The sequence below is a fragment of the Pocillopora damicornis genome, chromosome 3, assembly GCF_964200805.1.
Source record: "Pocillopora damicornis chromosome 3, jaPocDami1.2, whole genome shotgun sequence".
NCBI classification, from domain to species: Eukaryota; Metazoa; Cnidaria; class Anthozoa; order Scleractinia; family Pocilloporidae; genus Pocillopora; species Pocillopora damicornis.
In genome coordinates this window covers 3,133,472-3,255,644 of record NC_142672.1, presented here as the reverse complement: position 1 = coordinate 3,255,644, position 122,173 = coordinate 3,133,472, and the positions used below count along the sequence as shown (strand labels likewise).

The window sequence follows — 122,173 nt, the reverse complement described above, 5'->3', positions numbered from 1 at the left end:
GGCTATGTATTAAAACCAAAAAGAATTTAAATTAATGCTCAAATGCCAGCTACCTTCATTGAGTAGGAGTTGAATCGTTAGAATTTAATCCTCCACTGCAAAATTCAATCAATCAAATAAAAGATTTTTGTACTTCTGTACAAATAACTTGTTTATCCAGTTCTAAGCTGGTTTGTTAAAGTTGCAAAAATTGTTTTTGATTTTCCAGCAATTTTAATTATTTACTGGTAATGATTCTTGAAATCTGATTGGCTGTTGTGTTTTAGTGATAAAAGCTCCAATAATGACTGCAAAAAAGATGCGATTTAGTGAAAAAAATGGTGTAATTTGTAAACGAAATTGCACCAATGAGAGCCAATCAGATTGCATGGATCATAATTTTAAAATGGATGTAATAAATTTGAATATCTCACCAAAAAACCAATTAATAAATTTATTAAAGAAATAACAGAATCTGTCAGAATAAATAAATTGATCTAATCACGTGTCCGTTATCAAGCAAACATGAAATGGAAAAGAGAAAAAATACCAATCACTTTTGAACGACCAAGACGGGTTGTATTCAAAGCTATCTACCCTCGTGTGCGGCAAGGGGGTGGGGGCACAGGCGTGAAATTTTCAACATGATCTCGAGACCGAAATTACGATTATCGTTATTTCTAAATTGGCACCAAATTTATGGATATAGTAATTTCGTGGCACGCTTTACCAATCCTCTTTAAACGTGTTAAATAAAGAGAAGGACTCGGTTCCACTGTCTTACAACATTCAAGATGGCGGAGGAAAGGGGTAAATGTGCGTTCAGTTGTGATCAGCATGATCTCGACACCAAAATAACGATTACCGTTATTTCTAAATTGGCCCTGAAATAACGAATATCATAATTTCAGTGCATGTCTGAGACCTTCGGGCTCGAAGCTTGGGAACTAGTATTCAGGGAAAGATAAAATGGCGGCTTACGGCGGCGAAGGAAACCTCAGTAGTTTAATGTTTAGCGTGAAAAGGCTTGGGTGTTGTGATCTGGTTCTCAAGTAAAAAAAAAATCACGGTCTGCAATGGCCCTACCACCTTTTGAACAACAAGAAAACATTGAAACGGTGGTAAAAAGCAGCAAGTTTCGAAGTCTAAACGAAAGATGGGTAAGCTGAGTTTCAGTCAAATATCATGACATTTGGGATGTAATTTCGATACCGAATAAATAGTTCTACATGGTTATACACGCATAGGATTCTGTTGTGTTCACGTGAAGGCCATTTCAGCTATTCCTGCCACTTGTAAGTGGTAGGAAATAAAAGATATGTATAGTTGTTTCGTATTGAAGCCCTGTGAAATCAAAAATTTGATCTATTTCTTCTTTGTTTTAGGTGGTCATTATCCATTACTTTTGGAAGTCGATGCTGATGAGAAAGAAAAAATGTTTATGATTATTTCTTCTCTCGAACATTTTACTATTTAGGTACCAAATAATCTTCATACTGAAGATCATTGCATCCATTATGAAAAAATTACCCTTGATTGCTTTGTCAACTGGAATGTATAATGTAATATACCTTGTGATTTGTGGGATTTTCACAAGTAAACTAGAAATACTTGAAGAGGGTAATGATGTACTTAATGCAGAGCATTTGGTACAAAGTCTGCTTTGCTGTAATCTACCTGAAGGTGCTTTTTATATGCTAGTAAGACTTGCACAGCCCAGTCAAAATGTTTTTGAGTAGTAGAAAAGCTGGCCAAACCTCTTCCTGAAAAGCAGTCTGAAAAATGTGAAGTTAGCGGAAGGTACTTCATTGTAGGCGGCCAAATTGTAAGCTGCCAGCCCATTTTGAGTGAGCAGTAAAACTCAAGATTGGCTATTTTAGCTAATTTTATTGAGAACCAAATTCCCAGCAACGGGCACAATTTTACTGGGCTATTTGTTATTTAACTACTTAGTAATATTCTTATTAAAATTTACTGCATTCCTTTCTAATAATTTGCTGTTGATTGTATGCTGTATATAGCTTATGATTTGTGTGATTTTCACAAGTAAATTAGAAATACCTGAAGATGGTAATGATGTACTAGATAATGTACTTGATGCAAAGCTATTTTGGTGCAAAGTGTGTGCCTTGTCTGTAGGTGATTTTGCATGCTAATAAGACTTGTAATTCAAATAATACACATCAGCTGGAGTGGGAATATTAAAAGAAAAATAATAATATTTAGCTATACCAAGTTCTGGTTTTATGTCCAAAGTGTGTGCCTTGTCCATAGGTGATTTTGCATGCTAATAAGACTTGTAATTCAAATAATACACATCAGCTGGAGTGGGAATATTAAAAGAAAAATAATAATATTTAGCTTTACCAAGTTCTGGTTTTATGTCCAAATTAAGCACTTAGTTGAAGATCACTGCACTGCTCAGGTCCAGAAGGCTGAAAGAGTACTGTCTGCTGTTAGTTTGATTTTTGTCATTTCTATTGATTTATTTTATTTATCAATGTTTCTTTGAATTGTAATTCATTGATCTCTTTCAATAGTGCAGGTTCGCTCATGTAACCTAATCTCCCACTTATGTATGTATGTATGGATGAGCTCAGTCAAAATGTTTTTGAGTGGAAGGCAAGCTGGTGATAGTAATAGGCAGCAGAGGCTGAATCTTGTCTTGAATGGAAGTGTGAAAAGTGTGAAGTTAGCGGCAGCTATATTGTGGCAGGCAGCCAAATTGTCAGCTGTGGCACATTTTGACTGGGCTGATTGTGTGTAGTATATATGTGCACTTCTTTTAGGGTGTTAAACAGGTTAAAGTACCAAGAAATCCTCTGTGATAACTTGATAATTCAAGATGTAAAAATTTTAAATAATAAGGTAAAGCTTGATCATTCTTAAGAGTTTCCATTTGTTCTGGAAATTTGGGGGAGGGTCAGGGGAGCATTATTTATACATAAATAATGTACATAAAAAGTAAAAAAAAAGGCCCAAGGTAAAATCCCAATTTGTTTTAAGAGTTAATTTTATTAAGAGAAAACCCTGGATATAGCTTGGGATTTGTGTGATTTTCAAAAATTGTTAGGAACCTTGTTAATTTTCAGCTTCAAGAACACAAGTACATAATCTTTAGTGCAGCCCTCTTTTCTCCCCGCCATAATTCTAATTTTTTTTATCAAGTTTCCTTTTTCTTGTGTTCAATTAATTTATTGTCTTTACAGGTGAAATTTTAATATCTGCTAGCACAATTATCTCTGCTAAGAGTGTCTACCATCACTCTTGCCGGTCTCAAGCCCAAAACGCTGCAAACTAGCTGAAACTACATGTATTTCGTAAAATTGCAATGAAATCTATCTAAAAACACCAAAATCCGGCAGAACGCACGAGTTTTTGCCAAATTTTACGCAAAAGTTGACAAAAGCGCTCAATTCGACCTATAAATCACTTTTTTTTTTTTTTGCAAAAATCAGCCTATTATACATTCAAAAGCACGATGTCTTTAGCAAAATAGGGATACAATCCATGTGAAAACACTTATTCCAGCTAAAACGCAGTGTTCTCAGTAAAATTTGGGGAAAAAACGCGTAAAAACCGTCAGAAACACAACAAATTGGGCTGATTTTACCCACTTTTTGTGTAAATAGTTGCCAAAACCCTCTAAACTAGCTGGAACTACATGTTTTTCACAAGATCGCCATAAAATCTTGAAACGTTGCTTTAGGGACCTTTATGCCTCCAAAACGAGTTTTTACTTTAAAAAAAATGGAATGAACAAAGATGTTAAAGGGGAAAAAGCTGTGAGAAAGGAGAAGTTTAGTGTTGCTGTTTGATATGCCGCCCAGATATATCAATTTATTAATTTAACGCCTTTAGCCGTGGGCAGAAGTTTTTCTCTAGACTAAGAGGACCCTCCCTATGTTGACGAACCTCAATAACTCGTTGATTTTACTGTTTTTACACAGATTTGATTTTAACCATATTCGCCAAAATAACTGCCAAAACACGGCAAACCAGTATCTCGGCCAAGAGCGATATTGGCCATTTCACACATCCTTATTAGATATGAATTTTATTAAAGATTGTCATTCTAGCATATGTTGGCTAGTTACCACAGGTTTCTTGATTTTCATGGGAAAGTGGCATTGGTTGGTACCATGACCAATCTCCTCGACTTTCCCATGATTTTCATAGGATGTTAGCGACCCATACTTCGAACCTCAGTTGTTTTTTTTTTTTTTACATTGGCGCGAGTTTCACAACTTTCTTGTGGTTTGGCATTGACTCAGAGTTGGGCTTATTTTTATGGCTAATCCATCGGCGACTTTCTCATGATTTTCTTGGGTTCTCAACAGTGACACGCACTTTGGAACCATAATTTTATAAATATGTCAACACTGGCAAATACTGCTAAAATCTACACTCTACTAAACTCCATGTACCACAATATCCACACAACTGCGTGTGCCTACTTGAAAATCCTAACCCTAACCCTAAAACTATCCAGTTAGCCTAGTATTGTATTGCTGGTTTGAGTGACTAAACTGGCTCAAATGATCCAGCTGCTTAAAAATCTAAGCACAGAGTAAGTTTAAAAGATTCAATTTTGTAAGGTTTCGAAACAGTTCCAAAATTAACATGCACATAGCTCAGTGTAAAACATCGAAGCTTCTAGGACTTCTTATGATTCCTACGAACGTACACACCTAATGCACGTCAATTTGCCTTTGTTGTCCTCGAACGATCACGTCTTCATGGTAACGTGGTGTAAGAACTGTACAGCACTTTATAAATATATGTTTTACTTGACGGTAAAAGTCTGAATCCGTACAAGGAAACGTAACGGAAACAGGCGATGATAATATTCCGTTGACAGAAATGCAACGGAAACGTGTCGTCATATTTCCGTTCAGGAATCATAACGGAAACATAACAGGTCCAAGGAAGAAGTGAATGATGTGGAAACATAGAGTTTCATTTTTCCGAATTACGGAATCATGCTATTTCGTCCTGTGCTCACTCTAACTCTGTGCTATCCTAAACCTAACCCAAACCCCAAACCAATCCTAAGCTATGGTAAAGGGTTTAAGTCAGGGTTGAGGATAGGGTTAGGGCAGGAGCCCATTACCTGGTTAGGGTTAGAGTTTGGGTTGCTTCGGGTCAGAGGGGTTTAGTGTTACAATCAGGGTTAGGGCTAGGGTAAAATTATGCTTAGAGTTAGCGGGGTTTAGTGTAAGAATTAGGGTTAAGGCTAGGATGAGGCTATGCTTAGGGTTGGCGTTAATATTTTGCTACAAGCATTCAATTGCAGGGTTTTTGGTATTGTGTTTGTAAATTTCAGTAACTACTTGAAAGTTTACTGAAAAACAAACGATAGGCCGACTGGTACACTTACAGGATAGATAGAGAAGGTTGGGGTTAGGGTTAGGGTTAGGGTTAGGGTTAGGGTTAGGTCTAGGTTAAGGGCTATAGGTTAGGGTTTAGGGTTTAGGGTTAGGTTTTAGGGTTAGGTTTTAGGGTTATGGTGTGGGGCTAGGGTTAGGGTTAGGGTTTAGGCTTAGTGTTAGGGTTAGAGGGTCTGCGGTTGAGGTTAGGGCTAGGGTGAAGGTTTGGGGTTAGGGTTTGGGGGTAGGGTCAGTGTTTAGGGTAAGGGTGTAAGCCTCTTCAAAAATTTTTTTAAGAAGATTTTGTCACCTTTTTCACTTAAATAACCACCTGAAGAATTTTGACCAGTTAGATTATTTGAAGCGGTTGGATTAATTTTGATTGGGGTTTAATAACTTTTAGTAGTTGGATGATTATTTTTACCAGTTGAACCACTGTAATATGCTGGATCTTTTTAATTAATGTTACCATCCTTACCTGAATTATTTGAACCAATTTCACTGGTTACACATGCATTATCCAGTTAGACCATTTCAACTGGTTGGATTATTTAAACCAGTTTGTCTATTTTAGATATTGGCATCATTTTATCAAGTTGGATCATGTTAACCAGTCGCACCATTTTACTAAGTGAGATCGTTTCTTCCGATTGGACCATGTCACGTATTTAAAACCTTTTCACCGTTTAAACCATTTTATCTTGTTTTGGCTGGTTGGACCATGTTAACCAGTTGCATCATTTTGACTAGAGTGAAAAGTTCCGTTCTTAACCCGAGCCCTAACCCTAACCCGGGGTTAGGGTTAGGGTTAGGATAGCTCGCAGCTAGAGTTAGGGCTTGGGTAGGGTGGGATTATGATTAGGCTGAGGGTCACAATTTTTTCTGAAAACATCCAATTTTTTTTGGTATTGTGTTTGGCTCTAAACTTTAACAACTACTTGAAAGTTTGCTTGAAATCAAAATATACCATTTTTTGCCAAAATAACTGCCAAAATGCGCAATTCGGGCCTTTTTATCAATTTACACTTGGTTTAAGCTTGGTTTTTGTGTTTTCCCACAGACTCTTAAACTATTTTGCTGAGAACATTTTTTGCAGCGTTTTTAAAACTGAAATAAGCTTATTTTTGCAAAAAAAACAAACGTGTTTTTCAGTCGAATTTAGTGTTTTTGTCAACTTTGGCGAAAATTTTGCAAAAATCGTACATTTCTGCCGTATTTTGGAGTTTTTAGACAGATTTCGTCGCGATCTTGTGAAAAACATGTAGTTTCAAGCTAGTTTTCAGTGTTTTGGCAGTTATCTTGGCAAAAAATGGGTAAGTCAGCGCAATTGTTTTTTTTTTGGTTTTTAAGGTTTTGTTTGCCCAAATTTTACTGAGAACACTGTGTGTTAGCTTGTCTCCATTGTTTTTTCGCAGATTCTATCGCTGTTTTGCTGAAAACATAACGTTTCAGCTTGTTTGCATCGTTTTTGGTCGTGAAATAAGCTAATTTTTGCAAAAGGAAAAAAACCTGTTTTTCAGCCCAAATTGACATAAAGGATACAGAGGAACATTTGCTTATTGCCTTTTTTTTTTGTCCTTACTCATGAAGTTGATTTTGGCATTTCAAACAAAAACTCTGCTAGAGCATTAATTGAATGACATATCATGCACTTACTTTGAAGCAAGAACACTTTTTTTTTAATTCAGAAAAATACCTTTTTATTTTTTTTTAAGGACTGCTGGATATAACCTGTACAACCAAGATGAATTTACATTCATTATTTGTCATAACTTACACTAAATTAGAAATTCAAGTATGAAATGAGGGTACTAGCCCTTTAATAGTGTTCAAAATTTCCATATGCAGGGGTACTTGTGACTACTGGAGAAGAATCAGTCTTTAACCCTTCACCCCCCCCCCCCCAAGGGAGATAATAAGTACAGATATCCTCTTCCCTAGGGGCAACTACCTCAAAAGTGAGTGATCTCAAGGGCCCTCCAAAAACGTTTTCTACAGCAATAACTAAGCTCTACAGAAGCACACTATGCAGACAAAAGGTGTAAGAGAATCAATGAATTCTTTAATTCTTGGTCCCTCCCAGGCCAACCTATTGTACAAATCTCATGACATCTGTTCCAGTTTCATCAGTCAATTTTTCAAGCTTCAAGCTTTTCCTGCAATTATGTACTTGTTCTTGAAGCTGAAAACTAACAAGGTTCCTGTAAATTAAGTTTACATAACAACCTAACAATTTGTGAAAATCACACAAATCCCAAGCTATATCCAGAATTATGCTCTTAATAAAATAAACTTTTAAAGCAAATTGGGATTTTGCCCTAGTTCTTTTTATTTTTTTGTTACTTTTTAAATACATTTGTATAAATAATGCTCCCCTAACTCTCCCCAAAACTTTTAGAACAGATGCAAACTCTTAAGAATGATCAAGCTTTACCTTATTATTAAAAATTTTTACATCTTAGACTACCAAGTTATCACGGAGGTTTTTTTCGGTACTTTGACCTGTTTAACACCTAAAAAGAAGAACACATACATAACACACACACAATCAGCCAGGTCAAAATGTGCTGCAGCCAACAATTTGGCCACCTACAATGAAATAGCTGCCAATTTCACACATGTCAGACTTCTATTCAGGATAAGATTTGGCCTCTGCTGCCTATTACTATTGCCAGCTTGCCTGCCACTCAAAATTTCAACTGAGATTGTACATACATACATGTGGGATTAGGTTACACGAGCGAACCTGCACTATTGAAAGAGGTCAATGAATTATAACTCAAAGAAACATTGATAAATAAAATAAATCAATAGAAATGACAAAAATTAAACTAACAGCAGACAGCTCTTTTTTGGCCTTCGGGGCCTGATCAGTGCAGTGATCTTCAACTAAGTGCTTAATTTGGACATAAAACCAAAACTTGTTTTGGTTAAATATTATTATTTTTCTTTCAATATTCCCATTCCAGCTGATGTATATTATTTGAATAACAAATCTTATTAGCATGTTAAAATCACCTGAGGACAAGGCATACACTTTGTGCCAAAATTGCTTTGCATCAAGTACGTTATCTAGTACATCATTACCATCTTCAGGTATTTCTAATTTACTCCTGAAAATCACACAAATCATAAGCTATATACAGCATACAATTGGCAGCAAATTATTAAAAAGGAATGCAGTAATCTTTAATAATAAGAGTAGCTAAATAACAAATAGCCTAGTCAAAATGTGCCGGTAACCAGGGATTTGGCTTTCCACACAGAACATTTGTTAGGCGTCTAGTCTGGACAAGGTTTGGTCTCTACCTTCTGTTACTATAGCCAGCTTGCCTACTTCTAAAAAACGTTTTGACTAAGCTGAAAAAAATGTTTGAGAGAAAAATGGCCACAACAAGCCCACTTACTGCAAAATAAGAAACATAAAAGTAACACTTCAAATTAATACAGAATATAAGCCTTGCAGGATTTGGCTCTCAATAAAATTAGTTAAAATAGCCGATCTTGAGTTTAACTACTCACTCAAAATGGCCTGACAGCCTGCAATTTGGCCACCTACAATGAAGTATCTTCCACTGACTTCACACCTTTCAGACTGCTTTTCAGGATGAGGTTTGGCCTCTGCTGCCTATAATTACAACAGCCAGCTTGACTACTACTAAAGAACATTTTGACTGGGCTGTGCAAGTGTTACTAGCATATAAAAAGCACCTTCAGGTAGATTACAGCAAAGCAGACTTTGTACCAAATGCTCTGCATTAAGTACATCATTACCCTCTACAGGTATTTCTAGTTTACATGTGAAAATCCCACAAATCTCAAGGTATATTACATCATACATGTTGACAAAGCAATCAGGGGTACATTTTTCATAATAGGATGCAATGGTCTTCAGTATCAAGATTATTTGGTACCTAAATAGTAAAATGTTCGAGAGAAGAAATAATCATAAACATTTTTTCTTTCTCATCAGCATCGACTTCCAAAAGTAATGGATAATGACCACCTAAAACAAAGAAGAAATAAATCAAATTTTTGATTTCACAGGGCTTCAATACGAAACAACTATACATATCTTTTATTTCCTACCACTTACAAGTGGCAGGAATAGCTGAAATGGCCTTCACGTGAACACAACAGAATCCTATGCGTGTATAACCATGTAGAACTATTTATTCGGTATCGAAATTACATCCCAAATGTCATGATATTTGACTGAAACTCAGCTTACCCATCTTTCGTTTAGACTTCGAAACTTGCTGCTTTTTACCACCGTTTCAATGTTTTCTTGTTGTTCAAAAGGTGGTAGGGCCATTGCAGACCGTGATTTTTTTTTTACTCGAGAACCAGATCACAACACCCAAGCCTTTTCACGCTAAATATTAAACTACTGAGATTTCCTTCGCCGCCGTAAGCCGCCATTTTATCTTTCCCTGAATACTAGTTCCCAAGCTTCGAGCCCGCAGGTCTCAGACATGCACTGAAATTATGATATTCGTTATTTCAGGGCCAATTTAGAAATAACGATAATCGTTATTTTGGTGTCGAGATCATGCTGATCACAACTGAACGCACATTTACCCCTTTCCTCCGCCATCTTGAATGTTGTAAGACAGTGGAACCGAGTCCTTCTCTTTATTTAACACGTTTAAAGAGGATTGGTAAAGAGTGCCACGAAATTACTATATCCATAAATTTGGTGCCAATTTAGAAATAACGATAATCGTAATTTCGGTCTCGAGATCATGTTGGAAATTTTACTCGTCACCAAGCTCGTTCCCAGGGTCCTGTTTCTTTCTTCCTCGAGGGAGAAAGGGAGAGGATCCTGGGAACGAGGTTGACGAGTCACGCAATGAGGAGGAAATCATGGCGACCGACTTGGCAGGTATTCTGAAGCAAAAAGCAAAAGAAGCAATTGATGTTTATTCTTCTGACTTATATGATCTAAACAAAAGAATATGGGAAAAACCTGAACTGAATTTTAAGGAGACGTATGCTCACGAGCAACTGACGAAGTTTATGACGGAGCACGGTTTCAATGTAACTCCTCATTACACTTTGGATACGGCTTTCCGAGCTGAGTGCGGAGAGGATGGAGGTCTGACAATTGGCCTGCTTAGGGAATATGATGCTTTACCAGTTGTCGGACATGCTTGTGGACATAATCTGATTGCTGAATCAGGAGTAGCAGCAGCTTTGGGTAAATTCTCCTTCACATGTACAGAGTGCACGGTATCATTGATGAAATGGGCAATTCGAAGACAATGGAGTCAAACTCTGAAAAATTAATGAGTGCGGGAATCTTCTCAAAGATCGTGTTATAATTACACCGTATATTTACGATTTATGCGGTTTTTTGACGAGACCGACGAGATCGAAAAAAAAAAAAATTTAGCAAAAAAAACAAAATAAGATATATTTATCAAACTATTAGTTAGCACTTTGCCAATTTGTTGTCATCAAGACACTTACCTTATTCAGTTATTCTTTGCAAAACAGTATAATCATATAGTAAAAATAGAGTTTGATAAAGCTATGAAATTTAAATGTTTGATATTTCAGTATTAAAAATTAAAGTTAGTCAGTACTATGCGAACTAATAAGATATTCATGTATATTTTTTAGCAGTTGGATTTATAATTGAAATTTGGTAAACTTTTTTATCATCAATCTTGTATTTAAACTCTGGAAATTATATAAAAGATAAAAATAGTGAGTAAAGAACAATAAAGAAGCTTCATGCGTAATTCACCTTTTCTTATTATTTTAATATATGCTTATAGGTCTAAAGATTGCTTTGGAATCAGTTAATCAGAAACCAAAAGTTAAAGTAGTTCTTCTTGGAACTCCTGCAGAGGAAGGAGGAGGGGGAAAGATTTTAATGATCAACAATGGCTGCTTCAAAGATATTGACTTCTGTATGATGGTTCATCCTGCCCCTCATGATGTCCTAAGACCTATAGCTTTGGCGTTCACTGAAGTGACGGTCACATATAAAGGTCATGCTGCCCATGCTGCAGCATTCCCTTGGGAAGGGGTCAATGCATTGGATGCAGCTGTCATGGCTTATACAAGCATAAGTGCACTAAGGCAGCAGATGAAACCTACATGGCGTCTTCATGGCATTATCAGTGAGGGAGGTGTCAAACCCAACATCATTCCTGACCGTGCCCAGCTTCGTTATGCAATTAGAGCTGAGACTAATGAAGAACTTGAAGTATTGAAGGAAAAAGTGGTAAGCTGTTTCCAAGCAGCAGCTAAAGCAACTGGTTAGTAACTTTAATAGGAAAATAATTCATGTTTATAGACTCATTTTGTTTACTTCTGCTGCCCCTGTGGTTTTGCCTAAGTGGTGATTTTGTTATTTTTCTATTTTCAAGGGTGCGAGGTATCTGTGGAATGGGAACCAAGACCTTATTCCAGTTTAGACACAAACAACACACTTGTAGACCTCTATCAAGCTAATGTTGAGACCTTAGGAGTAACTTTCAATCCTTTTGAGGAATATGGCAAGGGCTCAACAGATATGGGCAATGTCTCCCAAGTAGTTCCATCATTTCATGTGATTTACAGTATTGCTACCAACACTGTGAACCATTCCCATGAATTTACAGCAGCAGCAATTACAGAGATTGCCCATAATAAAACATTGATTGCAAGTAAGGGGATGGCCATGACTGCTATTGATGTTCTTTGCAATCCTGAGTTTTTGCAGAAAATAAAGAAGGACTTTAAAAAAACACACCCATCAATGTAACTGATGAATGTTAATTCTTAAGGAGAAATACAATTAAAGCTGCAGAGAGGAAAACAATAATTTGTGTACCTTTCCCAGAGATGAAATTGCCTAAAAAAATTGAGCTTTTGGAATTCTGTGGAGATGACCATGTTCATTTCCATCTGTTGTTTTAAGTGGATATCATGGCCATTTGTCTGCCTGGGCCATTTTCTCATCATTTTGATCCCTTAGAAGGGAAAACCAGCATCTGATTTCTTCTTACAATGTTACCCTCAAATTACACAGCACTGTCATGAGAATAAAGGAATTGATCACCAACTAAAGAAGCTCTTGATTTGAAAACAAATTCTCCTCATCGACACCTTGGGAAATGTATAGAGAACAATAGGTAGAATATGCATACTGTTGTTGAGGTGCAAAGGGTTAATACCCTGGTTAACTTCTAAACTTATCTAATATCTTCTGTATTCATCAATTCCGTAATAACACTTTAACTCCCAATATCTGATTGTTGATTCTCCCCTGTAGCTGCTACACATCTCCTTGTAAACTAGTTATGTGAATTTGATGTTACAGGTAGATCAACATAGCAATTTCTACTTGACAAGTTTGAGTGTTCTCATCATCTGTTTGCTAAATAATGTATAGGTGTTACAGGGAGAAGTTAAATGTTAATCACTTTGGGAGTCAAAGGGTTTATTTAACAAAACAACCAAGATGTCGCCATGGACCTCCTGCCAATGCCAATGATGATGCATTAAGGATAAAGTTACCTTACTAGACATTGAAGTTTCTCAATATTTTTGGTGTTCATAAACACCAAGTGTGATGCTTCTTCTCATGCAGAAACACCCTCCCACTCCTCTTTTATCCCTTTTCGAGCTTTTCATGCTTTTCATTTTCATTTTTTTCCCACTAAGCAAGAGGAGAACTTTCTCTCCATGCTCACTGATACTCCTTTTCTCTTCGGGTCGAGGGTGTCACAGCGGCTACTGAGAAAATTATAGTTTGGATTGTCACAAAGTTTAGGATATTTACTGGAAAATTTTAATGGGGCAAACCCTAATCATAAGTGAGAGCTTTGCACAATTTTTTTCCAGAGTTAGCAAAAGTAGCCCTTCCAAAATGAACACTCCATTGTAATTAGCCATTTAGGTTTGTGGGGTATGTGAAGAGGTGGCGCAAAAAACACGTTTTAACTTCTTTTAAATCGTAAAAAAATTCTTTGGCGATCTTTTTAACTCTGACAGATCATAGCAATACATACATACGTACACATACTTTATTTATGCTCGAAATTCACAGTGTAGCTGTAGAGCTAATATCTTTGAATGAGGTCCTCACAGTCTAACCTTTACAATGGGAAGATGTGTATAAGATCACAGTTCTAGTGTGAATCAATGTTTTGGTTCCATTGTAAACTCTTGCTGCACTGTAATTCCATGACATGATTAGCAAGAAAGATAATTGATTAACTCTCTGGTAGGTGCAAACAAACCTTGATGCTATAATCTGATTGGCGTAAGCAAAATGCCACTCAATAAGCTAACACAGAGTTACTTTTATTTATATTTAAAAACAACAACAACAACAGCAAAACTTAAGAACCTCTTATTTTCCATGCTGTTTACATTTGTTGCCTTATTTGTTTAACCCTTGATAGTCTAACATCACTGCATTATCTACACATATTATACACTGTTTGACAATCGAGAGCTTTTAAGTTTTTAGAGCATTTCCCCCCCTTATTCTCCTGACATTAATGTTATATTTAGGTGTGGTACAGCGAGAAATTCTATAGATGTCAGTAATTCTTATGGTTTAAGGGGTTAAATCTTTGTAAACTTCAAAGGTGATTTCGCTCATATCTCGGTTACTGCGTACCACTTACATGTCCTCATACTTAAATTTTATTTTCCTGACTAAAGAAGAAAGTAGGACCTTCTGGGTCAGTGGACGTTGAAATGGCTCTACAGAGTCGAAATTGTAACAAAGAAGATAGAGTATGCAAGTCGAAGGTATTCATGTAGTTATTGATGAATGAAACTGTGGGATCGCGAAAGTTCGCCGTCACAGACCAGGATGTAGGCATAGAAGTAAAACGTCGTAAATAAGAAGTCCAAAACCAGACGACAGAAAATTATAGGTCAATGGTTGGAAATAAACCCCGAACTCCGAAATCGAATGTCCGAAAGTCGAAAACGGAAATTTGAAGTCCGAAGCCAAAAGTCGAAAACTTAAAATTCGATAGTAGGAGAAACAAACTGCGAAATCGAAATCGAATTTCCGAAGTCGGGAATTAAAAGTCCGAGACGGAAGTCGGAAACTTAAAAGTTGATAGTCGGAAATGAAACTCTGGAAGTGAAATCGAATTTCTATGATCCAGAGTTTGAAATCAGGGGTCAGAATTGCAGATGCAGCATTAATCTGTTGGCCGGTTACAAAACCAATAACAATTTAGTTCATTACACCGTTAAGCATCTAATGATTAAAGGATCATTAAGTCATGAAACCAGAAGTCAATAAGAGTCCATTCAAGAAGTTCTCAAATGATTGCTCGAGGTTGAGTATTGTATGTTCTTAGTTTATGTTTGATTTGTTTTAATTATCCCTTTTTATCTTTTTACTAACTGTCCTTTTTTACTTCTTTACTTAAAAGTTTTAGAGTGATTTATCTATCCTTTATTTTTCTGGGCAAACTTAAACATTTCAATACTTATAATTTTTACTTTTAGACGATCACATAATACAAATATAATAAGAAACTAAAGGTTTAAAAACGTCTTCCCTGCTGATGATCAAATCATACATGGATAATGCAACGATTGCTCTGCTTCCTTGTTGATAACCGTGACATCATGAGGAATAGACACCACAGCTTTTAGACTGCTTCCTTTTTGACAAACACATGATGCATTACCACCACAACTTTTAAACTGCTTCCTTGTTAACAAATGCATGATGCAGAAACTGCAACTTTCAAACTGCTTCCTCGTTGACAAATACATGACGCATTGACACCACAACTTTTAAACTGCTTCCTTGTTAACAAACGCATGATGTAGAAACTGCAACTTTCAAACTGCTTCTTTGTTGACAAACACATGATGCATTGACACCACAACCTTTAAACTGCTTCCTTGTTGACAAACGCATGATGCATTGACACCACAACTTTTAAACTGCTCCTTGTTGACAAAAACATGATACATTGGCAACTTTTAAACTACTTCCTTGTTAACAAACACATGATGGAGAAACTGCAACTTTCAAACTGCTTCCTTGTTAACAAACACATGATGCATTGACACCACAACTTTTAAACTGCGTCCTTGTTAACAAACACATGATAACTGCAACTTTTAAACTGCTTCCCTGTTAACAAACACAGGATGCATTGATACTGCAACATTTAAACTGCTTCCTTGTTAACAAACACATGATGCATTGACACCACATGCACAACTTATAAACTGCCTGCTTTTTGACAAACACGATGCATTGACACCACAACTTTTAAACTGCTTCCTTGTTAACAAACACATTATAACTGCAACTTTTAAACTACTTCCTTGTTGAAAAACACATGATGCATTAAAACTGCAACATTTAAACTGCTTCCTTGTTAACAAACACATGATGCAGACACCACAACTTTTGAACTGCTTCCTCGTTGACAACACATGATGCTTTGACACCACAATTTTTTACTGCGTCCTTGTTAACAAACACATGATAACTGCAACTTTTAAACTGCTTCCTTGTTTAAAAACACATGATGCATTAATACTGCAACATTTAAACTGCTTCCTTGTTAACAAACATATGATGCAGACACCACAACTTTTAAACTGCGTCCTTGTTAACAAACACATGATAACTGCAACTGTTAAACTGCTTCATTGTTAACAAACACATGATGCATTGACACCACAACTTTTAAACTGCTTCCTTGTTAACGAACACATAATGCATTGACACCACGTGCACAACTTGTAAACTGCCTACTTGTCGACAAACACGATGCATCGACACCACAACTTTTGAACTGCTTCCTTTTTAACAAACACATGATGCATCGACACTGCAACTTTTGAAATGCTTCCTTTGTAACAAACACATGATGCATCGACACCACAACTTTTAAACTGTTTCCTTGTTAACAAACACATGATGCAATGCCACCACAACTCTTAAACTGCCAGCTTGTCGACAAACACATGATGCATCGACACCACAACTTTTGAACTGCTTCCTTTTTAACAAACACATGATGCATCGACACCACAACTTTTGAACTGCTTCCTTTTTAACAAACACATGATGCATCGACACCACAACTTTTGAACTGCTTCCTTGTTAACAAACACATGATGCATTGACACTGCAACTTTTGAACTGATTTCTTGTTGACAAACACATGATGCACAGGTACCACAACTTCGAAAGAAGATGGTGGGTTCAAAGCTTACAAAGAAACACACCTAGAAAAAGAGAGAGAAAGAATAATATCAGTGATATCACTGAGGAATAGACACATACATACACTGCCAGTTTAACCAAAGCTTCATTTGATCCACAGGAGCAATGCAGATTTATTCTAATAACAGGATTTCATTTTTCGTACAGTTTAAGTCAAAACTGTCTTTCACCCTTATCCGTGCGTGTCGATAAGTGCCTTTTGAAATCAAGCCTTTGTAAGATGTGATTTTTCGAATTTTTCCTTTGATAAGATGAAAGGAAAGTTCCACCGTAGGTCGGCTGAAATATAGAAATCATGTAGACACATTCGTGTCTTGCTGCGGGAAAGGAGCTCGTAACAAAAATGCCTAAACTTTTTCGTCAGGATAATATTGTTTAAGGTGTTGCTTTGTTTCTTTTTCTTTTAGTTTGAATCTTTGTCAACTTTGCGAAAATAAACTTGGTTGGGGATTTTTCTTTTTTATTACCTTAGCATAACATCTACGGTACCAAGTGCCTTCTGTCATCCAACTTGTCCGCTTGGGGAAAATTATGATTTTCCAGCTGAAAAGAAGAGTACTTGGAGTAAATTAATTATACTACAGTTGCATTAATCAACTAAATTAAATGCAAAGGACGATATATTTGTTACAGCTAACACCTTCATTATAAGCGCAGAGAGATGCGTATTTTATAACAAGTACAGTTTGTACATACTTAATAAACAACCTGCGTATCTCATTCCAGTCTTAGCTGAACAGCTAAGCAGCACTCCCTACATGAGGAGCTCTGGTGAATGGTCCTCTTCATGGCTGCCTTAAATACCAAATTGATTTGGGCTATCACTTCATGATTGTCGCTGAAGCATACTTACACTTCTCCACCTGTTTAAGTACTAAATTTCAGTTGCATTTGGTACCAGAGGGTGAGACCGAAGTATGGGCAATCTGCACTGCACCTCTCCTCGGGACGCGAAAATAAACAAGCACTGAGTGGAGTGCACGAAACTCTCCACGCAGCTGGGATCACCTTATTTGGGCTGACTGCTTGAGGTTGGAATCCTCACAAGGGACTCATATCGTAATTTTTTTTCTTTTACTATCCTATATATAGTACCATTTACTTTTTGTGATCCAACTTGCCCCTTGGGAGCAAAGTGTCTTTTTCTGGAACACGATCCTTGAGCTGAAAAAGAAGAGTACTTGAGGTAAATGACTTGAGCTGACAGACGTCCACATCAAATTGAAATATCTTAAACTCATCCTCTCTCTCTGTTGTAAACATTTAGATACTAAACATTCCAAAAATAGGGGTCAGAAATATAGAAAAACATATGAATAAATTAATAAAAATTTGAAAGAGGGAAAATATGTCTACTTCTAAGCTACATTTCTTTTCTTTTAGTGGCACCTTTAGTGCTATTCATGAAGAAATTTTCTTTGATTATTGTGAGCAACGGGGGGAAATAATTGCATCAAATTGTTTCTTTGTTTTTGGTTTGATTCGTTTGTTTTGTAATGAGTTTTATCATTTCATTTTTCGTACTAAAGAATTAAATATTAGGCTTAAAATGGTTATGACCTAGAACTTTCTTTTCTTCAAGAAATATACATTTCATGATTGTCACTGAAATATACTTGCAGTTCTCCACCAGTTTGAATCCAAAAGTTCACTTTCATTTGATATTTAACTTAAAGATGACATATTTATGATTTTAACAGTTCAATTATTCTTCATGAATCTTCGACATCTCTGATTTAATCCTTACCTGAACAGCTGAGCAGCTGTCCAAATTTGTAAAGATGTATTGATTGGTCCACTAGATCGCTGGCTTAAATTTACAAGGTGTCTGATTTCAGCAAAACCATAACTGCATCTGAATAACCTGTTGATCACACACTCAGAAACGAACAAAATACATATGTCAGTGTGAAAAAAACAATAACTGCACCAGGTTTGTAAAATTTAGCAGGTAGAGTATCTGACAGCGAAAATGGTAGATCTGACGTTTGAATGCTCATAAAAGTCGACCACAAATTTTCATTTAATACTTTTTACGGAACGTTCTAGATCCTCAACCGTACATATAAAAGCAGACCTTGTCACTAGATGTAGCGAGTAGTTTAAAAGCTGGTATAGCCCGACAGATATCAATAAAGGTGTATGCTGCGGAATAAAAGACGTCCACACTTCATGGTGTCAGGAAGTGGATTACAAAATTGAAGACAGATTTCGTCGATCCAAGCGAAGACAGAAGAATTAATCGCGGGCGCTAAAAGAATCTAGCGGTGTTATTGGACTGACCGGAAGCCTTAGCACTGCCACTTGTGAAATTTGAATTGAATTTCGAGGTTCACACATTGAGGAAACTGTATTTCTGCGAAAGGCCAGAGCCTAGCATACACTTAGCGAACGTCTCACGAGGAAAAAAAAAGAATTCACAGGATGGATTATCAAGAGGACCCTTCCGTGCAAGAGAATCCTCCAAAAGCACCTCTTGCGCAACCTGTTGTGCCACCTACACAGATGATGATGTACAGTCAGTTACCAACGCCACCTCCAGTCTCAAGGGGAACCTGGCAGAGAATTGGACTTTTTTCAGAGAGAGTTGGGAGAGCTATAAGATAGCAACTGAACTTGATAAGAAACCCAAGCCAGTCATTTGGAAACTCTTAAGATAGTTCTGGGAAGAGAGACTTAACAAATAGCTAAAAAATCTGCCTGTAGCTGATCCCACAAATCCTGATAGCTTCTTGCAAGCCCTGACGCAGCATTTTGAACAACAGAGGAATATTATTTTCGAGTGTTACCCGTTCAACAGTGCCAACCAAGAAAATGAAAATATCGATCAATACCTTGACAGACTGCGAAAGCTAGCGTCAACCTGTGCTTATGGCGCTCTGTGTGACGAACTGATTCGAGACAGACTGGTCATTGAAATCGAAAGCCATGAAGTCAGAATACGACTACTCCGTGAGAAAGCTGTCACTCTCAATATAGCCTTAGACATAATTAGAGCTGCAGAAATAGCCAGCGATCAACTGAAAAAAGATTGATGGAGAAATAGAAACTTGGGTACACGCTGTCAAGTACAAAGGAAAGAAACCAGATTTTACACGACGAGTAGAAACGGTGAAATAATGTAAATATTGTAGAACGAACCACAATTTGCGCCAGTGTCCGGCTTATGGAAAAATATGCAGCAAGTGTAACATGAAGAACCATTTTGCTAAGATGTGCAGAAGTCGAGATCAAGAATCTCAAAGGAGAACACAGAAACCTGTGAAGAGCGTTTCCAAGAAACCTACGAGGAGTATTCATCGAATTGAAGAAGCCGAACCAGCAATCACTGATGATGAAGTTTAATGCATGTATTCAGTCATTGACAGCAGCCGTTCTAAATACATGATTCAACCTCCGCTGAGAAGTGGACAGACAAGTAATTGGATTGAGGTGACCATGCACATTGATAGCGTATCAGAGGCTAATTGCTTGAGAATGGAAGATTTTATAAAGATTCAAAATCGACCAGACTTGAAGAAAACTCGTGCCATTTTGAAAGCGTACAATGGAGAACGTGTGTTTCCCAAAGGTGAAATCTACCTTGACATCTAGATTGGTGGAAAAATAACCAGAGCAAAATTCTTAGTGATTGATGATGCTCCAAGTTCACTGTTATCAGGAAAAATGTGTGAGGAGTTGGAACTCTTGTCTATTAAAAGAGAATTATTCGTCAACTCAGTTTTCAATGTGAAAGGGTTGACCAAGGATGACATTTTACAAGAACACAACGATGTATTCACTGGGCTATGGTACATTGGAAATTACAAGATTGAACTAACAGATAGGAGCAATACCGAAAAAAGATGCGCCTCAAGAAGAAACTTTATGAAATGGAGCAGAAAGGCCACATAGCGAAAGTTGATAAGCCAACAGACTGAGTGAGCAGTGCAGTATATGTGAAGAAGCGCAATGGCCAACTACGTGTTTGCCTGGATCCTAGAGAATTGAACAAGCATATCAAAATACCAAAGCTCTGCCTTCCAACCATTGATGATGTGACCTCCAGGCTTGCTAAAGCGCAAGTGTTCACAGTCCTGGAGGCTAAAGATGGGTTTCTGCAAGTGAAGCTAGAAGAGGACTTTAGCAAATTAACAACATTTCACACCCCTTTTGGTAGATACAATTGGCTTAGGATGCCTTTCGGCATGTGTAGTGCACCAGAAGAATTTCAGAGACATGTAAATGAAATCATCGAGGGCCTGTAAGGAGTAACTTCTATAGCTGATGACTTGTTAGTAACTGGAGCAGGAAACACCCATGAAGAAGCCTTGGCAGACCATGACTGAAATCTGATTGCGTTGCTACAGAGATGCAGGGAGCGAAACTTCAAACTAAACAAGGACAAGTTCGTCTTCAAACAACAGAAGTTGAAGTACTGTAGTCATATCTTGACTTCTGAGGGTATTTTACCAGACCCAGCCAAAGTTGAAGCCATCACTCAGATGCCGAGACCACGCAGTAAGAAGACTACTTGGAATGATCAATTATCTGGGCGAATTTTTACCTCAGTTGTCCGACGTAACTGAACCTCTCAGAAACCTAACCAAGGAGCAAAACCAATTCATTTGATCGAAAGTTCACCAAGATGCCTTTAACAAGTTGACTCAGCTGATTTCAGAACCGCCACTACTCCGTTACTACGACTTGGAGGAAGAAGTAACGATTGAGACAGATGCAAGTGACTATGGACTATGAGCTGTTCTACTTCAAGCTGGCAGACCAGTGGCATTTGCTAGCCGCACTATGACTGAGACTGAGAGACGTTACTCTCAGATCGAGAAGGAATGCCTTGCACTGGTCTTTGGTTGTACACGATTTGACCACTATCTCCATGGAAGAGAAAAGATCACAACAGTCACAGATCATAAGCCTCTAGAAACCATACTTGCCAAAAGTATCAACAGCGCGCCCAAGAGGTTACAACGCATGATGCTACGACTGCAAAAGTACCGCCTGAATATTGTGTGCAAAAAGGGAACTCAGATGTACATAAGTGATCATCTGTCAAGATCTGCCCTCCAAAACGGCCGAACGCAAAAGAATGAAATAGATGATTATGAAGTCTTTACACTTCACGCAGAAGAACTTCTCATGAAAGAGATCGAAGGAACAGATCCAAATATCTTTCATAACATGACAGATGCAACCCTTCAGGAAGTAGCAACAGCAACCTCAAAAGATGGAAATCTCATGACCTTAGCTGAAATTATAGCTAATGGATGGCCTGAGGACAAGACGCAAGTACCGCCCAATGTCCGAGACTACTGGCCGTATAGAGATGAACTAGCAGTTCAGGATGGAATAATCTACAGAGGAACGAGAGTGCTCATTCCCACGGCTCTGCGCCCACAGATGTTAGAAAAAACACACTCCGCTCACCTAGGAGCACAGGGATGCATGAGACTCGCAAGAGATACATTGTATTGGCCATCGATTCATCATGATATCAAAGATCTCTGAGATAACTGTTCAACATGTCAGGAAGCTAAGCCAGATCAACCTAGAGAAACCATGCAGAGCCAACCTATTCCAAAGAGAAGATGGCAAATAGTCGGTACTGATCTTTTCAATGTCAAGAAAGACGTCTACTTGGTAGTTGTGGATAATCTCTCAAAATACTGGGACTTAGAGCAACTGAATGATACTGATGCCGAGTCCACAATCTTACAGACGAAGAATATTTTCACCCGGCAGGGAGTCCCTGAGGTGGTGATATGAGACAATGGTCCTCAATATGCTAGCAAGGAATTTAAGAAGTTTTCAGAGAGTTGGAACTTTCATCACTATACCTCATCACCACACCATCCAAAAGGAAACGGTACAGCGGAAGCTGCAGTCAAACAAGCTAAGAGGATACTCAAGATGAGTCTAGACCCCTGGATGGCTATTTTGGAACAAAGGAATACACCTGATGAGTTGGCATCACCAAATGAGAAATTGAACTCCAGAAGAACAAGAAGAGTTATACCAGTGAAATCAGAGTTACTTTAACCCCACGTGATACCAACCTCAAGCATCATACGAGCTTCAGTCAAGAAGAAGCGACAGAACAAGAGGTACCATGATAAGAAAGCAAAGCCGCTACCCCCTCTTGTTGTGGGAGATAGTGTGATTTATCTACAAATGTCGATCCACATTTTATCTGAGCTCAGTTGGTAGAGGACGTAGATACCGATATTGTAAAGTCTGAGGTTTCCTGCCCAGCTAGTAGCCCAGCTAGTAGAGCAGAATGCGAAGTTTTAAGGTCCAAGGTTTGAATCCTTATCGTCGTTGACCCAGTTACTTTGATTTTCCTGCACAAGTTCCATATTCTTAAGCATGTAGATTATATGACAGCAAAATCGGTAGATCTGAGATTTGAATCCTCATAAAAGACAACGACCGCATATTTTCATTTCACACGTCTAACGTATAATTCCTTACAAAGGTCGACCCACATTTTAATCAAGCTCAGGTGGTAGAGCATATTGCAAAGTCTGAGGTTTGATTCCTCACCTTCTTATACTCAGAAATGTCTTTCTACTCTGTTGTAAGAGCGGTATTTTGTAGCCATGTTGAATAAAATGAGGTTTGAATCCTCACGAATTGCAGTCGCCCAGCTGGTAGAGCAGATAGCGAAGTTCCAAGAGACTTCTCTTGGACACTCTCTCTTGCGGCCAGAGAATTCCAGGAAAAGTGGCGACCACGAAGGGACCTTGTGAGTAAAATTTAAACGTCCTCAATTTACCTTATACCTTGACGATTCGAACAAATAGCGAAGCCGACGCATCAACGCCTAAACCTCAAACCATGGATAACGCCGAATCTACACTCAAAACCAAATTAAAACAACTTCAAAGAGCTGAAGAAAAGGCCGATCAAGCCCTCAAGGGCGAGAAACAGTCTGCAATAAAGAGACAATTGACGAATCTAAAGGAACTTTTCGCTGAAGTTGACAGTGCTAGAAGAACGGTTGAAGCACTGAAGATAGAGGCAAAATTCAACGATGGAGATATTAGCGATTGGAATGATGCGATTACCGAAAAAATGGAAGAAGCGGACGGTCACATCGAAAACCTTGAATAATGGTTGGCAAATAGAAAAATGGAAGCAGAAAGGCAAGAACGAGAAGAGAAAATGCAGTTCGAAATCAAACTTCATGAGACGAAGCTAAAATTACAGGAAGACCTTCAAATCAAGGCTGGAAATCTAAATTCGTCCGTGGAAACCTCTGTTGGTGGAGCGAAACTGCCCAAGCTCGTCATTACCAAGTTTAATGGGACTTACGCCGACTGGCCGAGATTCTGGGGTCAATATTCCGAAACTATTGACAAAACTAATGTGCCGCCTGTGACCAAGTTCACGTACCAAAGAGAATTGCTGAACGCCAAAGTCAGGAAAACAGTCGAGGCCTTGCCCCATTCAGTTGAAGGATACAACAGAGCTGTATCGATTCTAAAAGACCGGTTTGGGAAGCAGAGTGAAATCGTGAAAGCCAATGTGAAAGAAATTCTTCAGTTGCCATACAATCCGACCGGAACCCCCAAACGAATTTACGAATTTCACGACAAACTATTCCACAGCGTACAGTCCCTGGAAACACTAAACTCGCTCCATGAAGTAAACGGGATGATTTCCTCAACGCTCGATAAATTGCTCATCATCAGAGGAGACCTTGTCCGAAACGATCCAGAATGGGAAACTTGGGATTTTGTCAAATTCACTGAAGCCCTTCGACAATAGACGCGCCGAAATCCGATTGACAACTTTAAATTAGAAGACTCACAGTCATTCCGGAAACGAGACCCCGTGTTCCAAACAAACCAGAGAAGGACATGAAAATGTGTTTTTTGCCAAGCGGAAGATCACAAGCCTCAGAATGTGCTAAAATTACCTCACAGACAGAACGCAGAGAATTTCTGGGTACAAAAAGGCTCTGTTTCAGTTGCACTGGTCCGCACAAATCATCGGAATGCAAAAGCACCGCGACCTGTCAACATCGTAGTAAGCAACACCACACCTCGATCTGTAGCTTACCAAAGGAAGTGAAAACCGAAGGTGTTCTGACAGTTCATCAACCAGAAAACAAAGAAGTAGTTTATCCCATCATTCTTGTAGAAATCGACGGAATAAAAACGCATGCTTTACTCGACACCGGTGCCGGAAGCTCGTACGCCTCGAACAAGTTAATCAATCTTCTAAAAAAAAGGCCTAAAGAAACACTGACTAAACGAACTGACATGATGCTTGGATCATCCACCACCAATGTACAGATTTATTCAGCTACTCTTGGAGCAGTAAATGGAAGCTTCGACATGAATATCGAACTGACGAAAGTTCATAAGCCACAATTGTTGACACTAGACAACCCTAATTATGCAACTCTGCTTAGTAAATACAGCCATCTCAAAGGAGTGAAGATTGAAGACAACGATACCAGACCTCAAATTCCCATACGTGTGGTCTTGGAAGCAAGCGAGTATGCCACAATTAAAACAAGCACTGCGCAAAGAGTAGGAAAACCAGGACAACCTGTAGCTGAGAAAACTCGCCTTGGATGGACCTTAATGTCATTGAGAAGAGAGGACGTCATAGTCGACTATGAGTGGTTGTGTTCCCTGGATGTTCTTGGCCTCGCTTACGGCCATAAGAACGATCAACTTGAAGTATATGAAGAATTCAAAGAGGAACTTCAGCGAAGCCCAGCCGGTTGGTACGAAACAAAGTTGCCATGGAAAGTAAATCACCCTACCCTGCCGACCAACGAAGCTGGAAGTAAACGAAGATTGGAACAACTAGTCCGGAAGTTAGAACGAAATGGCCAATACGAAGAGTACGATAGTATAATCCAGGAACAACTACAAGAAGAATTTGTCGAGCCAGCATCTGAAGTTGCAACGGGTAGAGAGTTCTACATCCCACATAAGGGGTGACCAGAGAAAATGCCGAGAGTACTAAGCTCCGAATCGTGTAGGATACTTCAGCTAGAGAGAAGGGAAATCAGCCATCCCTGAACGACTGCCTAAACCCAGGACCCCCTCTTCAGAACCGTCTGTGGGACATCCTTGTAAGGTCCAGATTCTACCCTGTATTGCTCACTGGTGACCTCAAGAAGGCGTTTCTTCAAGTCCGAGTAAAGAAAAAAGAGAGAGATTCCCTGCGCTTTCATTGGAGACCCCCAAACAGCAACAATACCTCTGTCCTACGTTTCACACGAGCTCTTTTCGGAATGATGTGCTCTCCTTTCCTCCTTGGTGGAGTGATTAACCAGCATCTCGAAACATGGGAAAGCCAATACCCTAAGCTAATTAAAGAAATTCGCGATGACCTGTACGTTGATGACCTAATGACTGGGGGCGAGAACGCGGAAATCACCGCAGAAAAGAAAGCCATCACCACAGAAAAGAAATTCATCACCACAAAAGTGTTCAAGGATGCCTCGTTCACTGTTCACAAATGGCACTCAAATGTACCAGACCTAGTAGCAATCAGTAGCTCACCTTATGAAAAAGAAATAACATACGCTAAACAGCAACTAGGAGGAGCCAAACCGTCCGAAGGAAAGCTACTAGGTGTCCCTTGGGAAAGAGAACAAGACGTGATCAGCGTAATTCTTCAAATCACACGGACCGGAACAACCAAGAGAGATGTGCTGTCCCATCTTGCGAAGATCTACGACCCTCTTGGTCTCGCATCGCCAATAATGCTCACCGGGAAAAAGCTTTATCATGACATCTAAGACGACAAAATTCCGAGGGACACTCAACTCCCAGGACTGCTACTTAAACGTTGGAAAGACTGGAACAGCGCACTGACCGAGAACTTAATGGTACCACGGGCACTCGCTCCTTACCATCAACCGATTTCGAGCCTCACATTGCACGCATTTGGCGACGCCAGTGCAAAGGGAGTTAGTGCTGCAGTCTACGCCACTGTCCACCAAGACCAAGGAGTCACTCAGCAACTCGTTTGTGCAAAGTTTGGACTAGCCAAGAAGAACCTTACAATACCAAGACTTGAGCTAGTCGCTGGTCACATGGCCGTGAACCTCGTAACAAACGTACAAGCAGCCTTAAACTTCCTGCCACATGAAACTCACTGTTGGTTCGACTCAACCGTAGCGCTTTACTGGATCAAGGGTCAAGAGGAGCATCGACAGTTGAACCTCCAGTACAGCGACAAGCAAGTCTTAGAATGCCGAGGAAGAATTATAGGGGAATATCCAATCTACCTCTCAGACGACCACCCCTTCATAGCCAAGTTGGTCTTCAATGCTCACTTAGTTACTCTACATGAAGGTATCGGGCTCACCATAGGGAAGGTACGCGAGAAATACTGGGTACCCCGACTACGACGCCTCGTCAAGAAGTTGAGAGGTAGCTGCTACGGGTGTAAAAGGTTTCGAGCAAGAGCATACCAAGCACCACCGCCAGGAAACCTACCCAAAAGCAGGAGCCTTTAAGGTAATAGCCGTAGACTTAGTGGGTCCGATTTGCTACACACTGAGAGCTAAAACTAAGAGCAAAGCATATTTGGCCTTGTACGCTTGCAGCCTCACCAGAGCCGTTCATCTTGACCTGCTTAAGTCCTTAGGAAAGGCCGAGTTCGTAGGAAGCCTAAAACGATTTATTGCGCGAAGAGGGAGACCGGAGATAATCTATTCAGATAACGGATCCACTTTCAAAGCCGTTGATAAATGGCTGGAAAGGGTGCAACAAGATGAAAGGTTCCACGACCTCCTAGCTGGCCTAGCCATCAAGTGGCAATTTAACCAAAGTCGCGCCCCATGGTGGGGAGGTCAGTTTGAACGCCTAATTAGCCTCTTTAAGGCAGCATTTACAAGACCATTCGTAATAGAACGCTCCGCTGGGCGGAAGAAGCTAGAAGAAGTAGTTCTCGATGTTGAGGTAGCTCTTAACAACCGTCCTTTAACCTATCTCGATCAAGATATCCAGCTTCCAGTGTTAACACCAAATTCCATGCTGTACCTCGACTCGAGGAGCTAAATTCTTGCGAAAGTGAAAGGAAGTCATGTGGAAACGATGGACAAGCGAATACGTCCGAAGTCTTCGGGAGAGTCACCGTCAGGCGGGAGGAAATCAAACGAACCACCCACATGTTGGAGACGTCGTCATAATTAAAGACGACAAGAAGGACCAGAATCAATGGAATCTAGTAGTCGTTACAAAGCTTATCAAGAGACGCGATGGTATTGTTGGAAGTGCAAGTCTGAAAACAAGCATGGAAACCCTTGAACGTGCAATTCAGCAGTTGTATCCCTTGGAGTTAACATGTTTGCAGCCTAGTTCCATACTCAACCCAACTGCCCCGGAGTTCAACTACAATGCAAGGCCACAGAGAGACGCTGTTGCTGCCGGACATTTTTCTTTCTACTCTGTTGTAAGAGCGGTATTTTGTAGCCACGTTGAATAAAATGAGGTTCGAATCCTTACGAATTGTGGTCGACCCAAGTTTCTTCTGCCCAGCTAGTAGAGCAGAATGCAAAGTTTTAAGATCAAAGGTTTGAATCCTTATGGTCGTTGACCCAGTTGCTTTGAATTTTGTGCACAAGTTGCATAGTCTTAAGCATGTAGAGTATCTGACGGCAAAATCGGTAGATCTGAGGTTTGAATCCTCATGAAAGACGACCGGATATTTTCATTTCACACATCTAACGCGTAATTTCTTTCAAAGGTCGATCTACATTTTGTCTTAGCTCAGGTGGTAGAGCGTTTGGTACCGATATTGCAAAGTCTGATCATGAGGTTTGAATTCTCACGTTTTTTACTCAGAAATGTGTCTCTCTAGTCTGTTGTGAGAGCGGTAATTTGTAGCGATGTTGAATAAAATGAGGTTCGAATCCTCACGAACTGCGGTCGACCCGAGTTTCTTCTTCTGCCCAGCTAGTAACTATGGTAGAGCAGATAGCGAAGTCTTAGGGTTTAAGGTTTGAATCCTTGTGGAAGTTGACCCAGTTTTGCTCTCTGCTTAGCTGACAATAAGGTTGTGCCGTTTTTTTAAGAGACAATTGATTCTGGACTGTCATTACATAAACAATTTTTTCTAGTGGCCCCTCTCAAGTTAAGCTCTGGAAGCTTCAGTCGCCCTTATTGCGTTATGCAAATATAATAATTTGTTATCATTGTTCAATGGAGGAGATACTTTCCAACCTGGCAGGAGATTCTTGTATTCCTTTGACTTTGAATGTGAACTGTGCCGTAGATAAAATAAAGTACGATCCCCGCTTGAATACAGTCACAGTCCTCTGGTGGTTACAGCCGACACCTGAAATGGGTCTGGCCTCCGGGTTTGAGACCTATTTAACGGCTTATTGCTCGTATCAAAATAAAAGAAGAAAGCAAAAACCCAAAACATAAAAGAAAATACGATACGAGCGTATGCCGAGGTACCAGAGGGTGAGACCGAAGTATGGGCAATCTGCACTGCACCTCTCCTCGGGACGCGAAAATAAACAAGCACTGAGTGGAGTGCACGAAACTCTCCACCCAGCTGGGATCACCTTATTTGGGCTGACTGCTTGAGGTTGGAATCCTCACAAGGGACTCAGATTGTAATTTTTCTTTTACTATCCTATCTATATAGTACCATTTACCTTTTGTGATCTAACTTGTCCTCCGAGTGTGAAATATCCTTTACTGAGACACGATCCTCCGGCTGAAAAAGAATAGTGCCTAAAGTAAATGACTTGTCGCGATAGACTTTCACATAATATTGAAATATTTTCAACTCTCACTCTCTCTCTCCATCATAAATAATTCAAAGCTAGATATTCCAAAGAATACGAAAGGTTCCTTGAGATATACCGTATGAATATAGGAATAGGAACTCGAAGGAGAGAGAAAACGTGGTCACAGGAAAGCTAGTTAGCTATTTTCTTTAGCGCATAAACTTGATGTTACAAACGATGCTTCATTTGATCAGTAAAGTGCACCTTAGATTATTTGCATCAAACTACTTTGTTGTGTTTTTCGTTATACTCAATATTGTGCTGACTGGAAAAGGGTTTGGACGCCTATTTCTTCTTCTTTTCGGTTTTATATACATATATTCCATGATTGCCGCTGATAAAGTTCCAGTCCTCCATCAGTTTAAAGATCAAAGTGCTCTATGAGCAAACTCGTGAATTGACAGATGACTTACATAATTTTTTGGATTATGTTAAGGTTATCTGGCTAAGGGAATTTTGTGGTTGATTGTCATATTTAGAGTACGAGCAGTTGTTCAATGTTCGCTAATGTAGCAAAGAAACAAAGTAACGTTGGGATAAGAAGGCATTACAATTGAAATGATCATGCTCTTACATTTGACAAGGGCGAATGATGTCATGTGTTTTAAACATTTACTTTTTTTAGAGGGCACGGTAACGAATCCTGCAATCTGATTGGTTCTTCACCCGGTCAGTATTTTCCTATCTCTGCCCACGGGCCACGGTAACGCTTTCGTGAGTCGCCGAGTACATCCCAATTAATTTTTAATTTCTTCATTTTTCTTCATTTATCTAAGCAAACACGTCGGTCACTACCTCAAGCCAATAAATAATTTATGAATCCTCTGTTTTCTCTGTCTCAAATCACTTTGGTCGATAGAAAAATATTGGTTTCAGAATGAATTTGTATAAGCAATAGTGTCAATTACTTTGGTTGACAAGCTGCCTAAAAACCGTCTGCAGTTAATTTTAATCGTTCACAAAAAGTATATAGAAAGTTAAAACGTGAAGTATTTGGTTACAGTCAAACTGAACGATATAACTTTTATTCATCTAATATCTGAATTTTCTCAAACAATATGTTCGTAGTAGAAGAGCGAGTGAAGTTTTAATTTAAGTTCTGCAGCAAATTTACGTTCTCGGTGTGTCTTTCCGAGTCCGTTCAATTTGGAAATTTGTACCGTAAATTGCACAATAGAAACTGAAGGAGTTCAATGAGAAAAGGCCGCATTAAAACCCCCGTTTGTTTCGTTGGAGTGTGCCATTCGAATTTAGTTTTCGTGGAGGAAAGACCAGATTTACACACGCCATTGCAGCAATCAAACGAACAAACTCTCACAACTTCAAAATAAAAAAATTGAATTTACTCGCATTTATTTTCCTCGCCGTTTACTTAATGAACAGAGGTAAATCTTCGTTCATGAATGAATCTTCAATAAGAGTGAATAATACTTTCCGTTAGATCATTGACTGTTTTTGAAGGAAACATTGTCGAGACAGTCCTTGCCTAACTAGTTCCGTTGTTTTTCAAATGTTCTTGCGCTTTTTTTTCTTATGCGCTCCCTAATTGACAGGTGTCAGATTGTGACAGATCCTTGTAAAAATAGTGTTTCTAAGTTTGTTTGGAAGCCTTTTAAATCATCTTTATCGTTACGGAAATGAAAATGTTTCGGTGAGGCATCTCTCTTAAATTTGCATCACCCCTATTTTAACTACCACTTACTCGCTCAAAACTTGTTCAGTTTATGAAAGATCTTGCCATATTTACAGCCCTAAATCATTCGGGTTCTTTCGGAAAGAACTTCGTCAAGTAAATGTGGGTGAAAAGTTAAATTTACTGTCTATCATTGTAAATATTGGAAAATCAAGGCAATACTGTCTTAATGAAAACATTAATGATTCCTTCTTTATCAAATGAGACAAACGGGAACGAGTTTTGAGTGACATAACTAAGCTAAGAGTGCCACCGTCATTTTGGATTGCCACCTGGGTAGATTTTGGTCACGTGCTAGGCAACGTATACTCAAGAACAAAGTAGAATTTCATTTCAGGCCTATTTATCCATTTTGTGGTGTATAAGTTTCGCAATTTGGTACGTAATATCTATTTTGAATCTTCAAATTGTCTTGAAACTTAAAAGAAAATTGTTGTTTAAAAATTCACTGGAAATCGGTAGCCAAAATTATTTGTTTAGGTGTTATTTGATTTTCGTGTTAACCTGTAATTTCGTCAGTCGCCGGCTCCCTTCGTTGCTTTACACAGGAAAAACACACGATACGAAATATAATGATCGATTTTGTCCCCAATCTCACGCCATAACAGAAAAAGCTTTTGAACACTTGTAAAACTCCGAGCGCTTCGGAGTAAGTGATATTTTTAATGAATCTTCGGATTATTTTCAAGTTCAAGGATTGTAAATTGCAATTTTATGGAAAACGAAGGTTGTTCTCTTACTTTAGTGTGAATCCTCGCATGCCTGCCAGTCGCCAGCGCCACTTGTTGAAACTAAAACGAAAAAAAATAAGTCTTTTTTAAGATTATCATTGGCTTCTTTTTCACCTCACCACTATTCTTAGCAACAAAGGTCGCCATTTCGTTTGTTTATTACTCGCTAAAAACTATCAAATGCACTCAAAAGCCTAAAATTGAAAAAAAGTTTACAGGAATCGACCAATCGAGCGAGCGAGCGAGCGAGTGCCATCCTCCACATCCTATCTACAACTCGCTCTTATGCATGCGCGCAATTCACGAGTTAAAAAATTGGATTTCAAATAATGTCTCCCCTGCAGCTTCATAAGTATCCAAATTTCATAACATAGGATCAGAATATTTAGTTTGCTAGTTTGGAGACAAATTTTCAACAAATAGGTTTCTCTTTGGAAGCTCAAAAGTATTTTATCAATGTCAGTGAATTTTGATGCTGGGGATTTATTTACACGGTTTCTAAAGCTAGCTTCTCCTTGAAGAAAAAACGTACTTACTTTGGAATCTGTTTGACTTTCTTCAGGAGCACATGTGAGGTACATTGAGTCTCAATCTTTCTCTTGCTTGTCATAACTTTCAACAGTCCACAATGAAAATAGCACATCTATGTAAGGAAGGAATTAACCTGCTTCTCGAGGATCTTGCTCGAATGGCCTGGAGCGTGTACTTCGGTCGCTTTCTTTTTAAATGAGGAGTGTCGCTTTCGCAATCACCCAGAAATTCGGTGGCTCTGTTCCACTTAGAACTGGCTGTATCCCACTTCTGATAACCTTCAAGAAAATGGATGAATTTAATACTGTGTAAATTAGAAGTATCTTTTTATCCACGATTGCAGTCATAGATTTTCATAAAATGCTGTGACATTGGTGATAAAAAAGATACATGATGTTTAGTCATTTATATGCATCTACCTTGTTTCTAGATGAAGACGTTGTAATTTTGTTTAAACTCAGATGTAGGTAGCGTGGTGTTTCTAGAGATATCGAAATCTAGGAAACGTTGCTTAAGAAAATAAATACGTATTACGCGACAAAAATTGAATCGGATAAAGTCAGTGTGGAAACTTTATAGCCATCTGTCTCACATTTGCTTGCTGTTCCCTGGGTGTGAAATTTTATTACGCTGCCACTTTCCAATTTATATTATTTTTTTACCTTGTTGTAACCTGGGAGTCCAGGTACTCTGAAGAACTGTTGTACACCAGTCTTTCTTCTCTCTTGTTGAGCGGCATTCTGAGAAGACTCAGCCGACCAAAGGTTGTTTAAAGCGGTTGTAAACTGTTGATATCTTGCTGAAGTGAGGACCGAAGTGTGATCAGCTTTCAGGAGTTTTATCATAAAAGTCTTTGACAAGACTTGTCGGAGTCCCATCTTGGCTGTTGTTTTTGCTGTATTCCACGAGCAATGATTAACATAAAGGATTTTTGGTGAATCCGTACTTTTTCAGTGTCACATAGTAAAGAATCACCGTTAAAAATTCAAAAGTGATCAGATCGGCTGAGGTGCGCATGGCAGTAAAAAATATTGTTGGAATTCAAGTAGTTTACATTCAAAGGCGCAAAATATTTTCAAACACCAATGATCGCTCATTGTTTCAAATTCTTCCTCTGCCATGTCTACAGCACCTTTTCCGTTTTCTTTCACACTTGAATAGAAGCTAAAAATATGCTATGCCCTGGCTAGGGTTTTTTAATTTTGTAAAGAGAGCGTCATTTGAATGATGCGCAGATCAAACCTATTAGATTTTACCGCAAGTGAAAGGGCCGGTTATTTAAACAACTATTAGCCATTGTTGAACAAAACCGCGTTCTAATCCAACTTCAATTTAGTCGAAACTTTTATCTGAAAATTTATTTTTGTAAACAGTGTAAAGAGGACCGAACGCTTATAGTGGAAGGACATTTATTTAATTAGACCAACCCTCTAATACAGAGGCCTACCACTCGCGTAAAACCGTGGTTTGGGTTAGACCTCGTGTAAATAACCGGCCCAAAGTCTTAGGTTTTTTTTATCACGCATCGGCGAAAGGCCCCAGTGAAACAGCTTTTATCTTCTGCAGCGTAACGGCAATCACTGGAAAAATCATACCACACGTTATTTTTGCGACGAAAAACCGTTTAAACACAAGTACGTTGTTGTATATAGGAGGTCATTTCTATTTCGGTTGGAGCATGCATCGCATCATTTTGTAGTGGTTAAAAAATACTTTTATTTTGTTGTAATTCAACTCGAGCTACCTTGTAAATATGCTCTATAAATTCATGCCCGAGGACAAAACGCTATGCAAATCGGGAATAATTTAGTGCACATACTAATAGCGTGTCAGAGTCCCTTTAACTGCCTATAGAAACCCAAGTATCAAATAGCTCAGGCCGGCAGTAGTTACTTGCCGCGCGTTACTCAGACGTGACATTTTTGTAGAAAAACTAACAGAACCTATCGACTGGATGACTTACACATGATATCATGTTGTTTTTTCTTTATTTTTAATGCTTGCATCACTTGTTAATATTTTGAGATGTTTTCGTTATTTCTCATGCTATGTTAGAGAGACTTGGGACCACAATTGGTGACTTATCATCAAACTTGAGGCATATATCACATTCATGTCGTGTGACTAGTCTAACGTGGGTGATTAAGATCCCTTCAAGACTACATCACAACCATCTGTTGAAACTTCAATTGAGACAGACGCAGCAAACCTGCGAGCCTTTCTCAAACCAGGGAAAGATATTCTTTAGGTGCTACTCAGGCACGTGAGTACTCATACTTTATTTACCGAAACCAATAACACATCCTTCTTGAGCGCGGTGTTATTAAATTCGATCGATCAGATCAAAAATGGCGGATGAACTTGCAGAAATCCTAAAGGAAAAGGCAAAGCAAGCAATTGGCGTCCATTCTTCAGACCTATATGATCTGAGCAAAGGAATATGGAAGAACCCACAACTGAATTTTAAGGAAACGTATGCTCACGAGCTACTAACGAAGTTTTTGGCGGAGCATGGTTTCTGTGTTACTCCTCATTACACTTTGGATACGGCTTTCCGAGCTGAGTGCGGAGAGGATGGAGGTCTAACAGTTGGTATTATCAGCGAATATGATGCTTTACCAGAAATAGGACACGCTTGTGGACATAATCTGATCGCTGAATCAGGAGTAGCAGCAGCTTTGGGTAAACTTTACGTCAGTAATTGTCTGTATCAAATTAATGTATGCAGGTAGAAGCAAAATACTTAGGTCTCGTTTGGTCTGTTATGATTTGTCGTCAAACTGTGTAATTCCACAGATAGGGCAAATTTGGCTTTAAAACTTTTCAAAATTGTTGTTAAAGGCGTATTTAACGAAACGATTTTGTGCCAGTGAGGTCAGGTTAAATATTAGTACAGTGACGTGGACGAATTAGCATGTAACTTTTCCCTATAATATCCATACATTTTCCAGCTAACAGGTAATGAAAATAATCAAACATATCAGGTGAAATTTTTTGTCTTGATCTAACACCAAATTCTTATGACTAATTTGTATAGGTAATCACATGATTTCGAGTGCAATTTGGAATAAAGACTAACAAAATTGCACGAGCCCGTAGGGCGAGTGAAATTTGTGGTCTTTGAAAAAAATTAACAAGTGCTTGTTTATTCCAAATTGCACGAGAAAAATCATGTGATTACGTGTTAATAATATTCATGGAAAAACACGAGATGGCTTATCATAATAAAACATAAGCAAAGCGCGCGCGTCAAGTGCAAAAATCATTTATTCAAATCTTGCGTTCGGTCAAAACAACCGCGTACGATCAAAATAATAATAAATTATGCAATGATATCTTCACGTCTTTAAGGTGCAAAAAAGTTCAAAGTCCAGCTAAACAGTTCAAGGAATTGTTCAGTCTGTGTCCTAATCACTTTCGATGAAATAGAATCGTCGTTTCCGAGGTTTAACCATGTTTTTTTAATTTCGGCGTGTGATCGCTCGAGCAAAGTGTTAAGCTGGGTCGGCTCGTAATTTTCGATTTCCTCGGCAATTCCCTTCTCTAAACACCACTTTTTCCAAACCGACAACCAAAAAGCAGTGCTTTTTACAGTGTTTTCGTCGTTTAAGCTGTTTTTCAGCTGCGGTGGCGAAAGAAAGCCTACTTAAAACACCGGCCATCGTTTCGCTCGCAAATTTTCAAATTTTGTTGCGACATCCAAGGCTCGCATTTGATTAGCTATCTGTGAGTTTCTTTGATTATTGACCAATCAGAATGTCTGATTTGTTTCTTTTTTTTGCACTGAATTAACCCTCTTCTGCACTGAATTAACTCTCTTCTGCACTGAATTACCTGAAAACTGCATTTATCTTAACCAATCAGAACTAAGTAATTTTTCCATGTATATTATTAAAAAAGAAAATGTGCAGCGGCTAGATGGGAGAATTAACAATCAGATCTTGGGCAGTTAAGGGGTTTTTACCCTCATTTCTATGAGATTCCAATACAAGGTTGAGTCGCAGTTTGTGTGAAGTAATAATATCACATTTCTGTACCGTTCTAATTTCGCTTTGAAAAAATTTAAATGCTCATTCTCCCAATAAATCACAGTAGGTCTGAAAATTGCATTGGATTCAGTAAATCAGAAACCCAAAGTCAAAATTGTTCTTCTTGGAACTCCTGCTGAGGAAGGAGGAGGGGGAAAGATTTTGATGATCAACAATGGCTGCTTCAAAGATCTTGACTTCTGTATGATGGTTCATCCTGCCGATATAGATGAGCTTAAACCTCCATGTTTAGCAATCGAACAAGTCAAAGTTACTTACCATGGTCATTCCTCGCATGCTGCCGCATCCCCTTGGAAAGGAGTCAATGCATTGGATGCAGCAGTCATAGCCTATACGAGTATAAGTGCATTGCGACAGCAGATGAAGCCCAAATGGAGCGTTCATGGTGTTATCACGGAGGGAGGTGTGAAGCCAAACATCATTCCTGATCGCGCACAGATCCAATACTACATCCGAGCTCCGACCGACAAGGAACTTGATGTCTTGAAAGAAAAGGTCATAAATTGTTTCGAATCAGCAGCCACGGCCACAGGTGAAATAGACAGAAGACAATTGACAATTAGCTGTAACATTTCTGGTTAAAGAGTGCGATTGCCTGAGGCTGTTTGCAATGACCGCAGGTAGCCCAAGCTCGCACAATGAGCCTCCGTGAACATGTTTGTGTCCTACAAGGGACAAAATAAATGCATTTGCAGGACAACGGTTGCAATATTAAGCAAACAATCTAAAATATTGATATCTGAAAACAATTTAACTTCCCTTTCTTTGAACCCTGTGACTTTCTTAGGCTGATGTGCGGTTCTTTAGCTCTGCTTTAATCCCCCCGCCATCCCTTTGCCCTCTAAATCGTCATTTCCGGATTCCGTCACTCACCGTGGGAAAGACTTCTTGAGAGGCCAAAGCGTGGGAAACATACCATGCATACAAAACTCACTAGATCTAAAGGAAGTAAAGTTTGTTTTTTATTTTTATGAAATTAGTTCAGATTGTTGGATTAAGATTGCGACCTTTCATTCTCATGCAAATCCTTAGATTTCCCTTACTGCTCGACACAAACATATTTACACATTTATGGAGGCTCAATCTGCGTTCTTGCACTTCCTGTGAAGTGATTGGAAGTTTTTGCCTCACTCGTTGATTTTCCTCGTTCTTCTTTTCTAGGATGCACGGCGTCTATTGAATGGGATCCAAAACGTTACTCCAGTTTGGATACAAATGACACACTGGCAAATCTCTATCAAGCCAATGTCATGACCTTGGGAGTAGCGTTCAATCCTCCAAAGAAAGAACTGAGTGGCTCAACAGATATGGGAAATGTCTCCCAAATAATCCCGTCAATCCACGTTATGTACGGTATTGGCAGCGACGCTGTGAACCATTCTCATGCATTTACTTCAGCAGCAATAACGGAGATTGCCCACGAGAGAACTTTGATTGCAAGCAAGGCGATGGCCATGACTGCTATTGATGTTCTGTGCAATCCCGAATTTATGCAAAAAATCGAGAAGGACTTTGATAGAACACACAGCCTCTGACCAAGATACGCTTCAGCTAATACCATGCCGCAAAATGGGTACAATTAAGGCATTTTCATATAAACCATCCCAAATCAAGACTATTTTGTAAGATTCCCCAGATCTGTTGATATAACATCCAACCGAAAGACACTTGTTTCTGGCAAATAGTCAAACCTGTAATCGAACCAGGCGCTGTATACTTGCTTAGCCCCAAATTTGATCCTGAATGTAGCAACAACTAAAAATTGTGTCATTACTATAAGCTATCTCAGTTTTAAAATGGTAATTTTTCATATTTCATCCAGTTGAACTGATATAGTAGCGTACATTTCCAATATAATCACTGCTGCTGAGCTTTGAACAACAATGAACAATATTTTGCGATTTTATCATTTGGCGAAAAGTTCGTGTGACAATCACGCAACACACTTGGATTCGTGACCACAATTCGCGCCTTGTCCATCGCACGCGCCACCCTCGCATCATTTTCTTATTAAGCAATAGGAAAAAAAATAAAGGACCTCAGTTTTTTTCATGTATGTATTTTGTTGTCTTAGGCCATGTATTTTCACCTCATTTTCGTCTGTGATCCTTTGCTGACAGCTGTTTGGTTCTATGGACTATTCGTTCTTTGCATCCACATTTCACAGGGGAGGTGTCAAGCAAGTGTATTCATAGAGTTTTTCTCCCTTTTTATTTTGGATCCTTTTTTACTCGCAGATATTAAATATATGAAAAAAATATATATATTTAAATAACACGTAAGCAGCTGAACTGTTTTTTTTTGTTTTGTTTTCATCAAAATCAGTACCATGCATAGTCGGGGGGGGGGGTTCGTAGAGGGGTGGGGGTAGTGTTATGCAGTAAGTTGTTTGTCCCATGATGTCAGGGAGGCACCACGAGTGAATGTGAGATTTAGTTTTGATTTTAAAGAACTCAGTTCGGCGCTGATATTAATTTTTAGTTACCTAAAAGGGGGAGGGGGTATGGGCCTCCATGCCCCCCCCCCTCTCTTGGATCCGCCACTGTGATGTGATCACTTCCAACATGGACCGCCACGTTTCCTTCAGGCGACTAGATACGCGTTATGTTTATGTAACTGGATAGTAATCGAAGGTATTGATTGGCATCCATGCTTCCGGAATTCCATTCCGCTGTCCCGATCGCACCTTTTATTCTGCAAGTCCCAGAAGCCGTTGATCAAAACACTCAACGAAAAGACGCTGCACAAAGGCGGACCACCGAGGGAATATTCTCTCAAAACTAAAGGAATTTTAAGTGAGTTCAATCAATTAAGGTTGACTCGGTAGAAGAAGTAACCGTTTCCACAATGCAGAGATTGCTATCCAGAGCATCGGATAGTTTTTACTCCACGAGTTTTACATAGTTTTCGCTGCAAATCCCAAATTTCGTCTGAAAATCTGACATTTAGAAGACAGTGTAAAAGCAACATTCACGTTTTTGACAAAGGAGCAGCAAGCGGAAATCAGGTGACATGTAACTTCTTCCTATAATATCCATAAACTATTCAGCAAACAGGTAATGAGAATACTAAAACTTATCAGGTAGATGTTGATTTTGATCTTGATCTTCCACCAGATTCTCAAAACTACATGTAATTTACAAGGAAATGTGTTTCAGTAAGAAGGGAGAATTAACATTCAGATCTTGGCAGTAAAGGGTTTAAATTGAGGTTGCTACCCACTATGAAATTTGATTAATTTTTTTGTCCATCCTAGATGAGATTTCCTCTAGTTTTGCTAAATTTCTGTGTATTATTTTTTGGACTTATAGGTCTCAAGTGGCTGTGGATACAGTTGATCAGAAACCAAAGTCAAAATAGTACATCTTGGAACTACTGCTGTGGAAGGAGGCAGGGAAACAATTTTGATGATCAACATTGGCTGCTTCAAAGATCTTGAGATCTGTATAATGGCTTATTCTTCCCAAGTTATCCTTAAGCCAGTGGGGGTTCAGTGGCCTGAGCTCATGACAGTGTTACAGTCACCTACAAAGGTCATGTAGCTTATGCTGCAACATTCCCTTGGGAGGGAATCGATGCATTGGATACAGCTGTCATGCCTAATACAAACATAAGAGTACTGTGACAGCAGATGACAGCTCTAATGGCAAGTTCATAGTTTTATTTCTGAGGTTGGGATCAAGCCAAACATTGTACCAGATGGGGCTCAGCTGATCTTCAAACATGAGGGCTCCAACTGTGAGGAACTTGAGGTCTTGACAGAAAAAGTCTCTAGTTGTTTTGAAGCTGTTGCACTGATGACAGGTAAGACTAATAAAAGTAATTTGACAGATTTTTTAGTATTTTGATTAAAAAAATCAATTTGAGAGGTATTAGTTTTGACAGTTCTTGTGTCATACTCAGTTTAAATTGATATAGGTACTTAGGGTGAATGTACAGGAATATAACAGAACACTATAATTAAGTGAGTGACAAAGCATGGCTATAGAGAACATGTTCAAATAACATGATTCAGTTGATGATTTAATGTGGGTTTCTCCCATTGAATATGTAAAGATTCTTCAATCTCAAATTGTAAACCCCAGTTTCCATACTTTGTTTATTTTTTTTTTAATTGGTTGGCACATCAAAACCTTCTATCAAAGGTGACCAGGGAAACATGCTTGTTACAGCCTCCCTAGTTTTTTTTTCTTTTTTTCTTTTTTTTTTTTTTTTTGCTGCTTGACAAAGGAAAAAGTGGTCCATCCACAAAAACCACAAGTTTTCCCAATTGTCTTCTCATTTATTTCACCCTATGGTTACCAAAAACTACTGAAGAATAACCAGCTAGTTAGGTTGATAACTTCCATTTATTAGGTTCTTGTTCCTTTCATGGTATCATTATATATTCAGGGGGAAACATTTTCAAAGAACATTTAGGTCTTTGATATATAACAGGTTTGTCTTCTCTGAACTGCCATATAATTCTGGCTATGTTCTGGGTGTAAGTTTGAATTAAAAAGGCAGTTGCTAATAATGGATAGTGAGCATCCTCTTGTTACTGTGGGATTAAATATTGAGAATTCTCATAAATAATCATTGTGTTTGTTTTGTGAATTGGATATCTACATTTATCCCTTCAGAAGAGATGTTGACAGTTTTAGATTTCTGAACTATTCTTTATTCAAGTTATAGTCAAACCATGGAGGAAAAGAAAATGCATTACATAGTTACAAAAACACAAGAAAATTAACACTACTTTCAGTTCCGCTTGCCTTCTCTTCTGCCTGATAAGAATTAGGTTACAGCCAGCCTTTAAAACACCAGTCCTAGGGAGGTTAATTAACTTAATTAATGCAGCATGCCATATGCAAAATATTTTGTTTCCCTTCCTTGGAAAATGAAATAAATTAGATGTGACTTTGTTTCTTGTTTCAAAGGGTGCAAAGTGCGTGTGGAATGGAATCTATTTCACTATTCCAGTGTGGATCAAGTTCTACTCTAGCAGATCTCTACCAAGCTAATGTCAAGTCTCTTGGTGTAATCTTTGACCCACGAGTGCAACAGCAAACTTGGGGCTCACCAGATATGATGGGAGATGTCTCAAAGATAATTCCTTAAAATCATACACTATGTGATATTGGATGTAAAGCTTCAAACCATTCTCATGCATTCATAGCAGCAGCAATGACAGAGTATGCCCATGCAAAAATGCTGACTGCAAGCAAGGCAATGGCCATGACAGCTATTGATATTCTGCATCATCCAGAATTAATGCAGGAAACAAGAAGTTATTTCAAAAATAGAACATTGGTACATGTAAATGAAGATCTTGATACAACAATATTTTGAACAATTCTGACAGTTTTTTTAATGTACTAGTATTTTAAGATTCTACACATGAAAATAAAAAATTCTAAGGTAAAGGGAATGATCATTTGTCCATGCATACTTTTGAATGCCATGATACACAAAAATGTATATATTCATTTTGGAATGAATTTCAATTCTAATGAAGAACTGTCATTGTTAACCCTGTAATTCCCAGAAATGATCAGCATGTAACTTCTCCCTATAATATCCATACATTATCCTGCACACAGGTAGTAAGAATACTCAAACAAATCAGGTGGAATTCGTTATCTTGATCCAACACCAAATTCTTATAACTGATTCACAAGGAGATGTGTTGCAGCTAGAGGGAAGAATCAACAATCAGATCTTGGGACTAAAAGGGTTCAGTGAAGTTGAGAACAACTAACTCTTTGTTTCATATGAAGTGTATCTCTGGACATCACACATATCCCTTCCCTTTTTCCATCAAAAGATAACAAATAGGGCAGCTTCAGAAAAATCTATCATTACAATAAGACACCACTTGTTTTAACACAATCAATGGGTTGTGGTGTTACAAATTTTAATGTGTCCAATCTACAAATACATACTAAAATATTGACAAAGACACTTATTGTAAAACACATGTACATAGAAGAACTAATTTAGCTTTATCAAAATATCTACAAATATAACATAGCCAAGAACAAGGGATTGCAGGTCAGCTTAAAAATTCTTACAACTTTCTACTCCATCAACCTAGTTCTTCTTGGATTTGGGGGAAACCTCAATATGATGTCTTTTCAGAATATAAACATGTACTAGCTGCCTAATGGTAAGTCTCTTTCCTGTAAACCACTACATTTAATTTCTGTCTACACAAGCATAACAATTTGATACATCTTATCTGGCAAACAAATTTTTTCAACCTGGCAGGTTCATTCATATACATGTAATAGAGACCACTTTACATTTTTTGCCTTGATAGGTTTAAGATGTCATAATTATGTTTGTTGTAGCATACACTATCTATCACTCCTTCTACAATAGCAAATTATATGAGGATTTCATAGAGAATATATGTATGCACAAGATAAAATTATGTCTCAATCCTTTCACTCCCAGAACTCATTTGTAATTCTCTGTTCTGTCTACAATACAATTCTTATGACATTAGTTTGGAGAATTTGGTATTGCATCATTAAATAGTCTCCTCATTGATATTTTTCTTTATTCTCATTACTTGTCTGCTTGATCATGTATTGGTATTATAAGGAGAAATTATGTCTTGGTTGCTAAAGGAAGTTAAAGAGTTAAATTGCACAGTTGCTGCTGCCTTTAACTGTGATCTCTCTCCAGTGACAGAGAGAGTGAACTATGCTATAAACAAAGGCTATTTTTACTAGAGGAACAACAGGCAACTGATGTTAAAATTCAATAACATTGTCTTCCATTTAAATTAATTGCAAACATCATACTCTTGGCAAAGGATTTCTAACTCCTCTTTAAACTCCCCAGTGTATTCAGTGGTGAAGTTTTTGATAAACTCAACCACAAATTTCACCGACAATGCATTGCTTAAGTTGAACTGAGAATGTGTTTCCAAAGCATCATACAGTTTTAGTGTGAGCAGTTGGATTGGTGTCTGATACGAACCTGAAGGACATGAAAATGTCTTTGAAAAAATAAAATGTTCCACCTCTTGATCTGACACCTGAATAGTGCAGGTTTGCATAGACTCTCTTATCCTTTCAATCACAATCCTTTCCTCCAGTGTTAGAATCTCTTTAAAATGCTTCTGTGTTGCCATGCCAACAACCTTTAACTGATTGTTTATCCAGGAGACAACAGGGCCGCCTGAATTTCCAGAATTCAAGGAGCAGTTCAACACTGCCATTAAATGACCTGATAAAGTTTCCTTAGAGCCAGAAACATTACCAGTCACTAAAAGGGCAGTTTTTCCTGTGTGACTCAAAGGATAACCAAACGAGAAAATCTGCATTCCTGGAAGCAATGGCTGGATTGATAACTGTAATGGACAAATGCTTCTTTGCTGTGAATTAAGATCTTGGCAATATAGCAATGCGAGATCTTTTTCTGGATCACAATGGGCAACCTTACAAGACAATTCACCAATGGATGCATTAGAAATGTGAATTTCATAACTGTCTTCCTTATCTAGATACGTCTGAATCACATGCTTGTTGGTGAGTATAAAGTGATCACAAATGATGAATCCTGAGCCATGCTCAATATCACACTTGGTAGTGGCTACTTTATAGTCTTGTTCAATATCAGCCCTCATGGCTTCCACTTCTTTCTTTCTGTTATCAGTTATGTGCCCACTTTCAGGATACTTCTCAAAAGGCTTTTGTGTATCAAAATAATCCAGAGATTGTTTTATGTCAAAAATGTCAAAAGTTTGAAAAATACTTGGCATTCCACTCTCATCTTTCTTTGTAGGGAATATGTCCACATCTCCGCCAAAGGAGCCTGCAAAACAATCTCTCACAGAGCGCTCAGCTTCACTGCGGGAATATTCACGAGCTGAGAGCTTTGATTTATCACTCTTGAGAAACTTCTCATACTCTTTGCTTAAATCAGCTCTGTGTTCATCAATCAAATTCTTTAGCTTGTCAGACCCAGGTCCATGATCAGGATATTTATGAAGCCGCCGCAAATCTTTGTCATGACGGCGAAGTGCATCATGCAATTTAAAAATGCAGTACACTTTAAGGGAAGGACATTCAGGATATTTACATATCTCACAAGGAAAAACTGGATCATGAGAAACATTAAAACGCTTGTTATGATAACATGCCTGCAAACACTCTACTGCGTCCCTTATGTGTTCATATTTGTGCAGAGTACCAGTAGAAGCAACTGCTTCTTCATACTTCTTTTGCAGATCAGCCCTGTGGGAGCTGATTTCCATGTACACTTCTCTTTCTTTGTAACTGCATGTTTCAAGACTGTATTTATCATGGTGATCAACAGCTTCACGAATGTCCTCAATGTTGTACTTATCACGGTTCACAGATGGTGGTTGTATCTCCCCATCCAATAGAAAGTTACCAGCATAACAATCCCTCACTCGTCGTTGTGCAACACTCAGAGAATATCGATGTCTTTTATCTGGGTTACAAGTGGCTTCCTTCAACTCTTTTTCGATGTCAGCTCTTCGTTTGTCAATCAACAATTTCGTCTTCTCAGACCCAGGCTCTCCTTTTGGATACTTTTCAACGTAACTCATTTTGTCAAACTTATCAAGTGCGTTGTAAATATCGACAACATTAAACGTTTTTTCCACTAAACAATTCCTATCTTTGTCACGTGAAGGGCCTGGAAATTCTTTCCTTACCACTGAATTTAGTCTCTCGGGAGAAGCATAACAATTCTTAACTCGCTCCCTTGCCTCTTCATAGTAATATCTTCGTGTTTCTGGTCTGCCGTAAATTGTCACCTTCACACAGGCACGGAGAGCTTCTCTACCCTTGTCGCCTAAAACATCACCATTACCCGCGGTTTGGTCTTTGGGTCGAGTGTAATTGTAATCGGCCATTTCTAACGAGGCTTGTGATAGAAGGAGAGTCTTTTCGTTGAGTTTTGCTCACGATAACAAAATATTCCCACCAGTCTAGTCGTAAACACCAAAATAAGTCGCTGATTCAGGTTGTTTCCAACGTGTTCTTTGAATTATTTAAATGGTGCAACATCTTAATTAGCGCCAATCAGTTAGAGCCAGTCCACTCACGGTGATACAATACAATACAATACAATACAATACAATAAGAGTTTATTGTGAAAATACACTTAGCTACAATAATGGTGTGCTTTCACAGACGGAACCGAAATCGGGGTCTGTGAAAGCACGCCAGCTAATTTACAGGTATTCCACAAACACAATAAAGTTAAGAGTTAAAAAAAAAAAAATAAATAAAAAAATAACAGCAGTTAGTCACATAATAGACCAGCTTTAATACAATTTACACTGCTGATGAATTCAAGCATCCAAACTGTAAGGTGCGCCTGTTGTCATTTTGCCATTTTCTTTCGTAGTGTACTTTTATTGCCTTCCACTCATATTTTTCTCGTTATAGCTAGCTTTATAGTGCCTATTTGTTCCGTTCCAGCGCGTTACGTACTACAGGCCTTTTCCAGCAGGTACGGCCCCCTTCCATACGATTAGGCCTTCTTTTAGAGGAAGGGCCCGAAACCAGCTTTCAAGTCAAAATTAATCTCGATGAAGCTCTGAAACTAACATGGAAAGAAATAACATGTTCATATGGTTTTATTAAAAATAATAATCTCAAATCACATTTCCGAACTTCTGAAAATGCAACTTAAATCGAGAAGCCGAAATGTTCACACCAAGGGGATCCGTAGCGGGTTCATTTCAACACACGCCGTGACCACGTAGAAGGGTATCAGAGTTAAGCCGCGCATCTGCGTTCGTCTTGAGTTGGTATATAATAATCACTGCTCTATCAATTTACTTGTCCTTGGGAGCTCTTCAACATACAGTTCACACATCAATCATAGTGGACAAAATAGTCTCACTAAAAATTTTTTTTCGAGCCCCGATATTTCGGTCCGGACTTGAGGCTCGCTCGAACAAAAACAGTAATACCAATCCGGTCAGTAAAAAATGCAGACGGCAGATTGCAGACCGGGTGAAAAATGCAGACTAGGTATAAAATGCGGACTGCAGACCGGGTTCTAAATGCAGACCGAGAATTTATACTGTTTTTTCGTCTAATACGTGATAACATGTCATCTTACAACTTACCGAGCGTCACCCAATCGCTTTTCCGCGATCATCTTTCACGATTTGCACTATTGTGGAATATTCCTTGCCCGTTACTTAGTCACAGTCGTTCTTAATAAGATTTCAAGCCTTCGTGTAGTATTCTCACTCTGCGCGCGAGTGTGTTGGTGTGATGTCTGGAAAGAATTTACCAACTCAATAAAAGTAGACGTAGATGTAGATGTAAATGAGATATCACTATTGAATATTTAACACGTGCACTGTTCGAGAAACATTTGACAGTTTTGCACGTGGTCAATACGTTTCATCGTTTTAACCGATATGTGTTCATTTTGATGAAAAAAATGCAAACCGAGACCAAAACTGTTCCGTCGACTTGATGCATTTTCAACGTTCAGGGGTGTACACAACTGATTTTCACATATGTGCCTTATATTGTTACATGAAGAACCTGAGAATTTTTATAAGGAAAAGCGAAGCGTTGCTTTCGTGACTGGCCATTTGTTTACTTTTCTGGTGGTTTTCTCACTCATCGGATTGGTGACTACGCAAATACTAATATGTGATAATCAGATTATATGAAGGCTTAAAATTCTATTAAGAACGATTGTGGCCGCTTTGTTAAAAACCAAAACCGCTTTGTTTAAAACAGAAGATATCAAGAAACGGCCAAGAAATATTTCACAATAGTGCAAATGATCGTGAAAGATGAGGGTTACTAATATTTTGCTGCTAGAGCAGCATTTGATGCCTGATTATGCCCACCCAGCCCACCCTCCGCTCCACAAACACACACACCCACACCAACAAAAAGGACGCTCACTGCCTAATGACCTCTGTCCATTCCATCTACAGCCCACACAACCTTTATTTCAATTTCCATCACGACGAATGCACAAGTTTTCTTATCACACAACTGCACAAGAATAAAAAAATTTATTCCAAAAGCCTTGAAAGTTCACATAAACCGAATTCAACTGTACCTATATTCCGCAAGTCCAAGAAATCTATGCAAACTTAATCCATAACATGAATGAGCTGGCTCCAAGAGCCCTTTGATTCGTATTAGTGACCTTCCGATAGATGAGAACCGAATTTACTTCCAAGGAACAAGGTTTAGGCACCCCTGGACGAAACCTCACTTAGATCTCCTTGGTCTGAGCCCAAATTTATTTGGAACTTTTATAAAATTATCTGATTAATCAACAACATCGCTGCGAGCGATGTCTTTGTAAAAGCTGATGTATAGCAAAAACGAACGCAAAAGAGCAAATCACAACCCTGACAAAAATTTTCTTTTAAACCAGTACCTTGTGATAGATAATGTGTGTGAAATGAAGATAACATTAAAGCAGTCAAAACTCTTAAGCTACCCGCTCAATATGGATTGACTCTTAAGGGCCGGTTATCATCCACGAGGTCTAACCCAAATTGCGGTTTTACGCAAGCAGTGGGCCACAAGGAACCTCTATAAGAGGTTTGATTTAATTAAATCAATGTACTTTCACTAAAAGGTTTAGGCCCTCTCGACCGCACTGTTCAAAAAAATAAGTGTTCAGATGTAAGGTTCGGCTACATTGAAGATGGCTTAAAACGCGGTCGGTAAAACAACGGCTAAACTTTGTGTAAAACCCCGCTCTACGAGTTTCAAGTCAATCCGTGGATTAAAGGAAGAGGATGATGGAAAATCCACGAGTTAGACCTACATATTTTCCCGAAACCTTAATAATTTTTTCACTATTGTAATCATTTTTCTATTATTGAGCATCAATTGATAAATCAAGGAAGTGAGACATGTAGTTAATTACTGTTGCCCATAGGTTTCTCTTCAATAAATCTTGTAGTGTTAATTAGTGAGAATCGGTCAAACTCGAGTATTCGTGACGAAGCAAGTGGTTGAAAAAACTCTCTCACGAGTCCATAACTTAACGTGTCTTTTAAATAAGAGGCAGCCAAATGGCCCAATTGTAGATAAACCCTTGAAAGCATAGCTGCCGTCGTTCTTGAAAATTGATCCAGCGAAACTTCCTTTTGGATCTCACCTCAGATTTTCCGGCTGGAAATTAATTCAATGGCCATTTCTGGATGAAGGTTACATGAATTGTTCATCGATTGCACTCATTCTCCACAATGATTACGCTCCACTAAATAGTCAATTTGCGCCTTGGAGAATGTTACTTTCATTTAATATGCTAATTCTTACCACCAACATTACTTAGACTCGCTAACTCATTTGACGGCGTGGCCTTCAAGTTAGAAAGTCGAATTTGTGTTTGATAAATTTTGATGAGTTGGGCACCACTCTGTTATGGGAAGGGGAGATTTCCGTTTTCGTAGAAATTTTTTAAAAGTTAACTGCAACTTTAGTTCTGAGATCGTTGTTACAAAGGAATTTTTTGTGTCAAAACCGAAAAGTTTTATAGCGTTTTAGAGGTGCCCCCGTTCCGCAAATCTCTTGGTGATTACAACACATAGCCGGAAAACTACGAACTGTACGAGATTTAATTAAATTTTTATTGCAAGCATTTTTAAACTCAGCTTAAGGCTGGTTAACATCGTAAATAAAAGCTCAGTTTTCAGTTTCAGTTTCAATTCAAGACCAGTAAGGGAAGAAATCCGACTACCTATGATCGATCAATAAGTTGCATAATAATTGTTTTCACTTTTGATACTATGGTTGTCTTGTCAATGTGCATATAAACTAGATACTAACGAAAACATAAGTCGCTAGGAAACTTACAGGAAATGTTTAAGAAATCATCAATAACAACAACAGAAAAAATAAGAGAGAAAGCTTTGCATTCTGTATAAAGTTTTTCCATCAGGATTAATTAGTGTTCCACTGTCATCTTGCGCTACAATCTTATGACCCATTCACACCGAAGCTTTCATGGTTGCAAGCGTTTTAAAGCTGATTTATCGACAAATATTTGAAATCGTTTTCTTGATAGAAGCTGCCAAAAATGATTTTTGCTGACTTCAAATTTTAGCACAAACACGCATAAAAGAAATAAAAGCTAGTGATTACTGGAATCCTATGAAAAATTTAAACCTCCAACTTCTAGTAGCTGGCTTTTGATTAGTTAAAACTGGTTTAACTAAACGTGTTTTGCTGGTGCGAATAGGGCATTAGACAGGCAAAGTATCGGTTAAAAGTATATATCTTTTTTAAATTCAAGTCCACTTAAAAAGACGGTACCTACATCTTTTATCATTAATATTCATTAAGGACAAGGCGCCATCGATGTTTGTACCAAGACACTTCGCATTGTGTGTATATGTGAAATGGCGAGGGATTTTTCTCGCTTCTTTGAAAATGAAGTCATCAGGGATTCCGTTATCACAGCCATTGTGCTGTTTCTGTGAATGCAAAAAACAAATAAGAGTCAATGGCAATATTTCGTAATAGTGCAAAAGGCACCAGCATTTCATGCCTCTTTGCTTAGGCCAGCAGAGACTGAACGAGATCGCTGCAAATTTTGGAGTTCCGTGCTAAAGAGGCTAAAGGTTACATTTTTATTTACTTTTTTAACTACTTGGGTACTACATGTGAGTGTTTCTGTATTGAAATGTCTTCTACTAAGAGGACAACTAAAAAAACTCCACCTATAACCCAGAAGAGGATTTCAACCGAAACATTAGCACGAGAATCGCTTGCAAAATTGAGTAAAGTGAAAAAGATAACACGCCTCTTCGCTAAATGACTATCTGATCAATTAAGCTATAGCTTTATTCAGATATGAGCATAAATGTGGAAAAAAAAGCAAACATTTCCAAAGTCTGCCAATTAAGCTTGTTTATTCCGTACAAACAGCTTTTCTGTGTTTCACAGTCAGTTTTACTATAACGGGTTACACAGATCTACAGCGTCAGCTCTGTCTTGTGTCAGTCACGTAGTATCTACTCACCTCAAAAATTATATTAGTCGTAGTGTCGACCTTCAAAGCATATTTAACTTGGCTAGCTGTGGTGAATTCAATGCACTTTCCTACTGTTCCATCTTGTGCCGTAACAGTAACAATGGTAAATCCTAAAAAAGAAATAACAACTTTGATTAGAAAAACAGCTTTACATGCATTTAATATATTACGTTCAATGTGAGGTTGTTTATTGTCCATTACAACTATTTGGGATTTACGATTCTGTAAGTTACCAGATGACCACCCACTCCCTGACAAATTTCATATTAAATTTAATCCTTCTTTTAAACTTAAGAGGTTTTCTTTTCTAACCATGCTTTCAAAATATGCTTTAGCTTGTATTTTTAGGCGGTTTAAAGTCTAAAATATTTAAGCATATCAAAGATTTTGCTGGTGTCGCTCCTCACTCACTCGTTGCCGGATCTGTCGTAAGAGTACCACGAACTTTTACTTTACACGTAGTCGCACCAACTGAGCAACTTTGAATCTTCAGAAGGCAGCCACTAGTTGTAAGAAGAGACGTTCGACAGAGAGCCGAATAAATGTTCCTATCTTTGCGTGTGTTTGACTCGCCAAATTCCACATGAACCAACAAACAGACAATAGCAGTCTATGTGAGAAAGAAAGAAAAAATTAATCATGTTTGGAAGTGACCCTTCCACCTTAATCCTCGTCTCATAAGTTTTCATCACACCGTGTCTTATTTAAACCTTTTTTTTAACATTGGTAGATGATAGCTAAATTACTAGATTGTACGGTAACAATTGGCCGATCGAATTCGGAAAGTTTCGCAAACTCACTGAGTCTTCAAAATCAATACGCAAAAAAGCTTAGCTGGTGTGTTTGAAAACTGAAGCAGCTATGAATTTCCTTGGCCACAAATTTCATTATGTGAGAAGACGAAAACAAAATTTAAAAGTTAAACTAAAAACAGTTGACGTGAAAAAGAACCTTCCTTTGTTAAAAGTAAGTAATGATACTGACTTCACACTTACCACAAAAATATCTCTAAATTCCATGTTGTCAGATCTCTTTCTCTCTATATAAGTAGTTTTAGTAAGATCAATCCAAGTTGGAGTCGGAATAGCTTCTTTTACACCAGCTCGTTCTTTTATACCATTTCATTCGCTTTTGAAATACCAAACATGTAACTGCTAAAGAATTTAATGTCTCATAGAAATTTGCCACTTCCGTAAAAGCTATCTCAGAAAAGTTTACCAAAAAAGTCTTAATTATTGGCACGGATATAGCAAGGTTATTACTCTTTATTTCAACCCAAGAGCTTTTTTTACATTAAAGTAACTTTCTTGATTTAAACGTAAAATAGGAAAAAAAATCGCATTCGAAATTATCAACCTTAAATAAAAGTTGTTTTCCATCTGACAAAAATTCGTCGATTGTGTGCTCGGTCCTCAAGGGCAAAAATGTACCAAAAATGTACCACAAAAAGAAAAAAGCATGAAAGCTATGCCGCTGTCTCCCTAGTAAACACGATAAACCACTTATTTTATATCACTTGAATTGAGCTTAAGATATTTTTAACGCCTTACCGGAAATAATTTATCACTAATGCCTGCTTTATAGGTGAGCGTTGAGACGCCGACCACTTTTGCTGTAGAAAGGAAAATTACGCCTTGGACTGACAGATGTTGCTTCCTTTTTTGTATTTATTCTTGTTTCGGCATTGCTGTTATTGATTTTGCTGAATTTGTTCCTCCTTTTCTACATACTTGGTCGATCGTGTGATCTGTGCATCCGATCTGAACTCAGATGCATAACTGAAGTGTTTATTAACTGAAATGTTTGACTCGCATTAGGCGAATCGTTCAACAAATATTAACATTCTATTCAAACGTGCGTGGGAGAGAAAATGGAGAACTCACACGTGAAAAAGACAACTGGACGCTACTTCAAGGAATTCTTTGAATTTTTCCTCGCATTTTACAGTTTGGGTTTTAAACTCCAGGGTTTCCTTCCTTAAGTAAAACAGGTCGCACAAATTGTCATGTCTTAGGGTCCATGGATTAATTTTTACAGAAATGATTATCACATCGATCAAAAACGAGAAATATGTTAGGCTGATAAGTTTTTCGCCGACGGCCAAAAAGACCACAATACTCCCCTCCAAACCCAAATCGACGTGGGTTGTGTTGTTCCGACTGTTTTCTTTCTCTCCCTCCATTAAGAACGGGTGCTAAATTCCTTTCCGGAGGATGCATGTGTGACTTCCGGCATAACAGTCTCTGAACTCGTAGCATCATGAGGATAAACAAACCTCCGTTACTACCATTGAGTTAAACTGATAATTAAACTGTTCTATCTTCAGCCTAACCCAGTTAGCTTCAATTTCTACAATTCACTACTTCTACGATATATAGTCATCTTTTTAAGCCTCAGATGTGCTGGCGTCCTCGACGAGCGGTTCGTATCAGTTCCATACCCGATGGGAGTCGAAAGCGTGGCGGTGGGACGTTAAATCAACTATTTTGCCCACAAAATTTCCTCCCACAATTATAATGCCCCCTCACTAGGAAATTTTGTTCTAGAATTGAGAAATCAATTACTTGTCTACATGCGGTTGGAATGTCTCGCATCACAAAATGCACCTCAAAAACCAATCCTAAAAAAAATTCAGTCTCCATTCAATCTCCCTCCGAGACTTGTAACATTATCAAATTACCAAGGTTTTTTTTCAAAGTTACCGCTCGGAGTTGTTTTTGCCTTATCATTAAGCCCCTGGTCAAGAATCTATTTTGTGGTTTACCCGCGCGCACCAGTCGCATGCGTCCTATTTAGTTGAAACAAACTTTTCGAATTTTTTTAAGCTTAGTCAGTTGACATATGATAAAATGCTTATTGACTGAGATAAGTCGGGCTGAAGGGGAAATTATTTGGCTTTCGTACGTGACATACGAACCAAGCGCATGACTTCGAGCCAATTATTTTCCCGTTTGGCCCTCCACTCAGTCAGTGTTTATGGCACAGATAACAGATTTAGCTAAATTGAGACAGATTCTATTTAATTAAATTTCAGAGAGGCTATTTTCAGTTTGTAGTATGCATTATTTGGTTTGCTTGTTCAGTAATTATGGGATCTCTTTGTATTCTGATTTACTTCATTATTTAGCTTTATTAAAGTTACCATTAGTTAAAGCAGACTTCGAAATACACAAATAAAACGAAAAAAAATAAACGAGGCCAGGAGGCAGTTCAGGAATAACATAGGCACAAATTGTGAATGATGGACTTGGAATAATTGAGCCAAATTTTTTTAAGCGTCACGAATGATAAACCTCCTTTAACCCTGTAAGTCCCACTAGTGACCTAGCCAGAATTTCTCCTTACATTATCAGTACGATGTCAAGCAGATAAGTAATGAGAATAAAGAAAAATATCTATAAGGGGATTATTGGTTGATCCAATTCCAAATTCTCCAAACTAACATCACACAAATTATATGGCAAATGGTAAGGAGAATTACTCATGAAATTATGGGAGTGAAATCTAGTCAGAATGATACAGCAGTATTTTTTTGTCAAAACCAGGAAGGAACGTATCAGGATGCCAGAAGAGTGCGAACTCCTCAATGCGTTTCCTGATATCAGTTTCTGTTCTCCGGCTTGCCCTCTCCAAATGCTTAAGTAACAGCTATATCAAAGTCACTGCTTTCCCATTACATAATTAGGAACGTTATCGCTTCCACAACGAATACCTCCAAAATACATCTGTAAAGAGAAACTCTTATTAGTATAAACGAAATTTCGATTTCTCTCGATGCGGAGCACGCTTATCCCTTTCCCTCTTTGTTATTTTTCTGCAAGTGTGCTGTATACCATTAACAATGAGCTCCTGGATGATTTTAAATGGAGTATAAACGAAAGGATCGAGAAAGATAAGCAAACAGCCAATTACACCCGAATAAAGGGCTAGGAATAACAGACCCATCAATGGCCGGCAAACGGTCCTTAACATAATCTCTGTCTAGATAAGAAAGATGCACAACATTGCGAAAAATGCCCAGACTTCATTTGTTATTCATAACCCCCGAAACAGACAAATTTTAATGCGAGCGCGCCTTGAAAAGCCCACAACACCGTTCACAAAATTCTCTCTCCAGATTTCTCAAATTTAAACATTAAAAGACGAAGTTTGAGAAGGTAAAGGGAATATCCCTAATCTTGAAAATTATGAAAACAACTCAAACTGGCTTCCAAAAACCCAAAAGCAGGAAATTGTTTCCCACGTTCCGACAATAATACGCAACCATGGCTTACTCAAGTACTTCAGTGGCCAAGGTAATCTTTCAGACGTCTATTTTAAAGATTCAATGTGCTGCCCACCAAAACAAATTCCTTCCAAAGATAGGTTTAAAGAGAAAATGTACAGATCTAAACGTTGTGGGGGCTAAAATAGCCAAAGCGGAACAATCTATCGAAAAACTTGAGAAACATTTAGCAAATCGCACTTGTCCGATCTCTTTGCAGTATTTGGCGAAGCCAAATATCACACCGGACATGATCTTCGATAGAGAAGTAAAAGAAATAAAACAACAAGCTCAACAAGGCTTAGTTGATGTCTTGACTAGTTTTCACAAAAGAAGGCTCGAGAGCCAAAGAAAAAGAGCTAACTACGAACTCTCGGCTCCTAAGAACAAACATGTAAATAGGCAACCGCTCAAAGGAAAGCACTTGGCGAACATTGTAAAAAGCAGTTATAAAATAACCGAATTAAGGAATGATATTTCTGACCTTAAAGAGTTAATTTATACCCTTGCAAATAAAAGAGATGGGAAGTAAAACAGTTTGTTCTCTGATTCTATAAAGGCTGGCTTTAACAACAGCGGAGCAGAACAAAAAGCACAAGACGCAAAGAGCGTAGAAACACTTCAAAATGTAGGCTTTCAGCCAAGAAAGGGAGACAAATTTAAAATTTGCTAAAAAATCTCTCAAACTATTAACGTGCTGACGGTCACGTAGACGTGCTATCAAAGGGTCTCAAATTTAACCAAACACCCGTGACAAACGAATGCAACAACTCTTGCGAGGTTTTGAACAATTCGCAAGACGAATGCGCTTCCAATACATCTTTCACGGACAAAACAAAGAACCACATCCGTTTCATGTTAAATCAAACTAGATGCCACCGGTTCAGCCTTCTATTGCACTTAAGAGCTACTTGGAAAATGTCAGAGCACAACTTGCAGAGATTACTGTAACTAAACTAAAAAATAATTTTTCACGCAATGAGATCACAGCTCTAAAAGAGTTGAAAAACAGCTCTGCTTTTAACTTCAAAAAAGTAGACAAAGGTACCACAACAGTCATCATGAATGAGATGGAAAAAATAGAAGAAGCCAAAGTGCAACTCGACAACAGAGTTCACTACAAACCTCTCAGGCTACCGATAGTAAAAAAAAAACACGCAGGAAAGGGTTAATAAACATTTAAACAAATGCATCGAGGAAAACAAATTGATGACATGACTTAGAAATAGCTTTCACAAACTGCCAATCAGCTAGAACACCAATATTCTATACGCCCACGAAAATACACAAACCTACACCGACCCTATACCGGTCGGTAGACCTTTAATCCCACGTTGTGATAGCCCTACTGAGAGAATATCATCTTTTGTGGAGATGTTACTCCAGCCTATCGCGCAATTGCAACAGTCCGATATGAAGAGGGTCCCCAATGGGTTTTTCGGGATGCGGGATTAGGCTTATATAAAGGCCGGGATCCAGGAATTTAAAGTAAGAAGGGAGCGAGATGCGGGATTGCTATTATGAACGGGACACAGAAATCGGCGATTTTAAGGAGCGGGATTCGGGAAATAATCATTTAAACGAGCCGAGAACCGGGATGTCCGTTGACGAGAATTTATGACGAAATTGATCTTCTCAGTCCATGAAAAGCACCAGGTTCACAGGCTCTCTAGCACTCGGGAGGCCGCCGGGCTGTTCTGCGACACTTTTCAGTTATTGCACGAGAATGAAAATTATATCAGCAGCGAAGTCGCCAATTTACCGAAATCCTGAATGGCCTACAGAGTAACGTGTCATCTAAGACTGCTGCGTCAATTGAAATGCTTAACGGCCTTGGAAAGACTCCAACATGTCTAAAAATTATACCAATATGACGCTCCTAACCTGTTGAGTTGCATGACACTGGACGTGAAGAATATTCACTCGGATGTACATCACAAAGATAAACTTTTCGCGGTGTTATATTGCGCGAGAAACTTTGGAAATGCAGCCAAAGAAAGCTTGAACAGGACAGCCCATTGGGCAGCGTAATATTTGTCTCCGAATGTGCCATGATCCTGTCGGTCATACCAACAATTCAACCATTACCACCTGTGCGGATGGCGCCACAGAGCATAGAGGAGATGAGGGACTGGGCGTCAACATTTGTTGCAGCAGTTCGTCAGCGCTCTGTCATACAAGAAACAACGATGGCAAGAGCTGGAACTCCCCTGTCGTACAGTTGTATCAGAGAGATATTCAGTCGGGCAAACCGGTCAGCCTCGAACGCTTTGACGTCGAGGAGCAACAAGAAAACAGCAGGAAATAAGACAAAGATGAAGATGGAGTACGATTCCCCGAGTGATGATGGTGACATTCCATCTTTCGAACGAGAGGCTGATCTTCACCTCGGAAGAGGTTCCCGCTTGAGAAGAAGTATTCGCTTCAACAGCAGAATTGTGTTCAGTTGATTTTTCTTTATCTTCCTTGTTATGAAGGAAGTCGTTACCGTGACTAGCGTACGTTATTTGCGTAAAAAGTTGTAAACTTCTAAAATTTAGTCGGATCACAGAACTGAAGAAACCCTATTGGGTACCCTCTATGAAGGATACCACTGCTTTTATCAATTTCTTAGGAAAAAAAAAACAAAGATAGGCAAAGATACTATTCTAGTATCAATGGACGTTTCTTGCTTGTACAGAAATATACCTCAAGAGGAAGGAACGAATATAGTATTTATATATACGAAAAGATCCACAACCATACAACCATAACGTACCGATCCCGACGCACTACCTCAGGGAAATGCTTGGTTTAATCCTGAAAGAAAATTCCTTTTAATTCAATGGGGAGAACTTCCTATCATCTCTTACAAAAAAGGAAAACCCCTCAAAGACACGCTTGTGAAAGCAAAATACAAATTTGGAGGCGATAATGCGACGCGACCACAAAAGCCACATGAGGAGTTCGCACAGGTCTGTCTTCACCTTTGTTCCTAATTTTAGGGGCTTCTCACTAACACCCAATTTATCCAAAGAAAAACGAATCGAGAAGAAAGAGGAGGAACAAGCGAAGTACAAGCAGAAGGAGAATGCCGTTCCAACGATATTTTTCTCCCATCGACCTTCCAAAAAACCTCGGCTGTCGTCTGAACACCATCGCCAAGAACAATCGCAAAAAGAGGTATTACTATGTAAAAGCTAGATTGACTAAGTATCATTTATCAGAGAACTCAAACTATTATTCTTCTAAAATATATTAAAGTTCACGTGTTAACGTGAACAATTAAAAGTAGCATGTAATAGGGACATAACGGTAATAACGTTACGTTAATAAAATAAAATAGGTAATAACGTGACAATTAAAAGTAGCATGTAATAGGGAGCGGCATAGGATAATCTAATTAGTTCTGCGAACAGTGATGTATTAAATTAGGTACTTCCAGGGCGTTTAAGCGCGTAGGAACATAGAGGCATGATTGTCAAGTAAAGCCATATTTGATAGGAAATTAGTATCCACGAATCGTTGTAGAACGTGTGTAAGTCTTGAATCCCACACGGAATCGTGTATCTGGGTGTGGATATCCTTAGCTAATAAATGTAATAATTTTTGTACCCCTAATATTAAATTGTAATAGATTAGATAGATCGTAGAACGGTACGTGTAATGCTGAATTGTCGACAGTAAAGCCTGAATCAAGTGAAAGTATACAGTCCAGGATTACTGAACCAGCGTGTGCGGAATTCTTAGTAACGCAAGTGGGAAATTCTCCAAAATCTGGTCCCTCGAGTCGGATAGTGAACGAAGATTGCGAACGAAGATAGAGAACGAAGATAGTAAACGAAGATGACTCAACTTAAGAACAAAAAGAAGTCAAGAGCAGGTTACAAGGGTTATCTGAGCTACGCCTTTTCCGAAGTGAACAAGTGCCTCAAGAACTATACTGAAGACATCAAGAACGAAATCGAACGATAAAAGGAAGCGCTCCGAGAACAACTGGAGAAAGTAACTACACTGAGCAACCAGATCCTTACATTGATGGAAGCGGATGACGAGTCGACTGAGGAAGATATGTCCATAGTGGTACACGACACCAACAAACTGCGGTTTGAGGTGAAGTTGCGATTGTCCCCCATCGGGAAACTGCTAGCCACAAATTTGCCGAATGAACCGCCGCCGTCATCGCCCAGCCCCTCCGTGGAACTGCAAGAGCATCAAGCCCCATGCACACTGGAAAGCAAATTAACTGTGACTTTTGTCTGTGAGGACACAACCATGAGGAATGCAAGAAAGTCAAGAATGTCCATGAGCGTAAGCAATCATTAGTTACATTTGGTAGATGTTTTAATTGTATTCGTAAGGGACATCTTTCTAGGGACTGTAAAACGAACGTGATTTGTAAGTTATTATTTTTTAAGGGAAAAGACCATTCGTGTCTTTGTAGTGCCGACTCCTTAAGGGAAGGGGAAAGTCAGAAAATTTGGGTAATCACAGTACTGGAGAGTCAGTTGGGAATAACACGCATGTTGAAACATGTAAAAGCGTCGTTTTACAAACTGCACAAGCCCAAATAGCGGGGAAGGGAAATGCGCGAATTATAATGATTTTTGACACAGAAAGTCATAGGTCTTTCGTTACGTCGCGCGTGGCTAAAGGTTTCAGTTTAGAAATTCTCCGAAATTCTCGCTGTCAACACCTTTGGCCAGCGGGCGGCGGGTTCAAATCTCAGGGAGGTGATTGGATGTATTTGACCACAGTAGGGAGAGGAAACACAATTTACATCGAAGTCTTTGTAGTCCCTGAAATCTCGAGAGTACAGAACGAACTGCTGGAATTAATGCGTGAGAATTACCCTCACTTTGCGAACATATGACTCTCTGATGTTTTCCAACACAAAGAGCAGTTGGAGATAGATGTTCTTTCAAACAGGCAATGTAACCCGTGAAGGTATGTGTGAGCCAGTAGCCATAGAAACACAGTTTCTGGTCCTTTAGAGTCTAGTCAGTCAACAGAGAGAGAGAGAGCGAGCAGTCATTGTAAATCTCGTAAGAAGAGACAGTATTATTTCGGGAAAATTAGAGGAGGATGTTCAGGTTCATTGGGAATTAGAAACGTTTAACGGAAATCGGTATTCCGTTGAGCTGCCATAGAAGGCGGGGCGTGACATCTTAGATGGTAATTACGAGTTGAGTTTGTCGCGTATGAAAGCTCCGATCAAAAAGCTTAGAAATGATCCAGAAGCGTAAAGAGAGTACGACTGAGTTATCAAAGAACAGTTAGCTTCAGGAGTAATAGAAAGAATGCTAGAGTCTGGAAAGAAGGGTGGAGTTCATTACACCTCACATTTGGCGGTCATACGCAAAGAAGCCAGCACATCCAGACAGAATCAATACAATACGAGGCAACAATTTCTGGCTCTAGTATGAGCCCTCGAGATGAGCAGGAAAACATTGAAAATTTGTCTCCTAAAAAGGATTCGTTCCAACCAAAGGCGACCGTAAACCATTATCAGTTAATTCGTTGTCTGATAAAGAAGAATCTGATGGCCTACGTGTAACTCCTAAGAATGAGGAAAATTTCTTGTTTTCAGGAAAAATTTGCGTCGGCTTTTTAAGTGGTGCCCCGATGAATCTGTTACTCTTCTATGGCCGTAAGAGACTTGTCTCGTCCATCTACAGCCTTTATTGGCGTCATAAGTATATCACAGATCCATACCAGCGTTGCACTTAAACCAACATAGGCATATACTTGACGAGTAGGAAAGCAAGTTGGAAAGCGAAATCATAGAAAATAAAGGAGAGGAATCAGGCAGCTTTCCTACAATAAGACGTTCCGTCAAGGTATTGGCGGAAAATTAAAGCCTCGGCAAAATTTGACCCTTGAGTTTACCTCTCTGCCTTGAGAAGGGCGTAGAATGTTTAGTACACCACTGATTCTAGTTGCTAGAACTAGGAGGGCTAACAAATAAATTAAAAAAAAACACAAGGGAACAAGAGCAAAGGATGGTAAAGGAAAGCTAGATGGAGAACCTGAAGAAAATTATGCATTATAGCGACCGACAGAGTGAAGAGACCTCAATCACCACTTAGAAAAAGTAGATGAATATGGAAGAATTGAAGGTGAATCTGATTGTTTTCTTAATAAAAGACTAATATGGCACTGCCATAAATTGTCATTTACAAATTCTTCCATCATTTTATAAGTATAATTATATGACTGAGCTATTTACTTTTTAACCCACGTCTTCAATTTTAAATTATGTTTAACTACTTTGCTACTCTTAAGAGTTAGTAAATGGATGCTGCAAACAAAAGCGTCTCAAAAAGAGAAAAAAGATGTTTTTCCTTTCATTCGTTTCGTAAAAAAATTTCTATACTCGCTAGGTTTTAATTCTTTCATCAGAATTAAGGACATACAAAAGTCACAGCTGTTTTAATTTCCCTGCCTTTATCGTGACTTTTCCCTGACAATCGTACAATTTCTTCGACCAACTCAATTAACAAATTCACAAACGAGTCCTGATTATAACCTCCAACCTCCCTTCACAACCAACCCATAAATCAATGCTTTCAGCAAGGTTACATCAACCGATTAAGCCTTCAGTAACATGGAAAGAGGATTGATTCTCTTGGAAACCCAACGTCTGCTGGTCATTCAATTTCATGAGGCAGTATTCTACCAATGCAACACCTTTTAGTCTAAATTGTTACAGAACAATAATAAACAGAAGAAAAAGAGTATTCACAAACCAACTTGAACTTACATGACAAAAGGAAAGGACATGCTGGTCAAGAATCAGTCAACTGCACTTCACAATGTACATGAGTAACATCGACATCACAAAAAGGAAAGTGTCACCATCTTCCATCATGACGAAGGCCAACACGTGATAAACAACCTCAAATTAACTTGAAATTTCTATTCTCCCTGACTTCTTTTAAAGATGCAAATCTTCCCTTACTCCGAAGGAAATTCTCTAACTTTTCCGCAGCCTTGTATAAATTTATTTTTTCCTGATTTCCCCTCACCGGCGGCAACCATAGAAACTGAAGTAAGCTTATCTCATGTGGCGATTTATATCTTCTTTTGTAAATCGGCTAATATTTAAGTATGATTTAGTAAAGTGATACTTTAGGTGGTTATATGGCGAGCTGATTTTGGCTCGCTTTTTGGCCATTTTGAGGGTGTATTTTAGAACCGTATTCTAACGCAGGATATGTCATTTTATCCAATGACAAATAAAGACTTATTTTCATCTTTATTATTTTCATAATTAGTATTAATATTTTCATTATATATCCACTTCACCAAATTAGTAATTCTAATCAACATACCTAAGTGAGACATCCATCTCAGAAGGAGAAGTGTATGATCTTTGGTTTCATTTTTTAAGTAGCCATACTTTTGTGTAATAAGGATCATTAAAAAAAATCACAAGGAAATTGAGTGTAGTAATCTTTTTGTGAAAAGCAAGCTTATTTATCACACTTCAGCTGTTTATATTTCTACGGTACTTTATTATGAAAATTGAATAAAAATTGACCATCACATCTCTTGTGTTCAACTACAAACCTGTAATCCAAGGATAAATTAAGACTTCAGAGGAGATACCAAGTGTTTGATGTCAGTGAAAAATTGTTGACAGAGCATCATTAACCCTTCCACCTTAATATGGGCATTAATTATGGCCAGGGGGAGAGGGGGTGATTCTTGGTTTCAATTCCTTAAAATTACCCTTAGAGAAATCCTTGTTGACTGCATGTCAATGAAAAGTATGCAGTAAGTCGTCATTATCAGCATCATCTATTAGCCACTTCAGCAGTATTTGTTATGCAAATGCAACAGTATGCTAAGACGGGAGGACCTCCAAAATAGACCACCAGACTTAAAGAGAATTTCATATTCCCATATACAAGGGCAGGACACCACTGACACTGCCCGCAATAAATATTTACAAGAGCACAAGAGGAAGGGATGAAAGACAAAAGCCATTCAAACCAGTTAGTAGTTAACTGTCACTTCAACACCCATTTCCATTTAGCAAGTAAAAAAACAACAAAAAACACTATGTCAGATCTTCCAAAACTTCATTACAACCTCAAATATAATTTAATTGTTAAAGTGATGTTTCAAAAGTTTTGGTAAAGGACCCTTTACATTAAGAGAACAGCATATTATGATCTTTGAACCACCAAGTACTTTTTTACATTATGTTTGCAGGTATTACTTTGTTTAAGGATAAAATTGACCAATATCAAAACATTAGGTTTTATTAAACATTTACAGTTCAACACATGGTGTCTGTGAGACTCCGTTGGGGTAAAATAATGTTGTTTACTTTGTTACTTACAATTTTTTTTTAACCTTTAACTTATCTATTCTAAGGTATTTGCACACACACATTTCCATGTATGTATTCATATGATATGATCAATCAATAGTACAAGAGACATTTCATCACAAGTTGCCTCTTTTAGCAAATGTTTGTTAAAATAATGCGTGTGAAGTAATTTAAAGAGCATATTTCAAAGACCATGACTTGCATGTCTTTGGATAAAAACTTGAGACTGAGACCTCAAAGAGAATTAAAACATCAAACTGAACAACTTTGAATCAACTGAACCAAACCCAAAATCAATCATGCTACAAGAGAATTTGAAAGTGTCGTATCTTCAGCCAGGATTTCATTTTTGGAATTGATTGGCGTGTAAGTGGCCATCTTATAATCGTACTAAAGAGAGACTTTTCACCATTTTCCTAGCTTTGGAGCTACCAACCTTGCGCGAGAGAAACGTAAGGAAGATATGTGAATTGTGAAGTACTACTGTTCAACGTAGAGTCACTGCGAACATTGAAAAGTTTATCCAAATTGGACGCCGCGGTTCGATTTACCTTCGACAAGCTTGATGTGATAAAGAACGAATTACCACGATAGATGATAATTGGTGCGAATGGACTTTTGTGGAATTCTTAGAAGCGCTGTAGAAATGGACAATTAATAATCCCATTTTCAACGAACCGATATCAAAGAGCTCAAATTTCCGTCGAGATCAGTCCAGAGCATTTCTTGCCAAACACCATGAAACTGGAAACCAGTCGAGGGCGAGCCCGGGGGCGTGTCTTTATTGTTGTAGCAAACAACATAAGGCAATGAACTGTTATAATGTCCAAAGCATCGAAGAAACGAAGAAAATACATGCCGATAAGAGCTTGTGCTTCAATTGCACCAGTGCCAAACACCGAGCCAGCGATTGTCAGAGCAGAAATACTCGAAGAATTTGCAATGGGAAGCACCACACTTCGATATGTTACAAGAAGGAAAGACGAGAACCAGGTACAACTGCAAATTTAATAGGAGATTCCAGTGTTATTCATCCGGTCCTGGTTATAACCATGGGCGGATATAAATTTAGATCCCTGTTGGACAGTGGCGCCAGCCATTCCTATACTTCGTCGACAGCGATCAATTTAATGAAAGCTAAAGCAATGCCAGGCGTTGAAACCAGATCTGTGCAAGTCTTTGAAGTTGTCATGCGTTCTGTGACTGGAGATTTTACACTTAACGTAAATGTCACGAAAATCGGAAATCGAAAATGGGGAACTTTTGACCTTAGATAACTCAAGGTATTCTGATCTCTTAAACAATCACCCTTACCTAAGAGGTGTTGCAATGGAGATTAGTGATACAAAAGCTCATTTACCTGCTCACTTGATAATCGGCGCCAATGACTTTGCCAAGATACGGACCAGTGATCGTTTGCGGGTCGGACGTAGAGGAGAAACACAACACCAAACCTAACAGCTTGTGCGTAGGAGATGTTGTTATCATTAAGTCTGATGAGCGAAACCGAGTGGCCCATGGGGGTAGTAGAGGAATTGTTCACTGGAAGAGATGGCGTTGTTAGGGCAGCGAAATTAAGAGCAGCGAAAGTAAGAGCAGGCACAGGATTCATGGAACGCCCAATCCAACATCTTTACCCACTAGAATTGTCGTGCGATCGAAACCTTACACTTTGCAATGACACACCTTTGAACTTAACCGCAATGGAGTTCCGGCCGCGACGAGATGCTGCTGTGGCAGCACGTCAGCGAATAGAGGACATTGTAGAGCAAGACACTTGAATGTTGTTAGCAAAGAAACACTGTTTTCATACTTATTTCTTGTTCTGTTATAGAGTCAGTTTCATTTGCATATGTCTTGTTCCCAAGTCATATGGGGAGAGTGTTGGAAACTGTACGATACGTTAATTATTCCTAATTTGATTGACATTTATAAGTGATTTCGTCGATCTATCCATAACCAAACAAACATGTATGCGGCACATGTTTCATCGCCCCATTTATGGCACTGATCCACGTGTGTGTTTCTTTCGAATAAGCCGAAAGTTTTGAGTAGGAGTTAACCGAAGCGTTGTAGTAAAAGCGTTAAATCAAGTGAATAAACCGTGAGTAAATAAGGAAGCATAGAACAGCTTTTTCACGTTTTCGACACAATCCCTAAAATCAGTGCACAACCGCAAGGATCCGGTTTCTGGTAACTCGTTCATTACAGTTTCACCCCTCATCGATGCTGAACTTTCTCAATATGATCGATGCCAAACTCAGCTTCCAGAGTTATTAGAATCATGCTGGCCGTTACAAAGTTTACTAATTGCGTTAAGAAAATTTCTTATTGTGTTACAATTTTACTTGTATTACCTAAGCGTTGATTAGGAGATAATCAAACCATGGAATCTTGAACGATGCAAAACAGGTTAAAGTAATTGTGAGTACGGGAGAAAAAAAAGAAACAGAGATCAAAGATTATAAACTTTTATTATTGTAAGAGTCTTTGCTATCTTACTGCAGGAAATTCGAAACACAACATTCAAACCCCGAAAGCGCGGAGAGGGGTTGAACTTGGAGAAAAAAAAAACAATGGGCATGTTGAATTATTTTGAGACCACTTTTAATCACAAGCAACGTCGTCGAAGGGAAAGTCTCTGCAAGGAGAAGGGATAATTTCCGAAATGAATTTATATTTCTGAAATCAAACCGTTCGATTTGCGGAAAATATAAAAGACAATCTCGCGGACTGCTATTGTCTAACGCTATTTTTAGTCACGGGCATCGTCGTCGTAGTGACGAATGGACAACGCTTTCGTGTGTTTATACAAATACCCATTGCAGCGAGAACCGACGGAGCAAGTTGTGCAGGAATACCGCACGACTTGCATTGACGGTTCCTTTGCAAAGTAGAGAGAAAAAAATGATGAATGTTAACCTGTTAGCCGTTCATGAGCTTATTAGGGGAATATTAAGCGTAACACTCGTGTTGTGTTTAAATCACGATCTGGTGACGCCCTCCTGGGAGTGTGTTGACATGTGACATAAAACCGTGAAATGTAAAGAGGTTTCTAAAAAAAGTGTTTGGCAGATGAAAATAAAATTTTCTACGCATCTGAGTCTGAAATATTAAACAAGTGGAATGAAATTTTTGTGCAAGTAATAAGGCTATCGTGAAGAACTACTTATCGATCGAAATTTTGAATCAAAAGCGAGAAGTCGGTTTTGTTATCCATTATCTCAGGGATATGCAAGACTTTTGAACGACGGTGAAATTTAATATTCGGATCAAAATGCCAACACAAATTACTTTGCGCACTATAAATAGAAACTGTATCCTTTGTAGTCAGTTCTTTCATATCCTTTTCATTCTCTTCAATCTTCAAGAAAATTTCTTTGTATTGACTGGAAATCAACAAACTCAACGTTGACTTAATGTTCTTGAGACAGTTCGTGCTTAATTGTAATATTGGTAGTATATTGCTATTGATATTCCATTATTACACAATTTACCACAAGGAACGCTTAAAATTTGCGATTGTTTTACACTGTAGAACAGGGCAAATATATCGATGGAAAAGGGAACAACAAAATGAATACCCGAACCGTCAAGACTATGATTTTTTTTTCTCCGTTTTGTAGGCTTGACTTTTTATGCAACGAACTTTTTAACGCCATAGACATGTTATTGGTGGTCACAAAGACTGAACGGTTGGATGGTTTCGTTTGAGTTGTTGCTAGTGTCTTCGTCTTTCATGATCGATGAGATTCTCAAATGTAGGTTGTATTTCAAAAATTAGACGCCACATGATTAAACACTAATAAAATAACGAATAAAAGGGGAAAAATAAATCCTAATTCGATGGTTTGACATATAAAACGAGCGAATGTTATGATCTTTGACCGTATTGTTCCACGCCTCCTGAAGAGCTTGGAAAAATACTGCGCCACTTGCACAATATAGCAAAAAGAACCTTGAATTTGTTAGAGGTGGAGCTAATAAATTCTCACCTCGATTTATCCTGACGGCTTCTTTCCGTGATCGCGATCTGGACAGGGGAGATGAAAGAGATGTGGAGCCAACTTTTCTGCATGGGTTTGTGTTATTATTGTATCAGTACTCGAACTAGTCTCGTTGGCGGTCGTTCACGATTCGTTGTGAGACTTTCCTCTCGCAAACTTCCTGCTATTTTGCTGAATTTTGTCAGACCATGCAATAACCCAGCCTAACACTACAACGACATCAATACCCGCATAGATATGATACCAGTGGGCAGCTTGCACGTGAGAGGAAGGTTACCAGCCCACAAGGTGCCCAAGCTCTCTATCAGAGGGTAATATTATATGGCCTTGAACGGGAGTTAAGGATCTGCTCTGTAACTCAGCTCTAACCTTCAGATAGTGTTGTTTGTGTTAGTTTTGTTCTTTGGTAACGATTTCAAGCCATTTCGTCGAGTTTTAGCTGAGATTTCATCCCACCACTGCCTGTACGACAGGCGCTCAAACGTCACGTCTCGAGAAGAAGCCAACGATTAATTCAAGTAAAGCGTCACGCTTTGTGTTAAGTTACTAGAGGAACCGTCGAAAATTTGAACACGTTATAAAGAGTAGTATAGGGTGTAAGATTCAAACGTGCATGACCTTTACCCTACTGCGTTATACTTGATGTAAAATTTAACTCGTTCATCATCACGTGTTTCGTTTTACAAGATTTCTTAGTTCTCGTTTTCAGTATACTGTTTCAACGTTCGCTTTAATAACATTGAGTTTCTGTTCAAATCATCTGTGATTTAAATCTACGCGTTCACACCAATAGGAGGAAACAGCTGTAAGTTTTTAGTCATTTCCTTTGATCCTGTTCGTCAATTTTTCTTAGAAGTGAACCATTGTATTTATTATTATAACTTTGCCTTTTAGTTGAACCATCATCAAAGTGAACATAATCGTCTTAAACCGCCACGTGTTTCGGTCAGATGCGTTTTGATTACCTCTGGGTCAGTGTGAACGTTCAATAAATTCGCCCCTTCGAATCATCTCTTAGTTGGAGTTTACATGGAGAACGAAATATGGTTGAATAACAACGATAAATGTTTCGAAATATGAACATTTCACACGTAAAATCAGTAAACCTTACTCACATCCTCCGCGTCTGTTTGCGATTTCTGCTGTTTTAAGCTTCCTTTACCATCACTGTTGTTTACAAAACTCATACATAAAAGCAGCTTGCGAAGAGAATTCATCGATGAATTTCCCTGGCTCGCCTTTTCATGTCTTCAAATTCTTTCAAGCCGCGACATAAACTTCCATTTTGGAATCCCGACAGTGTTGTGTTATGCAACAAATTCCCGCTCTCTCCATAAGATCCCTTGATAAAACATGAACATGCCCTGGTTTCATCTCCTCTCTACTTCCTTTCTTTCTAAAACCGGATAACCTTGCCTATGGGGTTTCCGCCCCCCTCGTAATCGATTCATGGATTTCATACGTTTATATTTAGTAGAGAGAAATAACAAGCGCAGTCACCAATTCAACCCGTACACACCAGTCATTAACCAATTAACAAATAATTTCGTTTTGTGATTTTGTTTCGATAACTTGGTCTCAGAACGCGGAGCCAAAAAAAAGACGGAACACTTAAAAGTTCTTCCTTCCTTTTCCTAAAACATTGTTTACACTGTATTTGGTTGTTACTGAAGAAAAATGTTTAAACACTGTGTTTAGACTAACCTTGATTTTATGCGTCACCAGTATGGATCACCATCAAACAGACTTTTCTACCCTCCAAAGTGGATTAAGTGTGACGTTGCGCTCAGAAAAAGAGGGGGGGGGAGGAGGGGGGGGTCTGGAAGAAACCTGGCTGACCTTTCTCTTAAAATGGTTATGCATTAAATTCCCAACTGAACGGGTCGGTTGAATGGCAAGCACCCTAAATTAATCTGTTGTGGAATTAGGTTTGGAACTCCTCTTTTCTTACATAACTTTCATCCATAGTTCCAGTTGGCTGAACATCATAGTCTTCCTTGAGGCTTAAATTTTCGTTGTCCCGTAACAAAATAAAAACAGATTTTTCCAGCCTTCTTGATGTCACTGATGAGACAATGTTATTATTTGTGGTCTCGTTTGTGCGTTTATTTCGTGATTACAATGGGTATCATCTTTAAACGAAACGACTTTGTTAAATTAATTTATCAGTACCGACGGGAAAAAGGTGATCAAGATGTCAGTCATAAACAGTAAGAAATACCACCAAAATGGTCCAAGAGGGGATTATATATCAGGTTCAGCCAGCAAATAAGCCTTTTTTTTTAGCGTTGCGGGACCTACTCTGCTTACTTCCTGTCGCAAATATATTTCTTAAGCTCGCGAAAAGTTAAGTTTTACAGTTTTATTTTTGTTATATAATAACGATAAAATAACTCTGCCACCCATGATTTTATCACCGAGAAGTGTGTTACCTCGCAGGAATCGTTCGCTTTTGCTCGGGACAGTAGCACAGTGGTGTCAGATTGATTCTCATGCAAAGGAGGGGGAGGTGTCCCATTTTCATCTAACGGATAAACCCTGTTCTGCACATGCTCAGTCCTGAGAGTTATCAAACTGAGGTCAGTCATGCTATCCAGAATATTCTGGCTCATGTTTATTTCTTCGATAGGTTTTAAAGCTTTCGATGACAACAAATGCTGTCGGAAGATTACACTTAATGATTTTGACCATATCCGAAGAATGATCCTTCAAAATCCTTAAATGATTTCAAAGCAAATAATCTTGAGTGCTTCTCCCCTCCTTTCTTTGTGTTTGAGAAAATATAAGTTTTCCACGAATTAAAGATGTTGTTAGATAAAGTAATATTTTTGGTAAGAAATGAAATTAATTTCATTGTTGAAGCTGGTCGAACTGGTCATGATATGCACATGGAGTCCTTCGAACCCAGAAAGCGTTAGGGACCTTAAACAGTCGAAAAAACGCCGACAAAGTTTGAAACTGCCCGTGCTAAGCTACTGTTCTGTTGATTGCATTTTTTTTTTTTTGCCACGTCCTCGTTACCCTTGCCGTTGTGGTTTGGTTAGGGTCCCTGGTATTCTAACCAGTCAAACAGAAGAGCGACAATACTTAATAGCACTGCGCCTGCAATCCCAAAAATGTAGGGCAGAGGACTTGCTTTCTTTCGTCGAGACACCGGAGCGAAAGGATCAGACTTTTCACTGTTACTGGGCGGAGTTATCACACCATAAAACTGTATCCAGCTGATAGTTGCCTTCGTCTTCCACTCTAGTTCCTCTTTACCCTTCTATAAAGCTTGCAGCAAGGTTTGAGGAGGTATAGTATATCTGCATTAATGGTGAACAAAATCTTAACCCAAATCCCGAGATTTGAGAACTAAGTTTTTGGCCACTATTGAAAAATCAGTTTTATATCGAGGCAGTGCCACCTAAGGTTACCAATTTGTTTCACTGCACGCGCAAAAGTTGCAAGTTTACTGACCACGTGGAATAACTCTTCATGACCATTAAGATAGATTTTGGACGCTAAATATAATGAGATTAACAAATTTAAAATCGTTAGAAATAGGAAAATAGCGATTTAGTTTTATGTTATTTCCATCTGAAAAAGCTGTTGATGATGCAACAAGTGTGTGTAACTAGAGACCTAGGTGTAATGTATTTCTAAGTCTTTTAACGCTCTCGTACATCAGAGCTTTTGCCGTGCGTTGATAAATCTGCAGAGTCGATTCCTGGATATACATAGCAGTTTAAGTGTTGATCTTGGAATAAAAGCCCTCATGAGATAGACTTAACTTGAAAACAAACAGTAAAAGGTCGTAGAGTGACACCGTTTTGCTTCGATAAGATGAAAATCTCTTTGCTTTATTCTCGTTTTGATTGCGCTGAATCCGTTAATATTTTCAAGTCAATTTAAAACAATTATTACCGGACATTTGAATTGCCTGTGATTAATTTTACATGATGAGGGGTTATTTCGTGGAGATTCAATCACGTAATTCCGTCCCAACACTCGAAACATTCGCTAACTGAGTAAACCCTGAAAAATAATTCACTGCAAGTTTACAGAGAAAACTATTTCAACCCATGTTCGGGAAATCTGTTTACCAGAGGACAGCTTAATGCATAACGGGTTTATCATTTTGAGTAAAGTTCCTTTTAGGATACATACCTTCCACTTTGAAAATTTCCCAATTTATCTAGTTAGATTTACCTACGTTACCAGTTTATTTTAGCAGATCAGTCATAGAAAATCCGTTCGTTGCATGGCTACGAATCTTTAAAGACGTTTTACTCTTTTAGGCTGAGTACCTCACTGGATTGTAAATGAACAACAAGAACATTTCCTGGACTCAGATATATTTTCTTGGAACCTCGCGCGCACGTTTTACTACAAAAATCACAACCACGGTAGACTACACTAAACTCAAGATCGTCGACTCTTATGTGGCAACTAAACCATATGTAATTTATTCACACAACTGAGAACAAATGAAGCCAAGCTGTTCGCCTGTCGGAAAGGATATTGCTCAGTTACATAGACTTTCCAGGTCTATATTACAAAAAATGATCGAAAGATACGCTTTCGCAACCAAAAAGGGCAGAGTACATTTACCTTGAAGAACAAACACAAGACAAGAACTACTATTTACCTCTAAAGGACAAACAAAGATAATGAATATTTCTGTCCAAGATACATACGCCCTTAGTTTGTTGCCTCTCCCTTGTTTCTTGAGCTGTTTTTGCTTGGACATCAGCGTTTTGCGAGTTTCTTCAAACGCTAAATCGTTGATGATACAAGCTTAATAGTTTTTCCGTTCAAAGCTGGGAATGATCCCTCGCGGTGATGTTGGCTCGTGGTCATTTCTATCTTTGGTTCTGACAGTGAGCACGAACTCGTTCAGCAATTCACTGAGTTAAGCAGGAGGTATTTCTTCAATGTTTCTGAGCTCTACCTTCTTTTAAAGAAAGGTTTTTAGCAGGCTTACGTCTCTGTCGGTCTTTGCTGTCGTATTTTTGTTTTCTTGCTCAGAGTGAGTCTTGGCACTTCTTCTTCTACTTTGTTTTACAGAAAGCCGCGTGCTTTTTTCCCTCCACTGTGAAGCACTATCGTTCGTGTCTCTGATTGGACGAAGCATTTTCACAGTCGTTCACTTTTCTGATTGGTTGGTTGAGTATTTCGTACGAATTTGTCGCGGGCCTTTTTTCATGTGTAGATCTTAGTATGTATGAAATTAAGTTATATCTTTATTGCAGCCCCCCTTAGGTTCCATTGCTAAATTACTAGCGTTATCGTGCCACAAGATAAGGTTAAGTAAAGGTAACGAAACCTTTAGTAAAAAGTAATGGTTGGATCCAACTGGTGTCGGGGAAGAAGTGTTGCTCTACTGCGACATGAAAATGGAAGGTAAGTAAGTTTACAGTATGTTTTGGTCACCTAATTCCTTTCTTTTCTGTTCAAGGAATCGCTGCTGGCAATGCTTTCTTTCGATTACTTTCAAATTAGATATTGATGAATGCAAAGGCAACAAAAACGTTTGTGACGAGAATGCGAAGTGTTCCAATACTGTTGGGTCTTCTAACTGCACCTGCAAAGATGGATTTATCGGGGATGGACACTCGCGATCAGGTAAAAAATTATAGACATGTCGAAGTACAACATTTGATTCGCATTTGCACAAAAGCATTGAGATTTGAAAGTCGTGCCGCTGTAATTCAGATTAGCCTCGCTTACTGGTAAATTCTTTGTTGGATCCTCCGTTGTGAGACTACGTTAAACTTCAAAGATTTCTTATATATAGTAGAAAGTCTTGCTATCATCCTCGTCTAAATCGCTTGGTTCGAAAACAATCCTTCGAATACCTTTCGCGTAGTTGACAAAAGTTGACATTTTGAAATATAAAATGAAGTTGAGAACGATTGAATCGCGAAATTTAGCACTATTGACTTTGAGAAAATAAACCTCCGAGTTTGAGGTTGACTCTCAAAGATAATCACGAGTTTTATCAGAATACTATTACCTTTGCAAATTTATTGTTAACTCTTTCTTTAGAAAACAAGAGTTTTCCGCATTGATCACCTATGGTTGTCCTCAAAAATTATAACTTTAAATCGGTTAGCAATCGGCAAATCCTTTCTTTCGTTGACTTACTGATTTTTTTCTAAGGACATTTAATCAACTACGGGGAGGACTATTTCAAATGTCCGCATCAAACTGCTTTCTGAACTTGTTTCCATACTCCTCGGCGAGCTGTTTGAAAGCTACCACCACATTATCCCCCTCGGGACCCAGCTCTTCCAGAGAAGTACTGCGAATAAAGAAAATTTAAAGTTAAAAGTTATTTCCCTAATAAATACCCTAATACTCCCTGACTTAAACTTACTGAGCCAAGATCTCCTACCATGCGACTTTTAGAATTTATCGTTTAATTTCTTAGTGGCTGCAGCTGGAGGAAACAGCAAACTGAAGTGTCCGTAAACGCGTCAATAGCTTTCAACCACAAGGGTTAATCCTATGACAAGAACTACTACAGCAACAACAACACTTAACCGATTGTTTTCTTTCGTTCTCGCGTACAAAGTTTACTTTATCACTCGCTCTTTACATACATCTCGTCGAGTTTCGTAAGACGATCAGGACTGGATGTTTCGTTAGTCACAGAACATTGACTGAAACGTCGACACTGCATTACGTATAACCATTTTTTACCTGATTGACTTCATGGTTAGGAAAAAATCCTTTAGCACTTGAAAAACTTCTCCGGCCTTGATTCTATGAAATAAACGTGCATTCAACTTTAAGTCACGCCTGAATACAACTCCTAAAGATTTGTATGAACAGTGGTGGCATGTGAGTCACTAAAAGACTCACAAGTGGTTTCCTCGAATCTTTTAGCTAACCACACCCAATTTTATCTCGAAAGGTACGTAATGTCTCTCTAACCATGGGGAATAAGCTTGACGGTTAGTTTACAATACAGTTTTTCCCCAATGTTCAGCGATCGTGAAACAGAGAACAGAGGCTTATGAATAAATGAAGACTTGGGGGGTTGACAAAAATTCAAAGGCAGGTGACTTATAACTGTCAGAGGGTGCTTCAAGGCATGGAGTGACTAAGGGTAATGACAGGGTTCGTACCCTTTTTGGGACTAAAAATTCAAGGACTTTTCAAGGACTTTTCAAGGACATATTTTTTATTTTTCAAGGACTCCACCAACTGCAAAATAAAAGAATGTTCACCTTATCATAGTAGCGATTGTGCCGAGCTTAAGTCGAGCTAAAAGTCTATGCCTTTTTTAGTTCATCCACAACATTCGCAATTTTGCACTCAAGGTCTTTGCGAGCTATCTCCTTTTCTTTTGCAGTTCTCCTCAAACTATTTGACTTTGTAATCCACACAAGTTTCCCAGTGTCCTCTGCTTTCTGTGCAAACTCGTCTGCCGATTTAACAAGATTGTCAACATCACTGTCTAAACGCCTTCTTTTCTTTTTAAGTTCGTCAAGTTCATCGACTAGCTCCTTTCGCTTCAGTTCTACACCCTCAGAGGTTTTCTTCCTCTTTTGTTCATCAAGATATGATAAATACTTCTGCCTAGCTCCTGCAGCTGACAAAAGAAGTGGTTTGTTGATTGAAACAGCAAGGACACCTCCCACAGATTGTACATGGTCTTGTACCAGCCTTTGAGCAATGAAGGAGCGCTCTTGGAGGTTCTCGACTTCCAGTTGCTTATTGACTGAGAATCCTCTTTCGACACTGGCCTGGCCATGTGATAATATCAGTAGCTCTGAGACTACTTTCCACAATGATTGGTAGGATCGCTTCTGTCCCATGTGAAGATACAGAAAGGAATCAAGTCTATCATTGTTAGGATCATAGTCTTTGAACTCCGACGGAGAAGAGGGGACTTCCATAATGAATTGTCTAAATAGTTTCAAAAGGGAATCACATTCACCTTCCGGGACTTTCTTGGCATTTTCAAGGGTAGTCAAAACTCTCTTGAATTTTGTGATGGAAACATCATGGTCACTCATCATGTTTCTTGGATCTAAGCAATTTATATTCCTTACAAGGGAATACTGAATTGGTGCTTTGGCAATCAGTTTGCAAACTACTTTCATAAGGAACTCCTTGCATTCCATCTGAAACTGAAGCACTCTTTTCTCTGAAACTGTGGACTTTGCAATCGACTCCTTGATCTTCTTGTCAGCTGTAAACCCCAGGTCAATCTTGGAATGAGAGGCATGAATGCTGGAGTCAGCAGGGTCAAGTTTTGTAAGCTTCAATGGGGTTTTGGCTTCACTGATAACAGTGGTCTTAATAAATCTTCTCATTAATCCCCCAAGCATGCTGTACAGGTCTGTAGCCAGGAAAGGAAGCATAGGCTTGTCGGTTTGATAGAGTGTCAAAAACGGTGTCACTTGCTTGGCTACTGATAGGAAGAAAGCGACTTTTGCAGTCGTAAAGGGATCTGCAACAAACTCTTGTACAGTTTCAAAGGATTTATTCTGTGGCTGTGGAACTTTTCCTGCCCTTGCACTCTGAACATACTTGACAACACTGTCCCACATACTCTGTGTACGTTCTGCAACCAAGACATTCTCCAACCACCTATGTTTGCAGAACTTCAAAGCAAACAGTGAGTTTCCTGTTACTTTGGTGTAGTCCTCTCTCCTTGCCGGACTGTCCTGAAAAAGCCAGTGAAGGCTGGAGAACAACCTGTCTAACTGCCATCCTGATGCCACAGCACCATCCTTGAATGCTCCATGAAGAATGTGTAAACCACAGCTGCCAATGTTCAGCATGTGACTATTATGCTCCCTTTTTGCCTCATCAGTCAGCATACTGTAAAATTTCCAATTAACGTTGGGTCCATCCATTGACAACTAGTATGAGAGAAAACATTCCTTGTAATATTGAAAGGGAAACAGATTATTTAATTTAGTACTTGCATTACGTCCCAGAGTTCGTGTCATTGTCCACCTAGACACGAAGTGAACTAGTCATGGATGCATTGGAATTGTGAAGATTTGCAATGAAAGAGTGTTGATTTATTTAGACCTTAAAGGGCAGAAAACCGAGTAAGGTGTTTCATTTCTATTTAATACAATTTTATCGCTTTTTGGAACATTGGCTAGATTGTGAACGCACAATTTATATTACATGCAATAAATTAGATTAAGTAATCTTGCATCTTTCGCCCTTCTACAGCAAAATAATAACAGACATTGAAAGATTTTCATGTTAAAAAAAATTTAACGCAACTTCTTGTAATTATCGTTCGCCGGCGAACGATGAAATTAAATGCCAGTCATGAAAACAATATAATTGATTCCAATTTGATCACACCTTTTTAATAATGGCAAGACATAGGTCTTTCAAAAGAGTGGCAATATGACAAAGAATAATTGAAATTAGGTAATTGTGTGAAGACTAAGTTTGTGCTATTGCCTATTTCGAAATGTCGATAATTGAGGGTAAGAAATAATACAACTTCAAAGAAGCATATCTTGCAAACAATTTCATGGATTACCCAAACATAACGAGAGTTGCATCCTACCTGATAAACTTTTTTGAGAGGAATTCCTTCTATGCCTGAACGAAAATGAGAAAGCATGTCCTCTGCTGTTCCATGCCCCATAAACACTGAGGTATAATAGCGACTTTCAACTTCGTGTTTGTCATGATTCCATGAACGAATGTGAATATCCATTTGCTTTGACTGGCACACGCTATTCAGGCTCTCGTCAAACATAAGTACATAAGCTTCTTCTTTTTTCACAACGTCCTTCAAAAGTTGTTTGAAGTGTGGAGCGAGCCCAAAACAGATCAAGTATGCACATTTCTTTTCTCCGCATGTAAACTGACTCGCGATCCGACTGTCAGGAAACATCGCTTGAAACAATTTGCTCGTACCTTCGCATGATTTATAGGAGTAATGAGACATTATCACCTTCAATGCCCACAAAATTTCTGCTTTCAAAGTCTCATCACGAGTGACAATTCTTTCCATCACCGATGAACCAGATGAACTCGTAGTACTAGACTTTGTGGGGTTGAGCGTGTTGTGTTCGCCACTTTCAGACGAAGCGGATTTTGAAACTTCTTTGGCATCGTCACTTGTAGTTGCTGGTTGTTGAGAAGAAACGCCAAAAAAATCTGGAACGCTTGCTAATGACCTTTTCTGGGATGTCAGTGTTTGATGTTTTTTTACTTTCAAGTGACTTGTGAGCGCTGACTCTCCCATGCTCGAAATGTCAACATCCTTCATACACACGATGCATCGTGCCTTGTGCTTGTCACCCTTGACTTCTCGAAGCCAATCTTTATACAGTGATTTCTGAAGCCACAAGTTGCTGAAAACACACTTGCCCATTGTTTTAAATCTCTCACTCGTGAAACAAAACGCAAACAATCAACACTAACCCAGACAAGGAAAGCACTCAAAGCACATGGCTTTTCTCAGAAAGAGGGAATAGTACAAAACATTTGATTGGCCCTTGACATTCGAGACATTCAACCAATCAGAGTGATTAATAGAACCAAGAACAGGACAAATGGATATGGGCGATTGATCGACATGCGGAGTGGCGTTACGATCGTTTGTTATTTGTATCTTACTATTATGTGTTGCTACGTTTGTGCCAGTTGCATATATTTTCAGATAAGGCACTCTAGAATCTAAGTTGGATTAAATTAGCTACAAATTTCAAGGACTTTCCAGCACTGACTACAATTATCAAGGACTTTCAAGGCCTTGAATTTTTATTTTGAGATTCAAGGACTTTCAAGGACTTTCAAGGCGCGTGCGAACCCTGTAATGATGTGTTCCTCTTGGAATGGGATGTTAGTTCACTGTAGGTTGTCTAAGCATTTCAGTGGATTTCTCTAACACTTTGTACCACCTGGGTGAAGGGTGACACTGTGATGAAAGTGTTAAGCTCTAAAAATCTATCTTTCCTTGATCCAGTGATCAAGATGCCTCTTCGCTTCTCTCACTGGAGAACTTTTACAAATACGTCTGTGATTTACTTACTGACCCGTTTTCTTTTTCAATGACTTTGGCAGACCCGTGCTTGAAAAAATCCAGAGCATAAGCATTCAAGGGCATAGCACTTCCAACTGGGTTGCATTTTTTTAGCCGGAGGATGGGAACAACATGGATGTCGATGTAAACATCTCGTCGAACAATCTGAAAGAAAAAGTGGTAGCCGAATTTGGTAACGGTATTAAATAATTGGTGTTGTAACTACTTAAACTGCCACAGGACGAAATTACATTTGATTGCAAAGTTCAACGCTAAACCGTTGTTAAAATACATAAAAACTTTTAAAAATTTATAAAAACTGTTCGTAAAAGTATTGTGATGACGTTTCAACGATGCTTCACGTAACTGTACAGTCAAGAGTAAAAAGAGTAAGTGAAAACATATAAAGTACGAAAAAAGAAGATACAGATTGTTTTGAAATGATTGTAGTTCCAAACGTGAAAGAACTGTTAGGTAAAAAACTCATATTTGGCAGTTTTCTCAGGATCAAGTGTCAGCAAATAAATTTAACCAGTGTTTGATCGTTTAGGTTGTTTGAGAAAACTTCCACCGAATGAAGTGCAAGCAGTTTCCAAAGGCTTTTACAAGTATGCTACTAATTAAAATGACGAAAGAACAAAATGCATGCAATCTTGCGAAATCACGTCGAAAGTGTTAGAGAACTTTTTCAAAATTTTAAGGGACGTGGGGTATTGGGAAACTTTTTTCACCTCAAGCAGATGATCAATTGGTTCTTCTTCTATATCTTCTTCATTAAGCTCAACTGTTGCGTTCTCTTTGGCGACGTCGACATTTCTTTCGTGTGATTTTGGATAACTGGCTGCGGTCTCGCTTGAAGAATGCAATTGTATGTCTGAATTTCCCGACAATGCAGCGAAGGAAGAGCAGGCGGAGTACGGTATGGATGAGGACACGAGCCCTTTGATAACATCGTACTTTTCATCGTCACCAACACTTGCTTGCTTTGGAAATTCTGCAAAAGAAGTTTACTCCGTTTGGTAAATAAGAACATTTTAACTTCAAAATTGAATTTACCTACGTTTACTGTTAAGCTTAACCTTGCTCACGGGTGTTTCTCTCTTTTGAACTATTACCATAGGTACAGTGTACAGCAATTAACCAATGTACGATGTACTTCGTATGGAAATGTGGACCGAAGTAAGTAAACCAAGGAGAGGGGCCTTTTTAGCCCAGAGTGAGAAATTTGCCAAGAATTATCCTCTTCGATCTGGAAATAGAATTGCCAAAATAGCACCAGGCCTTCCTTTTAGCCGTTGCGCAGAGCTGACTCGTTAGTGTCGCTTGCAAAAAAACAGAAACAAACAAACAAACAAACGAACGCTGACAGAACATGTCAAGTGCCGTGAAATACAAATAATTGTTTTCACGGAAAACGGAGCCTTGCAATACGAAGGAACTGGTGATGGATCCACTTAAAAATTTTACTTGCCGCCAAAATAACCAACAACTCATAGTATGACGACCATTGGTAAAAAAAATGGTCACAAAAAATAATAAGGGATCGTATTTTACCTATGCCCGATAAAGGGAGTTTGTTCTCCTCTCCTTTTTCCTTTTCGAGGTCTGCAGCCACCGTAGTGAGGTACTGACTAAAGACATCTGTGACTTGCCGGTTGTACTCTCTTAGAGCCGTAGCAAATTCATCTGGAAGACCCTCCAAAATCACCTTGAAAGGGATGAGATTGAGGAACGGTTTAGACACTTACTCTTACTTTAGCAACTCCAAGACGACTGCGGTCACAAAAGTGTGCGGTAAATGCCAAATTATCTCTCTACAACGACCAGTCAATAAACAACTAAGCCTAGTTTTTCAAATGATGGATAACTCGCTATCCATGTGGATAAATGTCAACAAAATTTACAACGCTATCCTCCATATAGAGATTTATCCAGCGGATAGCGTTATCCACCCCTTGAAAAACCGGTGCCAGAGCGTTGTCTAGACATTCTCATAAGTTTTAATTTTTCTAAGTACTTTTCTTCTGCAATACTTATTTGTTGGTTAAGATAGAAATGTCTCTCTCCCGATACAGGCCCTGTATTACTCTTCTATCCCGCCACTTAATGGGTACTTCTCAGGAAAGGCCAAATTTAACTGCACTAAAGAACGGAATGATTAAATATATTCTGGGTGATCATGAAGGCGGGCGTCAAGATCGATTGATAATAATGACCAAACTTGTTATGATGATACGTTATCATTCATACCAAATGACAAAAACTAACACAAGTTTGCTCAATAAAGCGTGTTAAAACAGCTTTACATTTTTCAAAATTTACAAAAACATACTTTTGACGTCGGGCACAAATGGACCGCTCGTTTGTATGAAGGGTGAAGGTATCGTCTGCCGAACAAGTGGCTTAGAACGAGCACCATCTTTCTCAACACGTCGTCTGAGAATTTTCCTGTGATAGCGATCAATAGTATGATATCATAAGCATTCTAATCTTCCATAACCTTTGGTTGGAGGCTATGAATATTTTGTACTCTGAAGGAAGATAAATAGTCCTTACCATTCTTTCCCGGCTGACAAATCTTGTGGAAGAGACCGCGTTGAAGAAAACTGACCAACACATAGTTTGAGGGCTCATGATAGTGAAGATGTGTCGCCAGTCCTGCCATCTCCTGAGGAGCGCCGTTTTCTTGTTTTATAAGACCCTGCAAAGAAAAGGTTTGCAGGATTTGAGCGAGCTTAAAAGTTTATAGTAAGACTGTTGAACTGCAAGAGCGAGTATGTGATCACCTAACTTGAAGTACATAGACAAACTGGTAACCAAGGAAAACAAGGATAACTGATACTAGCAAAATATTTCTACCTTGCTTCTCATTTCTGCGGTAGAAATAATCTGATTTTGACACTCACCAATCTGGCAAGAAGCTCGACGCTGAATAAGAAATGTTTCTTAATCTGGCCCTCCATTCCGGGGTGAGTAATGGAGATGAAAGGGTGCGACAGCAGTGAGAGAGCCTGAAAATAAGAGTACATACATAACTTAGTGTGTTCATGAATTGATTGAGAAACGATCAGTTGGGATTTTGCATATTTCTGTGTAAATAAGACTAAGAACTGACCATTGTTTCACGTAAATTTCGTAAAATCTCATCTGTACGTTTTAGATTGTCTGCAATGATATAAGTTCTAGTAGTACATTTCCTCGTCTTATTCGTAGCTGAGGACGAGGAAGGAAAGTATTCTATGAAAGACTTCAAAGAAGCTGTAACTGTTATCGTGCGACACAATTCACATCGCCTTCAGCACGAAGAGAGTTGATTATCGATAAAAGCTGGCAACAATCGTACAAGTATCTAGCGCAAAAGGAATAGGCGAAATATTCGAGAAGAAATGTGGAGGTGTCTTTCCTACAAACCTTCGTGAGAGCATCTTTTACATCATCTCCCTTTGATATCATCAGAAGCAAGCGCAACACCAATGATACGTTAATGGGGAAGTTCCCAACAATCTTTGGAACATTGGCTGTGATAAGACGTTGAATTTTACGGAAAGGAACTCCAAAAAACACTACATTTCCCACAGGGTCAAAACCTCGGCGACCTGCCCTGCCAGACATCTGAAATTAGATAGATGAGAGAGTAAGATCAAGTCTTAATTTAGATTCATTGTAGATAAAAATTATCTCTTTCTGCCTAAAGAAGAAAAAAGGAACAAAAAAAGGACAAAATCATGATGGCAGAACAGTGATGTAGTCATTCTCATTGAAATGCTTCAATGAGTATCGAAGTCTGATAGGAGTAGTGAGGGGATAACGACCCCTTGATACTGTTAGATCTACTTTCATGCAAGATAGATACTAGAAAGTACTCTGTCCGTACTGATATCATTCTTAGAAAGGTTGCTTATTACAGACAAAGAGAGCTACATCCAAAATTATTTGTGTCTTATTTGTGGTGATTGCTATCTTTTAGGGTACTTTTTTTGTTGGAAACAAGTAGCTGCCCTGCCTGCTTCATTCATTTGCATTCCATGAAATTACATGTACAGACACCTGCTGTTTCAGTGGGTTCGCTTGTCTGTGGGAACGATTTGTTTTTCTGTAGGAATACAAACTTGTGTTTTAAAAGTGCACTCACCTGTCTGTACTGTAAGGAGTTTAAAAAGGGTGAATCTCCAGCAAATACGACCGTTTTACAAGGCATATGAATACCAAGGGCCAAGGTTCCTGTTGCTGTAACGACCTAAAAGGAGTGGAAAAACTCCGAGTCTCTGTACACTGTTAAGTTACTATATTTTTTTTTATCGAAACGTTTACAACCGGTGAGGTTCGTAGGTAAGCTGTGCGCAAAAAGAAAAAACAAAACAAAAGGAAGGTAAAATAAGGGGGAAAAAAGAGACTAACCAAAATTTTAAAAGTTTGTATAACAAAGGCCACGGTTTGCAGTTGATAAAAGCAAACCAAACTAGTGCAATAGCGATGAGGCCACTGTACCATTCCTTTTCATATTTTTCTGATATTTCGTATGTATTTCTTTTTTTTAACCGAGTCACACATTCTTTTAATTCATATTTTAAACAATCATTTTAAGAAAAAGCGATGCCTCAGTGCTATTTACGATGACAGAGGTTCAGTAGAAAAAAAATATTACTCCACGTTATTACTTAAACGTCCACCTTCGTTTCTAGGAACAAGCAGTCAATAAAATTATACCTGAAGATACTTCTCTCTAAATAGCATCTCCACGCAGCAGCGAATTCTGTTTTTCAGTCCAGCGTGATGGTAACTGATTCCTCGTCTTAAAGCATTCTTTAATTGTGAGTAACCATGCACAGACCAAATGCGACCCATGATCTTCTGTAAATCCTACAGAGTAAATGGCCAACCTTAGTAAAGGCAAACTTTATCAGTAACGTCTGTACCTGGGGGGTCTTTTTATCACATAACGTGTAGTCTGATCATTCTTTTTGTTATAATCAATCTTTTTCCTTTGCTCAGGCGATTATAGTGATGCGCGCGCTCTGATTGGTCGTATCTTGCTATAGTCACCTCGCTATGATCACCCTCCTCTAATCATACTAAAACAATTATTCACCTCAGGCTCAGTGAATATCATTGAATAATCCCCTCGACCTCGTCTCAGGTATTTTTTCACAAATATTCACTTCGCCTTCAGCGAAAAATTGTTGAATAATATTAAATAGTCGTCGGATGCTCCCTACCTCGTTTCCAATTTCGTGTGTAAAGGCTAATGTACACTCTGGTATAGGACCAGTTAAGACTGAAAAGTCTTTTTCATACTGTTGTCCTACTTGCCTGCACAATCTGTTAAGAGAACAAGCCCTCAAGTCTTATAACATTTGTCATCAGAACATGATGGATTCGGTCGCATACATGTTGATTGGAATCTGAATAACACTCGACGAGATAAAGCAGTTAATATTTGAATAACTCCAGTTTACCTTTCTTCTTTTGTACTCTCTGCCTCTCCATCTCTCAGCCTTTTAAATTTCTTTTCCGCCTTTCGTACCCTCTTTATGGCAACTTTCAAGTCTTTCCAGTTATTCTGGCCTTTAATAAGCTTCTCTCGTTTTCGAAAGTGCTGAGCGAGACCAAATGCCAACTCTTCGCAAAAAATGCGGTCAAAGCTGATTAAAAACAGAGTGATATCATAACAACGCCCACTGAGCGAGATAGCTTTTTCGGCATTTACTTAGTTTTTTTTTTAATACACCTCTCACATATCATGAATTTTCATTATGTAATTGTGATTTGTTCTGAACGTTCGCATTTTTATTTTCGGAGAATGAGTCAAAATTATATGCATCGTCCCAACTGACATTCTGATCGTCATTTGCCTTTTGCCTATTTTCTTTCTTTCTTTTCTCTTTTTCCTTCAGTGTGGCTGACACTTTAAAACCGAATTAAAGTTAAACCTTAATCCCTTGTTACGCATGTCACTGAACGAAAATTCCTTTCCTTGGATGAAACAGTATGTATATTACCTGAAAACAAGAGCGGGCAGTTTTCCTTGAGCCTTGAGCTGTTCCACGAGCTTTGGGAAATTGCTCCAAATGAAAAATTTTCCCAACGAAGCCATTCCAAGCTGTGTCCATTCCTCTTCAGTCGAGGCCTGTTTCTCCAACAAAACTGAATTCAGCGACTGTATAACGGCTTGAACCTGAAGCAACAAAAAAAAAACTTGATAATGATGATAAAAATAACAGCAGAAATTATACTAAAGTTAGAAAATCAATTAATTTTGCGAGTCCAAGAGTATAGAACGTAGAGATACAATTCACAAGAAATAATATGAAGAGCTGTAGAAAATACCAGCTTATGCCATTAAAATGTTATTTCACCTAAACATCGTACCTCTTATGGGCCAGGGCGTCCGTAGGGCCCCCGTATAATGTATCACTGATACAACGAAGAAATCATGCAAAGAATTTAACAGATTTGTGTCTCGCTGACGTCAGGTTACACAATCGTGTTGTTACTAGTGACACGAATACCTCAAATTATCGTTTAAATAGTAACGTGGAGTGATAAACAGAAAACAAGGACTCTAAAGGCTAGGGTTTATAGGGCTTAAATCAGCGTCAACAAAAATTATTTTATCAAAGCAATGGCAAACATTGTAACCACATCACAAACACTGTGCCACGAATCCTTTCGCAAGATTCCCTTCACCTTCTCAAGATGTTTTTCATCGGCCCAAGACTTGAATTCTCTCTTCAGGTCCTTCTCGTACTGTCGTGCGCAGCTCTTGTCAATGAACTTATTTTTCTCGAAGTACCTCTCGGGGGAAAGTTTCTTTAAAGAAAACACAAAATAACAAGCCTCGGTCACCTAGTCGCGGTATTTTTTGGGCCATCAGTATGAAAACATCATTATTTGAGACTTTGTAGAATCTAGTCTTACTTCAGCTTTGCAAGAATAAAAGTCGCCCAGAACGATGCGACCTAGCCTTTGTTACGACTAATATCTACAGCTTCAGGCATGCAACTGTAACGTGTAAGATTGATTGTTATTTAAAAGCTACCAACTTACCTGCAAGGATTCTTTGTTTGGCCAGTGCTTAGCCATGACGTCAAAAAGTTGTAGAGATTCTTGAGGGGTGAAATCCATATCCCTTGGGAAGGAATTCTCTTGTAGCTAATTGGAAACAGCCAAAAAATATTACTGAAAGAGGTATGGAAGCAAAAGATCTAAAATACGTATCATAGGAACTGCAGTAAAGATACAGTTGTAAGATTGGACCTACGGAGGTTACAAAAGCGATAAGTAAGTTATCGTAGGAGACTTTCATTTAATATCAGAAAGCATTTATGATGATTAATTTTTTATCGATCTATGTAAGTAATATATTTACCTTATAGTTTCTATATCTTTTATAAGTATGATGAATATAAACCAATATCAAAATATTACATTTGAGAACTCATGGACCTAGAATCCTTACGTTTGGTAAGTTTCCATTTCTTTTCTTTTTTTTTGCGAATTCGTAGGTCTCTTCAGTATATTAGTAAAACGTACGGATATTCTCTTCAAGCTGAACTATGGCAGTTCTATACTTGACTATTCACCTGTTTTGCTCCAAGCTGAGCACAAGGGTGAAGTCTCACAAACTCTCTTGTAGCTTTGACATCGTAAACACCTTCGTATCCCATGGACTCTTCAGAAAATCCACCATTGCTAGGACTCGGAAGGTATACATTTTTTTCCAGATCTGAGTATCGTTCATGAAAGGTAACTAAAAATATACCAGAAATATGTTATTAGCCAACTGTGTGGCATGGGGATCACCTTCGTTGACCATCTCACTCTCAGGAATAACCAAAAAAAGAATTTTCCTTACAATATCAATATGGTTTAAGAATTGCAGACGTTTTGATAACGATTAGTTTGCTAACGTCTTAGGTCGTTTCGCCAACGTCTTAGGTCAGTTGGTTACGTCTCATAGGCCGTTTTGCAAACCTAATTATCTAGATAAGGTTAAATTGACTTGTTATTTGCTTTGAGTCAACCCCAATGCGCAAACTCAAGCATTGCAGATTGGAAAGACCATCGAAAGACTTTCCTATTGCTCTCTGAAGCAACAAATTCATTTCTTCGCCTAACCTAGTCTGATTCTGTAGGACTTCCTCATCGGGCAATTTTCTTGTTTGTCTTGCTGCTCTCGAAAGTTTTGAGCGGCTTGCAACCACCTACAAAACCAATGACATATGATTCTTCTCATGATTTACTTTGAAAATGCACGACTAACTTATATACGTTAACATCGTTTTAATATCGCCGTAATGGGAAAATTTCGTAGGATTCAATAGTACACATTTTTTTCCTTTCTTTTTTCTTTTTCTTTCTTGCAGAAACTTACCTAGACCGGAAAACCAAACAACAGCACCGAACCCGCCAACGAGTTCAAAGCTACTGCGGTTTTACCTTATGTCAAAAGAGGTGTCCGAACAGCCTCGCCGTTGCCGTTGCCGTTGCCTACAATAACAAGACGTACGCGCTGTTTTCAAGTCGGAGACTACGCTAAGATCTCCGTTAGTACTACCGAAAGACGCTGTCAACCCGGTTAAACAAGATGGCGTAGTTTACAGGATTCCCTGTGAATTCAGCGAGGTGTACATCGGAGAGACTAGAAGACCTATGCAATACAGAATTAAGGAGCACGATCGAGACATCCGACTCGCCCGTACCGAGACCTCCGTCGTTTCAGAGCTAGCCTACAACACCGGAAACAAGCCACTCTGGAACGAAGTAAAGTTAATTGATCGTGACCCTTATTACTACACCCGCAAGGTCAAAGAGGCAATTCATATAAGACTTCACCCTGACAACATCAATTCGTACCTTGTAAGGTCATCTGGATTTCCAATGGTTGCCGAGAGCGCCAGAAAGGGACAGCGAATGAGAAGAAGAAGATGCTCCCAGACTTCAGCTCCTATCTCTTGACCAAGACAGTGAACCTGCATTTTAAAGATAAGGGAGGAATTTCGGCTAAGGTATAGCCTAAGTGAGTGCGCAGGTGAAGCAGTAATCTTCTTTTATTGGCTTTAAACGATACCAGAAAGTTTATTCAGCTTGAAAAGTAAACTTTTGTCACCTCGAATCTCTGGAAAAACATTTTAACGACTTCAAAGCAACTCTTACTATTTTCGCCTTGTATCTCTAGGGAAAATAGATCTTCTATCCCTCCAAGCTGAAACTTCATTAGGAAAAATTAAAAAGTAATTATGCAAAAATTACTTTCAGAAAAGTTCTCAATTATCTTACCTCATCGAAGATTACGTATCTAACATTTTTTGTCCAATCCTGTCTACGAGGCGAGAGAAAAAGTATCTCCAAACATTGAGGAACTGTAACAAGGATCTGCAGGGAATCAAAAGACAGAACTGAAAAAAGTTACTCTATAAGACCGATTTAAACTTAAATCCACGAGCCAAATGGAGAGAAATTTCAAAAGGGGAAAAGTACAATATCAACTGAACGAGTTTTTAATCAGAGAATGATTCCATGGAAGAATTCATGTTAATTGCATTATGTTAAGATAACTCATTATGAATGTTGTTTGTCGTTGACTTTGTGTATTTTGTTTGCTCAGGAAATTATGAGATTCCTTCTTGTCTTGAGTGTTGCTTGTCACGTTTGCTTACCTGAGAGTTCAACGTGTTGAATCGATAATCCCTCGTGAAAACACCATACACCGCCCTTCCCTCTGGAAGCTGTTTACGATGAAAGCGAGCGTAAACTGTAGCAGCAACTTGATTCACTAAGGCCTAAATGATCAATGCATCAGTTATTAATACCCACATAATCCAGACACCAGAATAACTTTAAGATAAGTATTAGATATTTGTCACCATACCATACAGACGTTACATCCTTAACACGTCTTAGACGAGATGCCATAGTGAGGCACAAAATCAGTCTACGCCAGATCCAGTGCACGAGACCACATGCCTTTAGGCAGCTGCATGTGACGAGACAGGGTCGTCAGCCATTAAGGATCAATTCAAGAGAACTTGATAAACTAAATGGCTGTAACTGGTAACGTTATACCTTTGTTGGGGAAACATAGACCACCACACCATCATTGTCTTGAGTCAGCACTTTCTCCATGCAGTAGTAAGAGGCAAAAGTCTTTCCCGACGAGGTGGGTGCCACTATTACCGCTGACTCGTTCTTGTCCACAGCATCAAGAAGTTCACGCTGGAAAATATTTGAATGACCACAAAATTAAGAAAATGAATAGAAAACCACAAGGAAGCGAAATTCACAGAGGGAGATTTTGTTGGTCCTTTTCTGAAAATGCCTCCACTGAAATTCAAGCATTTAAGCATTTTAATTACTTTTCTTCACTTAACTTAACCACCTATTCTTCTCCTCGACGATTTGTTTCGAGAGATTTTCGTATATGTATGCAATAAAAAAATATATAATACCTGCCATGTATCTGGAATGAAGTGGTCGACCCTTGAGTCACGATCAGTTCTTGTTTCCCGCTTGAGTAAATGGCCCATGCATTCAAGTTGGAATCTTGCGCTTGTGGTGTGGACCGATAGCTGTTGAGCCTTAGGTGATAAATTGTGCTCAAATAGTCAGAAGATCAAAGAGGAATTCACTTAAATCCTGAGTTAAACAGTGCACTTTTATGAAACAATTGAGATGGTACGCGCACTCCCATTAGTCAATAGGCTTGTCAAGTTTAGAGTATGTAAACACGGTTGCGGCTTTTTAGATTCGCGTGCATTTCGCAAAACTATTTTATCAAAGCAATAAGGGGCTTTTTCCGTGTTTAGATACCCTCATCTAAACACGTAGAACGCAGGGAGAATTCTCGAACTTAAGCAAAGCCCTTAACTGCATTTCAGTTTAACGTGAGTATAGCTGATTAAAATTCAGCAGTCACCTTCTTCAGTTCTTCAGATAAAGCCATGTAAACACGGAAAAGTGAGATTTCTCACACTAAATAGCCCTCTGAGTAAACTCTGCTAGGAGTCGCTGTGAACAATAGCGGTAGTTGACCACTTTACCTCCACGTCTCTGCGGGAATTTGTCACCACAGCTTTTTTAGAATCATTCACTTTCAACAATTGTGTCTCAAGTTGGGGCACAATGTTGAGGCAATATCTTAAATTCCAAGATTACTTAAAAAACGGTATGTGCACCATAAGCGGACATCATATTGTAATATGTTTGAGTATACGAGTGCGTTGTAGCACTGACGTCTTAAAATTTCATAACACTATTTATCTCCTGATTATTACATACAGAGAAAGAAATAACATAAAGCCAAGCTCGTTTTATCTGACGATACGCACTTTTCTTTCACTTTCTTCCGGTAGATCGTAAAGCGTGGCTGCGATGTCATCGAATCCTAGCTTCCGCATAAATCCAGCCAATTTCTTTTTTTCTTTGTCGGTAAGAAGGCTGTGGAAGTCTTCAGCTATTTTCTGAACACTCTTCAGTAACAGGACAGGATATTTCATGTCATTAGATCCAGCGTCAGCAGCTCCTACAAAATAAAATTGGCTGCAGTTTGGTTTGGGTAATTTTTTTATATACTCAAACTTGACGATGAAAAGTGATCCGGAATACACATCGGGGAAAACGGGAGAGTGATGAAAGAAAAAAACATGAATAAGAGCTACATACTGCTTGTATTCAGAATTCGGTGGTTTCAGAACACGCCAATGAAACAGGACACGTTCCTCCTTAGGAGCATGTCAATACACGGTTTATTAGCCTTACTCTTAAAATTCATGAGACAAACTGTCAAACGTTCTTTTACTTATTGATAAATATAACTCTCATTTTTCAAATTTCCTTCTCCTACTTTACCTAGGCGACAAAGTTTATGGAGAAACGAGGCCCCATTAGGGGTTATCGGGATACGGGATACTTGGGTAAAACAATGATAGGGATACGGAATATTTGGGCGGAAAATTAAAGGGATACGGGATGTTTAAAAAAAGGTTCTAGGATATCGAAGATCAAAGTTCTCATTTTTTAAAAGAATAAAATAAGTTTATTAGTCAATATAGATGGCACAAATAGGGAAAAAAATACTTTCAAATGCGAGTATTTTTTACATTTTTCCATTAAATATTGTCAGTTTGACAATAGGTGCCAACATCGGCTCTTGTCCCAGAACAACTCCCCCCTCCCCCACAGCTTTTTCCATTTCGCGCCACTTTCGCGCGTTGTGACCTCACACTGGGCTCGTGCGATTGCTTTTTTAATCATTTGTAGTCATTTCGATCATGACGGCCTTGAAAATTCTGCACGAGGTCACAGCGTGTATTTACAAAGGAGAGGAAAAACCCGTAATGAAATGGTAATTCCTAAGGACCTCAAGTCATTTCTTCAGGCCTTAAGTGTCTAAGGAGTAGATCAACAAGCGAAAGAACTTACAAGTTAGAGCTTCAGTGCAATCGATTTACACCAGAGCAAGAATTTCCCCTTTGACGAGTTTTTGCAATAGATACAGATGAACAAAAGCAATTCCTTACCTGTTTACCGCTTCTCCAGGACAAGAATGAGTTGAATGTAACTATTTACGGTACATAGTTTCAGTTCAGATTATTTTAGTTCAAAAAACAACTTAAAATGATGTGGCTAATTGACCGACAGCCAGTCAAGGAAAACCAACACTAAATCGCCGGCAGTCCAGTTTGTTTTTCAAATCGTGTAGATCAAAAGAGCTTCGCCAATCCGAACTTTAACATGTTGATTACGAAGTGCAAATTATACTGGGAGGGTGCTATAGATCTCAAATCCAACTCTTAGTTTACGATGGACCAAAATATTAGACCTGAACAACAACAGTAGAGCCGTGCGACAACAGACCACCGAGGGAACAAATATTTGAAATACGAAACGCCCCAGGAAAATGTGTTTTTTTTATAAAGTACCAAAACATATCACGCTCAATGACGTCATCATGGTAGTATTATAGGGATACGAACCACAAGAATTAATGGGATACGGGATACTCAGACCCCCCTTATGGGTGAAAAGCGATTCACTTTTTTCTCTTTCACCTACTTGTCTGCTGCCAGGCTCCAAGGCAACTGTGGGCCTTTTTCATCAGCGCTTGAAGATAAAGTTCGGGAGTTTTGCAATCTTCAAGATACTTATCGACTAACTGCAAAACAGTGCTGAATTTATCCTTCTTCAGATTGTTGTCAATGTCTTTAAGAAAGTTGTTCCATTTTTCTTGATCTTTTTTTCTTTCTTCGTCTGCGGAAAATTTGAGTAAAAAACGACATGTTTTCGATAGTTTCCCTAACAGTAATTTTGAAGCGGGTGAACAAATCCTTATGAAGAATCTTTCGCCAAACTTTTGCCGTCCATACCCTGCTTTTTTTTATTACAACCTATACTATACACCAGACAGAAGTTTGCCTTATTGAAAGCTGAATAACTAAGTTCAAACTTTCACATTTAACAAATACCGCACGGTATTTCCTTGAATAAGCATCCATGCTCTATTGAGCGCACTCCCTGAAATAAGCACGCACCCAAAGGCCATCGTTTCAAAAAAGCTTCCCCCCTCGAATAACCTCCCCCCCCCAATCCTTCCTCACTTATTTTAGAAAAACCTTTTTCTATTGCCACGTCATGATATAACTTTGTAAGCTTCAGCTACGACGGAATAAGTACAGGACAATGCTTCCTTTTCTGTTCTAGTTATTTGCATCTCCATGTGCTTGCAAAGTTCTTAATGTGCGTCATCTTTTCTTTTAATTTTTGTACTTTTGCTGCGCACCCCCCCCTCCCCCACCCCCCCCCCTTCGATTAAGCGCCCTCCTGTTAATAAGCGCCTCTTCTTTAAGCAGAATTTTTTAGAAAGTGCCTAAGCGCTTATTCGAGGAAATACGGTATTCAACAAACCATGAGTAACTGATTACTGATCCGAGTTACAAAGAAGCGCGACTGCTAATGACATGATTGAAGAACTCAATAATTTGTTCAATCCCATATTCAGCCACGTCAACCTTCATATTATGCCCTAGGAATGTGGTAAAGATACCATGTGAAATTCTCATTGTGTTGCCCAATTACAGTACTTTAGATGTGCTCAAAATATTGAAACCTTTATTTTGAGGGAAGTACGTGATACGATCTTAATATCAATTATATAAGCGACAAACCTTTGCGTTTTTTATCGTTCTGTTCGATGATTCGTTTCGCTTTCTCTCCCTGCAAAAAATAATTTTCCTGAGTTGAATCTGGCTGATCACACAAAAAACTATTGGGGCAAAAAATTTAAACTTAAGTTTGATAATAACAAAGATTCCCACCAGCTTTCCATCCTTGTTCTTTCCTTTTTTCTTCTTTGCGACCTCTTCCTTGACGGTTATAATTTTCGCTTTGTCCACACCACCAACAAGAGAGTTTCCGTAAAATCTTTGATAGCGAACGTACTTCATCTTTTGTTTTAAATACCACTTTCTCTCTTTGGGATCAGTCGGAGGCTTATCTGAAGAACGAATTAGTGAAATTTTTAGTTCATAGTTTGCAACAAATGGCTTACGGTAGTTTGTAAAGGTTTTTTCCAGCTAAAAAAAATTAAGAAAGAAGTTGGACGTAAAAGGTAAATTAAAAAGCTCAATATGACAAGTAAAACTGTCAAGTTGTTAAATCCAGTGACCTCAGTGTTAAGTATAAGAAGTCGTATGAACGCGAATACATTTCTTGATTTATGGGCGTGAGTAATGTTTTGAAAGTTTTCGTAATTTCACGAACTGTAAACGAGTGCGATTGAAAACTTTTTAAAGCAATATGATTAACTGATAATTACAAAAAGCTTGAGCAGCTATTGCAATTTTTTGTTGATTCTTTTCTCAAAAAAATTTGCAATAGGCACTATTTTAATTTGTACGTGTTTGGGGGAATTGTTCAGAATGTGCTCGCTAGTTTTTTGATTGATCATTTCACACAATTATTGTTACTGCCAAACCATTCTTAATTTTTTCCGAAAATGTTTATAAATGAAATTATTTTATTCATCTTTAAAAGCTTAAATTTCGGAAGAGCGCACGGCGGAAATCCCGTAATGCACCCTATAATCTGTTTATCTATTCTTCATCGACCAATCAGGAACGACAATTTTTTTAAGAGTATGGCCTCACCTGTGAAAGTCTGCTTTGTCCTGTCGTAATCATCAGATAGTGGCCTGAGAGAATGCCAGTGGTACTGCTCGTCAAATTCTTTGCCAATCAGTAACACTTCGTCTTCGGTCTCGTCTCTAAAGGAGAAAATTGAAAAGCCTTCTCTGAAGAGCGTATTTTCTCACGCAACTAAGTAAAACATGCAGGGTTCTTTGAACGACGTAAACATTGTTGCATGTTCTTACCCAGCCATGGCATTAATTCTTGATCTAATATCACCAACATACTCATTCACAAGAACACTTTCAACGTCAAGTAGCCTTTTGAGCTTCGCGCCGGAGACTTGATCAGGATTTGTTCCTGAAACAACAACTGATAATTTCAGAAGATGGCCGTCAAGATTCTGACAGAGCCAGACGGTACCTTTAAAAATATCATTCTAACAAAATGAACTAACTAGATTTATTGAAACTTGCAACTACCAAATTTGATATTTTCTTTCCCTTTCCATTTTGAACTACAAACTATTTTGTTCCCGAAAGACAAAAGTTTAAAACTTTCTTTTAAACAAGAAAGGGACGAGAAATACTGCAGGAACCATTCAAATCCAAGTGATTGTTTTTAATGTGCAGAAAGCTACAATGGAAAATCTAGGTCGAATGTTACTTACTTTCCTCGTGATGAAGACTTGTAGAACTTCCGTCAAACAATGGAAAAAATTGACTTTCTAGAGAATGTGAATGACATGATCCATTCACAAGAGCGACAACTTTCTCCCATGCAGACTCAACATCTCGTTTAACATCCTGAGGTAGACTGAGGTCTAATGCATATGGTAAAACACGCAGTGTAAGTACGTAAGGTTATACCTCGAAGTCTTTGAAAGAACGGAGTATGACCAAGGGCGAAAGATCGCTATGTTTTCATATTCATAGCAGTTTACATCTAGCAAGACAACGCGGCCTGTTAACAACAATTGTACCTTGTTTTACTTGAAACAAGTAGGCCTTAATGAAGGTAATTAACACAGAAGCATCTATTTCCCAGATAACACTAAGTTGGTGATAGACATGAGATGAGTGAGACCCGCTTTTAATTATCAGACGAAGTCTTACACAAATGAATAAAGGGGGTAAGTTTCTAAAGAAACTGTGGTGCTGCGTCGGTGGGAGAGTATATGCAGAAAGTGGAGCTACGCTATAAGTGGGAATGTGGTGACAAATGAATGAATGACGCACATAAACACAAACACAACCCACAATTCCCCCAATCGCTCTGAGGAAGGGCTAACTTTCCATAATACTAAATTTGAAGTTTTAAAAAGAGTTTGCTAAATAGCTTAAAGGTGACGCCAAGAAAACAGAAAAAAAAAATGATTAAGACCTAAATCATTTCTCAATGACCGGCTTGTTTTAAGAAATTTGTCAGTAATTCTTAGACTCAATCTGACAACAGACCTTTTGATCCCTGGGATATCTGTTTCATAATAAGCCAGAAGAGAGTGTGGACTAGGCGTCCGTCCATTAGATCTGCCACTGAAGTCATGTCTAATACATTCGCGGCACTGTCGTCTTTATAAGCATCTCTCAAAACTGATTCTATCACCCTTAAAATCTGCCATAAACTCGTATGGATCTGTCAAACGATATAAACAAGCTGCCTTTAACTAATACATCTCAAACACGACTACATAAATGTAGACTCTCAGAACCGACCCCAGATAGAAAACATGAGAGGCGCCTATTTCAGGACAGTTATGTTCTTTAGCACCTAAACTTTCAAGACAAAAAAAAACCCTTTCTACTCTTTCTATATGGGAGGGCGTAAGGGCAGTGGGAATGTTTGGATTTCATAATTAGATGTTAGTCACTGTTAATTTTTGGGGGGGAAATACATGGTGGTCAAGCCACTGTAAAGCGCAATACCTATTTCAAAAATAGAGGAAGGATTATCACGTGATTCCCACGTTAGGTTAAGTTACAATGATCTCATCTACTTACTTCGTGAAAGGGATAAACTTTGCCATCTTTCGCTTTGCAAAATTCGTCCAACAAAGAACTGTTTACGGTATGAGCTCTGTACTTCAACGGAAGTTTCTTAAGAAGTGCAGACTGAAGAAGGAAAAGTTTGACCTTATCCTCGGCAGCCTTCATCGTATCCTGCATGGAACCAAAATTACACAGAGATTGTCGTTGTACTCGCGCACAAACCTTCTTAATAAGTTCGAAGTTTAAAACACATGTCAAGTGTGTGTTACTTGCCTTACTAATGTTGTCGTTGTGAAGTAGAAGTAAGAGGACCTGCACACAAGCAAGGATTGTGGCAACTTCCCGACATCCACCTTGTGGTGGAGATTGAAGAGCAACTTGAACTTCCGACTGGATATCAATCTGAGGTAAGACAAACAATAGAAATAAAGTAAGATATATTAGATTTGAACATGTAAGGTGGCAAATGAACATCTCTTTAACTTTTGATCCCTAAGAGTGACTTGCATCTAATTTCTCCTTACAATATCACCCCTGAATCATACATTAAGGTCAGGAGAATAAAGAAAATGATGACTAATTTAAGAAGTTCTTGATTGTCAAACAAATTCTCCTTGTCAGCACCTTAGGAAATTTATAGAGAACAGTATGGAGAATATACATACTGATGTTAGGGTTTAAAGGGTTAACCACACTGCACACCTGATTTTCTGTTACTACACATCCGGCGATGTTTTCCTGAGTACATTGACGGCGCCAATACCCCATCAACCAATCCCACGTATCACGGACTGCTTTACCATACTATGAACAAGAAATGATGCACATGTAAGTTATTTTAGTGAAGTCAACATCTTTTTACGATAAGTAACTTTTCGCTTTCAAATCATGTAGTCCATAAAAACACAAATTTTTCTTTTCATTATCTAGGGCTTTTCTAAAGTTCTTTCACTACCTATAACGATCACCCTTGTAGATCTAGAGTGACACTGACGGTACCTGTATTCCCCATGTTCTTTCGTGAGTCAATCATTTTTTATAAAGCTTTGCAAGCTCTTGAGTTGTTGAAAGGGAGACTTGGAACGCGGTATGTATTACTTTCAAACATAGCTTAGAATCCTGACGTAAAAAAATTTAGCTATTCATTCATTCATTCAAGTTTTATTTGTTCACATCAGATGGGTATTACTAAACTAGCTTGCAAATAGCGAAGAGCTAATCACGGCAAGCCAGACGGTTGACAAACAATTTTACACAATTTTATATAATAAAATATTCACATACAATTACAACATGTTGACATTAATCTTCGTGCTTACAAATACTAGGTATTGGGATAATATGTATTAGGTATTATGTATTAGCTATAACATTAAACAGAGTCTGGAAATTCTAATTTTGGTCCAACTTTTGCATTCGGTTAAACATTCTTAATAAGTAGGAAAAGCTTCGGATGTTGCTTCACGCCACAAACTCTGATGCTAATATTGGTGTCTTATTATTTCACATTCCTTAAAAAAGTCTTGCCTCTAACCTTTCTGAAGAATAATCCATGTTCTGACGTGGACTCGTTGTAATATCCCATCACTTTTGTCGCGGTCATCTGGACGCCTGAGATAAAGACACAATTCAATCCTTGTCCAAGACAGTGTAACAGAAGACATCGGAAGAAAAATTTCACTGCCTCATCAAGCATTTTCGTCTCTCCAGTCTTTTTCCATGGAACATTTTCCGCGTCAGTTAACACCAGAAATGCGGGAATATTACAATCGATGAACTCTTTCCAATGCTTGTCCCAAACACTTGCTATTGAAGTCTCAGTTATGAAAGGCGTGTTGTGCTGAAGATGAAGAATTAGAGCTTGTCGTGCCAACAGCATGGATGGTCGACTTTTCCAGATGATCTCCACTTCTTTGAAAAAGACAACGTGGAAAACACCACCTAGTTAAACAAGAAATGGCATGGTTAGATGACTGAAGGGAAAGAAGAGAAAAATACTGAAAACTAATACCATTTTACAGGTAAACAGTGGTAGTATCACATACAAGTTAATGATCAACTGATCTGCGAAACCAATACCGCCTTTAGCCGGCATTTTGTGTTCCTGCTAAATTAGTGAAACAGATGACAAAAAAATATTTCGTCTCATCTTAGCAACCTCTATTCCGCGAGCCTCCGATTTTGGGCAACCTCCGTCGATCTAATACTATCGTTTACATTCACACCTTCACGGTCACTGGAAACATCCTCATCATCCTACAGTTACCTGTCAAGGGCTTCTAACATCTCCTCAGCTATAACCTGGCTATAATTTTTTATATCTTTAGGTTCACAAGTTGAGCTCATTTCGTTCTTGCGATCATTATTATACTTTTTTTTAATGTTTTTGCATTCTGACTCACATCATAATTTTCTGAACTTGTTTTCTGCACTGACCTTTATCTTTAAAATACTGGAGGAATCGTTCAAGTAGATAGGTGAGATGCAGAAACTGTCCGCCATGTTGCCAGTCCAGGCTACTTTGGCAAAGAAGCTCCAACAGCAAAGAGTCGCCATCAATCAGGAAAATCTCCGCATCAACAAAGTCTGTCAGAATGTTGAGATATCTACAAATTCATTTAAAAAAATTTTGCCCGTTTGGAAGGCTGAGTACTGAATGACACCCACACTGCTTATTTAAGCACGCGCGACTCGTGCTGTAGATAAACCTAATACATTGTCTGTCTTGACCAGCCTGACTGGTCGAGGAATTCCGAGTCAAAGCAGAATCAAATTGTAAAGCATCACGAACAATTTAGAGTTCCAATGTGGCAGTTTACTACACAAATAATCTTAAATTTATTTTAATTTGTCTCTAGTAACAAATTCATTTTCACAATATTTCTCTAAGTGGTTCTTAGAGAAAAGAGATCTTACAGTCTCTTACAGTGTCGAAGATGTTGAGGGAAAGTCACTAATTTACTCGTATCTCACTTGCATGCAAGTAAAAATAGAGGAATGCGAATTTCTGACGCCGAGTAGAAAAAGCTCAAAAAACACCTTTATAAAACAACAATCAAACAACGGAAGTAACTGATATATATGTTATTTGCCGGCTGGGAGGTCCGTATGGTGAAAAACTGTGACCGAGGTCTTGAAAATACTGCCCGAGGCCGTAGGCCGAAGGTAGCATTTTCAAGACCGAGGTCACAGTTTTTCACCATACGGACCGACCCTTAGCCGGTAAAAAACATATTTATTGTTTTTAAACTTGACGAAATTCTTTCCGAAAGAACCCGAATGATTTATGGCCGTAAATACGGCAAGATCTTCCATAAACTGAAAAATTTTTTGCAAATTTAAGAGAGAGATGCCTCAGCGAAACATTTTCATTTCCGTAACGATAAAGGTGATTTGAAAGGCTTCCAAACAAACTTTGAAACATTATTTTTACAAGTATCTGTCACAATCTGACACCTGTCAATTAGAGAGCGCGCAAGAAAAAGAAAAGCGAAGGAACATTTGAAAACCAACAGAACTAGTTTGGCAAGGACTGTCACGACAATGTTTTCTTCAAAATCAGTTAATGATCTAACGGAAACTATTATTCACTCTCATCGACGATTCATTCATGTACGAAGATTTACCTCTGTTCATTAAGTAAACGGCGAGGAAATTAATTGTGAGTAAATTCAATCTTTTTATTTTGAAGTTGTGAGAAATTGCTCGTTTGTTTGCTGTAATGGCGTGTTTAACTCTAATCTTTCCTTTACAAAAACTAAATTCGAACGGCACACTCCAACGAGACACAAGGGAATGTAATGCAGCCTTTTCTCAAAAAATTCCTTCAATTTCTGTTGTCCAATTTAAGGTACAAATGTCCAAATTGAACGGAATTGGAAAGACTCACCAGGAGCGTATATTTGTTGTAGAACTTAAATTAAAACCTCGCTCACTCTTTCACTATGGACAAATTGCTCGAGAAAATTCAGATATTAAATGAATGAAAGTTCCATCGTTCAGTTTAACTGTAACCAAATACCTCACGTTCCAACTTTCTGGGTACTTTTTGTGAACGATTAAAATTAATTGCAGAAGGTTTTTAGGCCGCTTGTCAACCAACGTAATGACACTATTGTTTATACAAATTCATTCTGAAACCAATATATTTCTGTCAACCAAAGTGATTTGATAGAGAGAAAAGAGAGGATTCATAAGTTATTTATCGGCTTGAGGTAGTGACCGACGTGTTTGCTTAAAAATACTGCCCAGCCGGAAAACGAGGTATATTTATGAAAAATGACAACGAAAGTTGGGATGTACTCGGCGACTCACGAAAGCGTTACCGTGGCCCGTGGGCAGAGATAGGAAAATACTGACCGGGTAAAGAACCAATCAGATTGCAAGATTCGTTACCGTGCCCTCTAAAAAAACAATAATTAGCCATACTTACTGTGGCCTAACTTTTGGACCGCCGTAAAATTTACTGACACGGCGCATATTCATGCCAATGTCGAGTTTCGGCTTAGAGTCATTTTCATCAGAATCTTCTGCCATTGGCATTTCTGAGGCTGCAACTTTAACAAAGAAATCTCTATTAAATAAAGTATTTTAAATCGGGAAAATTCATCAGGGTCATTCCAATGCCACTTAAGTTGCTGGGTTTGATAAAATCAACCAATCATATCATAAGAAACGAAAAGTGATTTCAGCTTTATTAAATAAAATTCATAGCTCTTTTCTTGCAATCGAAATGGAATGTTTGTGTATTGACCCCTTTAAACAGTTCCTGGTCGCTTTGTATTAGCAGCTTTTCCACTAAAGATCACGATGCTTCCCTCTGATTAAATAAGTATTTTTTTTTATGAAATTGAGAATCAGACCAGTATCCACAATCATAAATTGAAATTGTACACTTTATGTCATAAATGGACAAGACATAACAGAAAAGGCTCACTTGACTCGGATCATTTGTTGTTGCCATGCAGTTGAGCTAAATTGAATGTTTCAACGTCTGCTTTGATTTGTTTGTACAATAAAGGGAGAATACTTTCATTTGTTTTGAATAAGATCTTTCACGCCATTTTTCTGCATGGCTGTTTTAAAAATGAAAGGAAAAGTGGGCAAAAAACTTTACTTTTGTCGTTCGCCCCTATCGTAACATAATTGCTTGTGGGAGCAGCTGTGTGCTTGTGACCCCTCCTCCAGGGTGGCATTCTAAAGTGTGCAATATGCAAACTTAAATTGTCACTTCTATTGGAACAAACGACAATCAGATGGTACTCTAGGTGTGACACGATGTCACCCTCCACCCACTTTGAAAAAAACAAGCTACGCCCTTGATGCTGAAATTCCCTAATACTATCCGTCTTCTCGCATTCAGTCTTATTTTGTGCAAGTACGAGGCAATTCTGCGCAGGCATTACTACGAGGTAGCACTTACTCTCATCGAATAATGATACTTCTTCATTTTCCAGTTCTTCCTCTTCTTCACCGCTCTCCGAGCCTTCATCTTCAAGTTGAATCTCTCCGTCTTCTCGATCCGCTGTCAAAAAAGAGGAAAAAAGAAAGGATGAAAGAAAAAGGAAACTTCAAACTTCAGGCCAAAGAGCAGAAAAACCAGAGTAAAACGTGTTTGAGTCATTAGGTAATTACGATGATATTCGTCGAGTTTTTAAAAAGACTCTGTCTATTATGTAACTGCCCAAATCGAACCAAAACCGCCAAAAACTTTTCTTCTGCCACAAGCCGAAAATTCTCGGAAAATAGGAGAGCTCTCTCTGAAGATCTGTCAATGTCAGATCTCGTATCATGATGATTAAAAATGAATGCCTACTTCGGACAGCTATAACTTCTCATCGGTTAAAAATTCCAAACTTGTTCAAGGGCAATGAATACAACTTAGATTGTCTGTGTTTTGTGACTGAAAAGTAATATTCATTCGCAATGCTCAGTGGCATCAGTGGTCAAATACTCGAAAAACACGTACATACCAGCGATGTTTAACATATTTTTCAGCACTTAGACAAAAAATAAATTTTTCTCACAGAGTTCTTCACCATCGTCGTCTTCATGTCTGTCATTTTCTGAGTCGGAAACGGAAATATCAGAGTCGCAATCAGAGGTGGAATTGTATTCTTCGCCTTCTTCGTCCATCCTGAAAAGGGAAACTGAATTGAACTACACTAATAGATAAATATTCGCCAACCAAAATGCCTGCAATGAAAAACATGAACGGATAGCACGTGGTGCACTCGTCATTTTATGTGGAACAAACAATGCAATTGGGCACTCTCTTATTCCAAATTCAAATTTCAAACTCGAGACATGACGAACAAGGACAAGCAGTAGATTTTTCACTCGTTAATTTACGTAGGACGAAGAAAAGCAAAGAAGACGATCATTATTCCAAAATCTATCTGCGAGTTGAATGTCAGCTTATTTTCAGTTTCCACCGGTGTGCTGATAAATATTCAATATCTCTGTTGACTTAATTCAACCTTAAAAATTCGTAAGCGCACTAGTTTTACGAAAAATCCTCGTAAACTATACATCAGAAGAAAGCTCACAAACTGCAGTTTACAATAAAAATATAATTAAAGCGACTTTTCTTTAAAGCAGTGTCAGGAGCCGGTAAGGCGTGAAACAACTGAGGGTTCTTCAATTGAATTTATCGGGTATCGGACGCCGCAGCACGAGTTAAATGGCTGTAAAGTTTAATCTTCAAGGCATCAATCGACCAAAGTACGTCAGGCTTTTTCTGTATTCTGAAATCGACATCTAAAGTTGGAGTAGCTGAAACATGCGAGGTGTATTGCGTAAATGGACACCACCAGACAAATATTTCGAATATCAAAATTTCTCGACACACTTTCGTTCGTCTCTTGGGATGTTTTGACGAAATTTGACGAAAATCGGTCATATCTATTTACCCTATTAATTCGCTCAGAGTGTATGTATTCCTCCCAAAATCCAATGAGAAATTTTACCTCATAAAGGTTCGCAAACAACTAGCGCCACGACAAGAGATTATTATCTCGCCTCCTGAAATCGCAAACCTCTGAGACAAAGGGACCTTCTGGCGTCAAAGACGATAGATCAAAATTTCTCGGGAAAAGTAACCCATTACCGACATTTCTTTTATCGTGATCGTTCAGGTCGGTTTCTTTTTTCTTCTCTTTTTAGATAAAATTTCCGCACAGCCCCATACTATTGTAAAACAAATCTGTTTTCCCAATGGCAATGTATTGTTTTGTTATTGTTTTCTCTATCTAAGAATTGAATGCATAATGCGCTGTACGAAAATTTTTACCTCCTTTTTTTTTAACCAGGGACTTTCTCCCGCTTTCAATTTTTTCTAAAGCAAAGAGCTTCCATGAGTGAATTAAGTCAAGTGCACGATGTAAACAAAATATGGAAATAACATGAAAATCGAGCTCAAACATAAGCGGTTGCCGCCAAAATTCCCCCCGGGGAATTCGCCTAGGTCCGACATTATGACACCTTCCTGATTTATGAACTTTATTTGCTTCGGGTGCTTTGAAAGATTTCAGAAATTTTTTTAAATGGAAACGCTAGGTTAAATGTTTGAATTCAGAATAGTCATATGAGAGAAAAATCTATTTTTTTCTGCCTCTGAAGGTGGAAAGTAACCTTAAATTTTTCTCTGACTGAAAATACCTGCCAAGTTTTCTATTATTTAATAATCAAGAGGCGATCCACAACATCTTCCCCTCGAAGCACGTGTTGGACAACTGGTTCCTAATTCAATTTCTACAATGCGAACTGGATATAACACGTGGTCGGTAATTTTCATTCGAAATCGAAAGGAAAAAGGTTTCAGATTATCTCGTAACACTCAGTTTTCTCGGTTCTCATCAACTATTCTTGTACAAAAATTGCTGGTTTTCACGTGACGTCACTAAATTTCAGACTTCAGAACTATTGATCCTCCTGAGATTTTACTTTCATGATGTATTAGAGCAGCTAAAAACTAATATTCAGACAAATTTTCACTCCAAATGGGTTCTTGGTTTAGTGATAGACTACTCTTGAATTTCTAAGCTTTTGCGTGACGTGGCCTTTTCATGACGAGCGAGAGAGCTGTTATGTTGGTTTAAAAGGTGACTTATTTAGGGAAATTCAGCTATCTGAACAGTTCTTGTATTAGAATAAAGTATTATTGTTACGTTTATGAGTTCTTAAAGAGATAAATTCACGCTTTTGTAGCAAAACTCAGTGACAGATGTTTCTGCTGGTTTCCGGCCGCCATGTTGGTGCCCATCTGGGTGGGAACCAGCATGGCGGCTCCATACAAATCTCTATAAATTTGGGAAAAACGTTTCTCCTCATATCTTCCGTAAGAAAAATTGCTGTGACCTGAATCTTGGCGAGAGTCTTTACATATCTAGCTTCTTTCTATTTCCAGATTCTAGACTAAATCGATTGAACGGTTTTTATTTTTTATTTTGATCTATTTTGAATGGCGTGACACTGAACACCAGCAATAGAGATAGCAGGGACACAGCACTTTAAATCGATATCATATTCATAACTTGTTTTTGTCTCCAGACAAATGGCCTAGTGTGTTCTTGCTGGCTCACTTTCCTAAGAGACCAAAATGAAACCAAGAACTCATACCGGATTGTCTTTTCTACGATGTAATAAGTTTTCAGTATTTAATACAAACTCGTCTTGTTATTGATAGAACACGAGTGGGGAAACATTTATACACTTACTTCTATAAATTATTTCAGAGCTTACCTTAGAACGAAGGTTCGTCAACGACCGAGCGTTAAATTCGTCCAAAAGAACCAAAGATATTTTGATGAGTTCTTCAGAAGGCGACTTAACACGGACGGTGTCCGTCAGAGTGAAAGAGTCAAATGCAAAAAGCTAATACTTTAAGGGCTTGTTTTCTGCGAAATTATGGTGGTCAACTTCCGGTGTTAAATCACGCCGCACATTGTGTCACGCAAGATCACGCAAGGGAGTATTTACCGTCAAGCTAGTCGATTGGAAATTTCCCTGGGTGTGTGTCATAAAATAGCTATAGCGTTTTTTGAAATTTAAATCAACATTAGATCAATCTCCGTGACAAATTCCAAAATATTTCAAAGGTAATCCTTCTGAAAGGCTATTTTATTCTAAAATTTAACTTGAAAGGATTTCATTTTCAGTGAGCTCCCTCAAGCGATTTAGTTCTCTGCTAGCTAACCTTAGCTTTTACATCCCCATAAAACGTTGCATCTTTGGACCATTAGTGTGCAACCATCTCATCAGGAACGGTATTCTTCAGTGTTTAAAGGGAAAGTACGGTCTTGAAAAATTTTACCTCTCTTGGAATAACTTTTTCACTCTCCTCGGGGATGGACGTTGTGACTCCCCAGGATATAGTGTCAAATACAGAAATTACACCATGATGAACAAAAGGAGTGAAAAATTGTCGATTTCGAAGTTTGCCACGTAAAACAAAGTACAAGTTCATAGGCAATGGAGAAACAGGACTTTGACCTTTTTCTTAACCGCGCGCTAGATAGTGGCATTCCTGTAGAACTTGTCGGTAGCCATAGGCACACCAGTATCAAGGCACTCATGAGAAGCGAGTACAAAGACCTCGGAGTTGAGAAGAGCCAGAGCCAGATCAAGTCCCTGATCTCCCAAAAAACTTCGCACTCATTCCACGCCCACCCAAGGAGGACCCTCTCGCATGGCATGTATCCAGATTTGGAAAAAATTAAGCGAGTGAAAAAAAAAAAAAAAAAAAAGAAATACAAAAATTGAATAATCCGCATTTACATTTATATTATTATTTTTTTTTGCAACAGACTATTTAATGTATTTTAATTGACTAGAACTGGAGCCGATACCTCTATAGCGCTGTAGAAAGGCTGTGGACTTCCTTGAATGTTTAATAAAAAACAAATAATTTTAATTTTTGCAATTGTGGCGTAGCACCCTTTCAACACCCCCTCCCCCCCTCCCCCCTTTCCCTTATACTATTCAATAGAAGCCTTCATACATGTCGCTAGCACTTTGAAAATCCTGTAGAATTTCACTAATCAAATAGCCCAGAATAGTGAAGACTATTCGACTTATCCTAACTAATCCCTTTCGTTCAATGTATGGTGTCACCAGATAATGCCCATTGGTTAATAAACAGAGAAGCCTTTTCTGTGGCACAGACTAACTAGTTGCCTCACGTTCTGGAGCAGAACGTTAGTAGTTTCAATGTTAAAGTAAGGACTACAAAGACTATAAAGCTGAAGTATATTTGCGTTTTGATTGGTTCTTAATTCCATATGACCTATCTGTGGTGTGACGCATAGGTGACGTCAACATTGACAACATTTTGCTTTTTTATCACATCATATAGATTCCATGTTGCCGTGGGTCAATAGACCATGACAGATGATGTCAAAATATGGTGAGCCACTTTTTCATTCTTGCCACATTTTGACGTCACCTTTAATATATTACTAAATAATATGGACTCTACTGTTAGATGTAATACCTCTTACTAACCGAGCTCGAGGACCGCACTTTAAGTTACGGACCAAGTTTTTTCCGCACGGATTTATCACCAAAGCGCGAAGCGCTCGAGCCATAAATCGAGTGGAAAAAAAGAGGTTCTGTACCTTACTGTACAGACCGAGGAAAAGGAGGTGAGTAAGATATTAACTATATCTCTTGGTTCAGAGGCGGAAAACATTTGACTACAAGCGGAATAGCCATTAATGATTGACGCGGGTCAAATCCTGAGTACAAGAGCATTTTATTGGCTTCTAATAAAAACTGGGCTTGAGTCGTCAAAAGTTCAAAATATTCGTTTAATATCCATAGTTCTAAAAAATGCAAACTTATATGAAAAGAACTTTCAAATAGGTTAATAGAACAGCTGCAAACATATCATTTACAGCGGCAATGTTTGTAATATAATGTTTGGTGTAAACTTGGCGAATTCTAATGGAAGATCTTCGCGCTAAACCATTTCAATCTCTGAATGTTTTGCAGCGAGAAACTTTCGATATTATTATGCGTGAGTCATTTAATGTCTTTTTCAGCCTAACAAAATCACATAATTTGCCTGTGATGCTGTCATGGCGGAAGCTTGGCGGATAAGAGAGTACATTAGGCCTTTCTTACTTTCCTATTCGCAGCCGAGTAGTAAAACTTTATGGATTGTATCAATACTTCTCTTCTTTTTCATTTGGATGTTCCTTGATGCCTGTAATGTGACGTTTAAATCTCCACAAGAGTCGGTTTGGTGAACACAATATAGCCGACTGTATGCCGATCTAATAGACAATTAATGAGACAATTTGACGCGTTCTCATGACAGCGTTCTAATTTTCTTTTGTCAATTAATAAATTTTTCATTTGTTTCATGAAAAGTGCAGGAGGTAACAAACATTCGCACGCGAGGTTATAATTGATTAAGAAAACCTTTAAAAGGTTTATTATTCTCACTTAGGGCGGTGGAATCCTGAATAGATTCTCAACTTTGAGTGAGGCAACGAACATTTTTACCGAAAACATTTACCAAGAACATTTTTAAGGAAAAAGATTGGAATTCTTGTGAAATGGGCGAGATTAAGTGTCCTACTAAAGATTTACTGTCTTATTAAAGAGGAGAAAAGATTAAGAGATTAGAAAAATTAAAAAGGAGAAAAGGAGTCGTGAATCGTCAATGCGAAAGTTTCTCAGAATCGAAGAAAAGCCCCGCTTATTTCCTGCGAACCCCGTCTTTAATATCCAAAGAAAAACGAGGCAATGATCACTCTCTGTAAAGACTACAATTCGTACAGTAATCCTTACACCCTAACAGCTTCATTATACTACAAGTTAACGATGTGTGAATGGCGTACGGCAAAGCTCCTATTCTGGTCGTATGCTTTCAGCAGTTTTTACTCTGAAGTTTAAAATATTTCACTTTAATTCCAAATAATAAAGGGAGTGTTTGTTTTCCTGCATCATCACCGAAATATATCGTGCAAACAACTGCTTAGGGGTCAATTGTGAACAAGATACTTTTTGCCATTTTTTCTGTAACGTTGAGTTGAGGATTTAACGAAAAGTTAAAGTTATAGTCTTAACCACCTGCTTTGCTTCTTTATGTTCGAAGGCTGTTGAATTTCGAATCTCTAGGTCAAGTAGATCTCGTTAATGAGTCTAGCAAACTCGGATTTTTTCATATAGCTAACACCATAGATAACTCGAGTTTATAGTCAGTATATATTTTATAATTTTGCGGAAATGTTCTAAACCAGCACTCAAAAGCGTGGGTCCAATTTTTTTTTTACTTGTTTTTATCCTTGTCATTTTTTTCAAATTCAAAATCATAATTTTCAAGCACATTCTTTCCCAAATTTTATCCTGCAAGATTGAACTGGAAAATATAAGATCACTGCTAAATAAAATCTCATTTTACAGTCGCTCCAAAGTTCCTCATTTTCAATCAAACTTCGCAATTAGTGATTCTCAATATCAATTTTTTTCCATGAGGAAGGAGACTCAATGGCTGCCGCCTTGGTTGAAAAAAAAAAAAAAAAACCAGAGAAAAACATGAAAAAAAAAACCCTCTACTTGTTGTTTAACTTCCTATCTCGCGAACTATCTCAGCTTCTTTATAAACACCCCAACAAATTTTGCAGGGTAAACAGCGTAAATGTATTGTCGATATTATTGGGGCTATCTGGAGGTGCAAAGTTAACTGTGAACTATCAAGTTTAGGATAAATGAGCTGGACGAATGTGCAGGCCTTAAATGGTAAGATATTTTGTCGTGCGCTGATATAAACGGCGGCATTAATATTTAGACCAGGTGTAGGGGAAGGAAAGATCTCGGCTTACAATTGATTTTATTGCGCCGATTAGTCTGTGAAATTAAGGAAATTTTATGTATTGAATGATGACTGAATTTTTAGTTGTTTGTCTCGTAAACTTACTCCCACAATCAGCTACAGGCTGCGACGTTTGGACTACAATTCGTCCGCTGATGTTAAAGCCAGGCTTTACACTCGCGCCAGTTGAAAAAGGTCGAGATGCATGTACAATCGATTGCGACTCTGCACAGCGCTGAGTAAAAATTTTGTGGCCTGTAATTTCTACTGATTTGCCGGATTCTCTTTGACGGCCAAAATTTAGTTTCGGATTAAACAACAAAAAATTCCGTAAAATAAAACGCTGCGAAAATTTGCCATTCTCAATCACCCTGTGTTTGTTGTTATTGGACTAACTCGAAAATTAGTTCAGGAATCAAGCTGAGAATAACTCATCGATGTGTTTAACTTTACAAATGTTGAATTATTTTAAATATTGTTTCCTCTCATTGGTTGTGATCTGTTGTAATAAAGGAAATGGCAAAAGTAGTTTGCAGACGAACTCGTTTTCGCAAAAACAACTATCCAATCCGTGAGGTATATCTCACGCAAAATTTTCACACTACACTGCACATCGTGAAACAGACAATTATTTATTTTCTCTCTCGTTGTTTCTATGCTCTGGGTCTTTACGTTAAAAAAACGGGGAAAAATTGTCACAAAAGCAATCAAAAGCATCAAAGGTTTCGAAAATAGAACCACGACTCTTTCGCTAATTAGCCATTTTTATTGAAGTATTGTGCATAAACATAACGCAACATCTGTAAGTTTTGTTCTTTAAAATTCATTTCAAAATTTTCTATTCCGGACCCAAATTAATAAAAGAAGAAACGAAATGTAGCGATGCTTGTCATAGCTTCAGTTTAGACTGTTTGAATCGGGTTTCTCCGTGAATTCTCTCTTTTGAAAAAAGCCTGCCGGTAGTGTTTTCTACTTCTGTACCTCCTTTTTCATAAACAATGTGTGGGCAGAAACTATTTAATCATGTCATTTTCTTAGGCTGAAACTGAAAATTCATATCCGTAGTCTGATCAAAATGAACAATTAAAGGGATAGTTGATTCCTTTGCCAGATAAAACATTAAATGATAGACTCCTCTGTGGCCAGTGATCTGAACGTGAGACTCGGTAAGTTTCTTCATGCGGACTGCATTTTGCGCAGATACATTTTAGTTCTGGAGTACAGAGTTATGATTAAAACGGTTAATAAGTCTTATTTTAAATAGCCATAAATCAATAAAGTTTTTATGACGCGGGGTAACATTTATTAAACACGCCAAAGGGGCTCCAGTAAATACGGCGCGGCTTAAGTTCAACTATTGACGGCTGGTGAGTTTCATATTAACCAACATGGCATATCGTGTCGCCGGACTGGATAGCATCGATAAATGAAAAAGCCCGAAATTATTCCGGGAGTGGGCGGTGATCTTATCATAGAAAGCACCTATAATTGTCCACCTGCTCGGAAAGAACAGATGTAACGCCATTGAACGATTATAAAGGAACTGTCTCGGTGGGTACTATTGATGTCACAATTTCCCGCTTTTATCGACCGAGAATGTCTAAAGTAGCCTTACTTCTTTTGTTGGCCTTCATCGCCTTGGACGTGAAATGCGCTCCCAACTTCAGGCGCAAATGTATGTTGTACAATTTTCCTAAGCGGATTATTTCGAAGTTCTTACTTTGTACTACTATACATTCTTGACACTTATTTCTAAAGTAATATTGAGCGTTTTTGTTATTTAGTTTGGTCACAATATTTTTCCAAATCTTGGCAAAAGAGCAACAAGTGTCATCCTCCTCTTTAAAGAACTAAAATGTCGTTAGTGGTCACTAAAATGATCTCTATTAGTTTGGAAAGGGAATTTTTTCATCTTGCTAAATAAGTTTAACTTTTCGGCTGTATACATCTTTTCATGCATGTTATTTTCAAATTAAACTTTGAATTGCTTGAATTACTTTAAAAAACCCATTCGAGTCTTTGAAATAGTTTATTGACATCGAAGTTCTGAATGATAAACTGAAATTTTTTTCTAGGCTTAGCACTTTGAGTTCCCCAATTTATCGCTTCAAAACAGTTGTCTTTTCACTAATGAATTTTCCATCATTTTTGCCTTTTATTAGCTGCGGATAAAGTTTCACAAAACTTCAGCCCTAAACATATCACAGATTATCGTAAAACGCCCTCCAAACATCACAGCAATAATGTTGATGATCGTCATAAATCATTACTGATCGATGGAAATTATCGCAAATTTTTCACGTTCATAAGGCGCAAATTTGTATTAATTGTGAAAACAAAAGCTGTTCATTATAACATATACCACAGCAGACCCATATTTCAGTTTACACATATTTACATAGTGTTTCTTATTTTTCTAACGCGTTGTAGAATGTTTTATCGATCTGTCATTAGACATGACACTTTTCTCCCAACTTTTCAAGCCAAGAGGGGACAAAGTACTTGTTTTCGACCTTCACCAAGTTAAAATACTTCATCATTTCAGCGCGATTTAAGTCATGTCGAGGAAACTGATAGATTTTGTTTTTCTCTCTCGCCAGTCGAATCAGACCCTGATGCTGTGCCTAGGAGTTCAGACTGTTATGATTTTAAGCCCATAGAGTGCCAGTTGTACAAAACCTGTGCATCTCTTACCGCCAGGGAGAACTGTCCAAGAAGCTGCCGAATGTGCGAAGACTTCGCATAGAGACGCACTGCTTACAATCTGAACGAGATTTTCACATTAACAGATGAAAATTGTTGATTGTTGTCCTAATAAGAATAAAAAAGAAAGAAAGAAATTTACAGTCCAAAGATTTTTGTAAAACAAACAAGAAAACATCGCGAAATAAGTACCTAGAATATCTGGCTCTGTGGCTAGCGATAAGATGGCAAAATACAAACCACCTTCCTCCAATTTTCAACTCAGTCAATGTGGGCTCAGAGGGCAGAGGATAACTCAACTCCCCCGCCTCCCCTTTTATGGGCATGTCCCCACTGTGCTCGTAAAATGTTAGAAGGTTGCCAACTGGAATGCCAAAAGTTGCTGAAAAATTGTCGCAAATCCGAAAAGTTGCTGCCAAAATTTCAAAAGTTGTCACCTATATTTCGCGAAAGTTATTAAAAGCTAAAATTTTTGTTCTTCGCAGTAGTTGCCAACATCGGTCAAAATAATATAGCTTGACATTCAGCCTTAGAGAGTTTCTCGCAGATATAGGCGGCTTCTCGCCAGCCATTTCCATTCGTGGAAAGTAAATTAACTTAGACGACCACTTTTGAGCTTCATTTAAACCGATCGATTATCTGCTCTGATATGAATAAAAGGTTTGTGAAACGTTGTCAATTTACAGGTTGCGTGTTCGAAAGGTTGATAAACACTCAAGAAATTCACATATATTGAAGTTTTCTCTGAAATCGTTGAACTCCATCGTGCTTGTGTTCTAAACCTAAATGTTGCTAAAAAACTTGCATCCCTCTTGTAATTTTTAGGCCATTTTCTCCATTGTATGGCGCGCGTTCCGCCAATATTTAGAATCCTAAAAAGTCCCGGATATGTCGCGGCATTCTGCGCTCCGTAAGATTTAGATCACTGTCATATCACTGTCTGGGATTTGATAAATAACAACTGAACATCACTGCAATTCCCACCGTCCATCATCCACAGTATCACCCCTGAATCACACGTTAAGGTTATGAGAATAAAGGGAATGATCACCAAGAAAAGAACCTTTATATCGGCAAACAAATTCTCCCTGTCAGCACCTTGGGAAATGTGTAAAGAACAGTGTGGAGAATATCCATACTGATTTTAAGTTTTAAAGGGTAAAAAAAGGAATAGAGCATGGTTTTCTTCTGCTATTCCGTCTCAAATTTCATGATCTCACGGCTTAACGCTTAAAAGTGCACATTCAAACGCTAACTACACGAGCTATCAATCAGTTATGAAGCAGGGCATGATACATTACGAATTTTTAGCGGTGCGCTGAAATAACTCTCCGTTAGTTGTTTCTGGCAAGTGTGAAACACTACTTAAGCTTGCTGTAATTTGCAGCTGTCGGTCAAGCCTTTATTTAAGTGTTCGACTGAAAGTAAGATAAACTAAGTGCACTTTCGTTTGGTTCTCTGAGTTTCTAGTAATTTGATGCAGTCTTGAGGAAGTTAGTCCCCATTGCCACAGAATTTCAATCGATTGATTCGATTATTATTGATTTTCTTTATCATGTACTTACATTTACAGATATCGTTTTTTTATTTAGAAAATAAGCTGCCGAATTACATTGTTGTTATAGAAATTTAAGCAAGAGCAGTCTCTCCTTTATGGCGAGTTCCGTCGCGTGAGTAAAAAAAAAAAGTGAAAAAAAAATTGTCAGCGCCGCGGAGCGCCAGACTCCAAAGGCTCCCCGCGGACTTTATTTCATTGTTGACATTTTTATTTTTGTTAATATAGCACAACAATGCACACTACCTTTACGAATTCTGGTTCTAATTATATCGGATGAACCCTCCCTTTATAATCTACAACGTAACAAGAGTACCGCAACAAAATTAAACAATAATAACCAGATTTTAGATATTATGCATAGGTGAATAACAACAACTGAGCCGCTCAATAATAAAAACCAGGCGTGAAATACTACTTCCGCTTTCATTAATTTTGGTTTTTCAGTGTGGCTGAATAACTTCTTCGTGTAGTCAATACGACGGTTGTGCAACCAGTTAAATTATATTAGTCATAAATCTAGTCATCACACACTCACATTTTTGGAAAAGAATCACAGGAACGTTTATCGACACACAGTCCAGCTTAAAATGATTCACAATTGCAATCCATCAGTTTGCGTTTGTCTCTAAACTATTCTTTAACTGTTTACGAATTCTGGCATAAGTTCCCAGATAAGCCATAAAAGTTCAAAACTTGAAGAGCAGGAAATATTGAATGAATGACAGCCATAAAAAATGCTTTGTTCCAACGATAGTGTCATTTGAAGGTACATCACTAAAGATGACTGTCAGTTTGTTGATTTGAGTCTGATTTTGGTAGCTATCAAGACTATTATCATATTAAAGATAAAAGTCTTGATATGAAACGCAAGTATTATAATGAAAAGTGCATGATGTAGACTTAACAGAGCTTATGGACGAAGTTGACTAAAAGACTAACTTGATCATTTAATGTTAAAAGGCGCTATATTAAGTGAATAACAATAAAGTGAACCCGGAGCCTGCGGAGCAAGCGTCATTATTTTATTAATTGTTTTTAGGCAATAGGCTAAATTAATCATAATTCTCGGCAACTCGAAAATTTACGGCTTATGTTATGGGTTTAATAAAGTGCCGAAGGTTACTGCCTGAAAGCTGTTATTTGTGTGACTGTATAACAAATTTAAGTAATGTCATGTTCATTTAAATATCTGAATGCAATGGTTATTAAAGTCAGGCACTACTATTCGACCAAATGAAACAGTGATTTCCTATTTTCGCTGTTACTTGGTCACGCTTTTTGTAGCATTGTTGTCCTTCAGCATTTCTCGTTGTTAAAACAAAGTTCGTTTGAATTCCAACAATAGCTTCAGTGAGTCCTTTTCCGTCAGCAATCGATTGAGCCACTTTGGTCTTGCTGGGAAACGTATGAATACAGCCGATTCCTTCATCGTTTATTTTTGTCTTTAAGGATTCATTTTCCTCGAAAAGATTGACGTACTCAGTCCGCTTCTTCTCGTTCATCACCGACTTCTTTCGGGATGATTATGCTCGGAATTTTATCTATTTGTGCAAGCTCTGTGTTTGTGTTTCGTTTTAGTAGTGTTTCAGATTTTCCTACTGCTGTTTCGATGTTTTTCACCCTGTTTCCAATCTCGATCCTTTTTACTCGCAATCATTTCAGAGGTTGTTGCGCCTCATAATCCGCTTCAGTAAAGATTTCCCGTTTCTTGGCTTCGATGACAGTAATCACGCTTTTAGCAAACTGTTGTGTGCTCCTTTTACTTTTGCGACGTTTGCTTCGATGTTATCACAGTGTTCGTCAATTTTAGATATTTCATTTCTCATCTTTTGCACTTTTGCCTTCCTGGACTCAATCGCGAACATGACCTGCAATTTCTTTTCATTTGCCGCTTGCTCTAAGAGTACCTTGACATGTCCATCGTGAGCGGTCACAACGCATGAACGGCGAACGGTTTCTTCACATTTCTCACAAAAGAATTCTAATTCTTTCTTTTCATGGCCTTGTCGGGAATAAAACACTGATCGTTTTAAGACATCCTCGATGTCTTGATCTTCAAAATCTTTAAGTGCAAGAACTCGGTGGTCTATCTTTATTTGCTCGGAGTAAGTTATGCACAGCGATACACTCGTCACACCACAATGAACAGCACTGAAAACAGTAGAAACTTTCGTTTGTCGCAGCTTTCGCATTTACTCCAGTAAAACAGTACTCCCTTATGGCCAACACAACTAGTAAGCTGTAGATGCGAAAGTTGGTGGGCAGATCTTTAAGGTTTCCTCCAGGGACCTGACTCTCCCGTCGACACTCAGGACATGTTATGACATCATGCTGCTAATTCCTGCTAAACAGTGGAGGCAAAAGCTTCATGAAGACTAGCGAGCAATGTTTTGATATCCATGATTAAAGGTTCGATAAGGTTTTCGCTTCACGTACCAAACACGCGGAAACAAATTGCAAAGTAGTCATGCGATTGAAATGCTACTAATATTGACCAATTACATGACAGTTGTCTTTAGCATATTCAATGTAAAAGATTTTTGAGAATCGTGTTAGTTTACCTTGACCTCACACATTGAAAGGCTTTCTATGTAGTTGTAGACAGACTAAAATCTCGCCTATTAAAAATGAGTCCATTTAAATTCAGGATTTTCCTTATTTCTGTTCGCCTGATACTTCAGTTTGTTTGTTACTTTAGTATCTCACGCACTGTTTTCTTTCTTTTCTGTTGGTTTGCTAAGTTGGTATCTCGCGCGCTGTTTCTTTCCTTTTCTGTTTGTTTGTTACGTTAGTATCTTGCGCACTGTTTTCTTTCTTTTCTGTTTATTTGTTACGTAAGTATCTTGTGCACTGTTTTCTTTCTTTTCTGTTTGCTTGTTGTTAGTATCTCGCGCACTGTTTTCTTTCTTTTCTGTTTGTTTTTTTGTTTACGTCAGTATCTCGTGCACTGTCTCCTTCCTTTTCTGTTTGTTGCGTTAGTATCTCCCGAACTGTTTTCTTTCTTTTGATTGTTTTTTACGTTAGTATCTCACGCAGTTTCTTTTCTTTTCTGATTGTTTGTTACGTTAGTATCTTACGTAGTCTTATTTTCCTATCTGTTTGTTTGTTACGTTAGTATCTCGCGCACCGTTTTCTTTCTTTTCTGTTTGTTTTGTTACGTAATATCTCCCCCACTGTTTCTGTTTTTTTGTTTGTTTTTCTTGTATGGGTAACAACTTGGTTTGGTGCAATTTGGTGTTAATAAGCACGAGTACATTTTATAAGTGTTTATTAATACCAAATTGCACTCGAAATCATGTTGTTACTTGTTCATAATTTACATGAAAAACGCATTACAGTAGGTCAAGACGGACAAATTTTTGGCAAGGCGCGCGCGCTCTGTCATTGTGTGACAATCACACTCGTGTTACATAAAAAATGTGCTCGTTTTCAGCCAATCAGACGCGCGTAATTTTTTCATCGTGCACAACTCCTTTCCTTTCATGTTGCTGTTTTTTTTTCCTGTCTTTTTCTGTTTGTTTGTTAAGATAGTATCTCGCGAAATCCTTAACCCTTCTGTTCGTTTGTTACGTTAGCATCTCGCGCAATTTCTTTCCTTTTCTATCCGTTTGTTACCTAAGCATCTCGTGCACTGTCTTTTTCCTTAGCTGTATGTTTGTTACGTTAGTATCTCGCGCGGTTTCGTTCCTCTTCTGCTTGTATGTTACGCTAGTGTCTCGCGCACTGTTTCTTTCCTTTCCTGTTTGTTTGTTTGTTTGTTTTTTGCGCTAGTATCTTGTGAACTGTTTCTTCTCTTTTATTATGGACTGTTTCGTTCCTGTACGTAACGGAAAAAGAAGAACCAGTTACAAGCGCGATCGCCCAAAGAAATTTGGGGATATAGGATTCCGGCCTCCTTACAAAAGAAATTATTCTATTATTGTTTCCCTCAACTAATAATATCCATAATGATACAACTTATTCTACCGTACCAGAAGTAGATTGGCAGCCAATGTCTGTTCATGGTTTTGATTCATTAACTCAGAAATATTTCAAGTTTGAAAAATCGAATAATTCTCATTCCTCAAAGGGTTTACGCAGAAAGCCTTCATTTTATCTTCTCCAAACGTCCCGTCGCAAGAGCAAAAAGGTAAAAATGTTTCCATATTACGTCCGTCACGATCCAGCGAAAGCTCGACCCAAGACTCAAGCCTTTAGGGTTCGTAGTCCTGCGTGTCTCATATACCAGCGCAGTGTAATAAATTTAACAAACCACGTGAAATTATAAAAATCCACCATTTATTCTTATCCTACCTACATTTGTAAATACACTTCAATGCAATCTGTTTAAAGCACGGAATATAAAGCTAAATTGGCCTTATTTCTATCTATTATTTTACGTCCCTCCGCGATTTTGCTGAAAACCCTTTCAGGTCGTTAGAAGCCTTGTCACGCAGTGGTCCCTGAAAAAGTTGCGTGACCAGATGCCGGTGGTGTGATTTTCTGTTCATGGTTGTTGAATTATTTTTATCTGAGGAGAATTTTTCAGCCGTCTTGTGAAAATTGACATAAGTCAAATTAAATACAAAAGGTAGAAAAAATATAAAATACAGACTGGCGGGATAATCATGTTAAAAAACCAAAATGGCAATTCATGTTAATTGCGCCTTAAATCAGCGAGGGTTGTCTACTTAACTGATGAATTTAGGCGGAACTAATATTGACCTCTTAATAAAGGTTCTCAACTTTTTCAAGCATAGTCACGATTACCCAGGGGAGAAAAATTAAATGTAATTCAAACGAAGCAACGTTTACAGTGGTTTTTTCTAAGGAATAATACTTAACTCTATCCCATTATCCAATTAGCATTCATGTTTATCTGGGTTCTATTCTTGTTTAATGGCGCCGCAATGGAATTTTTCTTCGCCCACACATAATCAATTAAAGCTTGGTTATTAAGAGAATTTACATCGTAGCCAAACGACCCAAAATGACATGACGCACTCTTTTCCGTTACAGTTTGGCCCGTGCTAAGATAAACAACGAGTAATGAACATGCAACAAGTAAACTAAACAACTGAAGTTTGAAGTAAATGTCGTAAACTGCAAGACTCTTTTAATCTTTTTTTCTTACGCTTTTTCCAGACAGCCGATACCTGCATTTGATTCGATTTAAATTACAGTTTTCTGTTTAAAATCCAAACAATTCAAAAGCTCTTCCGTCGATCGTTTCACTTCTGTGCCATTGTACAACACACAGAAACTAACCTTTCACAGAAAACTGTAGAAATAACTGCTTATAGCGAACGATGTAAGGAGTCTAATGGTAGTCGTATTCGGCATCAAGATAATCTTTTTTTAATCGAAAAATATTAGAATTAAATTAATCTAAATAAAAATATAACAACATGTACACCTGTTGATTTTTGTCTGGGGAACGGCCATTGAAGTGGGAATGAAAATTGTCGAAAACAACTTACTTTATGACGAAAAAATAGAAACTTTTCGTGGACGAAAATATGATCAGTTGAAAGAAGCAACCGGAAAATACTCCTTTGCCTCGAAAAGACGGGAATTTTTTTTCCCTCAAAATATCTTCAATCGCCATCCCCCACTCCAAAAACATCACGGACAGTCCCTTACTACCAATCTAGCAGCATTCACTCGCATCGATATTCACAAAAGCCTCACAAAACCTTTCAAAGCACTGTGTCGCCATCTGAGTTTAATAACTCCTCCAATTTAGCCGCATCAGGACTTTTAGGAATCGAGCCGTTCGTTGTCGTGGTCTTATCTGCGAGTTTGCTGTCTTTTTGCTCTTCGGCTTCTCCAGGGTCAGCGGAGGACCTAATGAGGGACAAAACTGCAGTGTGAGATCAGATACTTTCACCCATGGTCACTCAATCCCAGTCCTAACTCTTTCAAAAGGGGCTCCTCTGAATACCTCTAGAATTTCTCTACCATTTTATTACATGAATTCTCAAACGGCTCTTTTTTGTCCAACTTACGATTTTGAAATTTGATCCTCGGAGACTTCTGGGATACCTTCATCGCTGCTACTCGCACTTCTTTTTGTCCTTCTGCCGTCTTCTTCCCCAGCATTTGCCCTGTCCCAGCTTAACTTCCTAGACAGCATATTGGAAGGAGCTTGACCAGGCGACCAGGGTTTAGGTAGAGTCGCGGACCGCATGGCTGTCTTCTCTGTTCCAGATGTGGTCCGTTGCACCTTCAGTGACATGGACCGCCCCCCTGGTCTTAAAGCTTCTTTGCCACTCTCACGAGCAACCCACAAATCGTCTTTTACCACGGTCGACCCGCTGTTATCTTTCTCTTTAACCTCTTCTTCCATCTTCGCACTGTCTACCTTCTCTATCTCGCTGTTAACATCTTTTACCTTCTGGTCAACTTTCTCCGTCTGTTCCTGTGCTCTTTCACTTGGCGTCTCTTCATTTCCCTCTGTATTAACCTCCTTCTTATCTTCCTTTTCCGTCTCCTTCCGGTCGTCCACCACACCTTTCTCTGTAACTTCTTCAGGTTTCTCCTTTTCCTCCACCTTTTCCACTTTTTCTACTTTCCCATCTAGTTCTTCCCTTTTTTCCGATTGTTTTGTTTCCGATGGAATCTCTTTCGCTTCTTTGGGTTTTCCGTTCTTCAGTACTTCCTGTTTAACGTCTTCTTTAGCTTCCGGTTGAACTTCTTTTTTCACTTCCGGTTCCTTCTCTTTATTTTCGTCTTTCGGTTCTTCCCTTGATTCTTTCCTGGAGTCCTTCTTACCAGGCCGAGGAGCGGGTTTTGGCGGAGTACCAGACGGCAACCTGGGTCTCGAGCTCTTAAAGGATGACGGTTTGACAAGTCCCTCTTTAGCAATTTGCGGGGCTACCTCTTTACTCCCGATGGCAGGAGCAGGCTTCGAACCCTTGTCTGGTTCAGAGGATTTGCTTTCGGCTGGTTTATCTGTTACTTTCTGTAAAAAAAGCGAACAATGTAAGTTGTTATGTTACAAACAATAACTACGATGATAGAGCAAACGGAGGGTTCAACATGGTTTAAAAACAGCTGGGGGGTTCGAAGTTCGAATCCTTAAAGGGTGTTATGGGGAACTGTGATATTTTCTTCGTTCCTAACTCGTAGAAGAAGTATAAAATTTCGTTAAAAGCGCTTCTTTTCTCGAAATACAATTGAGTTCTGAAAAGTAAGGTTAATTTATCGACAGTGATCATCAGAGGAATATTTTTTGTCATCATCATAACATTGTTGTATAAATCAATAAAATAACCTCAGTTGTTCTTACCCTTCCTAAGCTGGCCGCCCTCTCTTGCCTCTGTTTCATTTCAGCCAACAGTCCTCCACCGGCAGCTCCACCTATTCCTATTCCAAATTTGGGAGGCCCACGCAGCTTAGCAGCAGGCTCCTCTGAGGTAGGCTTTGATGCATCCTTCTCAGGTGTGGATCCCCCAACACGAGACTGCGCGGATGGCCCCGTCCCGGTCCTATCACGAGGAAGAGCAAATGGTTTGACGCCCATGATGGGTGGTTTAGTGCCCACAATTTTCTCTGCTGACGGAGTTCTTTCTCGTTTAATCAGTGAAGGAGCTCTTTCTTTTGACACCTCGTCATTTTCTTCAACACTTCTCTTTTCTATGGTTACCTCGGGTTTGTCTTCAGTGGGTGTCTTTGCCTTAGTGACCTCAGGCTCCTTGTCCAAGGGAACCTTTTCTGTAGGGGCTGCTGGTTCTGGAGTCGCCTTCTCTGCTAGTTGTTCAGCTTTCTTGTCAGAAGGCACTCTTTCTTTAGACACGTCTGGCTTCTTTCCAGAGGGCATCTTCTCTTTCGAGGCTTTGTGCTCTTCCTTTGGAGAGGCCTGATTTTTCTTTTTTTCAGTATCTGAGAAAAATAAAATAGATATTTCCTGAAGCTGTACAAATAAACAGAGGTTAGAAAAGAGTCAAATAAATCAGTCGTTGGGAGTTACGGCGTGGACATGATTTGAATTTGTGATCGTCGCAAGAGCTTCAAAATGCGTCACCGAAAAGAACCCTATCTTCTTTCATTATTCAATATTCGAAGTTGTGCTTTAAAAGAAACTACAGGAATTATGTGGGCAGTGAAGGAGTAAGATTGAGGAATATGGCTGGGAAAGTCGCTTGAACAGTTACAACAAAGAGTAACGACCGACCGTGCTCCAAAAGGAATCAAGCAATTATGATTCTGGTTTATGGATAAATTTGCATCATAAGTGGGAGCCTAACTTATGATTTAGCTTACCGCTAAGTTTTCGATGGCTTAATTATTTAACAGTAACAAGCCTGTTTCGAGATCTTTCCAAAGCTTTTACACAAGCGACTTAACGCGTCTTTGCAATGAACCTACTTGAAAAGATAAGTTTATGTAAATATATCTCACAATCACTGTTGTGTTTACCAGTCTGTTTGCTGTTGTCTGTGTACCAGGCCGTGGATTTTCCTTCGCCCGTGCTCGGCGCAGTTAGTGCGCGATCTCTGCTTTGTTTCTTCTTAAGAAACCCTGGAAGACTTATACCACTGTTCAAAAGAATAAATGACAAACATTGAAAACGCTGAATTGTACTGGCTTCCACAACAAATAAACAGTCAGAAAAAGGAAATAGGGGAGCGATGACTGACACAGAGCAGGCGAAAGCGCATCAGGAAAACTATTAATTTGACATGAAGAGTGAAATTACGACCAAAAGAACTAGACATGTTTGCTTTTTTTTTTTCGTATTCAATTACAGATAAAAGCCAGGTTCCATTCTACATCTACGCACGTTCCTTTCTCACGAGCTACGACAGAACTGCCTTTGTTCACGGCCTACAATCTCTTCCAACGCATTACTATGTGAAAAACATGTGAATCTTCACTGACCCTTTTGGCATCCAACTCGACTTTTTATGTTCCTGTAGAAGACAAAGACCAAACCAAGATGAACAAAATCAACGAAAAATTAAAATCCCATAATAACACATCAAAATTTGACAGGGACTGGCCAACATAGGTTCTTTAACCCTTTAACTCCCAAGGATCTGATCGTTAATTCTCCCCTCTAGCTGCTACACATTTCCTTGTGAAATAGCTGCTAGAATTTGGCGTTAGTTCAAGATAGCAACTTTAACCTGACAAGTTTGGGTATTCTCATTACCTGCTTGCTGGTCAATGTATGGATATGATAGGGAGAAATCACATGTTAATCACTTTTGGGAGTTAAAGGGTTAAGACGTCGTAACTGGTTGAAACAATAAGCCGTTAAAGCAAGCATCGTTGCCGTTAATTTTAATAATGATTGCTGAGCTGAAAAACGTCGTTAGTTTTATCGATATCTGTGTATAAAGGATTCCTCATTAGGGACTCAAAATTTTTTCTTTGTGACTAGACGAAAAACATCTTTCTCTCTTTCTTCACCGAGCTCAAAACTTACCATCTCTTTTGTTCTATTTACAAGGTTTTTGTTTTCGGATAATTTAACAGTTCTGAGTTGAAGAATGACTTTTGTTACTAGCCGCTCTTTCAATTCAGCGCGATCTCTATAGATCATATTCGGTGGACGTACACCGAACGATATATCCCATAGAACTTACTACCTGCCCGGATGGAGTTACGCGCTGGTAGAAAATGAGACGGTCTTCCTTAAATTCGTTTAAACAATTATAATTGTGAGAAACTCATCGGAGTTCACCTCGATTCACAGCCGACCCCGTCGCCTCAATTCTCCAAAAAAGGTTCGAAGGGTTAATGAAAGGAAGTTACTTAAGAGAATATCTAAATAAGGTTTTATGACTCTCGCACTTCTCGTATTTAATGGCGAATCCGTAACTTTTTACCTCGTTATCTTTGGCCTTGGGTGAAGGTTTCGGTTTTGGCGCTGGTTTAGGAGGTGGTGTTTTGCTTGGGGTTGCTGCCGGTGACGTTTTAGTTGTTGATGTCTTCCTTGTGGGTTTCTCAGGAGTAACTTCAACTTTCGGCGGCCTGAAAAAGAACTTGAAGTTAACTTCGAAATAAGGTTTCTTTTTACAAGAACAGATAAATTGAAATAGGCAGGTACAAAGTGATCT

At 38.5% G+C, this 122,173-nt stretch overlaps 9 protein-coding genes, 3 long non-coding RNA genes and 2 pseudogenes across 15 annotated transcripts in view; 7 read left to right on the top strand and 7 right to left on the bottom strand.

Moving 5' to 3' along the window:
- The first annotated feature begins 763 nt into the window (after nt 1-763).
- Nucleotides 764-2,210, top strand: LOC149047854 (uncharacterized). Its single transcript, XR_016185082.1, has 2 exons — nt 764-1,139; nt 1,365-2,210. It is a non-coding gene; the product is annotated as an uncharacterized LOC149047854 (long non-coding RNA).
- A 7,970-nt stretch (nt 2,211-10,180) lies between these two features.
- On the top strand, nt 10,181-12,694 carry LOC113664155 (xaa-Arg dipeptidase). Its single transcript, XM_027179750.2, has 3 exons — nt 10,181-10,548; nt 11,132-11,617; nt 11,729-12,694. Exons 1-3 carry the CDS (start codon nt 10,215-10,217, stop codon nt 12,103-12,105), a joined length of 1,197 nt encoding a protein of 398 aa, XP_027035551.2. The 5' UTR covers nt 10,181-10,214; the 3' UTR covers nt 12,106-12,694.
- A 3,738-nt stretch (nt 12,695-16,432) lies between these two features.
- On the bottom strand, nt 16,433-18,453 carry LOC149047853 (uncharacterized). The gene is made up of 4 exons (XR_016185083.1): nt 18,317-18,453; nt 17,672-17,733; nt 17,037-17,112; nt 16,433-16,571 (listed from the first exon to the last, which is right to left on the bottom strand). It is a non-coding gene; the product is annotated as an uncharacterized LOC149047853 (long non-coding RNA).
- A 5,978-nt stretch (nt 18,454-24,431) lies between these two features.
- Nucleotides 24,432-25,523, top strand: LOC149047852 (uncharacterized). Its single transcript, XM_089198758.1, has one exon. The coding sequence runs from the start codon at nt 24,432-24,434 to the stop codon at nt 25,521-25,523; it is 1,092 nt and encodes a 363-aa protein (XP_089054884.1).
- A 299-nt stretch (nt 25,524-25,822) lies between these two features.
- LOC149047851 (uncharacterized) lies at nt 25,823-26,329 on the top strand. The gene has a single exon (XM_089198755.1). It carries the CDS (start codon nt 25,823-25,825, stop codon nt 26,327-26,329), a length of 507 nt encoding a protein of 168 aa, XP_089054881.1.
- Nucleotides 26,330-34,495: 8,166 nt separating this feature from the next.
- Nucleotides 34,496-38,394, top strand: LOC113664134 (xaa-Arg dipeptidase-like). The gene is made up of 3 exons (XM_089200911.1): nt 34,496-34,975; nt 36,389-36,874; nt 37,504-38,394. Exons 1-3 carry the CDS (start codon nt 34,642-34,644, stop codon nt 37,875-37,877), a joined length of 1,194 nt encoding a protein of 397 aa, XP_089057037.1. The 5' UTR covers nt 34,496-34,641; the 3' UTR covers nt 37,878-38,394.
- LOC113664158 (xaa-Arg dipeptidase pseudogene) lies at nt 37,912-41,747 on the top strand (annotated as a pseudogene).
- A 452-nt stretch (nt 41,748-42,199) lies between these two features.
- Nucleotides 42,200-45,367, bottom strand: LOC113664156 (uncharacterized). The gene has a single exon (XM_027179751.2). It carries the CDS (start codon nt 45,215-45,217, stop codon nt 43,115-43,117), a length of 2,103 nt encoding a protein of 700 aa, XP_027035552.2. The 5' UTR covers nt 45,218-45,367; the 3' UTR covers nt 42,200-43,114.
- A 3,549-nt stretch (nt 45,368-48,916) lies between these two features.
- LOC113664161 (uncharacterized) lies at nt 48,917-68,257 on the bottom strand. 3 transcript variants are annotated; one of them, XM_089200962.1, is made up of 5 exons: nt 66,923-67,045; nt 64,288-64,469; nt 50,755-50,953; nt 50,332-50,453; nt 48,917-49,783 (listed from the first exon to the last, which is right to left on the bottom strand). In XM_089200962.1, the coding sequence occupies exons 2-5, from the start codon at nt 64,444-64,446 to the stop codon at nt 49,598-49,600; spliced, it is 666 nt and encodes a 221-aa protein (XP_089057088.1). In that variant the 5' UTR covers nt 64,447-64,469; nt 66,923-67,045; the 3' UTR covers nt 48,917-49,597. The 3 variants fall into 3 exon arrangements, with proteins under 3 accessions (XP_089057088.1, XP_089057089.1, XP_027035553.2); XM_089200963.1 differs by lacking the exons at nt 64,288-64,469; nt 66,923-67,045 and adding an exon at nt 68,050-68,257; XM_027179752.2 differs by lacking the exon at nt 66,923-67,045 and having other exon boundaries at nt 64,288-64,606.
- Nucleotides 68,258-69,288: 1,031 nt separating this feature from the next.
- Nucleotides 69,289-70,655, bottom strand: LOC149047850 (uncharacterized; annotated as a pseudogene).
- A 2,268-nt stretch (nt 70,656-72,923) lies between these two features.
- Nucleotides 72,924-103,919, bottom strand: LOC113664144 (putative ATP-dependent RNA helicase DDX60). Of its 2 annotated transcripts, XM_089200890.1 has the most exons (40): nt 103,789-103,919; nt 101,073-101,182; nt 100,469-100,570; nt 99,479-99,602; nt 97,483-97,652; nt 96,581-96,987; nt 95,749-95,850; nt 95,320-95,448; nt 95,059-95,217; nt 94,516-94,693; nt 93,729-93,881; nt 93,304-93,418; nt 93,080-93,195; nt 92,249-92,427; nt 92,099-92,147; nt 90,990-91,184; nt 89,264-89,457; nt 88,385-88,513; nt 88,002-88,151; nt 87,596-87,718; nt 87,216-87,311; nt 86,793-86,908; nt 86,055-86,140; nt 85,520-85,686; nt 84,984-85,088; nt 84,624-84,746; nt 83,936-84,111; nt 83,393-83,578; nt 83,153-83,255; nt 82,644-82,796; nt 82,069-82,173; nt 81,348-81,548; nt 80,843-80,947; nt 80,493-80,637; nt 80,269-80,384; nt 79,491-79,644; nt 78,668-78,930; nt 77,950-78,101; nt 73,622-73,684; nt 72,924-73,220 (listed from the first exon to the last, which is right to left on the bottom strand). In XM_089200890.1, the coding sequence occupies exons 2-40, from the start codon at nt 101,179-101,181 to the stop codon at nt 73,109-73,111; spliced, it is 5,610 nt and encodes a 1,869-aa protein (XP_089057016.1). In that variant the 5' UTR covers nt 101,182; nt 103,789-103,919; the 3' UTR covers nt 72,924-73,108. The 2 variants fall into 2 exon arrangements, with proteins under 2 accessions (XP_089057016.1, XP_089057017.1); XM_089200891.1 differs by lacking the exons at nt 101,073-101,182; nt 103,789-103,919 and adding an exon at nt 100,163-100,242 and having other exon boundaries at nt 100,469-100,535.
- Nucleotides 74,040-77,424, bottom strand: LOC149047849 (uncharacterized). The gene is made up of 2 exons (XM_089200900.1): nt 76,470-77,424; nt 74,040-75,795 (listed from the first exon to the last, which is right to left on the bottom strand). The coding sequence occupies exons 1-2, from the start codon at nt 77,283-77,285 to the stop codon at nt 74,197-74,199; spliced, it is 2,415 nt and encodes an 804-aa protein (XP_089057026.1). The 5' UTR covers nt 77,286-77,424; the 3' UTR covers nt 74,040-74,196.
- Nucleotides 103,920-109,363: 5,444 nt separating the features above from the next.
- On the top strand, nt 109,364-110,706 carry LOC113664148 (uncharacterized). Its single transcript, XR_003445602.2, has 2 exons — nt 109,364-109,541; nt 110,467-110,706. It is a non-coding gene; the product is annotated as an uncharacterized LOC113664148 (long non-coding RNA).
- Nucleotides 110,707-116,388: 5,682 nt separating this feature from the next.
- Nucleotides 116,389-122,173, bottom strand: part of LOC113671270 (uncharacterized) — a 31,075-nt gene continuing 25,290 nt past the window's right edge. Inside the window, exons 36-41 of the mRNA XM_089200892.1 lie at nt 121,943-122,087; nt 120,990-121,021; nt 120,528-120,646; nt 119,398-119,990; nt 118,115-119,070; nt 116,389-117,953 (exon numbers count right to left, since the gene is read on the bottom strand). Of these exons, the coding sequence (XP_089057018.1) occupies nt 117,806-117,953; nt 118,115-119,070; nt 119,398-119,990; nt 120,528-120,646; nt 120,990-121,021; nt 121,943-122,087 (1,993 nt within the window). The 3' untranslated portion in view covers nt 116,389-117,805. The remainder of the gene's footprint in view (nt 117,954-118,114; nt 119,071-119,397; nt 119,991-120,527; nt 120,647-120,989; nt 121,022-121,942; nt 122,088-122,173) is intronic.

Coding starts and splice junctions, on each gene's coding strand:
- LOC113664161 (XM_027179752.2), bottom strand. CDS start 64,539: ATGAATCCTGTGCCTGCTCTTACTTTCGCTGCTCTTAATTTCGCTGCC. Junction 50,454..50,754: donor TACGACAGATCCGGCAACGA/GTGAGTGAGGAG, acceptor TTTCTTTTTTAG/GATTTACCATTGTTACTGTT. Junction 49,784..50,331: donor CGACTAATATAATTTTTGAG/GTGAGTAGATAC, acceptor TTGCATTCACAG/AAACAGCACAATGGCTGTGA.
- LOC113664156 (XM_027179751.2), bottom strand. CDS start 45,217: ATGGCCGATTACAATTACACTCGACCCAAAGACCAAACCGCGGGTAAT.
- LOC149047851 (XM_089198755.1), top strand. CDS start 25,823: ATGTGCTCTCCTTTCCTCCTTGGTGGAGTGATTAACCAGCATCTCGAA.
- LOC113664134 (XM_089200911.1), top strand. CDS start 34,642: ATGGCGGATGAACTTGCAGAAATCCTAAAGGAAAAGGCAAAGCAAGCA. Junction 34,976..36,388: donor AGGAGTAGCAGCAGCTTTGG/GTAAACTTTACG, acceptor AAATCACAGTAG/GTCTGAAAATTGCATTGGAT. Junction 36,875..37,503: donor ATCAGCAGCCACGGCCACAG/GTGAAATAGACA, acceptor CTTCTTTTCTAG/GATGCACGGCGTCTATTGAA.
- LOC113664144 (XM_089200890.1), bottom strand. CDS start 101,181: ATGGACGAAGAAGGCGAAGAATACAATTCCACCTCTGATTGCGACTCT. Junction 84,747..84,983: donor CAAACAAAGAATCCTTGCAG/GTAAGTTGGTAG, acceptor TTTTCTTTAAAG/AAACTTTCCCCCGAGAGGTA. Junction 80,638..80,842: donor TCGAGCTTCTTGCCAGATTG/GTGAGTGTCAAA, acceptor TTTTCTTTGCAG/GGTCTTATAAAACAAGAAAA.
- LOC149047852 (XM_089198758.1), top strand. CDS start 24,432: ATGTGTTTTTTGCCAAGCGGAAGATCACAAGCCTCAGAATGTGCTAAA.
- LOC149047849 (XM_089200900.1), bottom strand. CDS start 77,285: ATGGGCAAGTGTGTTTTCAGCAACTTGTGGCTTCAGAAATCACTGTAT. Junction 75,796..76,469: donor CTCTCAAAAAAGTTTATCAG/GTAGGATGCAAC, acceptor CTCTCATACTAG/TTGTCAATGGATGGACCCAA.
- LOC113664155 (XM_027179750.2), top strand. CDS start 10,215: ATGGCGACCGACTTGGCAGGTATTCTGAAGCAAAAAGCAAAAGAAGCA. Junction 10,549..11,131: donor AGGAGTAGCAGCAGCTTTGG/GTAAATTCTCCT, acceptor ATATGCTTATAG/GTCTAAAGATTGCTTTGGAA. Junction 11,618..11,728: donor AGCAGCAGCTAAAGCAACTG/GTTAGTAACTTT, acceptor TCTATTTTCAAG/GGTGCGAGGTATCTGTGGAA.